At 38.9% G+C, this 133,132-nt stretch overlaps 4 protein-coding genes across 4 annotated transcripts in view; 2 read left to right on the top strand and 2 right to left on the bottom strand.

The window, feature by feature from the left end:
- Window positions 1–22,386: 22,386 nt before the first annotated feature.
- On the top strand, window positions 22,387–39,056 carry LOC140241244 (synaptotagmin-5-like). Its single transcript, XM_072320996.1, has 9 exons — window positions 22,387–22,481; window positions 32,243–32,502; window positions 34,009–34,079; window positions 35,332–35,471; window positions 35,924–36,124; window positions 36,514–36,741; window positions 37,303–37,435; window positions 38,031–38,218; window positions 38,940–39,056. The coding sequence occupies exons 2-9, from the start codon at window positions 32,249–32,251 to the stop codon at window positions 39,054–39,056; spliced, it is 1,332 nt and encodes a 443-aa protein (XP_072177097.1). The 5' UTR covers window positions 22,387–22,481; window positions 32,243–32,248.
- A 13,245-nt stretch (window positions 39,057–52,301) lies between these two features.
- Window positions 52,302–62,284, bottom strand: LOC140240996 (uncharacterized). The gene is made up of 5 exons (XM_072320773.1): window positions 62,012–62,284; window positions 58,485–58,627; window positions 56,099–56,229; window positions 54,278–54,463; window positions 52,302–53,792 (listed from the first exon to the last, which is right to left on the bottom strand). The coding sequence occupies exons 1-5, from the start codon at window positions 62,246–62,248 to the stop codon at window positions 53,713–53,715; spliced, it is 777 nt and encodes a 258-aa protein (XP_072176874.1). The 5' UTR covers window positions 62,249–62,284; the 3' UTR covers window positions 52,302–53,712.
- A 13,754-nt stretch (window positions 62,285–76,038) lies between these two features.
- Window positions 76,039–114,133, bottom strand: LOC140240577 (uncharacterized). Its single transcript, XM_072320338.1, has 8 exons — window positions 113,893–114,133; window positions 111,941–111,993; window positions 90,340–91,587; window positions 89,557–89,978; window positions 84,233–84,525; window positions 82,081–82,202; window positions 78,654–78,720; window positions 76,039–77,897 (listed from the first exon to the last, which is right to left on the bottom strand). Exons 1-8 carry the CDS (start codon window positions 114,131–114,133, stop codon window positions 76,363–76,365), a joined length of 3,981 nt encoding a protein of 1,326 aa, XP_072176439.1. The 3' UTR covers window positions 76,039–76,362.
- An 11,455-nt stretch (window positions 114,134–125,588) lies between these two features.
- The window catches only part of LOC140240829 (ras-specific guanine nucleotide-releasing factor RalGPS2-like), an 87,663-nt gene continuing 80,119 nt past the window's right edge, over window positions 125,589–133,132 (top strand). Inside the window, exons 1-2 of the mRNA XM_072320599.1 lie at window positions 125,589–125,739; window positions 127,694–127,809. The gene's annotated coding sequence lies outside the window, so the exon portion shown is untranslated. The remainder of the gene's footprint in view (window positions 125,740–127,693; window positions 127,810–133,132) is intronic.

The raw sequence follows: 133,132 nt of genomic DNA, 5'->3' as shown, positions 1-133,132 counted from the left end.
GCGGCACTGAAACTTTAACATTTATGTTTCTTGAATGGATTGTCCGATTTTACTCAAAACTTTCATTGATTTGTTCTACTAATATTGCTGCATTCACTCAATCCACTCATGTATTCGGGTGAACTTGTCCTTTTGAAATGATTGCAGACGTCAATGACCAAAGTTTTCTTTGCAGCTTTTGGAAATGTTTCTGAGAGCGTTGTTGCGCACAATCCATCCAAAATGCTGCTCGGATTGGAAAGATATTGCACAGAAAAAAAAAAAGAAGAAAGGTTTGTTTCTCTGTCACAGACGACGAGATTGAAAAATGCAAATCGTCATGCAGAATTTCCTGAAGGATGAGATGGTAGGGGAAGGAAATTGAATAAAGAAACTGATCGATAAAGATTAATGGACGGCCAAGAACAATACGTAGCCTTGCTTTGTAAACAGCGGGAAGTGCATGGCGTTCGTCATTGACAATGTCTAATGCGATCAGAATGCGATTGTTATCTATAGGAATAGACTTCGGCAGAGAAAGTGAAAGAGAGAGAAAGGGGAGACTGAGATAGAGATAAAGTGGAGAAAGGAGGAATGACCGAGAGGGAGAGAGAGGGAGGGGGGGGGGAGGGAGATGGAGATAGGGTGAGAGGGAAAAAGAGGGAGAGATAATCAGAGGTAGATATCCAAGGAAGAATCACATTTTAGCGAGATATATTATGGACATGTCGGGAAGGAGAATCGCATATGTGTTCACTTTGTGCACATGCACCAAGCATGTCAAGGACGCATTAAATGACAGGAAAAGCGTCAGATGCCCCCAGGGAGATTAAATTTCAGTACATGAGATTCATATGATCATCCCTTTCTCTGGGTTTATTTGTTGCTGTTTTCTTGCTGTTTCCCCCCTTTTTTTTAATTTGGATCTATGTCTCTGGGCGTCTTTCAGAAGGATGTCATTTCATTTCATTTCATTTACGTGAGGATTTCCAAGAAAGCATGAGTATCTCTGAAGCATCTGAAGAAAATTATTTTCATGTTCGATGTGTTTGATAAGACTCGAATGTGCCACAGTTGACAATGCGTTCGTTTCAATGCGCAAAATATACAAAAACCTATTCTGTTTTCTTGTCACCAGCCAGTGATAGGCTTTTAAAAGCATTTGTCATATATATTTTAAACTTGCCAGAAGTAATCGATGGACTCTCATAAATCGTGTCTAAACACTTAAGAGGTTAAGGAGAACAGAAATAATGTTCCGAAGAACGATGTCTATAACAACATGTAAACTTCTATATGAAGAGTATTTGATTTATTTGTGTGTTTGATTTTTTTGTCTGATTTACTTATTCCAACATAATTTCATAGATAATCAAGATTCTTTTCGGTAATATCACAAATCATATACTAATTACAATGTACATGTTTCGAAGGAGGAAAATAAATGTTAGAATAACTGCATTAACAAAATACATTATCGTATAACCAAATTTGCAAATAAATAACTGAGAAATTATGAAGAAGGACTGACACTATAAGATGCTTGAACACAAAAGCATGACGGTCCTCCTCAATAACAAAAACTGTATACCAAAACTCAAAATTTTACCAATTTGAAATCTACTAAAATGTGATTCTGTAAAGTTACGACTGCCATACCAATTTACAGTCTTCCTTAGTTGTTAATTCTATTTCTTTCTTTCTTTTTTTTTTTTCGTTATTTCATTCCCAACACATATGATTACAACATTTGAATACAAATATACTAATGATACAACAATGCAATGAAAAACAATCTATGAACAGTGATACAATTTTGTAAATGTCAAGACAAGTACAGACGTACGCTACATCAATAATATTTCACGCCTTTTTTTTTTTCGTTTTCGTTTTCTTTCTTTTTTTCCCCCACTGTTGATTCTATATGATACTGGAAGTGCTTGTAGCATTTACTAATTTTTTTTTTTTTTTTTTTTTTTTTTTTTGCATTTCAATCATGACTTTCTTAGAAACATCTCATTAACAATTAAAGTATTCGGTTAGGTACGAGGTGAGTCACGTCGCGTAGCTCTGGGGAAAGGGTAAGCAGTTATCTGTATTTTGAAACGAAATGTCGATCCTACTGTTCGTCGATTAGACAGCTTATTGTTTCTTCGTGTGATTTTTGGTATTCAAGGGCTCGTTCATCCGAAGATTAATAAGGTTCGTAATTCCGAAGGTTTTTTATTTCAAAAGAAACAAATACCGTGTTCAAAGGTGTTCATAAATCAAAAAAAAAAACAAAAAAAAAACACACACACACATAATGAACGGGCTTCGTATTTCAAACATTTGTGGTGTTATTCCAAGGGTTCGTTTTCCGAAAATTTGTTAGTCCGATCATGGAATATGGTTCGTTATTTCGAAGGGTCGTTAATCTGAAATATATTATATATAAGATAAATCTGATTCGTTGATCCGAAAATGAAGGGAAGGTGCGCAGTAACGAACCCTGGGAATTACGAACCTTATTTCGGCTTCAGATTAACAAACATTCGAAATATCGAACACTGTGCCATTTTCGGGATTCCGAATCTCCGGAACAACGAATCTTCGGAATAACGAACTATTTGATTGACGAACCTTCGGATTAACGAACCTTTGGAAAAAGAACTGTAACCGTTTCTTCGAATGTATATAAAACACGATGACTCGCAATTGCGTCATCATGCGATAGATCGTCACAAACCTACTGAATCGATAATGAAATCAAAGTTGAGAAGCGGTATCGTCAAAAGAATTCAGTGCTATTGCTTTTAAAACTCATACGAATTCTTGCTACATCTGCGTGCCAAGAAAACAAAATGTTTTAAGATGATCGCATCCCTCGGCGGAAGACAAGACGTAATCGATTTTCAATTTCAATGAATCAGAATTACAGTTCTCTCCGCACAATCGGGTAGGCTCGGGCAGAGCGTTTCTTACCGGATTAAGCGGAGTACCCGACTAGCAGAAGAATACGTCTCATTCACAATTGACACACACAATGTGTATTTACATACATTGTACACTGCACCAAACACCTACGCTGTATGCTTAACAAGCGTGCTGGCACGGCACATTATACATACCTGACACTTGCTCAGTCACGAGCAATAATTTACACTCTTTTTATGGACAAATATGTCTTCAGAAAACGTTGTTGTTTGACTATAGACTCCTCGCTAACACGCAGGTGTTTTCCGAAATGAACACGACTCTTTGCGTGCACTAGTCACGTAGAACGTCGGGTTACTTTTCGAGAAGTGACTGGGGAAAAGCAAAATTATGGAGCTGGTGCACGGCCTGATTTTCATTGCAAACTTCTCGTATCGGTGAATGTTGTTGATAAAATGTGAGTAGAAATTAGATTGGAAGAAAATTATTTACCCATTTATGCAAAGAGGCAACTCGATTATCAGGTAATTTTAATGTGCATTGGAACTGTCTCTGACATTACTACCCAATTAAACGGAGTACCCGTTTAAGCGATACCCGATTACGCGGAGAGTACTGTATTATGCTAAAAAAGTATTGGTAAAATATTGCATGTTAAACTGTACTGATGAGGGAGGGTTTCGAATCTACATCGAATAAGTTACCAGACCGCAAAACCCCCAACAAAATGAGACTAATCTGCGTCAAAACAAAACTGTTCACTGAAAAGTAAAGTTTTAATATACAGAATGCTTATTAGAAGAGTCATGGTTATTTTGTTTGTTTTCATTTTCCATCAGACATAAAAGATGGATGGACACCCATATTCAGTTGCACTCGCTGTCGCTGGTCTACCATGGAATCTAGTTGTTTGTATACGGGGCGGACCACTTCAGCTACTTCTACATCAATAATTTTCCATAGCACACAATGGCTAATATGCACGAGTCATTTCGAAGCGCTGTTCATTATACATGATTTCACACATGCAGAAAATTTATGCAGACAATTTGCAACGAAGTGCCGCGTGGCTGCTTTTAATGCTGCTTTTAGCTGTGGCAGATAGTTTGGCTCAGGGGATGAACTCTGACCCCTTGCGTCATTTCGTCATCACCATCTAATCAATCACTCACCATTTCCCGCGGGGGTTCCTCTTCTTTCCTGTTTTCCTTTTTTTTCTGTGAAGTGTGCATTAATTACTCGCGGGTCTTGATTGGAAGAACTTCATCGCATCCGGGTAACCTGCAAGATGGGTTGACTAGCCCTTTTATCGCTCTTTTCGCCAAACTCGTTTCCATTTCGTCGTCAAGCGCCATTTTCATTACGAGCTCTGCAAGCGGTGCGCGAGCAATTTAGGCGTTAATACGCCCCGATTCATCCAATTGTCTGCACTCATTAAGAGAGAATGAGAATGGGGTGGCAATATTCAGAGGCAAGTTTTTTTGTTTTTTTTTTTGGGGGGGGGGGGCGAAGGTTGAGTTTAAGCGGGAATTATTAACACCCGTCTGTCTACTCGTTCAGACACAATTGAAACACTAACTTGATCGTAAGAGTTCTATTTTTTATTTTAGTTTTTTTTTTTTTTTTTTTTTTGGGGGGGGGGGGGAGGGACCGTCTCCACCATCCTGGGGAGCTATCAATACTATGATGTCATTCACGGCAAAGAACCAACCAGTTACTCAAAGAGAAAATCGGACCTCTATCCCCAGACGGGTAAGTCACGCGTTGTGAATAGACAGAGAAATCATATCATGATTAATAATATGCAGAGACTCGCATAGCTAGATGCATGAACGGATTAACGAAAGAGAGAAGAGAAACATATAGGGATAGATGCAAAGAATGATGCATGGAAATGTACTAGAATTGATTATGTCTTGAATATAATTGTTCAGTTCTGTGATAAAATGCATAGAAATCAGTCCCGTGCCCTCCTGTGGGTGTTGATTAACGGTTCTTTTGGCATTTTATAATTATTTCCTCGTATCAATTGTACGTAACACAAATTTATAATCTATGTTATTTTTGTGTTATCTACTTCCAATTTTCTTTAAGAATATATATCGTATCATATTTGTTATACATAGATAATATCTTGTATGAGACAAAGTGACTGCTTTTAAAGCACATCTAGAACTATTTGCTATTACATGGGTAGTGCTGCCTCTTTTTTTCCTTTTTCCCCTTTTTTATATTTCTCTTATTCCCTATGATTGTTCATGTTCATGTTCATGTTCATGTATGTATTGATTTGTCTTTTACTCCAATAAAACACATAAAAAAAGAATGATGCATGGAAAAGTTCCTTTTTAATGTATATCTTCTTTATTTGCTTTCTACTAAGGCGAAACGATTTTTTTATTTTCTGTATAAAAAATGGCACTCCCCGTTATAAATAAAGTGAAAGCATCATTAACTTTAACGGTACAATATACACCTGTATCTTGATTATCCATTTATGCCATTTGCGTGTTTTCCTAGTTCTTAAACTATATTACGCCTATAGTTCTCTTTATGATGGATGATACAAGACCACTGATAACTGTCATTAAACTTTCAAACAAAATTTTCATGAAAAAAAAAGAAGCAAACAAAACGAAACACAGCATAGCGAATGTACACTTTCTTCGTGTTAGTCCACCAACGGCATGTACACCCCAAGAATACTGATGCATGGTTCCTCAATGATACGGAGTTAAAAGATCAAAGTTAAACAAAACGAACTCATGATTTACTATCCTTTACAGAACAGTGACAGGACACATTAACATTTGGGAGAAATCTTCCTGTCGTACGTATGTCATGAAGTCACATATACCATAATGCACACATACACATATACACGAACGCACACACACTCGCATACATACACAAACCCACATGCATAAACGCACACACACAGTCATATCTAAACATTGCTTAACATACAAGTAAGACTATTGCAACTTTCATTAATCGCTGATCATTGGACGGTAAGGGAGGAGACATTAGTGATATTTTACAAAGCTACTTTTGCTCCCTCTTTGGACTTCGCACATTAACATTTACAAGCAAACACGGAAAGCCACGCAAACGCTCTTGCATTATACACAACTCGGATACACAAATAAAAAATAGAACGCATCCATCGGACTGTACGCTATACATACGACAACACATAAACGCATCACACTGTAGCTGCAGCCACAGACGAAGACGCCGTAAGCGATGGAAGAGATAAAATCACGTGATCACTTCATCCCACCTCCCTTTTAGTCTGTCTTCTGTTCATTTCGGGTCGCCACGCGGAAAGATAGCGCCAAACCGCCGCACCATCTTTTCGCCACAACATCCTGGAAACCGTCTGGTTTTATCAGGGCAGATCATGTTTCGTAATTAGCGGCCAATGGCTCAATCCCCAAACCAGGCCTTAGCCGCCCCACAGGAGAAAATTGCGCCGCTTGTGCGAGTCGCTGACACCTGATACGGCCTAGCACATGGCTTTGCCATCGGAGAAGTCGTGAGCATTCAGTAAGTTGTTCCCGATGATGGCCAGACAATTTTGACGACAACAGGAACAAGTGATTACCGTTCACTCTATGACGTGTCATGCCCCCCAAATTATATTCTTTGTGAGGAATGAGTTTGAAGGGTTGTAATTCAAATTAATTTGTGCTCACCATCGTAGAGAGGGGATATTCCGTGACATATCGCGGCTATAGCAGGGCTAGGAAGGCAAATGAAAGAATGACCGTGAACATGACACCAGGAAAGAATATTAGATTAAGATTATTTCTCCTTCATTGACTTCGCTTTTGAGCTTCATAAATAACTTATTAACATGGACTGAATACACCTATATTTTTCTTATGCATCGATATCATAGTTCCTGCCGGGAGACGTGTACACAAGCGGTTTTACCCAAACTATCATAATACAGCGCTCGACACTAACTTTCCCCTCCTTTTTTCCTCAAGGTCACCGTGTATGAATAGAATATATATTAATTGTATATATATTTTTTCTTTTTTCTTTTATTCATTATGGTCACATTCATTTAATCATGAGATATAGCGAGAACTAGGAGAGAAAAGCTAAAGAATATATATGTATATATATATATATATATATATATATATATATTATATACTTTTATAATATATTGTTTAAATTACGTTGTTTTGATACATCAACAGCGCGAGATGAAGTAATTGCATTATATAGGAGTGTGATGATATTGATATAAGTAGTATTCATGTAGTTATGATAACGCCATCAGTGATGAGCTATGGTGGTAATAAAGATAAAGAAGAAGAGACATGAAAACAGTGTTTGCCGCAACGGCAGAAGTACAAGTAGTGGCACAGTAGTAGTTCGCATTGTCAGAAATGCGAACTCGGTTACAACAATCGGGGAAGGTGTATAGAGATGGTGACCTGTATGATTATCGCCTGTACCTTCAACCGCACTTACAGCCAAAGTTATGATAATTGAACATTCCAATATTAGATTGCCCTCCCACCTAACCAAAGAAGATGCTAATAACAATAGCGATGATTTAGTGATAATAGAAAGGCATTGTTTGCCACTTTTCGGGTTGATAAGACTAGTTTCTCAGAACAATCTTGACCCCAGGCGATCGAGGAGGGGAGAATGATGCTTGTGAATGAACAGATTTCTGAAGCATCTCCTTGGTCCCAAAGGGGAGATTGACGGAAACCGGACGAACCTAACCCGAGGGAGGGTTAAGCAGTGTTGAAGAGCATTTTCTCTTTTTTCCCTCTTTGTGCTCTTTTCTCACGAAGTGAATGTGGGTTAAACTGTAGTGCTTCAAGAAGACGAGTGAGAAAGAGAGAGAGAGATAATATTTTACAGACAGAAATATATATAAACATATATATATAACATATACAATATATACAACATATAGGCTTACATAAGAGAGAGAAAGGGAGAGATAGAAATATATAAAGAAATTTAAACGTGTTTTCATATATGACAATACGTCTCTTTATATATATATATCTATATATATAGAGAGAGAGGGAGAGAGAAATACATAAGATATATATATATATATATATATATATATTCATACTTGTTACAATCTCTCTCTAATGTACATATATATATATATATATATATATATATAGAGAGAGAGAGAGAGAGAGAGAGAGAGAGAGAAAGAGAGAGAGAGGGAGAGAAATATATAAAGAAACATATGCATATATATATATTCATATTTGTTACAATCTCTCTCTAATGTACGTATATAATTATATATAGAGAGAAACAGAGAGAAAGAGAGAGAGAGACAGATAGACAGACAGACAGAGACAGAGATAGATAGATAGAGAGAGAGGTGGAGGGAGAGGGAGAGGGAGAGGGGGAAAGAGATGGGGGAGAGAGGGGAGATTGGGGAGAGGGATTGATTACCAGAAGAATGAGAAAAACACATACCAGGAGCGCCATAAGATCAGGTGCGTGTTCTTTATTTCAGAGTTTAATTGGATAGATGTCGAGTAATTTGGCTTACGTGAAGGTCACAGGAAAAAAAAAAAAGAAGGGTAAGAAGGAACTAACTGAATGAGTGCGAGTGTTCTCTCATACTTCTCCAGATCAGAAATGAGCACACACGCTGATAATAATGTAAATTTTCATCGCAACTCCATCTAACGACTTTATACCTCGTGACATTTAAATGTCAATAGAGTCTCACTGCCCTCATTCCCATGTGTAAGGAGATAAAGCTTGTTTTCAGGCAAAAACATCATCATCACTTTCTTAGGGCAAAACTTGTTTGATTATGTTAGATTTTTAAACAACAGCTACCGAGAGAGAAAGAGAGAGAGAGAGAGGGGGGGGGGGGGCCAAAGCGATGCTTCGAAGAAAACTCGCCCACGCTCTCCAAAGAAAAGCGTCAAAGATTTTGCGTTGAGGGATCAAACCGAACCAACCCTGTTCGTGAGGGTAAAAGATGTCGACAACCCCGTTTACGCCATAGGACCGGGCCAAGGCGCACATCAGGCTATATAGTGTTCAATTGCGAGGATCAACCCCGCAACTCGAGACTGAGAGCAGGGAGGTGGAACATCTTCCACCTCCCTGCTGAGAGTTAACGTGGAACTTCTGATCTCCGAAGCGATAAGTAAGATTTTTTGAGCCTTTACTACCATAAAACAAAACTCAGACAGGGTTGATCTAATATTTGTTCTGAAAATAATAGCAATATCACTAAAAACAGCCGGTAACGGTGAACGCTTTGAAAAAAAAAATCCCTCCTGAAATTGTCGAAGGGCATATTCCAGCATTGACCATGGTTGATGCTTTACATTTTCCCTTCGAACTCGGTTGCGCTTGTAATTATCCATAACTACCATACCTACTTCTAAGTGCTGGCATGTTTTCCAAACAACACTAAGATTCGTGAGCACGCAATCGAACATTAGTACTGCAAGCAAAAGAGCCCGTTATGACGTGATTTCCGTAAAGGGATTTCTGTGGTTCAGTCTCGGCTGAGCCGTGGAGCGGCCGAGATTACCCCCACAGAAGTGGTCCCAGTTGGGGCCGCGGCTCGGCATCGCGTAGCTATTTACGCCAACTTGTCCTGCGCCGCCTTAAATACAACTGTTATAGGCCAAGCTTACTCCACAGATGCATCAAATTCTGATGGGCAACATAATAATCATAAAAGACCCCGCTGACCCAAATGACTGCGGCATCATAGTTGGAGGATGCTTTAAGTGCCTCCGAGTTTCTCCCAATCCTGCGCTTAATAATCAAACAGCTCTATAAACACACATACACACACATGCATATATGTGTATATAGACAGACAGACAGACAGACAGAGAAAGAGACAGCATGAGAGCAGTTTATAGGGAAACCCTGTCAAACATTTCTTCGAAGACCCATCGAGAGCATAAGTAACCCTTGAGGAAATTATGTATAGATTTAAAAAGATATTGATACTCTTTATGCTCCATGAACTGTTATGAGGAGTGAGAGGGTGTGGTTGACCCACCTGCTCCGCACCCCTCTTTCTCTGGTTCTTGTCCTTTTCGTTACATTTCTCACGCTGATGAAAATATTACCTACTAGTGTGCTTTTCCTTTTTTGAAATTTCAACCTGTTTGGTCGCTCACTTATCAATTGTTATCAGGGCAATGTAAACATACGCTATCCAAAAAAACAAAACAAAACAACTAACCATAATTTTTTTTAAGTTGTTTTCCCACACTTGCATTCTGACTAATTACAACTAAATGATTAGAATTTCTGTCTATTCACATTCTTGTTGCTAACTTCGTTATGCTCAGCAAAACTGAGTTAATCATTAGGCCTACTTGCATAGTTATTTCAGTCGGTTTGCAATTCACATTGATTTTGCCACGCCGATAAAAATAATGCGTTAAAGCAGAAATTTATAGAGAATCTAGAAATATGACAAGTTTGATATCTACGGAAAGCTAAGAAGCTAGTTAACAAAACTGGATATCTTTTAGACGATGTAACTTTACCCCCAAACTGTTTTTGAGATTGAAAAAACACCCAATTTCCATGACCACGTAGCTCCGTTCGCTACAAGAAACATCGGATTTGAGCGACGTCACCTAATGTGTATGAGCTGATTTGCCGTACGGCTATATGAGACCCGCTCTGGCAAAACCCGAAACTTCTCGGCAAATGTGATTTCGCGCTACAGCCCGAAAAGGGTAAAAAAATGACCTACCTCAGGGACCAAATTGACATTTTGGTATCACGTTGTAAGGGAAATTTTCTAGTTTCTGATTGATATCAACAACATTTCGAAATACAACCTACAAAATGTGGAATTTTGAAGAGAAAAGTGGGATGTCAATATCTCAAATGTTGGCCAAAATCTTACGTCTAAAGACCAAATTGCCTTCGCTTACGGCGAAAATGACTGTTCTTTTGGCGATCGTGTCTTAGATATTCTGCTTTGAACCCTGACACATTTGGTACCTACAGAAAGCTCTACCTCTGCTTATTCCAAATATGGTCATGACATGATGTCATGCTACTCACTTTCATTCATAAATTCGTCTGAAACATGCGTAAGTTTATGCAAATCGTCTCCCAGACGCGTAAACAGCCTTGTTGCTTACCAAGACACGTGATCGAAATACGTGTTCACGATTGGTCAACTGCGCCGAGGACCCCCTTGTTTACAAGCAACCTACGTCAGCGTGTACGTGTTATACTATGGGGATCGCTGCAGCAGCGGTGCATGCTTGCATGCAACACGTGTATCGTGACTGCTGCTCAGCACGGAAATGTTGCAGTTTCCCGCTTTGTTAGACTGGGTTTTTTTAGCAAGTTGAGGTAGAAATTAGAATTTAAACCAACACACAAGAGAAAAAGAAGGTCACATTTATCTAACAAACCTTCATCATGCCATTTCGAAGAAGAATCAAGCTGAAATCACGGCATCAAGGAATACCTCTTCACTGCCGATTCTGCTGGTACTGTTGTGCGTACAACTGGTCACGGCAATCGCGAATCTTGAGCTGATTACGGTAGGTTTTGTGCTTTTCAAACGTCGTATTTCCGTAAATTTATGGGTGTAAAAATTATTTACAATCAATTACAGCTCTTTGACTTAGTTATCATCCTTCATGAGTATGTAAGATAACCTCAGCTATTCGCAATTCCCCCACAATGATCGATTTGTTGTGTCAATAATAACAGCAAATTGTGGCTGTACGAAGGAACAGCTGATCACGGCAATCGTGAATCTTGAGCTGACGATAGGTTTTCTGCTTTTAAAACTTTGTTTTTCCGTGAATTTATGGGTGTAAAATATGATTCCAATGAACACAAACAAACAAACAATTTCACGACGTGAATATATAGTTTTGGCGGACGATTTATTCTAGATTGACAACAAATTACACACCAATTTCCTGAAAAGTGCACACAGTTTGCCTATACAGTCAGACCGCAACACCCTGAAAAGCCTTCTCATTTATCGTACGCGTATGCATGGACTTTGCGGACATGAATACGTAATGAGCTGGAGGACCATATTTTTAGAGTCCCTGTAAATCTAAACGACATTACCAATCTTCCTGATTAATACATCGATAAGAAGCTGAAAAGTTGTACTTTAATGACATCCGACTACTTGAAAGGTTGTGACATATAAAATATACTGAGCAAGGAAATTATAAGACATAAAATTTGCATATTTTTCATTTTTCTTAGGGGGTACATTAGAACAATGAAATAAATGTGGACCAAAATCGAAGAGGTATGAAATGAAAGAGGAAATATCATACTATGGAAATATGATGACTTCATGTGGACTGATTATTGGAACGGGTCAGGTGATCGAATAAATCATTGCGTTGTACAGTTAATTTTTGACGAGATTTCAGTTTGCCGCGAATACGCGTTTCTGATTGGTTAATTTCCTCTGAGTGGAGAGTTGAAACAGTTGGTCAGCGCGGAAGGACAGTAAACGTGTGCTGTACATACAGTAATACTCTGTGTGTAGATAAAAGTGTAGGACCCTATGAGTGTGTGTGTGCGCGCGCACGATGTATGTATACGCGCTCGGGCTAAGATCTCCACGTCAACAACAAGAACAACACTCCACTCTGATCGACAGCTCAACTTTGGCTTGGACTTTGTTTACTCAGCTAGCAGTAACTGTTGCATTAATGAATGGCTCATTATTAATCAGTAATAAAAGATCTAAAACTTATTGTGCACACATAGTTCTTTGGGGATCTCTATTGTGAATTACAATAATTATTCCATCTAATTCCACTGTAGGCCTATACATCGCCGAGTAATTTAACTAATGATACCCTGAGAGCACATGATCATGCATGTATCTCAAATTGCCACTCCACGATTTTCACTCGACGAGACTTTCAATTTTTATAGTTTTCTAAGCGAAGGACCAATTCAGTTCTTACTGTGCTATTATAACAAGAATCTCTAGAATGTTGGATATCAGTAATGAGTTGATTCAACTTTGGAACGGGTCGGGTGATCAATAAATAGAAAGCCTTGTCATAATATGTTCTAGGATCGTTTTAAAAAATGTCAGTAGGATGCGGTGATAAGAATAACGGTATCATAAGTTCATTTCACATGATATAAGCATTAAAAGGTCTGATTAATATCAAATATTCACAAATCATGTCAATTAGTCACGGAGAGTAGATCTTCATGTCGTCAATAAATGAATCTCGTAGACCATGCACTTTGTCTCTGAATTATCTCGCAAAATCTCGGGTGTTGAGAAGGACATGCGCAAAAACCTGCGCGTACGATAAATTTTTGATTTGAGCTCATTAACAGCAGCGTTGCGGTCTGACTGTATAGATACGTAAATCCCACTGGGTTGCATACACACGTGGTGACGTCACAGATTTGGCACTTTTCTTAGCCGCATCGAACTTCTTCCAGTGCTCAAATTTGACAAAAATAAAAATTCTTATATTCAAAGCAGAGACAACTTTATTGCATGATTTATGTCAGAAATTAATCAAAATAACATTAAATGATGGAAAACAGTGAATTTATATGATATTATTTCCTATAAATTTCTTCTTTAAATGAAAAGATAAACTAGCTGTCGTTGCATTTTTTTAAAGGTATGTCAGGAGCTAATAATCTTCCCTTCAGCATTTCACGAAGTTGAGCTGGCACAGTATAAAGATCACAGTGTTGTTAATATATCTTTATATTTCATTTTTATTATTGATATTGTTATTTGATTATTTCATTATTCGTGTTATTATTTGTATTGTTAATACATGTATTACTATTGTTATCATTTTTCTCACTATCATTGTCAGAATTATCAACATGATGATGATAATTATTGTTATCATTCTTATTATTATTATCATCATCACCATCGTTATATCTTCATCAGAATCATCAACAAAATAATTGTTACCATCAGCACGTCTTCTGTACACTTTCTAGTTTTACTATACTTGTATCTCATTAAACTATTACTTCGTACTATCATTAATGATCGATATAGGCATTTATCCTCTTGTTTGATTATTTTCCGCACATGCAAAAACCGTGTATCTTAATGTTTTTTTTTTCTGTTACTTTCTTTTCTCTAAAAGAATATATTCACATCAGACATCAGTCCATTTCGCCATCAAGTCATGAATAAATCATGACCAAACAGGTAGACATAAAGACTATAAAAAATTGTTGTCGAGATAGAGGAGGTTATTAACTATATATACCCGTTGGTTGTGAATGCAATCTGACTCAAGAGTCAAAGAAATATGACATTATCATTCTTTATTTCCCTTGGGTAATGGAACATGACGAGTATATTTCACTCTTTAAAGTTGAAATACGTATTACTTCTTATGTTTGTGTGCCATGCACATTTTCTTTAATAGTTCTCTGGCTTCAGATTGAGGGTTATATATCTACCCCCAAGAAAATAATGTAATGTTCTCTAAACACGAAGAGTATATTTCACTCTTTAAAGTTAAAATATATCACTACTAATGTTTGTGAGCCACCATGCACATTTTCTTGAATCGTTCTCTGGCGTCAGATTGAAGGTTATATCTACCCGAAGGAAGTAATGTAATGTTATCTGAACATGAAGAGTATATTTAACTCTTTAAAGTTAAGATATATCACTACTTATGTTTGTGAGCCACCATTCACATTTTCTTGAATCGTTCTCTGGCGTCATGATCGATGGTTATATCTACCCCAAGAAAATAATAATAATTAAACATGAAGAGTATATTTTACACTTTAAAGTTAAAATATATCACTACTAATGTTTGTGAGCCTCCATGCACACTTTCTTGAATCGTTCTCTGGCGTCGTGATTGATGGTTATATCTACCCCAAGAAAATAATGTGATGTTCTCTAAACACGAAGAGTATATTTCACTCTTTAGTTAAAATATATCACTACTTATGTTTGTGAGCCACCATGCACATTTTCTTGAATCGTTCTCTGGCGTCATGATTGATGGTTATATCTACCCCAAGAAAATAATAATAATTAAACATGAAGAGTATATTTCACTCTTTAAAGTTAAAATATATCACTACTAATGTTTGTGAGCCACCATGCACATTTTCTTGAATCGTTCTCAGGCGTCGTGATTGAGGGTTATATCTACCCAAAGAAAATAATGTAATGTTCTTTAAACATCATTATCTCTCTCTGTCCTCTCCTACGCCCACTCAAGCATGAGGTAATATAAACACGAGTTTTATCTCTGACACGCTTTACACGTTTCTTCCCCTCCCACCTCCCCATCCATCTCCCATAAATTGACACGTTGATGAAGCATGTGGGGAAAAAAGGAACAGAAGACTTCTTACTGCCTCGATTTTTTTTTTCTCTCAATACTGCTTTTTATCATGATGCACCCGTTGAGTTTCTCTTCTGGAGAACTGTGTTGAGGCCCGCCCGAGGTTTCCAGAATGATTTGAAAGTAAGAGATTATAATGTTAGATAGCTTTGTAAGTTTAAGCACGAACCACTTTTGTCTTCTAGGTTGTCTTTTGGCTTTGTGCGACGCTTAAAGTATCGCGAACATTGGATTAAATATTCAGACCATGTCCTACCCGATCGATTTCACATCTCATTAGTGTTATGTCCTCACTTTCGAAAAGAGCGACTACTGTTCTTAGCCTATACCTCTAACATAATAATTAAAGATGTTGTGTCTGATTACAGTTTATATCAACGCATCTGTGTGGGCGTGTCGGGGTCTGGTGGTGTCCCCATCACGCCCATGGGCGGAGAGGATACACTACAGTACAACTGGGGTTAAGACACTTCTGCAAAGATCTTTATCTGTATATTCCGCTCTCAATAAGACAGGTGAACCCGACTGCTATAAATAGACAGCTTGACTTACCTTTAAGCCGGATGTAGAGTGATTAATTTGAAGCAGCCAGCCGAAAGTATGCGATGTATATGTTTCCCCCGCTGGAGCGGAATAATGATGAACCAACGGCAGAGTGTGAAACCCTACCATGTTAAAAACACATTGAGCGGTGGCAAATAGCAACTGCTCACGTTTGGGAAGTGGAGTCACGACTCTTATGGTCATTATGCTTCCTCTCTATTTGTGTTTTCGGTTCTCTTTTTTTTTTCTACATTATTTTGTAAATCTCAATAACCAAGACAACGAAGAAAATTAAATGATGCCTCACTGACACCAAAAAAAAAAAATGATATGAAATTTATGTCAGCAAAATGTTATATTTTTGTAGAATTTTATCTAATTGTTTATTTATTTATTCATTTATCTATTCATATGTTCATTCTTGTTTAGTGATTTATTGACTTGTGTGTTTAGTTTTAATCATATCTAGTATATTTAATGAAATTATTTTTTTTTACGTAGAATGTTAGTTAATTGTGTTTCTATTCATTTATTTGTTTATTCGTTCATATATTCATTCTTATTTAGTAATTTATTGACTTGTATGTTTAGTTTTATCTATATCTATTCAATGAAATTATATTGTTTACGTAGGAAGTTAGTTATTGTTTTTCTATTGATTGATTGATTGATTGGTTTATTTGTTCATGTATTCATTCTTATATACTGAATTACTTACTTGTTTGTTTACTTTTATTCATATTCATTTATTCATTTAATCAGTCATTTGTTTATTTATTTTCTGCTTGAATGTCTCTTCCTCGGAGAATATGAGGATTAATGTCCTTGGAGTGGACCGTGGTCTGAGCAAAATCAAGTCTAATCCATCGGATTAATGAGAATAACTTGAAATGAGATGGTGGCTGGAAAGTGCAAAACAGTCCCTCTGGAGCTCTTAAGTCCGAAGGACTTTGGGTGAAGGAGGCAAAAGTGGGTGCGGCCAGAGGAAGATGAGGAGGAGAGTTTGTGTGGAGGATGATGGTGATGATGAAAGGAGGAAAGGTGCCAAAAAGGGGGTAAGGGGGGGGGGGGTGAATGAATGAATGAATGAATGAATGAATGAATGAATGAATGAAAGAATGAGTGCATTTATTACCAAATTTCAATCAATGATACATACATTTGATAAATCACAATGATACATATTATACTTTCTTTTATTTTTTTGGTAAAGGGTGCTAAAAAAAAACATAAACATGCAAATAGAGATGCTAGGGTGTAGATGCCGATTCTTGTCTCTGACAATGGTTTATTAAAGACTGCCAGTGCGCCGTGGTTAATTGGTTAGTAAAGATGTGATGAGACTCTACACCTTTAGCTGCCGATGTCAATTCTGGGTAATTGTGCTATAGGAGGGCTTTAAATTTTGTGGTACATGAGTAACAGAGTTGATAAGAATGTGAGACCAAATTCAACTCGCGGGTCTGATGGTTGATTCATCCTGGGATACGAAAATTTCAACAAAATTGTCCCTCTCCACTCTTTTTTTTTTTTTTTTTTTTTAAGTCTGCGTACCTAGTTATCTTTGAGATAAAAGTAGTAGAATGGCTTTTAGCTTTTAAAATCCAGCGCCAAAACTCATGATGCAACGTTTGATATAAAAAAAAAACAACAACTATGTCATTATATGTCGAAGTCTTCAGTGTCCCTATTGTTGTTACATAGTTATGATAAATACTGCCTTTACCTGAGATTTCTAAATGTAAATTATAATTGATATAATATAGATATATCACTTCTCCTGCAGTATAATTCTTAGCAATCACTCTTAACATTTGTAAACTTTTTCTTTTTAATTGTAGTCACACATGGATGGAAATTTTCGGATTAAATCGAAATCGAGACGAAGTTAAGATATCCAAATCTTTCTCCCAGTTTAGCTTCACTGGGTCGTGGCAGAACAGTAATCAGTAACATAACATAACATGACATAACATAACATAACATAACATAACATAACATGACATAACATAACATAACATAACATAACATAACATAACATAACATGACATAACATAACATAACATAACATAACATAACATAACATAACATGACATAACATAACATAACATAACATAACATAACATAACATAACATAACATAACATAACATAACATAACATAAATATTATCATCACTACTGCATCGAAAGATGTACAAAATAATGTTTGGGCGCGGCTTGGCTTTGAGAGAGACGATTCGCCTGTTTTCACAAGCACGATTGACGATGTTGAGGTTTTCCCGTCAGCCATTGCTGGGCAACATAATTATCATGCTCTCCGTTGCTCTCTGGCACAATTGGAAGAGACAAAAAAGGAGGTATAATCCGTGGTGAACTGAGAGAAAGACGATATTGTTCCAGTCATAGAAAAGCGCCGGGAATGTCAGATTCAACATGGATGAATGGCGACAGCAACATCAAACCATTTACTTACGGAAGAAAGAAAGAGAAAGAGAGAGAGAGAGAGAGAGAGAGGGGGGGGGAGGCGAAAGAAAGAGAAAGAAGGAGAACACACGCATATACACATTATATACTCACACAGAAGCAAAAGCATAAAGATATACATACGGCAGTAAACAGACGCACACACATAATTCGTACATACTTGAACTTGCGTAACAAGAGTTAGGGAGGATACTAGATGAGAAATGAAGTACACGATTTGCTAAAGGAAGTTGTGCAAAAAAAAAAAAAAAACATGAGAAAGAAAAATTGATACACATGCATAGTAAAAGGAGAAAAGGGAATCTTTGATAGAGAGAGGAAGAGAAAGAGGAGGAGAAAAATGGAATCAAATCAAAATTGAAGCTCATTATGCCATGAAAATTGCTCTTCCATTGAAAGAAGTCATGAATACTTGGCCTGAAAAAAAAAAACAACTTAATGACAGAAATAGAGAGAGAAAGACGGAGAGAATGGGAGACAGAGGCAGAGAGAGAGAGAAGGGGATAGAGGGGGAGAGAGACAGCGAGAGAGAGAGAGGAAAGAGAAGTACATCCAACCTTGATTTCTCTCTCTTTCTTTCTCATTCATTCTCTGCTCATATTATTTCTTATCCTAGATGCACTCTTCTGCATAGTATTAGTATTGTGTATTGAAGGTATTATTTACCATTTGCGGATGAAACGAAAACCCAGCTTTAAAGTGTTTCAAACTAGTTCTAAAATGTGAGTTAGGGATAGAAACAACCAATGTAAAAATGTTAATCAGTATAATCATTGTTAAATATACAAAATATGAACAATGCTGATGATAAAATTGTTTCTAGAATTAACTGATTACAGTTATGATTCATTTAGAAACATAGTGGTTTTTTCTTACATTTTAGGCTTTATAGCAAACGTTTACATGGTAGGATGTTTGTGATACAACTGACATACACATACGCTTATCAAATGTGATAACTCAAGCATTTTTTTTTAATCGCTGCTCCCAATGGGAAACAGTACCTTTAACTAATAGCCATACAAATAAAAAGACCATGAAAGGTGGAAGGAAAAGAGAAAGAGAGAAAGGGGGAGAGATAAAGAAAGAGAGGGAGAGAAGGGAAGGAAAGAGAGAGAGAGAGAGAGAGAGAGAGAAAGGCTGAGGTGAGTGAGGCTGGATGTTGATGGGAGAGCGCACTGGGAAATTACCTAAAATGGATACCTGTTAATGGCGAGGTGCAGGAGGGCAGTTCGAGGGGGACAAATTAATGGATCCACTGTATGCACCTGATGGGAACACTAGCTTTCCTCGAGAATTATTTGAGGCACACTCGTGTTCACGCATCATCAGCAACAGTAATGTGAGATTCAGACATGTTTCAAATCACTTTATACTCTTGTATGTGTATGCGTGTGTGTGTGTGTGTGTGTGCGTGTATGAGATATGCGCATGTATGAAATGTCATGAAATTACCCTGAAAAAAAAAATGACATGCCGATAAAAGCGCCAGCAACATTTATTTCTTCTGAAGCTCTTTGTTTCATTAAGCAGCCATATGATCTGATATGAGTTTAAAAAAAAGGGAACACGGAAATGAAACAGAAATTAAAAACAAAAAGTCAAAAGGGACTGTAAGAGACATAGTAGTAAATATAACAGATATAGAAACATATTTATACATACACATGCGTGCATACACGTATATATATATATATATACATATAATATCATATTTATCAAATTATGTATACTTCATATGCGTATAAACATGTACATCATAATGTCGTTAATGTATCATATCGTGTGGTATGATATATACACGTATATGAATATATAAACATGCAAATATATATGTTTATACGTTTTTATCATTTTTTGCAATCTATTCATTCACAGAGAGAAACGAAAATGTTGAACTCAGTTTCCCTTTATACTATCTTGTATAACCATGAATATGAAAGGGTGCCTGAGTTATGCATTGATTTTTTTAAAACAATCAGAGAATGGCAGCCGAGCTCATAGAAGATATCAAAAAACCTTATACGTAAACTCGTGCTATTACCCTTTAGCCTGTGTATAATAATTAAATTCAGTTACCACGTGCATTGCGTGACTCGAAGAAGTTAGGCGTCAACAGCCCTACGACAATAGAAAGGAAAATATTGCCATACATCGCGGTATTATACACTGGTCCTCCTCTCCAGTTTAATGGGAAATTACTTGAAAGAGTTTAGGCTCTTGATGAGAAATTGTGTCTTTGCAATGCAAGGCCTAATGCCCCGAGAATGAGTGTTTAATGAGGTAGGGGCGCCTTTTGATTAGAGGGTTGACGTTAACGACACGGCGAAGAGCAGTCACCGTAAACTGCATTGTGCGTGTCATCTTCGTGACACGAATGGGATTCATCACCGTGGATTCAATTTACTGCAGTTTAACCCACTGCCCGCCACAATAACCTCCTCTCTATGTAGGTATTTGTGTGAAATGTGTGCACATTTGATTCAATGGTGTATAAAGGCTTAAGGAGAAGATCCCCGGTGTGTAGATTACGTTGCCGTACCATCAATGTTCTGCTATAAAAGCCGCTTGATTGTAAAACCGTGCAACATGGAATGATCTCATTATTCGCACCTCCTTGACACGAATAATCTTACACGAAAATGCCATCAATCAGAATGACGTGTCGACATTCTCAGTGTCACACACACACGCACACACACATATATATATATATATATATATATATATATATGATTATATATAAATATATATATATATATGATTATATATAAATATATATATATATATATATATATATATATATATATATATATATATATATAAAAACTCATAATGAAGAGAAAGAGCAAGGGATCAACCGGACCGATAATTATCTTCAGAAGATGTGAACCGATTACTTGAAATTTGTTTGTGTGTGTGTTTTGGTTCGGAGAGTCACTCACATCAAAAATGTTCGGCTCTCTAAATCTACATGAAAGAATGTATTATAATAAGATGCTATGAAATAGGAATTTAGTTTTTTTTTTATTATTTGTCTGATTTGACAGGTACAGGTTGGTAAAACAGACACTATCATTCACGCAAATGTATAGTATTTGTAATGGTTAAGAATATCACCTCTAGGTGCCAGTGCATGCTTGATTGATATATATTGTTGATGTTGATATGTACCTATATATACCTATTTAATATGTATATGTATGTGTATATATATATATATATATGTATATATATATATATGTATATATATATATATATATATATATATGTATATATATATATATATGTACAAACGTATCATAATATACATGAAATTTTAAGACAACATAAATAGTGTCAGTCCCAAATGTTTGTAGTAACGCTAAAAAAAAAAAAAAAAAAAAAATCACCTTTCCTTCACCATCCTCATATCAAAGCAGGCCCTAATTATTATGCTAACCATCAAACCACCAGTTGTGCCAGTCGTCTTTCTGACTGGAGTAGTCTAATTGAATAGCAATAGTATGTTGCTGACATTCTTACATGCACATTCAAAGGTTTCTTCGCGTCCGTGTATCGACGAACGCATTGCTTTTGCGCATCAGAAGTCACTCCCAGGTCGTTCAAGAAATGGAAACGCGCACTTGCTATTTCGTCACACACACTCCTCATGAAGGCGAGTCCATTTGTATTATGCTTATCCTTTGTTTAGCCTTATAATTAAATACGGCTACAGCCCCATTCGACCCCCTTACATGAAATGGAACAGCGTGCTCTCCGGTTTGCACTTTATGTTCGCGCGCTACTTGATACTCGCACTGCCGAGCGAAATTGGTCGCACTTAAGAGAAGCTGCGAATATACATTTGCCTTTGTAACTGAAAACGGGCACGTACGAGTGGTGCTCCCCCTTCTAACAGTTCGAATAGATGGTTATCGTCATACTGCATTTTTGTAGCGAGCTTCGTGTGTACCGTACCACTGTGCATCATTTTGACGCCGGAGTATACTAGGTATAACGTCAAGCCTAGTTCTGGAAGTGGTGGCTTTGTTTTTATCGCATGCAGCAGAAACGCTACTGTTGCTCCTCGCTTCGTTCCGTGCTATGATTACGAGGGAAGTGGGTTGGCCTTATTCTGGGCAGCTCTGAGTGCTCTCGGTTGGACTTTCGTGTTGCGAATTTGCTCTGTTGGATTCAGCATCGAAAGTGGTGAGTAGATACGCATTATTTTGGCCTTGCTTGGATACATTATGCTTTCAGCGACAACTGCCTTTACCTGAAACTCACTGGTAATGCATTCGCCTCCCTCCCTCCCCCCTTCTCTCTGGACGTCGCTCACGAAAATCGGGCTTTTCTTCTCTCTCAATATGCTGTGTTAATAATAATTTATGTGCTTTGCCGGGCCATGTACTTCTTCCGACTAAAGACGGATTATCAAATGTCTTTACTTAATAAACGCTGGGATGCCATTTCAGAATTTCAGCACAGAAGCAAAATCGAACGAGCCTGTATGTTTAAGCGAGCAATAATGAGAGTATGATAACGCTCATTAATCTATGAATTTACTCTAATATTGATCATAATCATGGTTATAACTGCTTTGCGCTCGTCAAATTGTATTTTTCTCTATCTTATCACCTGTATAGATGCATACAATTAAATTTCATCTATCAATGTTATAATGTACTCTTGTATATGATACGTCAAAGGTCAAGTTCTATGCATCTGTCACCATATTACACTATCTATACTTTAATGACCGTATAAATGAAAACGAGTTTGATGTATGGTTAAGACTGCCTTTTTATACAGAGGTAGATGCGTTTCCGTTACTAACAATATTAGCCAGGTGTCTTGTAATGACTTAACACGTGATCACGTCTCTTCGACTGTTTCTTAATCATGCTATACTCGACGGTGTTTCTGTGTCAGTTGATTGGATGTTCGTGACATGGACTGCCTCCTTATCTTCACATGTGTTTTAAGTTTGTATTTTGTCTGCCGTTGTCTTATAGGGATTATACGCGCGTGTGAGGGCGTGCGTTTCCGTCTAATAAACTTCATTTCGCGCGTCATTTTGATTAGCATGCGTATTGCGTCTTCCATCGATCGTTCCGTGAGTTTCGCTCCTGCATTTGTGTTGTTGTTGCTTTTTTTTTGCTTTCTTGTAAGGAGAGTCGAAAGGGTTGCCAAAGTGTGGGCAATGTGTGTGCTTGCAAAACATTAATTTACCAGCTGCGTGTGAAAGTTGCACATCCCTGCGCATGACTTTCATTGCAAAGAAGCGATGATTGAGAGGGACGGAAGGCAACAAAGATACTGCGAGAAATAAACAGAAAGAGACAGAAATATATTTTAACCAAATTGTGAGAGAATAGAGGATTAGGAGAGAGGGGAGGTCGAGAAAGATAAAATGAAATGTATGGGGGGGGGGGATAAAGAGAAGATTAGAAAAGGACGGGGTAAAGAAAGAGGAAGATTACAGTTGACAGATAATGAGAGGTAGAGATACACGGGAAAAAAATACTTTGCCAAAATCGCTGAATTTGGTTCTATATCTGTTTTGTTTTTGTGCAGGGCAAAGTGCCTGCCATCTTTTGATTCTCCCCCTGCCCGAAGCCCCCTTCAATCTATCCATTTCTTTTAGCCAAGTCACTCCGCGTTAATGTCGACCGGGGGCCCTGCTACACCCGCCATTCTCTCTCACTGTATTAACCTTGGACGAGATATCGTGATTTCATTAGTGCGCAGTCGTGCGTCTCCGAGAACCCGGATATTCATTCCACTGGCCATATATTCATTTGGCGGGTGAATCCATCATTAATAATGTTTTCTCTCGCACCAATCCCATTAATTCACCGCGTGCTATATTGATATTTCGTAACAATTGGGACTCAATACACATACACGTATCAATCATCCGAGACGAGCTGATGTCATAATGTACGAGAGGTTCACATTCCCGTGACATTTTTTTTTTCTTTTGGTTTATCGCCATATTTTATGTATATCTGAACACACACGCACACATACATTAGACAAACAATTAACACGGAAAGCATTTGGCACGATATTTATCACGCCTCAAGGTTAGTGGTTAGTGATAAATATTGCTCTAACAAGCATTTAAATAGTCTGGATAAAAGCGTGACGCCAAGAGAAAAGCGAACTGTATGGTAAAAGCGATTTGTTTCGTTTCGACATTGCTTTGCAGTTTTATAATTCAGGGCAAAACTTGTTTCATTCATCTGTGCTCACTGTTCCTTTTCATGAAAAGAAATATGAAAAGTGAAATCAAAGCTTGTGGTGTGTCTCAACTTTGTTAAGTCAACTAAGATGTCCATGCATGTTTGTCCTCACATTATATTACATTATAGAACTGTATAATGAGTTCCATGAAAAAGATTAAACATTATCGATTATCGTCAAGATCATAAATCAAGAGTTTCCTGGTTGGTGTATTTTTATGAGACGATGGTTTTCACAGTTTTTGTCAAAATATCCGAACTATTTCAATGATATTCACATACATTAATACAGTGAGTGTGCACGCCAAAATATTTAGGCTTCAACTACTTTACTGTAACATAAATTCCCACTCTTTAGTTCTGTCTCAAGATGAATGAAATGATTAGTTGGTAAACTTGATTTTTTTTTTTTTTTAGCTGGGATGTGAGCAAAACATGCTTCTCTCAAATTGTCAATTTCGGTGCTAAATTTGGGAAAAAACCCCACTTGAAATTTTAAAGTTTAATAGCTTTGAATTTGTCGTCCTGAAAAATGCATTTTGAGCAGGATGTCAAGAGATTTTTTGCTGTTGCTGATTCTACATTCATCTTCAAGCTTTGAATGCGGTTGCCTGTATGGACGACGAGATAAGAAATCAATGAGTTCTGTACTCTTAATTTGCACAAGATCTCATTTTGTTCAAATAAATTTGCCTAATCCCACAAAATGATATCGTATTATACTACAATTTGCTTTATATTTCGGATTTCTGTTTATCACTATACAACGTCAGGCATTTTCTCTGTGTTACGTGTGTGTGTGTGTGTGTGTGTGTGTGTTTCTGTGTGTTTCTGTCTGTCTGTTTGTGTATGAGTATGGCAGTGTGTGAGTTGAAGGGGTAAACATCGATTTTTTTTTTCTGTGTATAGTTTCGTCGCCAGTGTGCTCGACAAAGTGCAATTTTCGCGATGAAAATCTTTACTCTCTTTCAATCAATTAGTTCTGCCTCCGCCAAGATACATTGAGCGTGGACAACGGTCGTGACACTGTATGTGCACCCACTCGTCTGTTAATAAAGTGTTGTTCGATGTTCACAAGTCTTAATTCAGCAGCTTTCTCTGTACAGGGTCCACATATTATTGTGTGTAAGAGTGTGCGTACGCTTCTATCGCGGGATTGTGTGTGTGTGTGTGTGTGTGTGTGTGTGCCTGATTGCATGCGGTGTGTATCCATCTGTGAATGACAGTCTGGAAATTTCAGTATGGGCCGGTTGCCATGGCAACTGAAGGGCGCATTTGAAAACGTGACCATAGGCTGCCAAGGAAGTGACCAAAGCAAAACAGCATGATGATTCTTATATTGGTGCGGCGCGGTTTTACTAGTATAATGTACTTCTGCTGATTGCAACGCTCATAAAAGATGTAAGTACTTAAAGTGCATCGATCTTGTTCCCATGGGAACGATGAGGGATCCCTCCAGGTTTCGAGGAAAGATATCTCCAAGGAATAAACCTGTAGGTAGGCAGGCAATTGCAAGGAAGCGTTTCGAAATTTCAAGGTACTGTTCGTACTTCCTGTCACGTAGTGATACACTTTGTAACAGACGATTCATAACATTTTTAAATGCTACATTTGTCCAAACACTTCGTTTTTTATCATTGTCTTGATAATGTGATAAAAAGGTTACAGCTGATTTCTCATAATATGATTCAACAGACTGTCTATCGTATCTATCCCTTCTTGTTTCATATTTTCACATTTCAAAACGTGCAAATTAATCCATATTTTCAAAGTTATTAATAATGGAGATGGTAGCGGCAATTGTGACATCTGCGACAAGATAGAACGAACAACTATATTGGCGTTGGGCGAGGAATTCCTGGAGGGCAGGTGTTTTGTTTTGTTTTCAAAGTCAATATTACCATTGGGAAACAACGCAATGAATAAACCTAATAATGTCTTTTCTTTCCTTCAAACCATTACTTGTATGTGAAAATATGACTCTCTGTCCCAATGTTATTTTGTATATAAGAATATACATGACACACACGTATATACATGTACATAATATACATTTACATGTTTTTCATAAGGCCTATCTACGTTTAATATATGTATAGCACACAGAAATATATTTCTGTCTGACTGTGATGCCAAGAGGGTGGACGATTTTAATGTCAAATTGCTGCAGACGATCTTGTCCGTGAAGGTTCCATTACTTATCCAACTGCTGGCTGCTAGAAAAAAAAAAATGATTACCGGATTCCTCCGAAAGGTTGACCTGGAAACGAATCGCACATCGCCTGGCGCGTGGAAACAAAAATGATCACCTAATGTGTTTTTATTAATCACCTATAACATTTATTCAAAACGAGCAGGCAATTTCATTTTTCTTGTGGTAGTTGACGAGCAATCACTGAACGATTAAATGAACAACATATTTATTCACTGGCAAAAATGGCACATCAAGATACATCAATAAGTTCCTTATTACTTTAGCGTATTTAGTACTTTGAATAGAATAGTTTCTATAATGAAAAGCGGTGGGTTTTTTGGGGTTTTTTTACGCGACAAGAAAAAATATAAGGTCACCTCTTTTTTAGGATCAGAAATGACGTCTGAAATAGAATGGCTGATCAGGACTGCAATAACCCAACTAGACAAGTTTGCATCAGTCTTCGTATGAGATTATTTGAAGCGAGCCTTCTATATGAATGCTTGATACACCAATTAAATTACAGTTAATGCGCGAAAGCCATGCCAATCCAGCCTATTTGGGTTGTAACGAGAGCGGCGCCCTCCAGGTATCCGCCGATATTGTTCATTGTACTATATTCTTGTGAACTTGAACGCGTATTTACTTTCACTGGCCTGGGATTTCAGTCGATAAACTGTCGGGTTTTGCCACGATATTTCATGTGCTGTTTAGATCAAGCAAAGCTGTTTGCCTTGAAGATATAATTCATGGGTGGCGATTACTAAATGGGAACAATGAAGACATAGGCCTACCGTACATTATGTAAAGCTACTTGACAATTCACTTGGATCTTTCTATATACCCGCATTACACAATGACAAACACACACATATGCAAAGTTACACACGCACACATAATATACGTTATGAACAAAATAACGTGCGTATATTTCATTTTTTTTTTCAGTTTCCACACAAATTACCCTTGTAGTATTACATCTGTAGATCAAGAAATAGTAGGAAATACTTGGAAATGCAGTGTACACACATTGAACTTTAGATATTATATATATGATACATAATAATATTATATGGTGCCAGATATATAGTGCGTATAAAAAAAGGTAATTCAGCTTTAGAAGGCTACTATTTCACATTATTATCCATACAGAGGGTTTTTAGAGCAAAAATACAAGTGTTATTTTGTCGACGCAGCTCATAACCTCCGACCCACTTAGAAAGTTTTTTGAACTCGACCAATATTTTTTTTTTTTTTTTTTTTTTTTTTTTTTTTTTTTTGCCGAGGCGACCAATATTTAAAATATTGGACGACAAGAGGGGGATTCCCCAAAGTTTTTATAAACTGCACCGTGGTTGGTTGAGATATACGAAATTACTCGGAATATGAAGTAAAAACGTCTGTAATTGGTCAATCACGAATGAACTAAAATAGGAGGAGAACATACAGCACTCAGAGACAGAAAGGGTAAGTGAAAATATTCTTTGCTAAAATCCTCTGCAGGATAATAATGATAATATTGGATGTCCTATTTTCGGTCAATACAAGGAAATATTGGACTCGCTAAGTAAAATATTTGTGCATAGCTCGTCCAATATTTCCTTGTATTAACCTCAAGGCCATCCAATATTATATAAATATTGTCAACTATGGAGAGCACATTGTAAGTAGTGAGGAAAGAAGAACTCTTCTTCTTTCCATCGGTATTTAATTGTGTTGGCAAATGATATGCATGACTGAGAACATTAAACTTGAAAGAGAACTACACTGACAAGATGCACTATCCAAGTCTGTCTGGAAGAGCGGGGAAGGGGGTGGAGCGGGGAAGGGGGTGGAGCGGGGAAAGGGGTGGAGCGGGGAAGGGGGTGGAGCGGGGAAGGGGGTGGAGCGGGGAAGGGGGTGGAGCGGGGAAGGGGGTGGAGCGGGGAAGGGGTGTAGCGGGGAAGGGGTGTAGCGGGGAAGGGGGTGGAGCGGGGAAGGGGTGGAGCGGGGAAGGGGGTGGAGCGGGGAAGGGGGTGGAGCGGGGAAGGGGGTGGAGCGGGGAAAGGGGTGGAGCGGGGAAGGGGGTGGAGCGGGGAAGGGGGTGGAGCGGGGAAGGGGTGGAGCGGGGAAGGGGGTAGAGCGGGGAAGGGGTGGAGCGGAGAAGGGGGTGGAGCGGGGAAGGGGTGGAGCGGGGAAGGGGTGGAGCGGGGAAGGGGTGGAGCGGGGAAGGGGGTGGAGCGGGGAAGGGGTGGAGCGGGGAAGGGGGTGGAGCGGGGAAGGGGTGGAGCGGGGAAGGGGGTGGAGCGGGGAAGGGGGTGGAGCGTGAAATGGTATCATGAACGAACATTGACACGTTTGTTTTTTAGGGTTTCCTCCTAACCTTTTTATGGCCCATAACCTTTAACATGGCCCCCGTGTCCAATTTCTTGGTCATCCCAACAAAGACCAACCCATGACAATCCATTTTTCTCTCTTCACTTTTAAGAGCATACATGGTATGTAGCTGCGAGCTATATGCTGAATATAAGCATGAATAATGGACTGTGTGGGTCGACCTATGTTGGAGTGACCAAGTTATTGGAGACGTCATTGACCATGAAAGGTTAAAGGAAACACTAAGCACAATCCTGCAGTCGCGAAGGATTTCCTGTCTATTTTGATTACTTTCATTGACAGATGTCATCCATTTCAAAAAGACGTTCAATGTTCCGTCATGATACCAAACTTGTAAAAAGTGCAACTTGTCATTGTTGTCTTCAAAAGTTAATGTGCTCAGTCATGCATGACATAATGTCAACACAATATTATAGGTACCAATTTAAAGAAGAAGAGTTCTATTTTCCTTACAACCAACATTGAGCTCTTCATAGGTGACAATCATGAAATAGTAGGCCTCTAAAGTTGGATAACTTTTGTTAATATTTTATACGCACTGCACGGTATAATATGCATCACATGATATTATAAAATGGGTTCAAGAATGTAGCCAATTGGAAGCGCTGAAATGAGTCACGTGTGCGTGGATTAATTTCTTAGTAAATGCACTAAGAAGAGTCTCTCTTCCACCTCCCTGGCCTGACGTACGTCACAATGTTTACACTAGCAGTGCGCACTCAATCAGTTGTTACAAGAGCGTCACGCGCTACTATGCGCGCGGTCAATCCTGTAAACAACTTCTAGTTCGGGCCGCGGGCTGCCACAACAGCCGGCGGCCTTTCTTGTCCATAACACGTGGCGTACGTATACTCTTATACGTACGTACAGTACTTATGTGCGGGATTTCCGAGTGCGACGTGCGTAAATGTTTGGGACGAACATCTTCGGACATCTTGATTTTTGAGCGAGTGCTACATGTAGCTGACTGGTATTGTCCCACAAAGGTACGTGAATAATGCTGTTAGTTTTCGACCCATTTTATAAAACAAATGATGCACAGGATTATTTCGTGGCGTTAGTGAAGGTGCGGCACTCTCGAGTATTGACAACGGTTGCAAACATGCACTCGGCTGCGCCTCGTGCATGTCGCACCATTGTCAATACTCTCGAGCGCGCCGCACCTTCACTAACACACTCTATCCTGTGCATCATTTGTATATTATTGCACTTCAGCCCCCCACCTACAATAGATTTCTCAAGATATTTGAGAAAAGAAAGGCATGCTTCTGTATATTTTGCTGGGTTTGTTGTTGTTGTTGTTGTTGTTGTTGTTGTCGTCGGCGTCGTCGTCGTTGTTGTTGTTGTTTTGCTTTTAAGGAGTATGCCATGTCGTAATAGTAACGTGAAATGTTAATCCCAACCCTCATGTGTTTTTATTTAATCCCTTTGTTTGTTTGTTTGTTTGTTTTTAGCAGACGACAGTTCGTTATTTGGCCCCTTTTGTCTCTCCCACGTATACGGGGAGTTGAGGTCAGACTCGCACGATAAATATCATTCGTCATATTTACATCGGCTAAGGATGTCACTCCCATCCATCTAAAAACTGTACGAAAAAATAAAACAGATTAAAAAAACAACAGCAACACAGAGGTTCAACGCCCACCACTCTCCTCTCGCTTGCATTAATCATTATACTGATCTCGATAGATGCTGGTCGTAGGCGGCGCCCTATGCTTTCGAACCCCGGCCGCTGTCACGAGCGTGGCGGTTATCGCATTAAAAGATCAGGGCTTTTAGAAATAAAACACGTCGTCTCTTCTTTGTCTATGCATGCTTTCGCACCGAAATAAACGTGATACGGGGGCCACAAAAATAGATGTCTCTAACGTGACCTTTTCACTACCACTTTCATCTAAGCGCTCAGAATGTATGCTGTTTGGTGATAACAGATCAGCCCTCTTGCCCCTGTATACAGTACAATTCCACGCCACATGCTCCAGTAGAGAAAAATCAGACATATACAGAATGACAAATGTTTCACCTAAATTGGAAGCAAAATAAGAATGCTATGTATAGAGTGTTTAAATTTCCAATGTTTTTATGATTCAATCTTTGGTGGCAAACATCACATTGAATTCGGGAGAGTTGATGATGACACCATTACAAAACTCTCCAATAAGCCAGTTCGTAGTTAGCCCTGCTAATGACCTTTTTTGTTTTTTGTTTTTTGTTTTCGTTTTCTCAGTCGGTTAGGGGCACTTCACTCGTTTTCAGAACGAAAAAATGCATAAACTTTACGTAACAATTTATAGGATTCATCAATCCTGTTCAAACAAATTACAAGAACGAACTTGCGTAGTCCAGATGACCAAAATGATTTGTCAAGCAACGCTTGGGAAAACATAAATTTCATTATATTTTGCTTTGGATAGCTATTGAATGTATTACCAAACTCTTTCGGTTGATATTGCCAAATGCCATTTTTACTGTCAGGTGGATTTGCTTGCAAGCGGCATTTAAAAGGATTACATGAATAGTCACAGATGCTTATCCCACTGGATTTAAAAACTAATATGCCTGTTGGTACGAATGACCTTTTTTTTTTTTTTTTTTTTTTTGCTGCTCAAGTTAAATGGAACTGCGAACTGGCTTATTGAACAGTGAACAAGATTTTACAAACGTCCTTCTTGGTTTACAATCAGTATGAAACAATTCTTTATCCTTCCCATCAAATGTTCTTGATTAAAATTACTTTCGGTTTCATATCAATAGAAGAGATGTGAGGTGTTGACGTCATCGTCTCTGCCAATCTACGTGGATTTGGTGAAAACTTATCAAATGAAACATTCAATGAATTTCTTATTTTTCGTGCGATTTTCTATCGTCTGAGTTCGCTTAATCTATGATTATTGACTATGTTCTATCACACTTTTACAGCGGCGGATGGGGGGGGGGGGGGCGAATGTTTTGCTTGTCAGCTGATTAAACCCGGAAGTGGCACCAGAAACATATTTGCTCTCCCCCCCCCCCCCTTTAAGGAATTCCTGGATCCGCCCCTGCTTTTGAAAGAATTAGAAATGACACCCAATTGAAATGAAAATCTTGATGTGATAAAATCGAAATCATAACCCGTATACTGAATGTCCTCATCTTATTATTTTTTTTTACAGTGAGCCATGGAATATATCCTCCTCGTCGCATCGATCTCAGCCGCGTTCACCCTCGGTGTTGTCATCGGGGCCCTGGTGTGCGCCTGCTACGTGCGGAGGCCGAGGCGACCCCTGCGAGGCGAAGAGAGCTGCAGCAGCGACGCGGACATCGAGCCCGCGGCTTTCCTTCCGTCGCTTCCCACGCCGGAAGATGAAGGCTTCCATTCCTTACGCGGGCAAAAGAGGGCGTCCTTCAGGCGACTGGACGCGTCTCTCGACGGGTACGTGATATTTTTATATCAATTTATTGTCTGTTTGTTTGTATGTATGTGTCCGTAATGGTAAAAGAAAGTGTAATTATAATTTTTGCCTAATATTTTCATGTTATTGTGATTATCTTTTTTTTTGGCAGGTATAATAGCAAAATTGTAAGACTGTAAATCCGCAAGATTAAAAAAAAAATCTTAATACGGATAAGTTGGACAAATTATATAAAAATAGTTGCATAATTTACAGTCATACGTTTACATTCAAGGTAGGTTGTTTGCAAACACCTGGAAACCGATGGTTACCGGTTGCACACCAAGTCGCAAAACAGAAACAAAATAGTACCATGGTTGGTTACCTTACCGATAAATCGATCGGTAGGTCCACTGGGCTTACGACCGTTCGTACGCCTTTTCCCCCCTTTTTAATGACATTTAGACTTTTTTTTTTCCGCGAGATTCTGAAGTGTCACACACTACACCCTTAGGGTGAGCACATTCTCGTAATCTGTCAGTGAGTTAATGCCAATCGCAGTTCTTCGTGTTCTTCGCATTTAATGGAACAATGGCCACAGGACGAGCGTATATGGCTGTTTGTCTCAACTTGCCACACACTATGTCTGCCAGAAGGAAACCCACGTGCATAATTATTATTACGTTGAAGGTCTCATTACTACAGACACTTCCACCTGCGACCTGAGATGGCTCTGTTTTTGTATGTAGCACTAGCATTTTAAAGTGAAAAGTCAGCTTTTAATCGAGCCCCCAAAATGAAGTAAATCACATACACACACACAGAAGAGAACAATGTTATTTAGATTGAGAATGAAATGTGAGTTGTCCTTAAACAAAGGAATAGATTTCAGTTATTGTCAACCATGATAGATATACAAATGAAATGAAAAGGTCATGAATGTGTTGGCCTAACTAAACAGCTTCACCATCTGTTCATAATCAATGATTCTCTTAATCAATAATTCGGGAATTATAACCACGTCCCTTCACACTATCATCGTTGCAAAATCGCGACAACGCAAAAGCAGTTCATTGGAAATAATGCACCATCTTCTTACATTCTCGTCACCCAACGAAAGTTTATGCAGATTTGTGTCCAAGCGATTAGAGAGAATGTTGTCAACATCTATCTTCTGGAAGTGTTCTCATGGTTCTCACGAAACTTTCACCATACAATTGTTTCTCCTTTCACTGTACTTCAATGACTTGTGGAAGTTAAGTTTAACATTGTGTAGAATTTCGTCTTAACGTATTTGGCACAGTAAGATGAACTGACACCAAGCTGCATTACCCATAAGTTGCACGTTTTCACCCAAGTCAAAGATGTGATGGTGTTTTTGAAGTAGTCTGCTATTCAGGTTTATTGCTCTTTTTGAGGGTCTTCTGTTTGTTTGTTTGTTTGTTTGTTCGATAAAATCGTTCAATCATTGGTTATGTGTTATCTTAGCGTTTTTGTAGTCTGTTTCTGATTGTTAAACCTTCGATATCGTGCTCATCTTTTCCCAGATCGGAATCGACCACGTCATCGTCCGCGCCTCCCCTGTCACCGTATCCAGCGAGCTTCACAATACCCCGAGGTGAGCTGCAGTTCCTGATGAACCCTCTTACGACCATTGAATCGACATGCTAATGCCGTTGCGTGCAAACGGATGGTCAATGGTACTACCAAGGAGGTACCGCCTAGTACCTCCTTGGTACAGCTAGAGTTAAAAGTTGGCAAACAAGAACATTTTCATTTAGTAATACGGACCAAAATGTCGGTGAAAATGCTCTTATTTTTCCCTCAGTTTTGGGAAGAATTTCTAGGTGTCGTCAAAATAATGAAAATGTTGGGTTCATTATTAGCATTTCTTTCATGTTCTTTTTTTTTTCAAGAGATCATACATCATTGCAAATGCAGTGTTCAATACGTGGTTAAATGCGATACAGGACCCTGATGTATTAAATCTAAATGAACGAAATAATGGATTAAGAAATCGTTAACAGACAAAAAAACAAAAACAAAAAAACAAACCAAAAAACCGCATGATCCGGTAAGATGTGTCAGATTGGACACCATATTCCTAGCAGTAACATGGCAAACAAAGAAAATGCAACGTCCACCACTGCTTTGCTGAGTTTTGTTCAGTGTTATTGTTCTTGAGAATACGATAAACTTGCTGGAAGTATACTGTGTACTCAGACAGAAGCTGAAGCTCTACCATTTCCCTGCGACTGAGCTTTTAGAAACATCAACAATAGAATGGAATGAGTTAATTTCCCTCCCACGCACAAACACAACTAGAATCCGAAAACATAATGCCGCTTCAGGGGTTCAGAAAAAAACAAAAAACATGATAAATAGATACATTAGTTTTGTCCGTATAAATTACCTTGCTCGGCAAACCTTGCAACACATAAGCAGTGCTTTTGTGCTATTGCTGCGCAACACAGGTCGGCTGTTAGACATATTTAATGGGAATGACATTTCTGAATTATGAACGAAACATTAGGTTCGACACCTACTTAACGAAGAAAATATAAATAGAGGAAGATAGGAGGCAAAAACATAACAAGTGAATGTCGAAGGCGCATTATGAGTACGTATCATGACGTGGAAGGTGACAAATCACGTATCTTGTTCACGCAAACGTCAACATTACGCGTAAATCTTCGCTTGGGGCTGACTGCAGATGAACGGAGCACGTTGTTCACAACGTGCGCTCTAATAGTATTCCCTAAGCAGATTTCAAAGCAGCCGAGATCATTTATTCATCTTTCTCTCTCCTACTCTCTCTCCTCCCGCTCTCTCTTTCTCTCTCGACTTCAATCTGTCCCGACTCATGACAGCTACGTCGTCGGTGCTCAGCGATTCCAGCGTGTCTCTGGAAAAACCTCAGGTGCCGGTGAGTCCAAGGACGCCCTCTATGAGCAGAAAACTCGACCCTGCCCAGCTGGATCCGAGTTCCCACATGTACAAAGAGATCACGGTAAGGCGGAGTTTCGTCGTTGCCCTTGTTGCTGTTGTTGGGGTTGGTCATTTTATCTTAGTTACTGTTGCTTTTTTTTCCGTTGTTGTTCATAACGGTGTTTATTCTGTTTTTTTTTTTTATTTCGATGTAGATGATCTACACTTTAGAGAAATAAAGAAAACAGTCTGTCATCATTGGGACACAGTCATGGCATAATTGTTCAGATTTCATTTCTTTTTCTGACATGGACGTCATAACTGCCGTTAACATCATTTCGTTTTAGTACTATTTTGTTTATTGTTTTTCACCACCACACTCAATGAAACAGAGCAAATTGGCGCATATTCCTGTTTATACTGACGTTGTATTCACAACTTTAGATTAATCCAACAAACGATTGCTATCAAAGTCTGACCAATGCAAAATCAGGAGGAAGATCAACAATCAATATGAATTTTCTTTCATCCCAGTCACAGAAAAGGAAAGTCTCGCAAGAGGGACCCACGCTGGGCGTCATGAACTTCTCGCTCAAGTACAACGCGGAGATGGGTCTGCTCACCGTGCGTCTCATACAGGCCCGTAATCTGCAGCCCCGCGACTTCAGCGGGACGGCCGACCCGTACTGCAAGGTGTTCGTCACCCCATGGGCTACCAAGACGCTACAAAGCAAGGTAAAATGGAGTGGGTATATTTCTCTGATACCATATATAATTATTGTACCTTGGGAGAGAAACTGAAAGCACGGTGGTATGCTGGATAAAGTGTACTGGATACAGTCAATGCTTATCGGAAATCGATTCTGCAATGGTCTGTTTCCGAACAAGAGATCCCTGAAATAGTAAGCCTATCTGGTAGGATCGAGATGGTATATTGTGCGAACTGGATAGGATTCGAACCAACACCTCCTGTTCGGAGTCGAGAGCCTTATACACAATCCTACACTGCTTCCAAAGGGTCTTTCGCTGTCTCAGTCTGCACCCCCGTCCCCCTCTATCTGTTCTCTCTAAACGATTCACCCGTTTTTGTTTTTGTTTTTGTCTTCTTTAACTTTCGCTCACAGGTTCATCGAAAAACTGTTTTCCCGGAGTTTCGGGAGAGTTTCGTTTTTGACATTCCCGAGGCGGACATCCACCGGCAGACGGTTCGCGTCCACATCTACGACTACGACCAGTTCTCGCGGGACGAGTGCATCGGAGTGGTGGACCTACCTCTGACCCACGTGGACCTGAGTGAGAAGCTTGAAGTTTGGAAGGGCATCCGGGCCCCGCCCTCCGTTCGCGGATCTCAGGTAGCTATCATGACTCAAATGTGATCGTAATTATGATATAATGATTTTGCATAATATCTATCTATCTATCTATCTATCTATCTATCTTAGTAAGCAAATACATTCATTGACATGTGTGTGTGCGTTGTGTGTATGTGTATGTTCGTTTGTGCGTGTGTGTGTTTGTGTGCGTGGAGAGAAGAGAATTACATTATGATTATAACATTACATTACATTACATTATAAGTATAAAAATAGTGAACGCATTCCTTCTTCTCGTAAAATTGGACTGAGATTTGAGGTATATGCGAAAAATGGCAAAAAAGATCACTTTTCATATGAAAAACATTTCACCACGTAGATTGATATTCCATAGCGAAAGCTTGTATAAGCAGTGTCTTTACTAAAGTGGACTTAATAAAGACCTGCCTTTTGCGTATTGTATGTGTATATGTGTGTATATATCTATCTATCTATCTATCTATCTATCTATCTATATATATATCTATCTGTCTGTCTATCTACCCATCTATTCATCCATCTATCAACCCATCCATCTACACATTTATTTTTTGTAACCAGGGTCTAGTCCAGGAGCTAGGAGACCTCATGTTCTCTCTGTCCTACCTGCCTAGCGCTGAGCGCCTCACTGTCGTCGTGATGAAGGCTAGGAACCTTCCTACCGTCAACTCAGCTGAAGGGAAACAGACTGCAGGTTCGCTTTAACTCCTTCTGTATCAATGGGTCATACAATGTGCACAAATTTCACACACAAACCTATTTATGGGCAGGTATTACGATGTGGCAAGCAAAGGGTTGAAATGACATTTCAGTTGCAAACTTTGGTCACTCATCTGTTTGTTGTTGTTGTTTGAATTCAATCGACGTCGAGTTAGTTTGTTAATATATTTCAAAGCCATAGTTATGATTTAATTGTTGTTTTGATAATACATTGGCCTACATAGTATATCATTTACATTTACTTAATTAGTGGTGTCATTGTTTGGTTATCATTATTGTTATGAATATTGCTTTTAACATTATTATCGCTGTACTTGCTTAGTTTTAAAGTGACCTTCTTCTCACTATATTCCATATTTTCTTCGTTCTTTTTTATCTGAATCGGAGTCAAGAATACACACCATGCTATCTTATAATGATCATTTTGCGGATTGTTACTTTTGAGGAGATGCAACTTTACATTTTTTCTTTCAAACTGCGCTATATTCACATCTTCGTAAGACTTTCCACTGGTTAGCCTGGGCACCTTTTTCACCATTCCATCTGTATGATTTCAAACCTCTTAGCAGACCCGTACGTGAAGGTCTCCATCTTTTACGTCAGCAAGCGGCTGAAGAAGAAGAAGACATCGACCAAGCACGCCACCCGCCAGCCCGTCTTCAACGAGGCTCTCGTCTTCAACCTCGACACCGACTTCCTAAGGCACCTCCGCATCGAATTCCAAGTCATCCACGAGAATCGATTCGGCCCCAATGAGGTAACTAAAAATGATTTTTGTTTTTATTCAAAATATACTCAGGGTCAGTCAGGGATAGCAATCATACGGATTGACGAGTATTTCGAGAAAGTATTGGCGAAGTCAGTGACCACGGACAGGCCATATATAAGTCAGCAAAATGTCCATGGTGAAAAAAAAAATCGACTATACAATAGAAGGCACAATACACCAAACTACCCTGAACATTGAAGTTGTTGCCGTGGTAGCATTAATTGTTGTTTTCTTTATTCTCTCCTTTCCCCCTTTTGTGTAATATTTGCAAAAAGTATTTCTGAAAATCCCCCCCGAGTTACATTGATGGTATGACCAAACTACCCTATTCACTACTGACTGTGATATCATGTCTATTACTGAACCAGCCTGCCTCTTTCTTTACACCTTGTTTATTTTGATTTAAGAATACAACCCGCTTTTAAATCCCCTTTATCCTCCGAGGAGAAGTAAAGAAGTAATGGTGATAGAAACAAACGGAAAGAGTACAAAGCAAATAATCATAATTTCTTTTCTTATTTTTCTTTGATGATGGAAATAAATAAACTATTGAATTGAATTGAATTGAATTGAATTGAATTGAATTGAATTGAATTGAATTGAATTGAATTGAATTGAATTGAACTGAATTGAATTGAACGACACAAACGGACAAAAACAGACTGACTGTTGATACATTTATGAAATACGTTTTCGAATGTTATTGCAGATCTTGGGTCGAGTGGTGGTAGGGCCGGAAGTAGAAGGAGAGGAGCTGGCACACTGGACAGACATGATGCGCTCTGGTAGCAAACCCGTTGCCAGGTGGCACCGCTTGATGCCCTGAATGGGGCGGAGTCAGTGCAGATTGGAGCTAGGGACGGACCACGCCCCCTACCTCTATTTCTCTCTCTCTCTCTATCTCTCCCCCTCTCGGAAGTTTTTGTCTGCACATGTGCGACGGGTGCAAAACAAAGCAACCAAATCATCGAGATTCATGCGCGTTGTGATTGGCACATCGTTCCTGTCGTCTGTTCTGCACTCCATTCTGGTTACTTGGCGGGAAATGAGTCAGAATTTCGAACTATGATGGAGACTATATAAGAGGAAAAAAAAGGAAACATTACACTGAAAAGCGATTGATACCTGCACTGTGCACGGAAATGATCACTTATGGTCGGACTATTTTGAGCATGAATGATGAACGATTGTGAATCGGGATATTGTAATACGTCAAAAACTGATTAAGAAACATTAGTGAGTGGCGTACCATGGAAGTTCACCAGTCATCACGTCAAAAACGTTCTCAAACAATGAGATAAAGGATTATTTGTGATCTGAACAGTTACACCGAATTCGTTCGTGCTGGATTGCAACAAGAAAGCTGCAAAGCCTGGAGTATTCCACCATGTTGCGGTTGACTAATTGTGTGGGCAAATACGAGCGCTTCAAACCATCTCGGAAATGAATGAATGCCCTCACATCCTCGAGAAAACAAATTCAAAACGGAAACAGATTTGGAAAAGAAAACTGACGGTAGTAAAAGTGTGAAGCAAGATTCCAGTTAGTATTCAAATTAAAAGGTTCATCGTTTCAATTGAAAAGTAAAAAAAAAAAAAAGAAAGAAAGAAGTGATGGAGTCTTTTTAAGAGAGCTGTGTTATTTTCTGCATGCGGACTTGCACGTTGCAGGTCGAAGTGTGTTTGCTGAATACTGGGCATTACCGGGGGTGACGATACCAAAAGAAACAAGAAATGTGTTTCGTGAAGTGATGTGCTTGAAAGGAGTGATTCACATTAAAAGGTTCATCGTTTCAATTGAAAAGTTAAAAAAAGAAAGAAGTGATGGTGTCTTTTTAAGAGAGCTGTGTTATTTTCTGCACGCGGACTTGCACGTTGCATATCAAAGTGTGTTTGCTGGATACTGGGCATTGCCGGGGGTGACGAAACCAAAGGAAACAAGAAATGTGTTTCGTGAAGTGATATACTCGAAAGGAGTGATTCAAATTAAAGGTTCATCGTTTCAATTGAAAAATGAAAAAAAAAAAGAAAGAAGTGGCAGTGTCTTTTTTAAGAGAGCCGTGTTATTTTCTTCATGCGGACTTGCACGTTGCAGGTCGAAGTGTGTTTGCTGAATACTGGGCATTGCCGGGGGTGACGATACCAAAAGAAACAAGAAATGTGTTTCGTGAAGTGATATACTCGAAAGGAGTGATTCAAATTCAAGGTTCATCGTTTCAATTGAAAAGTGAAAAAAAAGGAAAGAAGTGGCAGTGTCTTTTTAAGAGAGCCGTGTTATTTTCTGCATGCGGACTTGCACGTTGCAGGTCGAAGTGTGTTTGCTGAATACTGGGCATTGCCGGGGGTGACGATACCAAAAGAAACAAGAAATGTGTTTCGTGAAGTGATATACTTGAAAAGAGTGATGTATTAACACAAACGGTTGTAATTTGTCACAAGGCAATCAAGTCGAGTGCTGTGATAATCACACTCTGAGAGGGAAACGAGAGAAAAAACCAGTGACGTTTGGAAAATTTTCTGCCGTGATGCACTTTTTGTTTTGTGTTTCCTACAATCCAAGTAAAACGACATCACTCCACTTAACTTACGATTGCTGCTTGTGGAGATTCTATTTCATTGTTTTTGCTTGTTTGTGGTTTTTTTCTCTTTTATTTTCAATGACCATTCGCACGTGGCAAAGACTGACGGTCTTCCTCTATTCTGGAAGAATTAAACGAAGCCGCACCCATGTAGAAACTTCACATTTGCAAGCGATCCTGACACGGAGTACGAAGCGCTACGAGCGCTCTATTACGAGGTGAATTGGTAATGCATGGCTTAGAATTGCAATTCAATGAACGGAAGAACAATTGACTCAGGTGCTACTTAGAAAGTCATATGGGTATTTATAGTTTATACGTGTGAATTGCTGAATGACGGATATAAGAATATCCATAACATCATAATAGTGCGAGTCGGAAGGCCGCAATAGGAAGTGAAGGTGTCGTGCTTTGAATCAGGAATATGAACGGAATGTATAACACTTCACTACACGCATAAACAAGATGAATGTCTATTCTCAAACACATAAACGCACACACACACACAAACACGTACGTGCACGCATACACACACAAGCACACGATAAACGGAAAAGTACTTGTACAGCACACACACACACCAAAAAAAAAAAAAAAACCCAACAGGCCATTGCTTTAGTTTGTTATTTCTGCATCACTCAGTGCATTCTTAAAGTTCTTCTGAGAAAATGATGGAAAAGCTGAGTGAATATGCTTAAATTTAGCCGCATTTTTATTCCCTCTGCGTCATCCCGATCCCTTGCATATCTCCGGAATCGTAAAACATGCGTGATTTACGTTGTCAGGTTTTTATTATTATTATTATTATTATTGACCACGCTTAATAACAAGCCAAGGCGTAAAACTATTGCTGGAAAATAGTCTGAGGGAGTTGAGGTAGCGTGAAGTATATTCACGCCTCTGAAGGAGAAATGAGTGTAATTTTGTTATTTTTATTTTGAGCTTTCGAATGTGTAAAAGACGTGCCTGTCGACTACCATTTAATCTAAGAATGGAATAAAACAGGAGTTTCAAAGAAAACCGATATCTTTCTCGTCTATGTGATTTTATGGGGATCATCAAAACACTGGCCATTCTGCTGAATTGGTGAGACATCTGATTTTACATGATGAGAAGAAGTGACTGCGGAATATAAGTATTTCACATTAAAAAAAAATAATGATCACCAGTGCAGTCTTTCGAAAGAAATGCACTCTTATATTGTTTGTTTACTTGTTTGTTTGTTTTCCATTTCTTAAAATCATACGAGCAGAATTGAAGCATTCTACATTTTAAAAAAGTACCAGTGAAGTCTGTCGAGAGAAATACACTCTTGTACCATAATATTTGCTTGTTTTTATTGATAGAGTTAAAAGCTTAAAATACACGGCTTACATATGATCAGAGGTATATGGCAACAGACTCAGCACAAATTGTTTTCTTTTTTTTTCAAGGGATTGGTGTTTTATAATGCAATTCAAGCACAAAGCAGCTTTTATAAAATAAACATGAAATGTACATACTAAAAGTACAACTGTTGATGTATTTGCGTCTGTCTGTATGTGTGGGTGTATTGACTGTGTAGACATTTATCTGTGTCTTAGGAAGTCTGCATGTGTTTGCGGACGTGACAGGACATTTGCTCCTGCGACAATTGCTCCGGACTTATTTTCTTCAAGGACTTAGGGTTAGGGTTGTGGATAGGGTTCTAGGCTTAGTTTGATGTGAGGATTAGGATTAGGGTTAGGGTTCTGTTTGTGGGTGGAATTTAAGTTTAGCTTAGCAGATATTTCATGGGAGCAATTCTTTCATTTGCCTCATTTGTCCTAGGCTTATCAGATTATTGCTCCATCGGGATTCAATGTCTTTTCCTTCGAGATCTCTACATGGTACTTTTGTTAAATTCAATTTTCATCAATACGGAAATGTATCCCCGCTGAGATCCTTAGATTGTGTTTCCTTTATACTTGTTCCTTACATGCGTATTTGTATATTTTTGTAGCGTTTTCGAGTATGGACTCGAATGAAATGTCATAGAACCGTTTTCGGGGGGGGGGGGGTGTTATAGCTGAGTAGATAACACCACGGATTATAAATCACGATGTTCCTGGTTCGAGACCCATGATGGATGCAATGGTTGCGCCCCGGGAAGGCATTTTATTCTTATTACCCAGTTCTTCGAAAGGGACTAAAGCCGTCAGTCCAATCCCCTTGGTTGCTTGCTTACAAGCGTTCATTGCTTCCTTAGTGGTCACGTGAAACTAATCAATTCAAATTAAGTCAACAACCGTTCCTGCTGTTAGCCCTGCCGGAATATATTCAACACCGTAAGTTCTGAATGTGCGTGTAAATCATCATCAGTTTATTTCAAGTTTTGCACGAAAGCACTGTTATGCATTATAAATGTGTGCGTGTGTGTGTGTGTGTGTGTGTGTGTGTGTGTGTGAAGGAGAAGGAGATCACGGTGCTAAGCTATTATTGGGAATGGCAAGCGTGGATGATATTGCTGAATGGAATTAGATATGGCATATTATGATTTAAAGGAGGTTGACGGGCTCGACGCCAAGGTTGAACGCCATACAATATTTCTAGTGCTAGCTACCGGTATACACGCATGACGGGAAAATTAGGTTACCACGTGATCAACACAAGCAGCAAGCACAAATTCCTGACAACGCTTTGGTAGTTTACCAAAACTTAAGCATGACTTCGAAGACTTTTCACCACTTGGTTTAAAAATAGCCAAAGACAGCTATCAAACCTACTATCCATTGTGTGACAAAACAGCGCATTCACACAAATGGGGTAACGTTTTATCTCATTTCCCTATTTATAGATGGAACCAAAAATAAAGGGAAATCGTGTTCGGACAAGGGAGTGCACACGCGCCCTGCTACTTCTCTATATTCTCAATGTATTTCCACCGATTCCTTTTTGAGAGGAGACACTCGAAGGAAATAACACTACACAAGATATCCATTCTCTTCTCAGAAACAAGACACACTCTCTGTCAATAAAAACTCATTTAACTGGAAAGAATCATTAATTTAGCTTAGGAAAATTGTAAATGATCTCATACGAGAGACTGGTAACAACATTTACACATTCATTTCGAGTCAATACTCCGTTGAAAACCTCCCACAAGCAACAAGAAACAATCGTTACGGAGAGGGGGACGGGGATCAGATACTCTGGATCAAGTTTGAGTCAAGAAATCCTGTCGATTTTGAGCCAGTTCCTTGAGTAGGAGAGTCTCACCTAGAGTTGGAGTCAATTTTGATTTCTTCATTACTAAGCTCGACTAGAAATGAAAGCCTTCTTTGCCATGGATAGCAGGTCTATAACGTTTGTCCGAAATCGCGGCATAGTAGCAATGTAGAGCAACGGGTTAATGGCCGAGTTAAACCAAACGAGGTCGCTGAGGCGCTGGAACGTTGCGTTGTCTGCGGCACATGCGTTCTCACTGAAGGTATTGCACAGATTGACGAACGTGTAAGGCAGCCAGCAGACTGAGAATACGAACACAAGGAGGCCAAGTGTGAACGCAGCTCGGCGAATTTTGGCGCCTTCACGGTTTATGTGAATGCAGGTAGATTCCGTTTGAGACGGTGCCGCGTGGCCAGAAGATCTCTCAGACATCGTCGGTCTTTCCACCCGGCGTTCTTCCGCTGAGCCATCGGGGCCTATAACGGCAACTTGACTGCGGTACTGCATTTCGTGTGCTCGTAGCGTACTGTCGTCATGGTCGTGTCTCACCCGAAAACTGTGGTTAATACTGGAACCAAACAATCGTGGGTCGTTTGACTTAACACGTATTATGCAGTCATTACTGCTGCCACGAGTAGTCTGCTTGTTTGTCCTGACAATTTCAGATCTTTGTGATTCATAAGAGTCGATCCCATTCGAAGAACACTCGCTCTTCTGACAATCCCGTTTCCCCCGGCCGAAGGCGCCATCATCAACTAGGTAGAGTGATTCAGGAGCTTGACGTGTACACCTGCTAAAAGATGATATAATTTTAGGTTGATTCCCGCCTGGACCAGTTTCCTTTGTTCGCTTTGTCAGAGGTGTTGCCCTTACAGTATAATTTGCCAATATGTTGTAAGTCAGTACTGGTTCCAAAGTCACGTGAAGTGCACGGGTCAAACGAGTCAACAAGATGTATGGTGACGCCTTCCAAGCTGGATACGCTACGATGACTTTCACTTTCACTTCCGGTACCACAAGAATGCCTGGGCTTCCCCTCTGCAGCAGGGACTGTTGTTACAGCTTTGGCAGCGACGTCGCTACCAACCTGAATATCGGATCCAGCACTGGGCGTGTTCGGGTTTGTTACGCTTTGATCAATTTTCATTCTGATCTGGCCATCTGATATTGTCTCGATTTTGGGAACGTTTCGAGGGGCAACTGATGCTCCTCCTTCTTTGAATCTTTTGTCGAAGTTCTTGACTCGATTGTAAACACCTAGGAACACTATAGCATTGAGATACACGATGACAATACTTGGAATGAATACACCAAAAAATATGCGTAAAATATCGTTCCAGCCTTCCCAGGAATCAGCTCCCTTCGACACACGTCTTCAATGTACATTTCGTACCGATTATCGGCCAACCATGCCGGGATACTCAGCAGGCATAATGCCAGCGACATAGATATCCAGCTAACAGCAACCATGACCTGCGACCGTCCGTTCGTCAGAAAGACACGATATCTGTGTTTCATCGTCACCATCCAGTATCGATCGAGACTTACGAAGATCACCGATATTATCGACATTGCAAATAGAAGGTGGTCTAACAGGTCAAAGAGGATACACAGCCACTCGCCCAGAGCCCAGCGTCCATGAGCTAGGGTATGGAGGTACAAAGGAACAATGAGCATTCCGGCTAGGAGATCCGAAATGGAAAGGCTGACGATGAAAGAATTCCCGGGCACCTCTCTCAGGTGGCGATCTCTCTTGTAGGATGCAATCACCAGAAAATTTGTAGTGGTGATCTCGAGCGCAAGGATAACGCCAGTGATGAGAACAAGGTAATCAGTCCAAGTATCTAAGGCTCTGACGTCCAATTGACCCAGGTTAGCATTGCATATCACACCTGTCGTTGTTATAGATGGTATCCCCTATGTCGGTCTGAAGTTGGTAATAAGACTTCGTCTATCCCTTTATAAAGTATAAACTGATAAACGCCTCAATTAAAATCACAATCATATATATTTCTGTGAACATATACTATCGAAGTAAGACCTACATGCCTGCCCCTAATTCAAAGACATGCATACGTCAGTTCAAGATGGTTGTCGAAAGAATTCTGTTTCGGTTAGATTTGTACAAATCTGAAGCAAAGACGAATCGGTGGTCTTTCCTCGAGTATATATCCTCGTGGTAGATGACTGGTGGACACTGGAAAACTGTCCAAGATATTGCCCCATCGCAACTCCCGAGTATATATGACAAGTGAAATTAAACGCCAACGACGAATATCAATGGGTAGTGGACGATGCATGGACGCCATTTATCGAATTCTCAGTCATTCCTATTACATACGCAGTTTCGTATTACACCATAAGTTATACACTGCCTTGTCATGATTCCAAGAACCTAACAGAGAAGAAGTGCTTGTAGAATATTTGCACAAGTCGTCTGCAACGATGACATCGCTATTTTTTGTACCCGCCTATCATCTGATTGTCTTTTGTGCATTGCGTCAGGTATTGCACAATTAAGATCAAATAGATTTTGAAGATTTTCTTCCATGAAATTTGAAGACGCAGTTTATATCAACTACATCAATTCAACTCGTATTCAATGGACTATGTTCTTTAATAAATGTACTATAAATGTATAAGATATAGGACCTGTAACGTATGCAGGCACCTGTTTAACTAGATCTTCATGTCCATCTCATTTATCTCACACGTTTTTTTTTTTCTCTCTAACCTTTCCCCAATAGCCACTTAGCCATATCATGTCACCTGCCTGTCATGAATGAACCTGCTTTTGACTGTATGCAGGATGTGAGTGCTCAAATTGTATGTCCAGTTGGTCATGGACTGAATCGCCGAATATGAAGTGTAATGCGCGTCCGTTTCCGACCTATCAACACTCATCACCCATCACTGGCTAAAAGCCTGTCAGAATGATTAACTTCTGGAGCAAGATGCCCAGTAGATTTGAGGCCGAGTGCCCTTCTCGTAATGGTTACCGGATTTAAAAAAAAAGCCAGTTCACAGTTAGCAACACTTACTTAGACTGATCTCTGTAAGAGATCAGAGGTTAGCAATGATCTGTTCCAAAGTGCAGAGGCAGGTTAATTAAGTAAGTGAAATTCATCTCAATATCCACATTTTCATTGCTAAGTGAGTATAAAGTGGCATCCACGATATACCAAAAAAAAAAAATCATGGAATTAAGTCACAGTCTTTAATACAAGGTCTTATTGACTAATACACCACAAAATTACTTCCTAAATTCCCCTATTTGACATGAAGAAAAAAAAAAACAAACTCAGATCCTTTATATCTTAGAAATCTTATTAGGTTACAGTGCATTGCAATACGTAATTCAGCAGTTTTATATAGGGGGCTAAAGTTCACGGGAAAATTAATGTTTGATGGCATGCTGATTCCAGGGCTTGGAGTATTGTCGTCTGTTCTTCATGTTTTGTGAGCATTACTGAACTGAGTAGTGTTGCCTATTGTTGAGCGAAGACCGTGTCGTAAAAGAGTGATGAATTTGAGAATCGAGTGCAGAGAATCTACAGGGGGTCTTGATTATGACGACACATCTTGAACTTTGGGGTCACGATTTCTAAGAGTGAAGGGAGCAAACCTGCAACTTCATACACGCACCCTATTTTTTATTCACTCCACCCCGCAATGAAAATGATTTATGACGATAAGCAAACCATATATGTATTTTTGAGGCCGTCATTAAAATCAAGCTTCTGCTTAATGGCAGTCTCCTGCATTTTGTTCCTAATCAGTAGATTGAAAGATTAACGATATTCCATTTGTTCGTGTATGACTATAAATTTAAGTATATTATACTGTATGATTGGTATATGATCATATATAATCTATGCTTTCCTTTTTCTGATAAATTATTAATTTTGGAGAATTGTTTGTTAGGTTATATAGGTTATATAATATACTCAAGATGGCAGTCTCCTGCATTTTGTTCCTAATCATTATATTGAAAAATTAACGATATATATTCCATTTGTTCGTGTATGAGTAAATTTAAGTATGCTATGCTGTATGATTGGTATATGATCACATATAATCTATACTTTCCTTTTTCCAATAAGTGATTAATTTTGGAGAATTGTTTGTTAGGTTTTATATATACTTTGTAAAAATGCAAAAATCAAATCAAATCAAATCAAGATATTTCCTACTGTAGTATACTCTTCATGGTACCGGTGCTCTGCGCTCTGATATGATCATCAGTATAATGTATATTATATATATCTCTATATATATATATATATATATATATATATATATATATATATATACATATATACATATATATGTATATATAAATATATATATATATATATATATATATATATATATATATATATATATGCATATATAGGATCCACAGTCAGAAGAACATATCTGAAAATTCGTCGCTTAAGTCTCGTGAGTCTGGAACTTGATCCAACTAACTGAAAGTCATTCATACAAAACAATGATAATTGAGGTATTTACTAAGATTTTTCTTCTTTGATTTTTTCATCATCTTTTCTTCCTCACATCTCCAGCATATCTACCTCTCATAAACACAACCATCACAGTTTCGACGATGTTTCGTCGATGAAGCTGCATGATGACAATCTTAAGAAGAGTCGAAGCTTCGATATTTCAATGATAACAAGAAATTGGTAATAACCATTTATTAATTTAGGGCAACATCATTTAAATCAAGAGGAAACATGGTACTGATAATCATGGGCATAAAATTATAGATTATGATCTCATCATAAACAGGCATCGCAATGATTATAATGACACTTCGAATAATAAGATATAATATAACATGACAGTCCAAAATGGTGGCATTCGCAACACTGTATTATCATAACCAAGACTGTTATTAATCCTGTGTTTATCACTGTCATTAACATTGATATTTTTGTGAAGGCGATCTATTATATAAATCATAATTATGTAATCTACAGTGTGCGATGAAATGACATAGCTTTCTTTTTTCTTTGCTGTTGCTTTTTTTTTGTTACACACCAAATGCGTCTGATTGTATTTGTAATTTATTTCACATCAGCAAAGATATCAGTACTTATAGTTTCCCTATAAACACGACAATGAGCAATATGTAAAGCTGTACTATCATTCTGAGATATGCAACGCTGTCTTATTCTTTTTAGCCTTGTATAGGTAATATGAAAAAGGATTCATTATTCGCCATCGTCGTTAATCCGTTTTGTTATTCCGAAGGTTCGTTCATCCGAAAAAAAAAAATAAGGTTCGTTATTCCGAAAACGAAATATTGAATGGTTCGTAATTCCGAAGGTTCGTCTTTTTTATTTTCGGATTAACGACTGTTATGTCATTTTCGGATTCACAAACAAACTTGGCTTTTTAGCACGTCCCCTCCATTTCCTGCAACTTTAATTTTAATTCAATTCCATCTTCAAGTTCAAGTTCATATTTATTCGTTTTTTCCACAATATACAAATATAAATCTCACTTTCTTAAGTGACAAAAACAATGCATACAATGGTACAGAAAAGGCAACAATAATAGGAAAAAAAAACTAACAGTAGCGATACATTGCAATAGGTGCTAAGATAACGAAAGTGAAATGGTTTTCAATATATGCATTGTGTGAAAAAAAAAAACGGAGGGACCCACTAAAAAGACAGAGCTTGTAGAGTGTGGGCCCCTCTTGTATTAGAAGCCCGATGTAAAAATTGAATTGAAAACAGCAAAAAATCCGCACAAAAAGTTCGTCACAAAAAAGTTTGGGAGCCCACTAAGAGACAGACGAACAAACAGTTATACATAAAACAACAACAAACAGAGTTATGAACATGCAACAGGACTGGGACAGCAACAAGACTACTTGTAGGAGGAAAAACAAGAAACAAACAGACTTGACGACACAAGAGGAAACAAGACTATAGCGTGATAAAGAGGTAACAGAATAGAAAGGAATATGCAACACAGACAACGATCCTCGGAGGTTTGAGGAAGAAAGAGAAGAAGAAAAAAGAACATAGAACAAACCCTTCAACTGCGAAGTATAGGTTAAAGAAAATCTTGTAATCAAGGCTTCAGCAATAGCTAGAATAATAAAGAGAACGGCAATGCCGATATTGCGGATGAGTAACAAAGTGAGCCTATTAACTAATCTGATTCTGCGAGTCGTCATTATAAGATTGTAAAAGAAAAGACTTTAATCTCCTTTTAAAGGAGTATATAGATGGAGCAGATTTTAAATCATGATTCAGGGAATTCCAATACTTTGGTCCAGTGTAAATAAGTGTATTCTTTGCTAAAATCGTTCGAAGAAGTGGTAAATGAAACTCGTTAGAACGCCGGGTGGGGTAATTATGGAATGATTGATTTTTTTTAAACATAGAACTAAAGATAGGTGGGAGTAAATTGTTATCATACATATACATGAATTGACCTAAGTTAAATAAGAATAATTTGTTGATTTTTAATAGCTTATAACAGTCAAACAATGCATTTGTATGTGAACGTGTAGGAGAATTAGAAATAATACGGAGGGCTTTCTTTTGCAATAATAACACTCTATTCAGCAGTGTCTGATGAGTATTGCCCCAAGCTAAAATTCTGTGATTAAGGTAAGGGAGTATCAAAGAGGAATATAACACTAATAGGGTCTTTTCAGGAATATAGAATTTCAATCTATTCATAACACCTATATTGCGAGAAATAATTTTGCAGATATGATCAATATGTATTTTCCAAGAAAGTTTATTATCTACAAAAATACCAAGAAATTTAAAACATGACACACTTTCTAAATTACAATCATTCAGAACTATTTCTGAATTCAAAGAATCAAAAGTATTGCTGAAAAGCATATATTTTGTTTTTTGAACATTCAAAGATAACTTGTTAGCTCTGACCCAGTTGGTTACTTTTTTCAATTCCGTATTTACTTGCTGAACAAGAAAATCGATATCGTTATGGGCAAGAAAAACACTGGTATCATCAGCAAAATGTATAAAAGAAAGTAGCTCTGAAACAGAGGAGAAATCATTGATATAAATTATGAATAACAGCGGCCCTAAAAGACTTCCCTATGGAACGCCACACTTAACATCTCTTATAACTGAATGATTATCTTTGATTGAAACAAACTGTTTTCTGTTAGCTAATAAGTCTTGAACCACTCCAAGGCCTTCCCGCGTATTCCATAGTGCGATAACTTATGGAGCAAAATGTTATGATTAATCGTATCGAAGGCCTTGGAGAAGTCCAAGAATATACTAATTAAATGAGAATGGTTGTCGGTTGCATTAACAACTTTATCAATAAAATGAAGAACTGCGTGGATGGTACTGTGTCTCTCTCGAAAACCAAACTGGCAATTTGTGAATATTTTTTGCACATTAAAAAAATTAATAATTCTGGTGTATATTATTTTTTCTAAAACTTTCGACATAACATAACATAACATCTGCCTATTTGATGCGTATAGTATTGTTAATTTCACATATTTTTCTGTGTTACTACATTGTATTGATATTGTATTATTTTGCGTATGTAAATGTTTTCCGTTGTTGGAAATAAAATAAATGAAATGAAATGAAACCTTCGGAATAACGAACATCACCCTTGACGAGGGACATTGTGGCATAAGGCATCGACTCATGGATAATAGTAAACGATGCATTTTTAGCCCCCAAACCACTTGGCGGCCAGGTAGAGTCTACAAAAAATACATTACATTTAGGCATCAAAACTACAGTACAGTATCTCCGCGTGTAGATTCATAAAAAAAAAAAGTAATGTCAGAGTTAGGTGGTGGAGATTTCTGTGTGTTTCGTTCGAAAATGCTGCATACGTCTCAAGAAAACAAAGTGGCAAGAAAGAAAAAAATATCATTTTCTAACATGATACAAGCCTAGCACTAAAAACTGCAGGCCATTCGCATAGAGCCCAATAAGCCCAAATTAGAACTCGTGTAGAAAGAATAATCACATCATTTCATATCACTCGTAGTGTGCCTATAATATGAGAGAGCAAAACATGGTAAATATACGTGTTTTTTTGAGCGTGTGTTTTTTCCCCAATTCAACTGTTTGAGCACTCTACAAGAAATTATAGGAAAGGACAACATTGGAAAATTGGAGAGTGGAAGATTGTCAGTTCTCAAAGCCAAACACTAAAGTGGTTTCATCGACAACTTTGATAAAACGGCCATACCAACACAATACTAACTTGTCCAATTTACGACTACAGCTGAGATCCAACAGAATGAATTATGTACAGTGCAATTTTCCCTGCATAAAATCAACCTAACGGAATATAATACTGTAAGCTAGTAAACTTCTGCTACATCTTTTACTTGAAGTCTCGTTATTGGCACGTTTTCACTTTTTTTTTTAAAATTCGAGCCAATCATGGTGTATTTATCTCTGGAATTTCATTTTCGGTGCTTACTGTCAAGATTGTTTTTCTTTGTTTTTTTGATCCATGCTTAATTCCAATCAATGTGCAATATAAAGCGAAGAATGCTTGCCAAAACTGCTATTTTGTGTGGAAGCTATTTTCTTTTGTAGCGTCATGGTTTTACAGGGGTTTCGCTGTTCACACAACTGTACCATACATAAGAGCGAAAACCTAATTCTTTTATTTTCTTTCACACAGTGTTTGGTTCGCAGGAGCTTTTGCATCGACAAGATTGAGAAGTGTTACATCGGAGTGACCTCAGCATTTTGAATACGTGTACCCATTAAACAGTGAAAGACAATGAGTGTTGGTAACACCATGGACCTACATAGGTCCATGGTAACACATGATGTTGCAGTTATATCGTTTCAGTTTCATTTGTAACAAAACACCTATTCGTTGAGACACATATCACGATACTACCTATACGAGAATCTCATTTTAATGCGCAAGTCCAAGCGAAACATTTCCTCGAGATCTCGCTGGCCCATTGAACCAGGAAGTGTTATTGGTGAAAACAAAAATGGTAAAAGGCTGGGTAATACAAGCGTAAAGCCTATGAAAAAAAAATTACAAACAACTGAAAAAAATTCTCGAGATATCAATATCGGAAGGAAATACATCAACCAGCCTGATCATATACCAAACTTGCAGATTGAAAGAAGAAAAATATTGCATATCTATACTACAGCTACACGTTTGGGTTCAGTGACCGTAGACGGTAGGTTAGATGGAGAAATGTCAATAGACAGTTTCATGGCAACACATTCCTTTGCGAGTCATGTAAATCTGATTAGTGACACATACGCTTATACTTGTCATCAGCTCAAGGGCACACACATACACACTATTTGAGGAACTATGCATATAATATACATCAATATCCACTTTAGTTTGATCATATTCTTCTAATCCATTGAGCCTATCACAGCATGAAGACAATCAATTACATATTTTGAAAAAAAAAATCACTAAAACTTCAATTCTGCAATAGTCGTGACGTCACGGCCGTTTGAGGGCGCTCTACAGGAAGCTTATTGTGGTAGGTATGAAAGACGAGGCTCCTCCAACGCGTGACAGACGTCCTTTAACGGCGAGTTGTCGAAATTTACCTCGGATGTAAGCGACGTCCTCAATGATCCAGTGAATGATCGCTATGACGTCATCATACGTCTGATAATTTGTACATAAATAATCTCACATGTTCTTTGTTTGTGCTGGCTTATTGTCAAAGACCCTGAACATCTTCCTAATTTCCGTGCGGCGATAGCTCCCCGTTACTACTGCTGATATCGCTCCCTTCTTCGGGTTCATGGTGTTGCCTCGGAGCTGAAATCGGAAGAAAGACAATCATTTCATTATACCACAATTTTGATCACCTATGAATATTGGGCTCGTTGGCTATGATTACACATACACTGGTCACACATCAGGGGCTCTACAACGTATTTCATTAAAAAGATCCTGTATATAAATACATGTATGAAAGCATCTATTGCTGCAATGGCAAGTGTCATGGTAATGACAAGAATTCCGCTTTCTGACTGGCTGTTGCATGAAGACGTTGCTATTCTCTCATAATAAAATGAACCCTGAAGTTTTAGAGAAAGCTTGATATATGAATGGCCCACAGGCGAAAACAACAGAAGGGTACGTCATTGATGTTTCTGATGTTCTATCGCAGTTGATTCTTTTTCTTTGTATATTGGTGTCATTACTGTGATTGTTTGTTTGCTTTTGTGATGATTCCCTTGTTCGGTGCGACATCATTAGCAAACTAGATTGTAAAAATGGAAACGGTGCCATGGACAAACCTAGAAAGCCTTGTGACTCAAAGAGGAGACGGGGGTCGACGGGGGGAAGCACGGTCTCCGGCGCGTGGTCCAGTGACGCCCCCATCGGTGACGCCCCACGGAGGCAATCGTCGTCGTGAGCGTTGACCGACTCCTCCTCATCGACATCGTAGTCGAAAGGGCGGTAGTTCACAGCTCCATTGGCATCTGCAAAGTTCGAAGTGCACTTTTGCGTAATGACAGGGACTGCTATCACAAATCACTATCTTTTCGCATCAAACTGTCACTGCATAGTGAAGTCGGTAATGTTTACTGATATGACTGACTTTTTAGTACATGAATTATTAAGCATTACCTCAGTACTCTAGTAATTGAAAAAAAAAATATCCAGGTTGAGCTGGTGATTCAGCTGTAGTTGCACACGAAGGGTCCACATACAGAGTTTGTGATTTCGCATGAGATGTGATGAAAATACATGACAGCGAATGCCAGTTATAATTTTTGTAAGGGAGTTTTTTTTTTTTTTTTCTTGATGCATATCGATATTTTCTGTTGTTTTGGGTTGCATCCCTTTAATAAGAATTACAAGATAATGTTGTGGTCTTATAAGGTAAATCAACAACAAAGAAGCATTTCTTTGAGCTATGTGTCATTAATGTAAAGTATTCTTCATTCGATTCCAGAATTCTTAGATACCCCTAAACTGCCACAATCTAAACTGACTTCGCCATTCTTAATTCACCATATTTGGTTTTATCTGAAAAAAAAAAAATATATATATATACTCAGCAAAAAAAGAAAGTAAACACTTTTTCGAGTTCATATTTTTCAAAGAAGATTTTGATGAAAATCAATGTATTACATATCAATTTAATTGGCTATCTAGCTAGTAGTTTAATACAAAGGGAAACTTTACGCATGAGTAAATAAATTCATTTGGCAATGCACTTCAAGATAGCAATGACAACAAAAAGCCAGTTTAACACAATCAGAGACATGAATGAAATAGCAAAAACAAGTTTTTGTTCTCTTTATATCCTTATAACCTCAAAAAACAAAAAAAAAAGTGGGAAACTAAAGGGGAAAATAAAAAATTTGTCAGCTTAAACTTCAAACAACATAGGGAGTAATGGCATAAAGATGACTGAATAAACAGAATTTCTTTATTTCACTCCTTTTATTTAGTAATTTACGGATGCACGAGATAAATTTAAAAACCCAATATTATTTACAATTTTCCTAATTTGAAAACAAATTTAAATTTCTACCACTTTTTTGATATTGCTTCTTCTTTTATTTCATTTGAATTTAGGTTTGACCCAAGATTCTTCATTTTTCTCCCTTATTTTTGGCCTTCACTGATATTTTGGACTTCAAAGATATTATAGAGATCAAAGGTTTATTTTTGCAACTTAATTCATGTATCTAATTGTGTTTAATTTGTCTTATTTGTTCTTATTGTTATATGTAAGAGCACTTACGCATGAATAACTACTTATTCATTCTTGCAATTTTTACTTTTGTGCCTTGGAAGAGAAAAACAAATGTGTTCACTCATGCGTAAAGTTTCCCTTTTAAGTGACCTACCAGGCTGATAGCCAATTAAATTACCTTCAATATGGTATATAATACATTAAGTTTTAGCCAAATATTCTATGAGAAATATAAACTTGAAAAGTGTTTACTTTTTCTCTTTTTTTGCTAAGTGTATAAAATTATATATATATATATATATATATATATATATATATATACACATATACATATATACTAGTATTCAAATAGGCCCCCTTCTTCTTTCTCTCTCTTTGTTTTATTTTTTTTTATTTCTCAATTACTCACGTTCAAGCGGGAATGTCTGGCATGCGTCGGCGAGTCTGCTGAACACGAACTGTTCCACGCGATTCTGCAGCAAGGAGTCTAGGAAGGCCGCCACAGCGTCTGGACCTTTGATCATCAGTTGATCTATAAAACTATATGATATCAAAAACAAGAGAAAACACTTTTTTTTGCTTTTCCAAGAAAGGAACGAAAAAATGACCCCGTCCTGCGCATGCGTATAAAACACAAAACATGGGGATACAACGTGACTCATGATGCATCCATGCATGGTGCACGCATTCAACAAAGATAGGCTAAGTCCACATAGTATGGTGGTTTGAATCGAAACTACGGAAACTGAATTAGCGAGTGGCGAGAAGCGACTTGTTAAATTTCGTCTATTGTACGCACTTTGATAATATTCTCTATATAGGACGACAGGGCTTGAAGGCGACTTTCCCGCTTCCCTGATAGCCTTGACGCTTATACTTATGGCGAGAAAGCAAAACGGAATCTCATTAAATCCTCGCCAAGTGGCCAGTGCTCCTTAGTGTTTCAAATCTGACAATTTTTATTCATTATAGGCGGGTTACAACATGATAATGCTTTCTTGCCTTTTCGCCCTGAACAAAGTGACATAGCAAGTTTCGAGAACTCGCCAAATGGCGATGAGGGAAAGACCCCCCCCCCCCAACACACACACACACACACGCTTCAAATATATAAAAAAAGTATTTTTTCAGTGTACAACAAATACATACTGTATTCCATTATTATCAACAGATTAAGGCAGTATTAATGTTCGCCGCAACTGACGCATTGGAAAGTTCCTTATACACTGCAACACTGTGTCGGCATTTGAACATGTTGACACTCTAATGCAATATCAAATTTCCGATGAATCTTGAAAAACGTGATACAGTTTAATGGAAAAATTCTTTGCACTTGAATGGCTGCAAACTATAGCTTTTCATGGGAAGGCAAAAGGCTAAAATTTCTTAAATAACACAATGTTTTGGGGTTGAATAACAGGAAGAACGACAAATGATGTCACGACCAGAAATAAAATGCGAAATAAGAGGGTTGCCTCATTTCCTTGCACACCACAGAACTCTACGCCGTTGCCTACAATACAACGTAAACTTCGGTTCTCTAGACACTAATGCTTGTGCGGATATAATAATATACAACGTAATCTACGGCTCTCTATAGACATTAATATGCTTGTGTGGATATATACAGCCTGTAACGGAACCGAAAATCGAAATCTCCGCCAAGGACCATGGTTTCGTCAGCGAAACACTGACCGCCAAAAATATCAGGCTATAGTTAGCAATTTCGTGGAAATGCCTCTCTCATATTAATTTTTATTATATCCTTCCGATCCACGATACACCGGTTCACGGAAATAATACTATTTCATTCTATAAAACTGCCTCGCGTCCTTGCCAGCTGAAGTGATGTTTTGTAGGCATATACATTTCCCTGTTTTCCCATCATAATAATTTTATTTAAACAAAGCAGTGCAAGACATAAATAAACAAGCAAATTGATGATATTAAATGAGATAAAACGACTCATGTGTTGTGTAATGCACACGATTCTCCCTTTTCATTTACTATGCAACAATTTCTCTCCGAGGAGAAAAAAAAGACATACAGCATTCAAAAGAGCAATCATCTCTAATCATCTGGTCTTCAAAAAAGAAAATAGAAGAGAAAAAAAAGAAGATTATTTACAGGAAGACGAAATGCCTACTTATCCCAGCCCCCCCCCCCTCCAAAAAAAAAAAAAAAAAAAAAAAGATTGCATGGTGGCAAATGATGCATCTAAGACTCATACGGACTATAAACTCCCAGGTCCCTGTTTCGAATCCCTTATTGGAAGCAGCGTTCTACGCCCTAAACAAGGTCATTTTCTTTATCCTCATTGCCAAATCCTTCGGAGGGGACTACAAGCCGTCGATGCCGTGTTGCTTTTTAACATTGCTTGTTCAGTTGACGTTAGCAGTTACGAAGACCTAAAACAATCAAATTCATGAAACTCAAGTCTAAAACAGTTTACTACAAAACATAGTGTATGTCACCCGTGGCAGATCCAGGGAGGACCGCAGCGAGCGCACGCCCCCCCCCCTTTTTTTTTTTGTTGAAACAAAATAAAAAAAAATGGGGAGGGGTGCGTGCGCCCCCCCCCCTTTAATTTTTTAAACGCACCCCCTCTTAATGGAATTCCTGGATCCGCCCCTGTGTCACAGTGCATGACTGTTACACTGTGACATTGATGATGTCATCATGTGATCCCAAATTCAACCAATCACAGATCATGTTATACAAAACGTCACTGATGGTTTAATTAGCTCATGCAAACGGGTGAAACCAACCAATCCAAGCAACAGTCTTGTTCTCACCAGTTCACTTTATCTTCTGACGTCACATTATGCTTGATGAGTTCCACGGTTCTGAGGTCGAAGTGGCGCTTACTTCTAAGGTATGAAAAATGGCGACCCGGATCGAGATGTTTACATAGGAATGGTCGATTTGCCTCCAAAACCTGTGGAGATATAAAGAAGATTAAAAAATGGAAAAAAGATACAAGAAACCTGATAATATTCTCATAATCATCTTCATCAATACTTTTTCCCTTTACTGTCATCATACTCTGAAGTATCACTTTACTACAGTAATTAATTATGGGACGATTATCATCATTACAATCATTATCATTCCTAACTTTCACAAAACAACAATAATAATAACAATTATAACAATAATAAAAACAATAATAATAATAGCCATTATTACTATGATCAGAATCACTACCACGATAATCATCATAAATATACAACGTTTAAATTGTTCAAGGAGATTTATCATTACATATATTGAGCATCTAGTACGTGCTAGACACGTGATACTGATAGGATGCAGAAGTAGAGCTTGTACAGACTAAAACGCAAATAGCCTGAAAACAGGGTACTGAGCACATGCGCGAGATATTCTCAAATCAAGTCTCATTCACAGTGAAATTCAGTAGACTACATTGCAGAAATATGTTCGTGTTTAAGATGTTACGAAACATTTTCTTGCCAAGTATACACATGGCGACAAGAAGTTCATAAATTATCGAGTATACTATACAGACTAAAATATTTTTTGAAGATAAACATCTGACACAACAACTGTAACTAAATACGCCTATAAAACTGTAGAGATTGAGAAAACTAGCGAAACTTGACAATTACATTTTGTAGAGGGAGACAAAACAAAGAAAATTCACACCTCAACCTTCACCCCATTGATTAATCATATTTTCTTGTTTCCCTACTCATATCCAATTCTGGTCAGATGTCCACTGTTGTGATTGTAAAATTTGTTTTCAAACTATACTTTCAACTTGTCAGGATTGTCCTGTAATGTTATACGCAGCAGATCGACATGCGTCAAACGAGGTTACAATACTACTACTAGTACATTATAGTCAGAGAGGTATATACCGTACAAGTATAGTACGAGAGTATGAACTATTTTGTATTACCATGGAGGTAGGTCTTCCTACCTCCATGGTATTACTATCGTTACCTCTATAATGCAGTGTATGTCATACGACAATCATACGACATGGTGTGCACTTCCGGCTGGGAAATTAACATGTCCGCACGTATACGGCGCGCACGGATGTAATGGGTTTTCACGTTGAAATTGAGAGCAGCGTGTACTAGTATTCAGTCCGGAGCTCATACACACTTGCTCAATACGCACGCACGTTGTACTGAGTACAAAGTACAGTAGTTGTGGTAGGACTGAGTTATAGAGATGTGCGCGAGCTGCTTTGTGAATAGATAACTCATAACTTCATAAGTGATTAAAGTTACAAAAAAAAAAATAAAAATCGATTCCCTTGGACATTCTCGCAATTTATGTTCATGTACGGAGGTTGCGAAACTGTGAATGAGAGAACTAACAACTGCCAGCGCCCTACTAACGGAACTGGCAAAACAAAAACAAAAACAAGAGGTGCGACTTCCTGTCACACACTGCCCTCAACAACAACAACAACACTTTCATCGCCCCTCCCTCCATTTCCGCAAATATAACCTTAACCCATTTATTTTTGTTTCTATTTTTGCTGTTTCGCGTCCTCTTCCGCTACAACACGTAGGCCCTATTTCTATCAAAAATCACGATCCCATAAATATTTCCGGTTGTACTTTAGAGCCTATATATTATGTTTCCTCACGTAATCAAATTATCATGAATATGTATCCCTGATCTTAATAAAATATGACACTTCCAAGTCACTTACAAAATGATATTCATTTATACGTTATTTATATCTCACAACAAAATAGAATTGTGTTTTCTGATAAAAGATTAGCATCTTGGTGTCGAAGCGTTGGACATGAGTCTTTTGTTATATTTCAGCAATGTTGGGCGTTTCCATATTCCTGGTATAAAGTTATAAACATCATTTTATCTTTATTTAAATGCGCAGCTTGAACTCCCAAGTTCATTGACCCTACCTGTCAAAATATTAAAAATCCTTCATAAAATCCCAAAAAATTCTCAGATCACTACCAAAATTTAATCATTTTGTTACTTGTGTCATTCTCAACCTTTCCAGTAAGTTTCATCAAAATCTGTTAACTACTTTTTGAGTTATTTTGCACACGGACAAACAAACAAACCGAACGAACAAACAAACCAACAAACCAACAACCCAACGGTAACGAAAACATAACATCCTCCCTTGGCGGGGGTAACAAGAAAATTTAGGGAATATGTGTATATACCTGAGTATTTAAGAATAATGAATATAACATTAATATATATATATATATATATATATATATATATATATATATATATATATATATATATATATATATATATATATATATATATATATAAGATATCAATAATTCAAGAGTTGGGACTATTGTATCATGTTCCTGCAAACATGGGAAACAAAAAATGGAGGCCATTCAAATATGGAACTCTTTTTCCGAGTTAGACCTACTATGGACACCCGGTTCATTATTATCCAGTAGGGCCTACTGTCCACTCCATCAGTTTGAAAATACGGTGGTAGGCTCCCTATAATGATTATATTATTGTATATAGTATTATTTATGCACGGGAACATATAATTGATAGCAACGTCAGAACCGAACATGATGCTTCATCAGCAGCACTGATGTCGATAGTTTGTTGTTATTGGTAGTGTATAGTAGTACATGCAGTAGTAGTATAGTAGTAGTACATGTATACTGTAGTAGTAGTTGTTGTTGTTGTAGTAGTAGTTGAAGTAGTAGTAGTAGTAGCAGTAGTAGTAGTAGTAGTAGTAGTAGTAGTAGAAGTAATAGTACACCTAAAATAGTGTAGCATAAGAAGCAGCAGACGCACTTATTCGGGGTTTTTCCTATATTACATCGCCTGCTACGTAACACGTCCGTAATCATGTGCAGACTACATGCAGACATTAGAATATGTGAGATCGGTGGAGAACACTCGATCACATTGTCCAAGACTGTACAAGATTATATTACACTGTACAATGTACAAAGATGATCGACCCGTGAGGCGATTCGAGTGTGTGGGGGGCTGTAATTATGATTCGATTGCACGTTCACCATTACTACACCGCTATAACCTCATTGCATGCCATAATCAGACGACAGTAATTAGGCCTATAGTATAGGACTGATTAGGAGTACAATAAACGAGATGCTAAAGTACAAAGATCCCCACAATCGAATGACATTAAATGCAAATACAATGCCTATGAAAAAACACCCCGTAGTTTCATGAATAAATAAGCTACGGCCCATGAAGTTAAATTGTTCCTCTTTATACTCTGTGATCGTACGATAGAAACGTAAAGATGTACGTGTGCATGATGGCAGCATATCTGCTTCTACACCCCTATCAGACTGACCTCTTCGTACACTCGCTGCCTCTCATCGGGCCCAAGCTGGGCTATGCCCGGGGACATTCTCGGTGTTGGCTCCTGCAACCTGTGCCGCTGCCGTGTGACAATGTGTGACTCTGGAACGATTCCGCTTCTTGATGGCGTACCCCTGTGGTGACCTAATCTGTTACTGTAATTTGTGCTGCTCAGCGACGTCGGCCGAGATCTGTCCGTCTGCCGTGAAGGAAAAGAATTCATAGACATTGGGCATCGAGGGAGTGGAAAAGCAAACAGTGCAGAAAACTTAATATCTTGTTGTTCAAGTCTCTGCCAAACTTCCGCTTTCGATGTTTTTACGCTCGCACTCTTGGACTAAGTGCTGACGTCACCTGCGGGAGTTGGCGTGTGAGTTTCAATGCATTTAGGATAGTCTCTTCTTAGCCAGCGTAAAATTGTAGAAATTGTCGCATGGGCAGTACTGCATTAATATTTTATGATAAATCAATCAAAAAGATTAAGTTTTCGTCAAAGATCTAGTCACAGTACACACGTCGACTGCTGGTACTTCACGAAGTAAATGTTAACACTGCACATATAACAGTGCAACATCGCATTTTATACATTGTTCTGCAATAAGACTAGTAATTCGCGTTTGCAAGATGAGCACAGTACTGATCGATGCTCGTCGGGGGATTTCCCGTTCATGTGATTGGTGGGTTGGATGAGGGACTGGGAGAGAGGGCGGGCGGGCGGGCATGTACTTCATTACCGAGCCTTATCGTGGACATAGCGCAAAAAAATGCACGGTTAGGACCCCTCAGCAAATTATTCTCATGCATGGCGAATTCGTAATAATGTTTGAGGTACTGTATAAAGCAAGCTACCTATTGGTAGAAGACATTGCGCAATTACTGTAAACAAGGTAAAACTACTGGTTTTCCCGCCCTGAAAAGACTTGTCTCACGTATGCGTTGCGGAGTATATTTACCAAAGTAACGCTCTAAGCTTCTTTCGCAGTAAAACCAGATACGAGTAATTACATGCAGTTTGCTGACTGTGTTCGTTATATTCTAAATGCCAGAAATATGACACGAGATTTCAGTTTCGCTTCCAGTACATATTTGAGACTCAAAAAATTACTTTAATAATATAAACAAATCATCGTTTCCAAGATAAATATTTTTTTTTCATATGTAAGGAGTTGACAACCGATGGGCATGAACACTGTATAATATAAGCAATGTGTTAAGAACATTACGGCTCATCAGATAATAGGCCTGTATGTTGGGATGTACGTGTAGGCCCTACTGGACCATGAAGGCTTCATTCTACAATGTTAGAGTTAAATAGCGTAATAACTTAGTGAAATGAAAACAACAACATTGTAGACGATTCATAAAAGATCGAACTTCGGATCAAAAAGAAAAGAAAAAAAGAAGGAAAGATCAATTTAGCCGGTGATGATGTCAAATCATATCTTTCTGTACACAAAACTGTCAAAACGTATTCTGATCAATAATCATTACCCCTCGTGGTTGCTATCACTATCAACGTTTCCTGAAAACATGACGAATTTTCACCTTCCATAACTACTACCACAGTGCGTATAAAAAAGTGATCCAACTTCGGAGGGCTGATCATTGTCAGCTTATCTTATGAAGAGCACAATGTTAATTATGAGGAAAGAAGAAATCTTCCTCTTTCACATTGATACCTAATTATGTTGACAAATGTCATGCATGACTGATATCTGACAATGACAAATTGCACTTTTTCCAAGTTTGAGTGTCACATGAAGGAACAATGTACGGCTCACTGAATGGATGAGATCTGTTCGTGGCAAAATAAATAGCTAGGCCCGCTTGCGCGACTGCAGGTTTTTTCGGGTTTTTTCTAACATTTCATGGTCCATAACCTTTCACATGGTCACCTGTCATATAACTTGGTCACTGCTCCCACAAAGGCCAACCGACACAGTCCATTTTTCCTATTCATATTCAACACATAATAGCTCGCAGCGACATGTATGATCATGTCTTGAATACTAGCATGAACACTCTAAAAACACAAATGTTGAATTAGCATTTAAAAGGGCCGAGGAGTGACAACATTTTCAAAGTGTTGGTTTTCCTGCTAGATTCAACATTGAAAATGTTATCTTAAAAGTTGGATGCAACACTTCAAAAATGCTGTCACTCCTCGGCCCTTTTAAATGTTGATTCAACATTTGCGTTTTTAGAGTGAAGGGAGTAAAATGGACAATGGGTTAAAGGATGTGTACAGTTCTGGTCGAGGTGAGGATTTAGCTTTTAACGTTTTGCGAGATATTCAGAAACCACTCTATGAGATGTCAAGGAGCATGCAATTCTAAGGGGTATCAAAAGTTTATTTGATGAAAATCGGTTTTGAAATGGCTGAGATATCCAAAAACAAGGTGAAACAAAGAGATCCTAATAAACGGCGTGGCCTGTCTTCTTTTATTATTATCACTTTTTTTTGGATATCTCAACCATTTGAAAACCGATTTTCATCAAATAAACGTTGAATCCGTCTTTAAATTACATGCTCTTTCATATTTCATAAGAGGTTTCTCATTATCTCACTTAGGAATGTTCAAAACATGAATCCCCACCTAAGCCAATACTGTACAGTCCCTTTAAGTCTTTGTTCATTGAGTGACCAAGTTATCGACAACGTGCACGTTGAAGGTTGTGGACCATATAGAAGGTTAAAAGAAACCCTGGAAACACAAACCTGTAGGCCTAGTCGTGCTGGCTAGCCTCTTAATTAGACCACTTTCATTGACAGATCTCATCCATTCAGTGAGACATTCATTGTTCCTTCGCTATAACACTCAAACTTGGAAAAAGGGCAATTTGTCATTGTTGTCATTAAAGTTAATGTGCTCAGTCATGCATGACATGACTGAGCATGACTGATTGATAGAACATTTATTAAAAAAGAAGGTCCTCCCTATTATCATTGTAATACCAACTTTTATTCACACACCAATCCCTTGTTTTAAGAACATGAAATTCTTAACATCCATGATTTATATGATTTTCAATTAGGATAGTTTATGCCTGAGTTATAATGAACTTCTAAAAATATTATCTGATAAATAGTTCGGTTCATAATTACCCAATAAGACAGTCTAACTTACCTTGGAATAGAACACTCTCTCCTAATATGATTTTTACATTCACAGGGCCTAAACTCTGGAATTCATTGGACACAAGTTTAAAAGAAGTATCTATGTTGAGTAATTTCAAGAAGCAATATTTATTTAGGAATAAACATTTACAAAGATATTCTGTTTGAAATCATCAATTCTCAAGCTTGATATCCTCTCCTCTCTCTATTTTCTTCTTTCTCCTCTCATCTTCACGTATCTCATCTATTCCCTCTCTCATATCCTCTCATCGTATCTCGTGCTAGTCGTGCTGGCTAGCCTCTTAATTAGACCACTTTCATTGACAGATCTCATCCATTCAGTGAGACATTCATTGTTCCTTCGCTATAACACTCAAACTTGAAAAAAGGGCAATTTGTCATTGTTGTCATTAAAGTTAATGTGCTCAGTCATGCATGACATGACTGAGCATCAAGCGCGCCGGAACACTTCTGGTTTTGGGGGGGCAAAATGTCAACGGGGGCACATTTTATGTGCGATGTGAGATCCTCGGCGCGGGAGCGGAGCGAGCGAGCGGGGGGGGGGGGGGGAGGGTGTGGAAAGGGGGATTTCCCCCCCCCCCCCCCCCACTGTAGGGATCTTTTGTAAAACAGGGTACAAAAGTCGCGTTTATAGACCATTTAAAAACAAATTTCTAAGGAATTAAACATAGTGAAAAATAATCAGTGCGAAGGACTATGATTATTACATACGGGAGTACATAATAATGTGATGGTGTGAGATCCTCGGCGAAGGAGCGAAGCGACCGAGCGGGGGGAGGGTGTGGGAGGGGGGATACCCCCTCCCACGGTAGGGACTTTTTGTAAAAACAGAGTATAAAAGTCGCGTTTATAGAGAATTTAAAGTAAATTTCTAGGGAATTAACATATTGAAAAAATCAGTCGGAAGGACTATGATCATAACATACGGGAGTACATTAATAATTTGATGGTGCGAGATCCTCGGCGAGGGAGCGAAGCGACCGAGCGTGGGGAGGGTGTGGGAGGGGGGATACCCCCTCCCATGGTAGGGGCTTTTTGTGAAAACAGAGTATAAAAGTCGCGTTTATAGAACATTTAAAAGCAAATTTCTAGGGAATTAACATATTGAAAAAAAATCAGTTGGAAGGACTATGATTTTAACATACGGGGGTATATTATGTGATGGTGTGAGATCCTCGTCGAGGGAGCGAAGCGACCGAGCGGGGGAGGGTGTGGGAGGAAGATACCCCCTCCCACGGTAGGGACTTTTTGTAAAAACAGAGTATAAAAGTCGCTTTTATAGAGCATTTTAAATCAAATTTTTGAGGAATTAAACATAGTAAAAGAAATCACTGCGAAGGACTATGATAATAACTTATGAAAACTTTTCATTTTACTATAAGTACGGGCAGAACGAGCGAGCCACTTTCACTTTGCAATTTACCTGAAATGTACTCATTAAAAGCTTAAACGTGATCGCATCGTTCGAACAATGAAAACTATTCTTATACAACGTACTGCTAGAAAACAAAGAAGAAAATGAAAAATGTAAGGTTTACTAAAGGTATGTTTCAGCGGGCACACTCGAGGACACGACTAAGGCTACCATCTATACACTAAATTTACTCATAAGCTCCTATTAGTGTATAGATACAATACTGTATGTTGTTAGTGTATTACAATTTTCGCCCCGTTAGGGGCGAAAATTTTTGCATTTTCAGTTATGAAATTACTACATTTAGACAAGAAATATGCCTTTATTGTTCATTTTGGTCTTTAAATCAGTGATTAATTATTTGTTACAGGGGGCACTTTGGGTGGGCAAAAACTCGTTTTGCCCCCCCAACATTTTGTTTGGGGGGGGGGGGGGGCAAGTGCCACCCCTGCCCCCCCGCTTCCGTCGCCCTTGCTGAGCATGACTGATTGATAGAACATTTATTAAAAAAGAAGGTCCTCCCTATTATCATTGTAATACCAACTTTTATTCACACACCAATCCCTTGTTTTAAGAACATGAAATTCTTAACATCCATGATTTATATGATTTTCAATTAGGATAGTTTATGCCTGAGTTATAATGAACTTCTAAAGATATTATCTGATAAATAGTTCGGTTCATAATTACCCAATAAGACAGTCTAACTTACCTTGGAATAGAACACTCTCTCCTAATATGATTTTTACATTCACAGGGCCTAAACTCTGGAATTCATTGGACACAAGTTTAAAAGAAGTATCTATGTTGAGTAATTTCAAGAAGCAATATTTATTTAGGAATAAACTATTACAAAGATATTCTGTTTGAAATCATCAATTCTCAAGCTTGATATCCTCTCCTCTCTCTATTTTCTTCTTTCTCCTCTCATCTTCACGTATCTCATCTATTCCCTCTCTCATATCCTCTCATCGTATCTCTCCCTCTCTTAATTGCGGAGCTTCAGTTTTAGTTATATTGTCGCGTTTTATGCCATTCAAATATATAATTATTCTCTTTATTGTTATATGTGTCTCATAATGATGACATTTATTTATTTATTTTTTTGGGGATTTTTTGATTTAGTTTAAGTTTAAGTTTTTATTATAAGTACATGTATTATTGTTTCAATTATTTTTTAAACAAAAAAAAGTCAAAATACTGCATAGTAATGGTTGAAATAATCACTGTAACTTAGTTATGCTTGTATCATACTTTTGTGAACTTAAAGTGGAAATGAATTCAAATCAGTCAACCAATCAATTTTTTAATATAATTAGGTATCAATGGAAAGAGGAAGAGTTGCCAACAACCAACATTGCGCTCTCCATTGGTGACAATCATGAAATAGTAGCCCTCAAAAGTTGGATAACTCTTCTTTTTTTTTCTTTTTTTTTCTGCGTGCTTGTCTATATAAGTTACAAATCAAAGGGACGTGCCAGACGATTCATATAGTTTCACACCAAGTACAATTTATTACAAAACTCGACAGTGCCTTATATAGATTTTGTGGAATTTATTGTGGTCCTTGAGCACTGAGAAACCAAAATCATGTTATGAATTCATACTATTGTATATGAATTTCGAAAACCTTCTTACTCCTTGTCCCAATCACTAGAAACTTTGTACCCAGTATAACCAATATTATTTATAGATGTTCAAATGCACGAGTCTGAAAATCATCCGGAGGTCTCCTTTAAAGCCAAGTTGAACAGGATACAATGAAAATGGACTTAAGATCAAGGTTAAGATCAAATTACAGACTATACTGCAAACAAGCAGACGCAACATTATCTGTATCATATGACTGCATTTGTTTGGGTTTTTTTTTTGGTTTTTTTTTTGCTTTTCATCCTTTCTCGTTCATAGTCGACATGCAGAGACTGCAAAATGATCTTACGCGTATATTACTTGTCCTATACGTTAAAAGATTATCATCATTCAATGTTATTGCTAGCATTATTGTAATTATCTTTACCATTGAATTTTGTTTTCACACTAATTACAGCCAATTACAACTGCACTCCTTTACCGTAATTCAGTGTACACATCCATATACTCTCTCTCATCAAATGCAACTTATTAATAATGTTTGTCCATGTTCCACAATTTTCATATGATTTCAAAGGGATGGTATGGTTTCGGTTCAGATGAGGCTTCAGGTTTCCAACTTTTTTGTTTTTGTTTTTTTAATGATGACTCTTTGAGATAACGAGAGACCCCTTATGAAATATGAAAGAACATACCATTGGAATTCAAAGTTTATGTGATGAAAATTGGTTTTGTAATGGCTGAAAAGAGATATCCAAAACAAAGCAATGATTCTAATAGAGGTGGTACCTATGTTTTATTAGGATCGCTCCGTTTCACTTTGTTCTTTGACATCTCGGCCATTTCAAAACCAATTTTCATTGAATAAACTTACCTCCCCCTCTTAAAATTGTATGCTCTTTAACTTTTAATTGAGCGGTTTCCAAGTACAAGAATCTTGCAAAAAGTTAAAGGCTGAATCCTCATCTCAAACAACACTACACCATCCCTTTAAGTTTTGATGCATCTTTTGTTTTCCTTGGCTATGCCATGGCTGCAGTTGCCATTGGATTATTCATTGAATTTACTTTTGTGTGTGCATGCATGTGTATGTTATCCATCATAAGCCCTGCATATTTTAATACGGCATACGAAACCGGTCTTAAAGGACAAGTTCACCTTCATAAACATAAGGATTGAGAGAATGCAGCAATATTAGTAGAACACATCAGTGAAAGTTTGAGGAAAATTGGACAATCGATGCAAAAGTTATGAATTTTTAAATTTTTTGTGTTGGAACCGCTGGATGAGGAGACTACTAAGGCTCGTGATGTCACGAGTACAACAGTATAAAGAAAATGTAAAGAAAATTCAACATATTTTCTCTTTTTCGCATAATAAAAGAGCACTTGAATTGCCTCTTTCTAAAGGCAATGGGAATAATATTACCCATAACATAATTTTGTCAGTCACGAGTCGAGGGAATGTGTACTTTTTTCAAAAGATGAAATTTTGTGAAATTCTCTTTATATTTTCCTTATATTGTTGTACGCATGTGACATCATACACTACCGTAGTCTTCTCATCCAGCGGTGACTGCACAAAAACTTCAAAAATTCATAACTTTTGAATGGATTGTCCGATTTCCCCCAAACTTTCTATGTGTTCTCCTAATATAGCTACGTTCTCTCAATTCTTGTGTTAATGAAGGTGAACGCGTCCTTTAAAGGTCTCTCCGTTGGTTCTTTGTAGATCATATTGTACAGTCAGTCCGCAGCACTTATGCTAATGAGCCGATCCGGCAAGATTTATTCAGCACTTTCGTTGACGATCTTTGCGTTCGAAAGGTGTCTCGTCGTGCGAGATTTTGCGAGACTTTGATAGGGCTATGGTTTTCACAGTGTAGCGACTTGTACATACATTCGTCATGGCTACAAGTCACGGTAAATTGTTCTCCAGACTTTGATCTTTATTTTGATACTAAATTTGCGAATAACATCGGATCTTATCATGACTATATAATCAGTTGAATTTGCGTAAATTTTACCTGCTTTTCACGCAAGATTTTGTCGTCTAAAGTTCTTTTTTGGTTCCTGACCGGATTAAGAAACTGTTGTTTCTGATTTTGACTTTTTCATAGAGAGAAAACTTAGATGCTCATCATATATTGGAGTCAAGGAGACGCAAGCATGATTTATACTAGTTTTTTAGTTTTGAAATGTCTGTAAAAATCACTCCTAAGCCAGAAGTATGCTTCATACAAAGTGTACAGTGGCGCGAGAGAGCTCTCTCATTGGACAGTGCTTGCATCCAGCACTTGAACTTGGCTTGAACTACCCGTGCCAAGAAACCGCAAGTGGCATGAAACCGTAATGTAGCAGCGTAATAACGTAATGCAAGCGCTGAATGCAAGCGCTGTCCAATGAGAGAGCTTACTCTTGAGATTGCACGGTTTCAAGCTGATCAGCACCGACATCGATGTATATTTTACTGGTTCCTGACCGGATTAAGCAACAAATTGTCAAGATATTTACATGGATACAAAGATTTGGAGATGGACTACCAAATAAAGCATTTTCATTGAGACGCAAGGTGAATTTGGTATTTTTTGAACGTCTTGAACGTGTACTGCACGAATTACTTTTTTCATCATTTTTCAAGCTCAAATTACGCTATGATATTTTTCATTAACAATAATTTGAGTAACATGTGACGACAGTTTACATATTTTCCTTGAATTTGATACCAAATTTGTGAACATAAGGTGTATTCTTGTTGCCGAAAGCCCAAGGACAAAATCCCCTTACGCAGCTCATTACGTATGCAAGCCTAGAGCGGGCTTGCATACGAGTTGAATAAATACGAGCGAATTATCGGGTGCTGCGGACTGACTGTGTATGTGCAGGCATTTTACCTTTATCCTGCTATCGGCCATCAAGATAATATTTGTTTTTGGTTTGTTTGTTGTGTTTCTGGCTAGCTACACGGTACAGCTCCAGGTATCATTGACGGTGTAAGGAGGAAGTGTAATGAAATGTTGACCAAGACGTACAAAAAAATGTCATTTCTTCAGTCTCTTCCGGGGGGTCACTCATACACACACTTACTCTGTTCATTAATGTGCAGCTATTACTAGTACATGTATATACACCATTTTGGAGATCGGTACGGTGCCAAGTGAGAGTGCCTGGTTGCAGCACACTGTGGTAGCTGCTACTGTCAAGCGTGTATGTCGAGTTCACGTGTCCTTTTCTTGGCAATATACAGTTTGTACATAAAGAATTTGATTGCAAAACTATAATAGTAAACCCCATTCTTGTTAATTTTAGCCATTTTCAATTCATGATTAAAGCTGTTATAAAATCAAGGAATATAGATAAAAAACATGGGTTATTCTTTAATCATATTTTCAATCATATTTCTTGTTATGTAACAAAGTGAGGCATTTCTGGAAAGGTTGTTTTGCTCTATGTGATGCTGGACTTACACCTGTACTTAAAAATGTTTAGAAGTGGCACTTATGTAATTTTTTGGGATCAGACTCTTCACATGTACATGTGACCTTTTGCAGCAAGAATGGGCACAACATGACACCAAGCACAGACTGAATATTCATGCTTGCCTGTGCAATACACATGTTGTGTAGGAAATTATGTGTCTGCTGGGCGGATGGAGCACAAGCCATTCAGGTTTTGTATTTGACAATTCCTTGCCTGTACAAGACATTATACACACTGTTCTGTATTTACTAATACACACACACACACACACACACACACACACACAGACGCGCGCGCGCACACACACACACACACACATACATGTCAATACATTAAATATCTATCTATCTATCTATAGGCCCTATAGATGGATACATAGATGATACATGTACATGTATATCATTTTATATACATTGTATATGAATATGTAAGAAATGCCTGTTAGGGTGTATCCTCAAAAACACAAGGGGAAAAACACAACAAAATTTTTCTTTTTTTGCTACATTTATACTGTTTCAGATCCAAGTCAAGAGGGGTATACAGTAGCAAGCATACAATATAAAATATATCTTACAAGAGATTCCAATCTTGATGTCACTTCTTAAAAAACAAACAAACAAACAAACAAACATACAAACAAAACAAAACAAACAAACAAACAAACAAAACAGCAAATGGGGCAGTAATGAGAAACTACATCATCGTGAAATTGCCGGCCATTGGTGCGGACATTCACTGCTTAGTTATGCCATCTTATAGGGTGCACTCACTAAGTGCAATCCAGCGCCGTATATAAAGAGAGTCTGGCCAACTCATAAATTGGACGCCCTGTCGCTGCCCAGCGTATTACGCGTTACAGGGTTAGCATGTATGTATGCTCAGACGTAATAATGAAAACCTACCAAATAAGGGGTGGTGAACAATGGGCACTGCGTATGAGCGCACTTTGGTAATGACATGGCTCCACGAAGATCACAGGACCAGTTTTGACCAATCACACGCTTCAAAACTCATAAGCCGAAAACCGAGTCGGCCAGGCTCTCTTTACATACGGCACTGGTTTAATCTTCATGATAACAGAATTTTTAGGCTCTTCACACAGACACCGTTTCCTGTATTATATACAGAAGATAACAAAAACAGATAACAAAATGTAAAGAAATATCATCGTATTGGCACAGGCTTCTAAATACATGTAGTGAGTATCCTTTGGGAGGCTTCATTTACATGGTTTACCTTAAAGGTAGGGAATCCCATTTGCATGCCTTAAATGAAGAGTTGTATAAATACAGTGGTATGTTGGAGAGAGTATCATTTTAGAAACTCCCATAAAGTATTGAAAGTGGAAGGTAACATTTAGTACATTTTTATTGACCGTTAGATTTTGAATTGAATTTTTTTCGGGGCTCACCGTAAATTCCAGTACATTACTAGGCTACCATTGCAGACCCATGCACTGCATGTGTGTCCATCATGTATATTTTGTGAAGAAAGTTCATCAAAACTTACAAACATTTCCATATACATTCTTGCCACACACTCTATATGTTATTACACAAGCTCTTACACTTTTAGATTTGAGTTTATATAGATAAAAAATACAGAAGACTGCAACAAAAAGGCTTAAGTGTGGCTGACACACAGAACTACTGAGTAGTTGAGTTTTGTGCATTATTCAAATTGTAGATAACTGTTGACTTCCAAATTTCTCAGCAGTGGCCTAAACAATTCCCCTGAGGTTCATATTTAATGTTTTGCTGCATTTTGGGAGGTCTGTAAAAGGCATCCCCTACCTTTAACCCTTCATGTCCTTTTGAGTGTCAATTGGTATACAGAAAACTCAGTTGCACTGTATACACTGTCCAAAGTCCCTGGTACAGAATGAGATAAAATCTTGAATGATAGGAGACTGCTAATGACAAATGAGTACATGACATCACAGATCTCCGTGACTCTGCTTCTATTATAACACAAATACAGACAGACATATCTACAGACATATTTTGAGTGTATGCTACCAAGTTGTGAAGAATTGTCGCCTTCAGAATACTGTGGCTTATAATTCAGCCGCTTTCACGTAAGTCTGCGATTGTTTAATGGATAAATGCGATGTTGAATGGTGACGCTACTGCTGCAGATGGCATATGATGTCCATGTACGACATTACATTTGAAGGTGTAATATTCTAAAGAGAAGGTGTAATATTCTAAAGAGAATGGAAAACGCCACTAAACACAAAACAACAACAACAACATTGTGCAATATGTGTACCTTACAACATGATCAATTTTACTTCATTGCTCATGTATACAGCTGTATATACACAGTTCAATTAACATATCTCCCTAAGGTAAAGACGGATGGTTGTAATGAACAAAATTTGAAGATTACTGCTAAAAAGTGGCATTTGACGAGTGAAATCGGGAACTTGGAAGAGCAAACTTCCACATGCTCCTTGTTATTAATCTGAACAGCATCACTGGAAGTTGTCTACGGTTTGGGAAAGAGCAACAGTCATTACCACATTCTCTATGTGAGCCTGCCAAAATACATGGTGTTGGAGATGCATCATTTGATTCATGTTATACTAGGAAATATGAGAATCACATAAAAAGTGTGGGCTTAAATAAAACTGTGTTGCTGCAAAACATCTTCTTCACGATACTGAGCGTTCAAAATTATACTCTTCACATTTCACAGTACCTGTGTGAGATAAGATAAAAATTGCCTGTGGTCTGCATAACACAATGAGGCAGCAAGATGGCTGAGCAACATCTTAATGACAGCATAACTGGCTAAGATCATAAATAAAATCTGCAGCATACTAGTACTCCTAGAACACAAATCAAATCATTACCAATTATATTTAGCATTAAAAAAAAGACTGAATAAAAACAAAAATCATCGGCTAAATACACAAATACAATGTGCTGCTCATTTCATGAAATACTGTATACGCCATATATTTAGCGAGTCTAATTTTTTGTCAATCGGGACTTCCAAACAAGTTTGTGAAATGTCAAATTCATGATTACGGAGTACAGTACTGAATGGAAAAATGTATCACATTCATATCAGGATGAGAGTTGATTTTTTTTCATGCATTTTTGAATTCGCGAATAGCACCTGACTCATGAAAATCCGAAACAAATATCTTGCACAATATTAAGCGTATTAAGTAGTATACCTTTTCTTTTGCTACATATCTGAAAGTGCACTACCGAGTTGCAAATTATGATCCCACTTGCAAGAAATAATGAACGCCAGTGCATAATCAAACATATGTGACCTGCTACAACATAAGGATCCGAAAGTCAGGGGAGGACGATTTCCTGAAAATAACACAACATTATTCCCTTACTCTTCCGCTTTAACTTTGTATATTACATGACTCACAAAAGTTCTCCGTTGCAGAGATATTGGTGATTTTATGAGACCATGTCGAATGGTCTAGGAAATCAGCGTTTCGAAAAAAAAACGCCTTCAAAGTTTTCTTTCCAACACAATCATGATCAAGGGGAGGAAAGACAGTTTTCACCTCTTGACAATGGAAGGTCTGCTCATAGCAACCTCCACAATGTTCATTCAAGCTTAGCACTAGCGGTCTACGCACAACCAATCAATAACCAAGGTGCCACGTACTGACCAATTAGATCACTCCCTCGTTGCTAGGGGTGGAGTCTAGCTGCGACGCTAAATCCAAAGCTTCGGACACATTTCTGTTCCATTGAAAGTCAGAAAATCATGGCCCAGAAAAATGCTAATTTCTTGCCTTTCCTTTGATCATATAGCTTTGTAATTTCGGCAGATCATAGACAATACATGAGACTACAAAACTATGCCAAAAACAGAAATCCAATCGTTTTGACCAATTTTGATAATTTGACTTGACCAATTTTGATAATTTGACTTCACACTCAATTTTCTTGACTCAGCCGTTGGCAACTTTAGGATCCTTTTGTTGTGGCCGGTCACATATGATTTTATCAACATCATAAAAGCAACAAATTACACTGCCATTTCTTTTTAGAAGGACAGCACACAATTGATGCAACAACAATTCCGAATTGAAAACACAAGATGCATAATGTGGAAGTAACTGGAGTGAAATAAGTCACTCAAGGAAATGTCAACTACATTCTACACGGAATAATTTTCCTGGTATCGCATCCCACTTTGCTATGCATTTTTGATATGACTGCCGAAAAAATTATTGCGTGTAGCAGGTTATTTTTTTATTCTTTCTTTTAAACAGAACTTTGTTAAAAGCATTTTCCCATTGATCAAAACTGCTAATCAAAATCTGAGAAGTAAAATTATTCCCTGCTGTACTTTGATACTACAATGTAATCTATTTACAAAATAGCAAATTCAATCAAGAAATTATTATGAAATGTAAAACAGACCACCACAACAAACTTTGTACAATATGTCTTCTTTTCAGACATCTTTTGCACAGGTGCAATCTGGAAATTTAATAACCTGATGTATATCTGCTGCGAAATGTTCGAACTGGAATGAGAGAGTTTTGGAAAGAAAGCATGCCATGTTCTTTTGGGGGAAAGGCCAACCTACAGGGAGCAGATTTAACCATTTTGACCCACTTAAACCAAAATTCTGTAAAACCGGTTTAGTATATATATGTGGCATACCAGGTTCCCCTGAGCAACAGATTCATGATAACCGACTGTGACGATAGCCTATGTTTTGACGTAACCTTGTCACCCAGACACTTCATCCACAACACTAAAATCTTCTCCAAAATCGACTAACTCGTCGTCACTGATGTCCCCCTCGAGGGATTCCCGATCGCTGAGAACTCCTGCTGGAGGAATAGCAGCATGGTTCTTTGCAGGTGGTGCCTTAGGCGGGGATCTCTGCACCCGAGAACTCTCTCTTGACGATCGACCTGTGGGAATTTGTCCAGGAGAAGCGCCTCCGAGCGATCTTCTCAGAGGAGAAGCACTTCCACGTGAGCCTCTCGCCGGAGAAGGACTTTCATGAGATTGCCGTATGGAAGAAAATCTTCCCGGAGATCTTCTTGCTGGACCTCTACGCATCGGAGATTTCCTTGATGAAGTTTTCCTTGCTGGTAAATGCCTAGCTGGCGATTTCCTTGCCGGAGATTTCGATCTTGGCGAAGGAGACCTTGACTCAAAAGGTGGAGGAGATCTGGACTGGAAAGGTGGAGGCCATGCACCTGGATCAGGCAACACTCTGTCATGCACTTCCTCGGATCTGCGATTGCCACGTCTCCTACCACGCCTTCTGCGTGGCCAGTCTTCAGTCCTTCCCATGTCAAGGTCCTCTTGGTCTGGTGGCATCCTGGTGTCTGCTCTGGGAGGCAAACCCTCCTTGTTAGCCTTGGCTCTCCTCCTCTGAGCAGCCCCACTAGTTTTCGAGAAATAACTCCTGTTATGGCCAGTGTCCTCCCTGTTGTTGGAGCGACTGTCCAAGTGCGGTGCATCCATGACCTCTGGATAAACCTCTTCTTCCCTGTAACGTCTGGAGAAATAGGCTCTCTCCTCCTCCTCTGCTGCATGCCTCTCAAGCTCTGCCTGCATCTGCTTCTCCTTCAGCATCTTGTCCTGGAGGTGCTTGCCCACCAGGAAGAGTTTCTCCCCCTCCCGCTGCATCTCCAGCATCTGGTGTCGCATCATCTCCTCCTCGGCCCTCAGCTGCTCCTTGAGGATCTGCTCTTTCTTCAGCCGTTCCTCCTCCTCGGCCCTGAGGAGCTCCTGCTTGATCTTCTCTCTCTCCCGCTCTTGCTCTTTCTTCTCCTTCTCGGCTTGGACCAACTGCATCTCTTCCTTCTTTAGGCGCTCAATCTTTCGCTGCTCCTCTTTCATCCGCGCCTCCAGCACTTCCATCTCCTTGATTTTCGCCGCCTTCTCCCGCTCCTTCTCCAGCCTCTCTTGGAGTTCTCTCTCGATCCGCTCCTTCTCCTGCCGCCGCCTCTCTTCTTCCACTGCAGCCTCCTGCTCTGTAAGGAGCTCTGCCTGTGGGTTTGCGGCATGCTGAATCTGCTCCTTCAGCAGCTCCTCTGTCAGCCGCTTGTCCCGAGGTCGTTCGGGGAGCGGCACCGCACGCAGCTGCTGCTCGTCAGGCATTCCTGGCAGCTGCGGCACTTGCAAACTTTCTACGAGCGCTCCTGGTTGCAGAGGAAGAGCTCCCTGTAACAGCGGGTGGCTGTGAGAAGCCTCTGTAGACACTTCTCTCTTAGTGCTCGAGTCATTAAAGACTTTGACGAGCAAACCTACATAAAACAGACCAAAAAAAAAAAAAAAAAAAAAGAAAGAAAAAAAGACAGTGAATATCAGCATAAATGAAACAGCAAGGAACATGTAACTCACCCTTTCCACTCGTAAAATAGGATGCTGCTTCCAAAGAAATATACATAATACAAGTCTGTGTCAGTTCTGATTTCTGGTTTGTTATCCCTTCTTAAATGATCATTAACCTGCATCTTTTTTTAACGAATTGAGGCTCCCATTTTCATGTTTTCTAAGACTGAACTGTAAGTTGTACATGACTTTTCTGTTATCAAATTATCATATGAACCGCTGCCATGTTATCTCTCATTAGGTTGAAAAAAAAAACAACAACCACCTTCCAAAGAAATATACACAATACACAAGTCTGTGCCAAATACCTGATTTCTGGTTTTTTACCTTTTCTTAAATGATCATTAACTTGCATTTTTTAAATGAATTGAGGCTTCCATTTTCCTGTTTTCTAAGACTGAACCGTAAGTTGTACAAGACTCCTCTGTTATCAAATTATCATATGAACCTGTGATGTTATCTCTCATTAGGTAAAAAAAAAAAAACAACCACTGAGTCATCAAATACTATGAAACAAATAACAAAAGTCAAATACATCTTCCAGATACCAATCTTACTAAAAACTTTCATTGGCTGAGGGTTTATAGATACCAATCTTCTTCAATTTTGCACAGCAACATTTGACAAGGACAAAGTTTGGTTCTATGTAACATAGAAAAAAAGTTTACCTTTATTTCCTTTGGCCACCTTTGATGCTTGGTGCTGCTGCAGCAAGGAGTCATGCTTCATCCGTGTCTATTGAGAAAGACAGACAAAACATATACACCTAAAAGTATGTTGCCAACTAATTACTCCTTACTCTTTACAAAGTTGGATTCAAATTTTCAGCATACATTTGCCATGCCCTTTCATTTCATAAGAAACTGGTTTGACTCCATTCTGAACATTTAAAGATAATAAAAAGTTTTGGTACCTCAAAAGTTTCCCTGAATTTCCGTGTTCCAGGTTAAAGTATCTATCATATAACTAACACTGTGAGACTTACTCGCCCCAAAGTGCTCTCATTTCTTAGTAATCATGCAATTAACTGCGACCAGCAGCCCCATACGCATAGTGACCAGCAGCCCCATACGCATAGCGTAATGGGGCTTCGCATTGTAGCATTCAGGATCATGACAGATTTAGTATCGCGGGTAAATATCAACTTAAAATCCACAAAATTCTTCAATTTGAAGACTTACCAATTAAGTTGAAGTCTTGAAAACAGGCTTCGGGCAACGTTTGGTTCTGCCAATAGTCCCTTTCTGTTCGAATTGATGACTGAATGTGACTCTGTCGAGAGGACCTTGGGAGAGCTACATACACTGATTACTACGACCAGCGCATACGCACACATCACATGCGAACAAATTTCAAATCCATGAACGGATAAGATGTTTGTGTGCGCATGCGCTGGCCGTCAATTTAGTGTAGCTCTCCCAAGGTCCTGTCGACCGAGTCACATTCAGTCATCAATTCGAACAGAAAGGGACTATTGGCAAAACCAAACGTTGCCCAAAGCCTGTTTTTAATACTTCAACTTAACTGGTAAGTCTTCAAATTGAAGAAATTTTTGGATTTTAAGTTGATATTTACCCGCGATACTAAATCTGTCATGATCCTGTAAGCTACAATGCAAAGCCCCATTTAGCTATGCGTATGGGGCTGCTGGTCGCAGTTAGCTACACAGTATGCGTATGGGGCTGCACGCTGCTGGTCGCAGTTATCTCGCACAATACGTGTACTACCTCGCCGCTGTTGTACGGCGGCGGCTCTGGTACGAAACCATTATTGAATGATTACTAAGACATGAGAGCACTTTGGGGCGAGTAAGTCTCACAGTGTTAGTTATGTGAAAGGTACTTTAACCTGAAACACAAACTAAGACAAGGAAATTCAGGGAAACTTTTAAGGTAATACCAAAACTTTATATTATCTTTAACAATTAAAAAAAAAAAAACGACAAAGATGAACCGGCTGAAAAATGACGACTGCTCACGTGTACAGACATGGAAGCTACATGACTCAACGTAAAAAAAAAAAAAAACAACAAAAAAAAACAAAACAAAACAAAACAAAAATATATATATATATATATCTAGCCACAAGTTTAGGTGCTTTATTGAGACAGAAATGTTAATGTCAAAATATTGCTTTTACAGGATTTTTTTTTTTTTTTTTTTTTTTTTGGGGGGGGGGGGGAGGGGACTAGACCCTACTTTCACACATATGATATCTCTTTTCATATTTGGGGCAGGGGGAACTAAGTTCTACAATGGTGACTTCCAACTACTATTTAGTTGTAATCATGATCATAAGAGCTGACATGTAATTGCATTGTAAGGTTGCCATGGATCACAGGACAAACTCACACAGGAAGGACAAAGAACATGTCAACATGAACATCCATACACAGATGAAAGTTATACAAGTTGTGGAGTTGTTGGTGTTGTTTTTTTTTTTCATGAAATGGCAATACCAGACAGAATAATACATGATTTAGACAAGGTAACAATATCATATCCTCACATCCTTCCACTGCTTTTGACAAAAATATTTACACAAAGCATTTGCCCAGTAAGTTAGCAGCATTCACTCGAAGTCATTATTGCTATTTCATAAAATGGGTTCAACAATGTAGCCACACAAAAGTGGTGAAGTCGGTCACAACTGGGTCACAAGTGTGTGGGTTTTTTTTTTTTTCCAGATTAATGCGCTTAGAAACATCAGTATTACGCGCTATTAAAGTGTTATTCATTATCATTATCATAATCACTCATTATTTTGCTTGCACGTATGGGAGTGCAAAAAGTACATGCAATGAAGTATAACTGCATTGAGTGTCATCGTGTGGCAGATAACTTCCTGCTGCGCACAGGGCACGAACAAAGATAATCGCTTTGATTTACACAGTCTTTGCATGGCATTGCAATACAAAGCTGTTTTAGTAGGGGAGTGGTTGGGGGGGGGGGGGGAATTCACAGACCCATTTTATACAACAGGTAATGTATATTTCAGTTGAGGTCTAGGGCAATCACTCCCAGGGCAATTACCCCGGACCCTTCGCCCGGCCCTAATTCTAATCTTAATCCTAATCCTGAACCTAATCCTAACCCTAACCCTAACCCAAACTCCTAACCCTAACCCTAATCTTTACTCTAACCTTACCATTTACCAGTATTTAGCCATGGGGTAATTGCCCTCTGGGGGTAATTGCCCACATATGTTCAGTTGAGATGTGGCAGACTCTCGGGTATTCCCAATGTTGTACTTGTTGCCCCATTGAAAATACCCTCACATGCACCACATCTCTACAAACATACTCTCACCTCTCCACTATATGAAGAGTTTGTTCACAAAAACCGATAAGTCCATATTTGCCAAATGGAGATATTTGCGATTAAAGGTCAAGAAAAATAAAGAGAATAATAAGAAAATTGTTGCTTCTTATGACCATAACTTCAAAAATGTGCCTTTATATGTAGTGACCAATATATCATTTAAAAGGCATTATTCTGTACTTTATGACAGAGACCGTACTTCAAAATCTTCAAAAATGGACTTATTGGTTTTTGCGAACAAACTCTTCATATGTATATAAGGATTGATTTTAACACTCAAGTGATTTTCCATGAAAAATGTCATCATTCATCATAATTTGCTTCAAACAAACAGATATTGGGTCAGTGTACCTTTGTGCGTAAGCTAGTGAGGATCTTGTGAAGTGACAAGGAGGGCCACATTAAAGGGGATGGCTAGTAACTGATCAGTGGGAATCAGTGGGAATGATGGGGGCTGATTGTTCCAATTCTTGTGGGATTCATTTAAGAGTACATTATATATCTATTGTTGTGTGAAAATTATTTGCTTCAGAACGGTCTCATATTCAAGTAATGTGCAGTTTAATGCCCCGTCACTGTACAGGCATGCTAGCCTGGAACCATTAAACTGCACATTACGTGAATATAAGACCAATCTGAAGCAAATAATTTTCACACAACAATAAATATATGAAGTACTCTTAAATGAATCCCACAAGAATTGGAACAATCATCCCTAAGCATTCCCACTGATCAGTTACTAGCCATCCCCTTTAACAGCAGCAACGATACTCACATAAGTCTTGTTGATGTGTTTGTTGCTCTTGCAGTGCATATCGTAGGCAAGCCGCCTGGTGTTGAAAAACTTGGAGCAGACCTTGCAGAAGAAGCCGGTCACTGGAATGATGTACTGGGCTCCTGTACAGGGGATTTACAAAACATGACACAACTTCAGAGGAAATACCACTCAAAAGATTGCAGGCTGAAGATTCATTCACACATTTTTCAAACTTTCACTCAACACCAATTGTACATTTTGGACAAGAGAAACAAAATATCCACGTAGGGCAACCCAGCTTTTCCAAAACCTCTGCCACCTATAAAACATCTTCCTACAAACTTGCTGTCTTAAAGGAGCTCTAAAACTCATGGTTACCCTGGTTAGAAGAATCAGTAAATAAAAATAAAGCCTACAATGCATTCATTAACCACCTAGCGAGAATTTTAGACTTCCACCTTGCGGCATATACATGCAAAATCCAACAACAATAAAAATGCCTCCTTCTACCAAACATCAATCTGTATGCCCTAATTATAGGGAACAAGGAAAAGTAGAAATTACGCGGTGCGTAATATATGTCCCCGCCGGAAGTAGCATTTAGTAGCAAAATGTACAATATAGGTAAAAAGATCAAGGTCAAAGGTCAAAGAAGTCAAAGGTCAAAATTCTATGTAGAAGTTTTGAAGCCCTCACCTAGTGCCATCACATAAAGCAAACGGAATCGAAATCGGGTTAGAAATGGCGAAGGAGTAGCATTTTGTAGCCAATGTACAATATAGGTAAAAAATCAAGGTCAAAGGTCAAAGAAGTCAAAGGACAAAATTCTGTGTAGAAGTTTTGAAGCCCTCACCTAGTGCCATCACATAAAGCAAACGGAATCGAAATCGGGTTAGAAATGGCGAAGGAGTAGCATTTAATAGCAAAATGTACAATACAGGTCAAAAATCAAGGTCAGAGGTCAAAGAAGTCAAAGGTCAAAATTCTGTGTAGAAGTTTTGAAGCCCTCACCAAGTGCCATCACTTAAAGCAAACGGAATTGAAATCGGGTTACAAATGGCGAAGGAGTAGCATTTTGTAGCAAAATGTACAATTTAGGTCAAAAATCAAGGTCAAAGGTCAAAGAAGTCAAAGGTCAAAATTCTGTGTAGAAGTTTTGAAGCCCTCACCTAGTGCCATCATATAAAGCAAACGGAATCGAAATCGGGTTAGAAATGGCGAAGGAGTAGCATTTTGTAGCCAATGTACAATATAGGCAAAAAATCAAGGTCAAAGGTCAAAGAAGTCAAAGGTCAAAATTCTGTGTAGAAGTTTTGAAGCCCTCACCTAGTGCCATCATATAAAGCAAACGGAATCAAAATCGGGTTAGAAATGGCGAAGGAGTAGCATTTTGAAGCAAAATGTACAATATAGGTCAAAGGTCAAGGTCAAAGGTCACAACTGAAATTCTTTATAGAAGTTTCAAAGCTCCCATGTAGTGCTATCATATAAAGCAAACAGAATCAAAATCGGGTTAGAAATGGCGAAGGAGTAGCATTTTGAACATTTTGATCACACACGGACGCACGGACGGACGCACGGACGGACGCACGGACGGACACACGGATGCACGGACGCACGGACGGACACACTGACACACACACGTACGGAGCCCGTTTCATAGTCCCCTGCTCGAACTCGTTCGGCGGGGACAAAAAGTGTGGATAAAGGGTCACAATAGATCCATGGACACAAGTACAATGAAACAGCTTAAAGCCTGCCACAAGTTTAGCAAACTTCTAAAAAGTTACTGTTGTCTATTATCAAAATTATACTCTTCACATATGAGGATATCTGATATTCAAAGCTATCACAAACAATGTGTGGCAAGAAAGAGAGGCCAAAAATATATAGTAGAAATGTCAATTGTACAAAATTGTGTGTGTACAAGAATCTGTCTTACCTTTTTTTTTTTACATGTATTTTGGGATTGCTTTTGTATTCTTGTTTGTAATTACTTTTTTTTTTCACTCTCTGATATGGCCTCTGTGGTGGAATAGAAAAAAAAAAATCTATGTTTCAGTCTTGTCTAACCCTACAGTAAAAACTGGGCAATGCTGTTCATTACAGAGACCCAGAGGCACTACAGTGGGGGCAGGATCCCCATCCTAGGGTGCTGCTAAAAACTCACCAATCACTTTGTCGGAATCAAGAGACTCATTGCTCACACTGGGCTGTAGAGCAGGGTCCAAACCAGCACCAGGACCAGGTTCCACACCGCCCGATGGACTCAACTGACCATCACTGCTTCTACTGCCAAATACAGCGTGGAAGGGAAGCATGAGAACAAAAGAGAAGGGAAAAGAGAAGACAGGGTGGAAAAGGAGATCAGGGTAAAAGAAAGTGACGATGAGGAAGGCAGAGGTGGTGAAGGAAGGTAAGCAGAAAGAGCAATGCAAATCATAAGTTTGACATGTTGCATGTCTGCAACAGAAAGTAACACCTACATGCTTCTGAACACCTTCACTTAAAGTCCATGACATATGATATGCTTGAACCTCAAAATCACTAGAAATGTAACAAAGAAACACATACGTATTAGATAGAAAGGATATTCAGACAGATCATCAAGTACAATTACATATTTTCTACAGAAGAATGAGAATTAAAAGGTACTACATACCAAATGCTCACATATATCAATAAAATAAAAGTATAGACATAAATGGATCAAGCTGTACTTAATTAAAAAGGAGAGTGAGCCACCAGTACAGTCAGAGTAATGAATCCTGGTAAAAAGTACAGGAAACATCTTGTTTTGAACAATTGTGCTACATAATGAATGACAGGACCACAATTAAGTCTAAAAGATGCATAAACCAGCCTACAATTTTGCAGACAATGCATCAATTATCAAAGGCTAAAGTCTATTGGAAATAGAAAAGCAATTAAAAAGGCATTTTTTGAGAGGGTGACCAATGGGTATTCTGTGATACTTTGGTTAATACACTCCTGCAATGATGGATGATTAAAATACATGTATGAAGAAGCATTCAAAACAGTTCCAGACAAATTGAAACACACATTACCTACTTCTCAAGGGATGTTAGCATGCCGAGCTTACACTTTAAAAAAGGTTATCTCAGTTGTGTTCAAGTTGCACATGAATGGACACGTTGAATGAAGGAGCATGAAATGAAACTTCAACATTTTAAGGCAATTCTCAACAGTCTCCAAGCTGTTATTACAGTTCAGGATGAAAAAAAAAAAAAAATCTCTAGTTTTTCTGCTCTACATCATGTAGATCACAGAATTGACATGTTCTTTGAATATTATGACATCTTCTCTGTTTTTATTAGATTTTTTTTTTTCAAACAGCTGCTGAGAGATTAAAGTGCCTCTCCAAATGGAGAAGAATAGAATAATATTGGAGTCCTTGTTTCTAAAAAAACAAACATAATACACATCTTGTAAATGTTGTTTCAATGTACTTGCTTCGTCAGGTACAAATTAAAAGTGCACACAAAAATGGTTAACAGGGTATTTAGACTATACCCTTCAATGTATGTTAACAAATTCCTATGGATGAGATATGCAGCAAGGCCAAGCCCTACAAAGTAATCCTTTGAGTAGAATGGACGTAGCTGTTCTCTGCTATGCTTAAAAAAAGAAATCTTGGGGGGGGGGGGAAAGTTTGCGGTTGTTGTTTTGTTTTTTCTTTTTATTAGTCTTTGTATTTTGTTTTGTTTTTGTTTTTTGGGGGGTATTTGTTTTTGTTTTGCTTTGTTTTTCTTTTAGTTTCCTTTGTTTGCTAGTTCTTTTTTATATACATATCTGGCTGATAGCCAAGTTCAGACAGCAGGGCTGAGATAGTTCTCCATTCCAAGGCATCTGCATCCAATCCAGTCCAGGGGGCCCACTTTCCAGATGATATTTGCAACTATCATAAACTGCAGTAAATTCTTGTTACTATGAGAGCAGCCAGGAATCATGTCAACAGTTGTGAGAATTTCAGTCAGGTCTGTAGTGACTGTTACTGCAAGTATTGCATTAGACATAATTGCAAACCTCTTGAGGAAACAGGCCACAGCTGCTATAAAGCATAATAAATGTAGGTAGTGCTTCCCTAGCAAGCATCCACTGTCTCCAGTACTGCTTCCCTGGGTAATACTATTACAGACGTCATCGGAGGTGGTTAGTTTTTTGCACAAGCACTAGCTCAGACCACAATATTTCATTCTGTGGTGAAGAGGAGACACCCAGGTTAAAATGCTCCCAGTCCTAACATAACATACTCAACAACAAAGAGAATGTCTGTGCATACAGGGGACTAGGTTCAGTGCTTGAAGAATGTACCTCGGAGGTGTAAGTTCGTTGGTTCAATTCCTGAGGAGATAAGCTGGTGCCAGAATTTTGCCACATGTTGGCAAGACTGCTCCGCTCTGTGGCAAAGGCAAGTCATGTATCAACCGAAGGAGAAGGAGAGGGAGAAATAGAGAAAGAAGAGGAAAAGGAGGTGTTCACACCAGTTTATTTGTTCATCAACATATAATTGACGAATGACCCATGGCAAGACTCACATTGAGAGACTGACCTTTGTCTCATTCTTCAAAGATGTAACACATAAGTGCATGAGAAAACAGTTTCAGGTCGCCTCTCCTACAATGCAAGGAGCACACCCTAATGGTCAGATCACTTCCACAGTATTTTCATTTTCCTCTGCCATTCTCTGCATTACTTCCACTAATGACTTAAACAGTCAAACCTGGCAAATTCATGATGCCTATGCTTTTTCTCCGCTCCTTCTTCAACTGTTACCGTTCTCAAGAATGCTTTGTTTTTTTCTTCCACTGTCACTTTGCAACAACAGAGTGCAATAACATGTCCATTTCTGGCATAGTGTATTGCTTTTCTCCCTCCGTCTCACAGCAACCGTTCCAAAGCATACTACTGCTGCAACCAAATGGACCCTAACCTGTTGAGGACGGGCCGATTTTGCTACAGCATGCATTTTCCATAGACATTTGCCCGAGTATACTCGGGACTCGTCTTCAGCAGGTTAACATGCTTATGGTCAAGCATTTCATGAAGCATTTATAGGACTTCAGTATTCAAGATGTGACTCGCTACCATCACAAGGATCTGGTAACATGCTGAATTCACCAAGAAAAAAAAAAAAGTTGTTGGTAGAGGTAAGGTCAGGCTTACTGAGGCACATGGTATGGAAAAGGATGGCTTTGATAATCCCTGAAGGCTTCTTGCAAAAAGTGATGTCATCAGCACTGCAGGAGGTAAACCTCACAGGAGTGCATCCAGCATGCTAGCAAGTATGCACATGAGGCTCAGAAGCACTTCGCATCTTTCCCTCACTGCAAGATTAGGATTTCACGAAGTGCAGTGATGCCTGGTACAGTTGGTATGGGACGGCGTAGGCAGCGAGGCGCCCAAGTAAAAAATGTCCGAGGATCCTGGCCAGAGAAGACGAGCTGCGCCAATGTTCTTCACCATCATGCCATCCCTTCCCTGTTACGGGGCAAAAAGACAAAGCAAAACAAAACCCACTACTGTCCCGCAGATGGAACATTAGAGTGGTGGCCAAGAATGCAATAGAGTCATCAGTGACACAAGTGTCTATAATTTCACCTAACACCTTGTAAAGTGCGGGTGAAATCAGAAGTGACATGTTCGTATGCTTCACACAACTCCAAAGATAACGGGTGAATAATATCAGCTCATAAGCTTCTCTCTTGGTGTTCTGTGGTGGTTCACAGTTCGCAGGCAGATAGTTTATCACAAAAACATAGTGAATAAGAAATACGAAATAGCCCTGTAAAACTATTTTGCAGCACTTTGCAGAGTATCTTGTGCCACGAACATCCACTCATCCATTGATGCATGTTGGGAAAGCATCTTTCTTCTTTTTATTTCTTTTTATCTTCCTTTTTGGACAAGGCTTCTCAGCTGGTTTCATTCCCCTGGAATGTGTGAAGACACAAGTACAACTGTGAAGGACACAGATTAGTCTTGAACACCAGTCATGTTCACAGAGTATGTGCTGATGACCTCAGGTACATTCTGCCAAGATATTTAAAATATCATCATCGAATGGCTCAGCATTTCAGCTTGAGTAGCGGTGAAGCAGTGACACAAAGATGTGGCTGGGTGCCAAAGTGCACCCATCAAAATTCACAGTAGTTCCACAGAGCAATTACAGAGATAGCAGAGCTTGATGCTAATCTCGAACAGGAAGTGTTTCTATATTCTGTCGTCCAGATATAAAGAGATACACTTGTATTCAAACTTCAAGGGGGCTTCTTGCAGAATCAGGGTGACTTGGCATCCCTGCTACAACATGATCTTCATGAAATAGTCTAGGATACTGGGAGACACTTTACAAGGGTCCCCAAGTTGGTGGTTGTAATATACGCATCTCAGTTGGAATATAACAATTTCTGATAACATCCCTAACCCATCCTATCAAAATAAGACAGAAAAAAAAAAAAGACCAAGAAATATCAATCTCCACTCATGAGTGATTCCTTGACTTGTGATTTCACAGGGCAGGTTCCATACTGTCAAAAGGGTTATCAAAATACATACTCCATGTGAGTGGGACATGGACAGTCTATGCCTTCTGCCCCATTCTTCAATCCTATGACCCTAATTAAAGCACCAGGACTTCAGTCTTTCTGTTTTTTCCCTCACCAACCACCTTCTGGAATTCTTGATCCAGGAAACACTTGGGGGTGTATATTACATTGGTATGGTATTCTCAACTTTGTGTATCCTTTGCATGCTGGCAGGGAGAAAGGTTATGAACTGAAGAACACACAAAAAATATGAGAACTCTAATGACTTCTTTCACTCAATCACAAAATTCAGGGCAGTTAGATACTGTAAAGCCAGAAATGTTTGCATGCATAAATTCAACTTTACACATTTTGTGAGAACCAAAATTCGTGAAAAATTGCATGTGAAAGTTCTTGTCCAGATTACACATATGCATTGAATGCCAGTGCCAATGTCATGCCGCAAAAAAAGGTCATTGGCACCAACTCGCGAAAATTTCATGCTGTTAATACTTCTGGTTTTACAGTAGCTGAAATTGGGGAACTGTAACAATAAATGAAAAACAAAAAGCAATCAAGAGCTGTCAAACATGCACTCTAAATTATCAAAATACATATTTCCTATTATCTTTTGCACTCGGAAATTAAAAAAAAAATCTTTTTTAGAACTGTTTTGAATCACAACGAAAGTGCTGCCACGCACCAAAGTTTTCTATTTCACATCGATCTTGCACTCATCTGCATTCTTATAAATTATCATTTTACTTAATACTGGAAAGTATTGCCATGGTTCTTCACCTTCTAGAACACCCATGTAGGTATGATAACAAACTTATCCCTCTGAGTTTGCAAAACAAAAAACAAGAGATTCAAAACAAACTTGCCAAACTTTTGGTTAGCAAGCCAAGACATCTCTTGAATGTGACAGCTCTTGATCCATACTTACTTCATGCTGGACAAATCTCCTTGGGGTAGAGTTGAGTCAGTCAAAGGGCCTGGCAAGCTCTGACTGGAAAAGCCTCCCCCGAAGGTCAGACTGGAGGAAGTGCCCATGACATTCTGACTGGACGGAGCGTCTGACAGAAACGGTATTGTGGGGCTTGAAAAGAGCTGACCAGTTGATGTGCCAGCAGAGAATGGATTGGCCAAGGCAGCTGCAGAGAACTGATCCAGTGGTGTTTCAGAGAAACTCTCACCGATCATGCCTGCTGCGCTGCGTGGTTCGGTCTGGGCACCAAGGTGTGGCAGATCACCTCCAGGGAGAGGGAACAAGTGCCCCTCCTCGTGTCGGGAGGCAGCACCTCCTACCTGCTCCAACAACTGCCTGTGAAGTATATGCTCTGCGCTCTGACCACGCTTGCTGTACAGCTGGGTATTAAGAGAAGTATGCACATTATGCAGATGTTAAAGAAGTATTTTCCCTTCTTTAACCATGATTCAGTTCTATCCGATATCACAGGCTTAGATTTGTTTGAGGTACAAAGACCATTATGTGAATGACAAAGAGACGAAAACTTGCAGCCATGTAAAAATCAAAACTTCTTTGCACTTTAGTTAATGAATTTGCATGACGAGATACGATTAGGGCATCATATGTTTATCTTATATGGAATAAAATTCATTCATATGCCTTCTGGTGTATCTCAAACTTGCTTTTAGAACTAGGTGCAATATACAGTAACCATAAACCATGGTACCAGGAATGCTCTGATTGAGGTATCAATCTCACCTTCTCCTGGTCTTGAGAGTGGCTGCTCATGAAAAACTGGTCCTGATTTATAGGGTAGCCAGCATCCTCTGCAACACGATGCTCCATGTGCGCAACAGCTGGAGCAGTCTGCTTCCGCATATCTGTATCAGACCCTTCCTGGAATAACTCAAGATCAAGGAGAGAAGGGATGCTAGTGCCCCGCTGGGTATTTCCTGCACTATCTTCAGCATCATCTAGATCCATGGGTTGCTCAGACAGATCATCAAAACCACCAGAGGCCTGTTCCTCATGTCTCTTCCGGTGCTCCTCCGTTCCGGTAGGCCTCTGAGCCGACTCTCGCGCACGGTTCCACCTGTCATCAACTGATCGCCGTATCTCGGATCTTGGGCGCTCTCCCGTGGCATCTCTCTCCATGCGGGGAAACTTGGGCTTCTGTGAGGATGATCCATGCCTTCCAAAGACGTATTCATCCCACTGATCTTGGGCCTCCGTGTCTCGACTCTTCTTATGGTCAGGCTTCAATACATCATGCCCTCCAGAATATTGTTGCTCATGCTGGAATGACTGACCCCAGCTCACGGTAGCTCCACCACTGCCTCTGCGATCCTCGTCCCTGCCCTTATCCTCGAGTTTCGACCAATCTCTTTGGACTGGGCTTCTTCGTCTATCATTGCGCCAGAACCGATTTCTTTGCCGACGGGACGTTCCTGAATTCTGCCTGAATACTTCCTTGGCCCTTTCCTCCACCTCCATTTTCCTCTTCTTCTCTTCATCCATTTCCTTCTCTTCCTCCACTCTCCTCGCCCTCTCCACTTCCAATTTTCTCTTCCTGTCGAAAAACTTCTTTCTCTCAGAACGTTTTGTGTCCTTTTTCAGATAGTTGATCGATGCTAAAGAGTCCCATAAGCTCTCATTTGCTTTCTGCTCTTTACTTGGTGGCTGCTCAGATCTGGCTGGCTGCGCGGTATTCTGGGCCCCCTGCCCTTTGCGGCCACTGTTTCTCCTGGGCTTGCCACTCTGCTTTTGCTTCCCTTGGCTGTTCAGCCCTCCAGGCTCCTTTCCTACCTTCCCTGGTGGAGGAGCACTGGACACCCGAGTGACTGACTGTGGGTCCGGTTCCCTATTCGAGCTGTCAGTCTGAGAGGAATCTTTCTTACGGTTTCGAGGGTACCTCTTGTAATCCCACTCGCGAGACCCCAGTGAAGATTCCCTTCTTTCTCTGTCTTCCTCCCCTGGCGGCAGTGGCTGCTTGTTTCTGGGACTAAACTGAAAGTCAAGGACAGAATTACATGATTGAAGTCAGACATTCCACCATGAACTTCGCTCAACAGCAACAAACATCAGTTCACTCATAGCTTACCAATCTCCATGTGACTACACCGATGCAAATCTTGATGCAGGATAACAGAAAAGAAACAGACCATGTATAAATTTGTACCTATATGTACATGTATGTATGACATGGCTGAGAAATTAAATGGAGACTTGGGCACTCCATGACATACACAAATACAGTGATGCATCTGGTCCCACTTTTTTCCTTGGGGGGGGGGGGGGGAGGGAGGGGGGAGGGGATAATTCTGCTGCATTCACTGTCTACCAACATGATCCTTCATACATGATTGGAAAAGGAACATCATAGGGTTTGATTCCAGCTACCCAACATGCTGCTGTGTTGAAAAGCTGGAAGAGCTGAAGAAAGCAATTATGCAGAAGATGACAATGGAACATTGTTCAGGTCGCACTTGCAGTATTATTTGCCGTGTTGGTGGATTGGCATGTAATAAGTTAGAATGTGTAGAACTACAACATTTGTACAAGTGTATATTGTGTATAGCATGAAAAAAAAAAAACAACAACAACAAATAGAAACAAAACCTGAAATAATCAAGTATGCTCTGGAGGGATTTCTGTCCTTCAATGGGTTCATTCAACTGCCTTGAAAAAACCTGCAATAGACACAAATAAAAGACAATATGAAAGATAATGCAAATACGTGGACACACACACACACACACACACACACACACACACATTTTTGGCAGTTCTGCTAGTCTCTGGAGGCTCACATCATCCTCCTTTTTGAAATCTTGTCATCAGTTTGAGTAACAGCTCTAAATGGTAAGACAGAAAACACAAAACAAAACAAAGTCATGACTAAAAAGAACCTGCTTCAGCTGTTCATCAATTCATGGTTAAAGTGTCACAAATCTAGAGATACACAATTTGTATAGGGAAGGAATGACTGAACAATTTTTCGCAAGTGAGATACCATCTTTGAGTCACTTTTTTGAGAGAAAAAAAAATAATATTCAGCTCAACATAACTTATGTCTTATCAATTATTACAGTTATGAAATCTTCCAAAGAGCACTGACAATGTGATGAGCAGATCCTACTCTTGGTCGCACTGTCACAAACAATTCAACTCTAAGGTTCCCTATCGTACCCTTGACAGATGAGCACCAACATCAGCCTTCAAAGCACTTGACAATGAAATGGGGCAGAATTTGCAGGCCTACACAGGTCAAGTCCTCCTACACTGCAAAGCTAATGCTCTGCATCATTTGATTTTTTTTTTTTTTTTTTTTTTGCAACAGTGCTTTCAAAATGTATTCAAATTCCATGTGTATAATCATTTTTGAAGGTCCTAGAATCCCTTTTGACTACAGTATTTGACTGCATTAAATTATGCACGGAGAGCACATCTGCATACAATCAGTTAACATGTTAAAGGGACTGTACAGTACTGGTTGAGGTTGGCATTCATGTTTTGAACATTCCTAAGTGAGATCATGAGAAATCTCTTATGAAATATGAAAGAGCATGTAATTTTAAGAACGATTCAACGTTTATTTGATGAAAATTGGTTTTCAAATGGCTGAGATATCCAAAAAAGTGATGATAATAAAAGACTACAGGCCAAGCCTTTTATTAGGATCTCTTTGTTTCACCTTGTTTTTGAATATCTCAGCCAATTTCAAAACCGATTTTCATCAAATAAACTTTTGATACCCCTAAGAATTGCATGCTCTTTGGCATCTCATAGAGTGGTTTCTGAATATCTCGCAAAATGTTAAAAGCTAAATCGTCACCTCAACCAGAACTGTACACACCCTTTAAGCAAATTTAAGGCAAGCTATCCAGTTGCTTCCAAATGATTTTGTTAAATAACAGAATCTATAAATATTATACATTATATCAGTGAACCAAGGATACATGTTGAGGCTGATTACATAATATATAAATATGTGCAAGCCACTCACACACACACACACAAATGATGGTTAGAAAAACAAGCTCACTTTTTTACAACACTTGCTCAGTAAGTTCTGCAGGAGAGTTTTTTTTTTTTTCATTTCATTCATTGCATATACGTATGACAGTTTGATTTTTTTTTTTTTTTTAATGACTTCATGTCATCAGAATAACTTCTGGATATTATCCAATTTGACCTGATTTAGAAATCTGTTTCCAGATTTTTACTCATACGATTATAGATTAAAATACTAGTCATACAACTACATGCCAAAAAGTGTTACACAAGTACTTAATCCTGCCAAGAAAACAAGAGACAGATTGTATTAAAAAAACGACTACAATTCCTATTCTCATATGTGCACATTGTCAGTGTATCATCTTCGTTGAAGGAGTACAATTGTATACTCAGAGACTCCAACTCTCCCGCTCTCGATGGGAGATCTCCCGCCGAAAGCCCATTTTTGCAAAATCTCCTGTTCTCCCGCTTGAGATTTAATTTCTCCCGCTTGAAATGATTTTTTACTTAGTGTCATCGTATGTAGAAAAATAAGCCTTAGATAGCACAAGATAACATCTAGAACCCTAGAGTTGGACCCCCGGCAGCAAGGAACTTTGCACACATCAGTTGGAGTCTCCCGTTTGCTAGGGGTTTCAGGTGGGAAAATCTCTAGATCAGAAGGTGCTTGGGGTTGGAGTCTCTGTATACTTGCAATGCCAGCACACTTCCAGAGCCCTGATATACAGTAGTAAATGTCTCCCTTTAAAGCACTCTGAGAGTGATATTGAAGTAGAGAAGAGAACAAGGGAGAGAGATTGGCATGCCAATCGGTCAGGCTTGTGCCATCTGATACAATGTCCTCAAATTGGCAATGCAGGGTGATGACAAACCCAACTGGACAATGAAGACGGGGGCGACAGGGATTTGTCCTGTCATCACCTAGCCAGTGTTGTCCAGGTTGATTACAATGAAAATGTGTGGTGTTTGCCGAACCAGTGAGACGCATTACATGTAATGGAAAGGCATGGGGGTAGGGAAGTGAACACTTAAGTAGTACATATTCGTAACAGCTCGAAATCTCATACAAAAGTAGCTCTTCATGCAACTTGAAGTCACTAATGAAGTAGGGCCTACTTACAAAAGTCTTTTGCTCTACATCAGTGAGATAATGGACTCAATATAGGGCTGCTAACAGTCACACAACCAAATCGTGGGGGGGGGGGGGGGGGTTCAGAGCAAAGAGATACTTCAGTGTCATAGGCATTTCAATGAACATATATAATTCCTAAATCAGGGAAATTCTGATATTCTCTTAAATCCAGACATAAGTGAGTGACTTTTTCACGAAGCCTGCTGCAGAATGAGGGAGACTTTAAATAGCAGCTCTGTTAAAATAACACCTCAACAAAGTTGCATTTTGACCAACAACAATGTGTCATGGTACATGTACAGTACATTTGTATGTACATGGCAACTTTCTCTATATCTACCAGTTATGCTGCTCAGATCGTTCTGCCAAACTTTAATCTCAAAGGCACTGTTTAATAGCAATGTTTACAGTTCGAAAAATCTGAACTGTGTGGTCGTTCAGTACAATTCCCCATGCTTCTAGAATATATATTGTAGGTTTGGATAAACTCAGTTTATCATATTCAACATTTTCCTTAGACAGTGTTCCTAGAATAAACAACTTTGTTGATGATCTACTGCCATGATACTGTATTTGTTCATGGTTCCTTAATAGTGATAGCGTGATTCTGAAAACTTTTGTATTTTCTTGTACTCACCTGCCTATGGGCAGATACATACTGTAAGGTACTGTAACTATTTGTGTTTTTATCATCCACTTTAAAATTCATCACATAGTAGCTTGAATGTGATTCAAAGTGCATGGCACCTGCTATTAAAAGCAGTTATAAAGTACTGTAAAACCATGAAGTTTCGCATGCATTAAACTTTCACAAATTTTGCGAGCCAAAATTCACAAAAGTAAAAAGCAATTGAAAAGTTTTGTCGAACACAATGTATCGAATGCCAGTGACAATTCCAAAAGTTTCATGCCACAAAAAAAAAAAAAAAAAAAAAAAAAAAAAGCTGTTAGCACCAATACGCAACAGTTTTATGCCACAGATGCTTCTGGTTTCACAGTACACACTGGTATTCAAAACACATCAGGTATCAAAGGAGGTTGACATTTGCAAAGCATGTTCCATGAATGTCCATCATTGGACTATCCACCTTCACTATTAAGAGATCGATTTTTTTTTTCCAGCTCTGCTATGTTTCTGTTTCCTCACTTTCACCTCCAATCAGCTCCCCCGGTGGGAGAGATGGAAAGAGGGCAGGTAATGTTTAGGCATTAATGCCAAGGAGGTTCCACAGAGCTACAATTTGTTTAAATCTCAAAGATGTTTGTGAGCATCGTGTGAGCATTGTGTGCATCAAAACAGGCAAGATAATTTCCTAAATCAAGGAGGCCTAGTATTTATTCTTTTGCCTGGACATGATAAGCGATATTTCTTTTTCTTTTACTTTTAGGAGTCTAATGCAAAATCAAGCAATCTTGGCAGCACTGTGGATAGCATTTACTAAACAAAAAAATACAAAAGAATATGATGCTTGGCAAGTGCAAAGATGGAAACAGAACTACTTCAAATGTTCAAAAACAACCACTCAATAGGACAACTGGACAGATAATACGCACATCACCTGAGACGCGCTGCCTTGACGCTTGATAAACAGCAGCAGCGGCTTCAGGGACAGCGCGTCTCAGGTGATGTGTGTCTCTTGCCTGAGACGCGCTGTCTTTGAAGATGTTGTTGTTGTTTATCAAGCGTTTTGATTGTGAGATCATGTTGTTGCCAAATTTTTACCTCCACGAAATAATCCTTATTACTCTAAAATCTCGTTCTTCAAAATAATCCCCTTAATCGTAAAAAAGCTACGACTATAATTTTTAAATCTTTTTAAGATAATAAAGATACCACTACCTTTGGAAATGAATGATGTTCCTAGGTGTACTGAGTTTGTACTTAGCTCTCTTTTGTATCGTCATGTAGGGTAGCCATAATGTGTCCATTTTTATCGCGTGCCTTCGTATCTTGTTATCTACTATCTGCAGTACTCGCGCGCTATCGGTAAAGGCACGGTAACAATGGTACGGTACGGTAAAAGTTGTGCCAACGGTAAGCCCTCTCTTTACGTGAGTATTTTCCCGGTAGCCATGTCAGCTTTGCAACGGTTTTCAAACGGTAATGCTTGAATGAAAGCAGATCGGTAAGACTATATTTTACCAGTAAGGAACGGTTTTCCCGGTAGAGCATTAAGTTACTTCATAGCGGTAGTGTAGCATACTGTACACATGAATGTATGCCATTTATACAGGCATAAAATTTGCTATGAATGACTGCAGATCTGACACCGTAACAGAACGCCTGATCACATTTATATAATCATATATAATAATATATATTCACATATATATTCATATATTCATATAATCATATATTCATATATTCATAGTATGGACCTGTTGATCATTTGTGATTATTTGTAATTATTTGTAATTATACAGTTACAGACAAGCTTGATTTCACATAGACCATGTACAAAGTACAGCCGGGCCAAAGGCGGGGCCTAAGGCCGGACCCAAGGCCACGGGCCTTAGCCCAGAACCAGGGGCCCAGAGCCCAAGTGGGCCTAGGCCCGGGGGCCCGGTGGCCCAGGGGCCCAGGGGCTCGCGGGGCCCAAGGCCAGGCCGAGGCCAGGAGCCTAATTGCTGGCCCAAGGCAGGGGGCCCAGCCAGGGGCCACCAGATTGAGACCACTAAGAGTACCAGTCATGACTTGCTGTGATAATGATGTGACAGGCCTGTGCATACACATATTATGTAAACACACTGTACAGGGCTGTGCATATTATGTAAATACACTGTACACTAACTATACACAGCCCAGTCGCTGTATAAATCGCGACAGGGCTGTACCTGAGCAGCCCACAACACAGAGCAAACACAAAGCAAATTCTATGATTGCATTTAGTTTTGATACTTGACATTATTTTTTGTCACCTCAAACGCATCAAAGACAATCTTTATTAATGAGACTTCATACCGTACCCGTTTTCCTGGGGTTATTTGTGGGAATTCTGCGATCTGGGTACTATTCGCAAATCTAACATGTGAAAATATCAACTCCTGCAGGGCCCCGTTGCAAGAAAGTTGCAATCAATTGCAAATAATTGCTAATTTTGAAACAACCATTCTGATTGGCTCAGGGTCTGCCCTATTAAGAAGACATGCATGCAACAATGATTTTGATTGGCCAGTGACAATCAGTTGCAAGTTGCATTTAAACGCAAAGTTTCTAGCAACGGGGCCCTGATCATGTAACGTGCATGTGTACATTTCTGTGTTCACTGCTGTATTCCATGAACATGAATTCAACAACTACTGTTATATCCTGTAATATGAGCTGCCAGGACAAAACTCACATACGCTCTGATTCTGTATAGCAATCACTTTCAAAGCAATGTTTTGATACATTGCTTTGAAAGTGATTATTTTTATATACATTTTGTCTCTAAATAATTGTATTTTTTAAGGAAAAAAGCTTAAAAAATTGAATTTATGTAAATTTATACAAATTAAGCAAAAAGCATTAATTGTTTTTATTTCTAAATGTGTCCAATAATCTCATTACCCTTGAAAATATCAGGTTCAGCACTTAAATCACTTCAAATGGGTGCGCTAGCAGTTCCAAGACCTTTCTTTGGAGTATAATGCCTCTGTAAAACATGGAGCTATTGACCCCCTATTCATCAGATATGCTGAAAATGTATTTTAGGACATTTCTGGAAGATTTCGCTGTAATTCTTTCCTTATTATCATTTCCTTGTGATTATTTCATTTTTATATACATTTTGTCTCTAAATAATTGTATTTTTTAAGGAAAAAAGCTTAAAAAATGGAATTTATGTAAATTTATGCAAATTAAGCAAAAGGCATTAATTGTTTTTATTTCTAAATGTGTCCAATAATCTCATTACCCTTGAAAATATCAGGTTCAGCACTTAAATCACTTCAAATGGAGAGTTTTATCCAATTTTGTGACAAAAGTCTAGAAGTTGGCGGCCATCTTGGATTTTGGTGGCCATTTTGAGTATTTCTTACTTGTGTGCTTGACACTCGAACCAAAATTGATCTATAGACAATTACCTTTACAATGGTACCAAAAATTAAACTTTTACATCAACTTGAACTGAAAATCAAAAATAACACATGCAAGGCCCCCCACTATAAGAGGTAGTCCAAGGAAAAAGGAAATCTCAGTTAGGCGTGTATCCTCAATTTACGTAATGTATGTCATCAGTCCTCTTTGCTCATGAAGAGAAACACGTAAGGACAGGGACAGTCCCCTATCACTACAGTGTACAAAAAAAAACAAAAAAAAAATCTAGAGAGAATTAGGAATTTGCTCATTCATAATACCATTCAATGTCATATCATTACAATCTGAACATCACAATTGATACACAATTTCTTGACACTGGAAAATCAGCAGTCTTTCCCTTTAGAGTATGCATACATGCAATACTTTTCACTTTTAAAAATACTGAAAACTCACATTCTATTCAATCTTGTACTCACACTGAAGCTTGTCCTCGCAGCTAGAAAGAAATATTCCTACCACATCCTAGCTCCATGTGGCAATTTCAAAACTTCCTGGCGAGTTGCACGACATTACACAGTTCCACAGAGTTTCCACTGCCACCATTGTATGCAATTGTGTGAAAAGGTGTGTGTGTGTGTGTGTGTGTGTGTGTGCATGTGCACGTTGGAGTTGGTGGTGTATATCATGTGAATTAGATAGAAAGAGACAGAGATAACGAAAAGAAAAGAGAGTGACAGAGAGAGATGCAGAAAGAAGAGAGAGAGAGGATGAGAAACAAGAAAGAAGAAGGAGAGAAGGCAGTTGGTGAGTGTGCTACTGAGAGTGCAACTCCATGCATACTGGAGGAGTATAAAGTGTGACGCAGAAGGTGTACGTCTCATTTGCTCGATGGGAATAGGATGGATGGTGCTTGGGGTGGGGTGACAGTCAACGGACAAGGGAGGGGCAGAGACTGGCTGTAGTGAGGGTATCTGCGTTCATGTGTGTGTTTCATTAGACCAACTCTCAAAACAATGAGAGGAATGCAGGACCAGTCGGAATACGGACTGTAGATGGGCTGATGTTTGTCGGTGCAGTAATTACTAGCCCCTCGAACCTTGCGTTTCCATCTGTTTGGACAAGAGCCATATTACACTCCTACGAAATGGTATTATGTGAGGTTCAGTACATCTGTGGTGCTACACCTCTGATAGATACATATGAAGTTTGTCTAGCTGCATCAGAATAGACTGTTTAACAAACATTTTCAAACTGTATGTGTACCTATACTCTATTACACCATAGAGGATGCACTTGACAGTGATGCCTATAAAGGCTGTTCACACACATTTAAATAGAACTTGTCCATTTGGTACACTATGCTGCAAAATTGATTCCAAGCAGTAAAGTACTGTATCAAACATACACAAATTGAATCAATAGCTTGTTAGTACACAGTAGATCTTCACAGGGATAAGAAAAAAAAAAGAAGAGAATGTCAATAATTACAATAGCTGATCAATATTAATATTGTGCCTTTTCACTGGATCTGTAAACTGACCAAGAGCACTGTCACAACAGCTCATATTGCTTTCTTATGACCTAATCAATTCGTTCATGCTATTCAGTATAAACATCGTATCATCGCACTGTGACCTAAACTACACATACATTGTGCCCCCACCCCACACCCTGTCACCCTGTCTTAATTAAACTGTCATATTTCACCCTTGGAATGATTCTGATGTATGGAATGATCATTCCCATGGGCACACATCTAATGTTATCTCAATGCATTCGCACATGCAGACTGACTGACAACCTTACCGATACAGAAAAGCAACATTAAAAGCATCCTACATGTTGAAGACTAAATTGTCAAATAAATACTGGAGGAAGGTGGAGAATGGAGAAGAGGCTGAGTTGTGATCCCTGTCCACTCAAACTAGTATCCTCCTCCTGTTGTAAATTCTAGACAAACTGTGAGCGGGTGCTTTTCAAGAGAAGATGCCCTGCGGCGCACTGCTGATGAGACTAATGATTGACTGGGCATCCACTATTTGTGTCGTCATTATTCATCTTTCGACAGCCATCAGGCAAGATATTTCTAGTGCCAAAATGCACCCCACCTATTTCAAGGGGATCCAGTTGCAATGAGCATGGGTCCATGCAATGAGGGGGCAGCAATACGCAATGAGGATGTTTGGATGTGGAACACATCTGAAACTAATTTGGCATCACGCAATATCAAATCTTCCTTTACAAATCAAGAATGACTAGTATAATATCCATCGATAGCTGGCTGGAGAATAATCCTTATTGTACTACTGGTCCTAATGATGCCATCAAATTGAGACACCACATCTCTATAAAGACTGCCATCTTGGACTAGTATAATATCCAGTGATAGCTGGCGGGAGAATAATCCCTTTGTATACTACTGGTCTTAATTATGTCATCAAATTGATACACTATATCTTTATAAAGACTGCCATCTTGGGCAGTTTGATGAACTTTCTAACAAATCAATGATGCACAACAAAATGTACCATTCGCCCCCCCCCCCCATCTCTACCCCTTTTTTTCCTCTCCCCCTCCATATCTTCCTCTCCTCTCTTCTTTCTCTCCCCCTCGCTCACTCTATCCCAAGTATCCCCAAGTCTTTCTGTCCACATGTCTTTCCTAATCCCTCCATATCCTATCTCTATTCCTCCCACTTCTCCCTCTTCTCACTTTCCACTCTTTGTTGGCTCGTATAATCCCTAGGACACAGTGCGGAGATTCTCCGTGCAGAATGATCACATGGCTAGATAGATGACAGTTCATGAACCATCTACCAATCCATATTAGGCTGGCTTATATGTCAACTTCAAGTAGGCCTATACTCTTGATGCTCCACCCTTCGACCCTTTCTGTGCTGGGGACTTGGACGAGTGTACAATGCTTTGGGATTTTCTGGGCTGGTCTCCACTCAAAGCACACACAGGGTTAAAGGACAAGTTCACCTTCATAAACATAAGGATTGAGAGAATGTAGCAATATTAGTAGAATACATCATTGAAAGTTTGAGGAAAATCGGACAATCCGTTCAAAAGTTATGAATTTTTGAAGTTTTTGTACAGTAACCGCTGGATGAGAAGACTACTGCAGTGTGTGAATAACTTAGATGTCAAATGCGTACAACAATAAAGAAAATATAAAGAGAATTTCACAAAATTTCATCTTTTGAAAAAAAAGTACACATTCCCCCGACTCGTAACCGACAAATGTTATGGGTAATATCATTCCCCCTGCCTTTAGAAAGAGGCAAGTCAAGTGCTCTTTTATTATGCAAAAAAAGTGAAAATATGTTGAATTTTCTTTACATTTTCTTCATACGGTTGTACGCATATGACTCACAAGCTATAGTAGTCTCCTCATCCAGCGGTTCCAACACAAAAATTTTAAAAATTCATAACTTTTGCATCGATTGTCCAATTTTCCTCAAACTTTCACTGTTGTGTTCTACTAATATTGTTGCATTCTCTCAATCCTTATGTTTGTGAAGGTGAACTTGTCCTTTAAGCACTTTCCACGCATTAACCCATCACGCCCATCAACTGCATACATTTATCATGTGGCTTGGTGCTGTTACTGGTTATTACAATTCTTTTTAGTATTATTGTTTCATAAGGCAGAGTTCATACCTCCCTTTCATTTGAGCTCCTTTGTTCATAGACGATTGCTTGTTTTAGTCCCAGAATTGTCAAAAGTCACTTAACCCGTTCCATACTGAATTCTGAAAACCCCATAGACTTTATAATACACAGGTCACCAAGTTCCTGTATGGAACGGGTTGATTGCTAAAGATTCTCCAATTGGATAGACATTCTAACAGACATTAAATAGACGACTACATGTAACAATTTTGTAATTCAGAGCTGCTGATAAGGTAATTTCTGCAGCATCCCCTGCCCCAAGGGACTTGATTAGGTAAAGCATATTGCAGGATACTGTAAAGCTCACTTGCCAGGTTGCCCATGGTTGAAGCTCACGGTTGGACAAGTAAAACAGGAATGGTCACTTGCCCTACTAAAAGTAGTGACCCTTGCCTGAAATCCCACAAGGGCAAGGGGGAGGATTATCTTTGTACACTGTAGTGCTCAGTAGAAAGCAAGCTACAAATCCGTACATCTCTTCAAATTTACTGTCAAATCTACGGCAAGCAATAATGCGAATGGCCAGCTCTAGTCCTTGTCCATGATTATCTTAAAAACCATAATTGGCGACACATACACAACAGCTGATTAAAAACTACAGCTCTTGCTTATTTAGCAGTGTTCCGACCTATTTTGGGGGCATCATCGCGTAGCAATGGGTTGGCTAGCATCCGGCTGCAAGTACCAGAGGTCAAAGACAGATATTTCACCTTCCCCAGGACATCAGCAGGGTCCAGGGTCATGAAATTCTTCATCCTTTGCAGTGGCACAATTACAAACACACTGAATAAAATGGACTACATGTACATGGTGTTTGACCTATTTACACTGTGTGAGGCTGATACACTAAGGAGAATCTCTACATGCCTGTGAAGAAACTATTCAAAAATTTCCCACCATCCGTCATTACCAGCATGTACAAACTGTATGTACAGTCTGACCACTTTACCAGGAGGAGCATTCTTAATCCAACTACTCATTGTGCATAATATTTCAAGCAACTGCTGTGTATTCTATTTTTTTAAAGATATTGTGGTTCATTACATTTTATACATTGTATATAAAGATACATGCACATCCAGATATTAATTTTGTTTGTAATGCCCCCTCAGTTCACTCCATATCCAAATTTGCAAAAAGAATTCTATGACTTGCTCTATTGACACAGGCAAAAGTCACACAGTTGACCACTAGATAGCCTTGTTTCCAGACATCAATACTCATGATTCATCAAAACTGACCATTTATCACATCAATAGCTTAATACACACTCTAATGCACAAAGATGAACTTCAGCTAGATGAAAGGGAAAAAAATGATCTCGGAGAGCTTGCACAAACTGCAGATAATATGAATGCATTATACTTTGATATCATTGTTAATTGTCAAAATAACCAATGCAGGATGTTATGTTATGTTCAAAGGAATCGCAGGTCTTGCTGCAATGTTCATATTGAAATGCAAACACCTGGGGGAAAATAAATCAACAAGTCTGAATGCAGACTACTAAGTAAATGCCTGGCTGTCCAGTCCAAGCTAGGGCTACATGCATTTCAAGTATTCCCAACAGGAAAGAAAGAGATATGTGGTCATACTGTATCTACCATGTCATAAGAGAAGGGTCATTTCTAATTATGTAATTAGCAATTTTGCAGTAATTCCTGTGCCATGAGGGGGGGGGGGGAAAGGGGATGCCTCAATTTCAACTATAAGACTGCCCACAAAACATTTGTATTCATGGCCCATTGAAAATATCAGATGAAGGCTCAACACTAACTTTTTCTTTTGGTGGCTCGACACTGAAATTTGATGGTCCAATTGGGCCATCAAAACATATCTTTTCTTAAAAAGTGGTGGCCCGACATCTAATTCCAGTGGTACTGGGCAACCGATAATGTCAAGCCCTTAACAAGCAACTCAAAGTTGTAAAGGAAAAGTAGGTAAGTGAGAGATTAAAACAAGATGGGAGCAGACTGGCATGGCTGCCCCCAGCTTGACTGATGAACAACTGGTCAGGGCCAGTGGATGGCATGCCTTTAAATGTCACGCCAACAAACTCTGCTTTCTGCTGCCTCGGGAGGGGAGCGAGAGAGAGAGGAAAATGGATGGGTTGATGGTGGAACCTTGTCTATTTAGGAATGATTTATCTCTTGTTTGTATCACAACTCCCCAACAAACTACACAAGTTTGTTACAAGCGTTATCAGCGTCAAAGCGGGGGATTACATTCTATCATGGGGGAAATTTGTAGACGGTCAAGTTGTAGTGTGTGCAGTAAATCATTCAGTACAGCCAGACAACCATTATCCAGGTAAAAACAATGTAAAAAAAAAACAAAAGTCACATCTTCCAACATGAGATTGATGATATTTCAATTAGCTGACCCTGGGGAAGGTCAGCATATTCAATATGATAAATTGATAGCTTACCAAAATTATAATACTATATTTATGTTGTATTTATGCATGAATGAGTGTGTGGGGGTGTGCATGTGTACATGTACATGTATACATGACAAAAGAAAGACTATCAATTAATATCATTTAGAAGTACTACTCCTAAGTACTGCGCTGTGGTATAGTGGATAAAACGCCTGACTCCCGATCGGAGAACCCGGGTTCAATTCCCGCCCAGTGCTTACGTCCTTGGGCAAGATGTTTTACCCACAATTGTCCCTCTCAACCCAGGTGTATAAATGGGGACATGGCAACGCCGGGGTTATAATAATGGCAGGGCCCTCTGGTAGAGCAGTGGTAACATTAAAGAGGCTACCCTGGATTTTTAAGACCTTACTATTATTATTATTATTACACTGAAAAGGAACAACAACACTTTTGTTTTTACTTTGACATTTTTGCTTTGTCTCAATTGCACATGAAAGGGGCTTATCATGCACAGTATCCCTTCCTTGACTGAAACAAAGTCACATCAGACATTTATAATTGCAGCAAGAGACAACATTTGAGTAGCCACACACAACAGGGGGCATTTCTATCTCACAACGTGCACATTCCCTGTGCTATCGTAATGAGCGCCTGATTGACATCTAATGATGGAGCACGCATTTGTTACAGATGCAAAAGTCAATGCACAGTACCAAAGAATGTTTTATGAATCATACACTCAAGAACTACAAGTACCAAACATATTTTTTCTACTTTCTCTTTCTCTCTCTCAGGTCAACTCAATCTACTGCCTCACTCACTCAATACAGACTTGAGCCACTACTGTATAGAGGAAATTTTTGCGCATTTCGCGCAACCAGAAACTAGCACAAAAATAAAAGCACACAAATATTTTTGCTCGCCATATGTTCCTGTGCGTGATGTCTTGATTCCGCGGAATTAAAAGCAAGCGAAACTCTGGCCAAACGCGAAAAATCAGTTGCGCGAAAATATCCACTTTTTCAGTATTGTGATGAAGGATTGCCCATACCACTGCATAGCCAGATGTAGAGATCAAAGAGTATTAATACCATTTGATATGCAAAAAAAAAAAATAAATAAAAAATAAATAAATAAAAAATGATAGATAGATTTATTGTATTTGTTGTCATTTTCTAATTTTTGCATTGATTCTTGTGAAAAGATTATGATGGGTATTAATGTTCATTGAACTGAGAAAACTCATGAGGTAGCTGTGTGGCAATCAAATGTTTTAAAGCTACCACTGCATCTAAGGTTGGGAAAAGAAATTATGAAAGATATTGTAAAACCTGTAAATTTCACAAGGGTGTGATTTTTGTGAATAACTTGAATCACTGTTGGGCCACAAATTTAACAACACACAAAAATATTGCCACATGCATGTTAGGGTATGTATGAGTATCTTATGCACTTATGATTGTCTTGGTGTCAAATCGTGAAAGGACATCTCACAAAAATGTCTGTGACCTCCTCATTCACAATAATATCTGCACACAAAAATAATGCCCTCTGCTTTTACAGTATACAGTAACATACAGACAGAATTTCACACGTCACAAATTCATTTTTCTTGACTGGGAGACTTAAAAGACAATATTTGCATCAACACATCTTTACAAAAAATTGAGGGAATGTGTACTGTATAAAACCCCTTTACCCCCTTAAATGACTTATGATTGAATAATGATCCAGTGCCGTGCCGACACATGCCACCGTGGTCAATGAACTTCCTTGGGCGAGTCAAACTTTGTACTATTACAAGGAGCAGGGGCACTGCCCTTATGCAAGGCAAGATAGTCTCAAACATCTGATAATGATTTCAACAGAGTGTTTTTGACATTAGATCCAGAATAACCTTGTTAACCTACTGCTGATAGGAACCCGGTTAGCTGGGACTTCAGAATCCTGCATGTTATGGGTTCACACAGCACATACAAAGATGGATGTCAGAATATTATACGATCATGTCTTTCCTTTCGGAAACAAAACATAATTTCTATTATAAGAAGAAAAAAAAATGTGTGCAATTCTTTGCCTGCATCTCATTTATTATCTTCCTTCCTGGCACAATGTACTTCAAACCTGAGAGCAAATAAAGAAAAAAACCCAACAACAAACAAACAAACAAACAAACAAACAAAAAAAGGGGGAAAATGTGAAACAAAGAAAAAGAAAGGGAAAAGGAACTACATTGTTGAATCCTCTTGCTCAGCTACTTCAATATCTACCAGTGTGAAAACACACAGGAAGGCTCCACTGAGATAATCTTGACTGTAAGCATACATGCACCTATATCTGATGGGGAGAGGAAGGGTTGGAGCTTTAAGCGTTATTAAAAACAAAATTATAAGGTAGGAAGGTACATTGTAGGTAGGTAAGTGGGAATACCCACTGTAAATTTCAAACAGATTTCCCTGCATTCAAGGTACTGGCTCTCTCTTGCAACTGTTGGCTTGAAAATCTGTTCCATGGGGGAAAAAATGAATAAAAGTCTGTGGCTAAGAATGGGATAGTAAAGTCATGTGACAAATGTTCATATTCAATATTGATATCTTCATTGTGTGTAATGAGGGCAAATGCAAAAGCCAATAAGATTAGTGGTGGGCTATACAGGGGGTAAAAAAGGGTCATGTTTCAAAATCCTTAGGGTCCCTGCTTATTTGAAACAGCTTATCGTACTGAGCATTTTGATACCTTTCATTAAGAAATCGGTTGAAAAATGAGATGGAGTCGGCCCAAAAACTGATTTGGGGGGGGGGGGGCCAAATTACTGTCGCGCGTCGGTCAAAATATAGTGAAAAAATAATAAATTCACTATCCAAAGGAGTAAGAAGATGATTTAAGTGTCCAGATATATGTTTTTGAGGTCAAGGACTGATTGCAAATGCCAAAAACCCTTAATATACTATAGAAAGCATTCAAATTCTCAAATTTTGCTCTTTTTTTTTGGGGGGGGGGGGGGGGGGGCATAGGGCTAAATTTCGGCCCATTTCTGGTATTCCAGTCACTCAATGTACGCACTTTGCCATCTTCCAAAATTTCGTAGTCACAGGCTTATGTGATGAAAATTATGATAGAAACACTAGTAAATATAAGAAGGGTACGTTATGCTCTTTCAGCAATCTAAATTTTGAAAAATGAAAAAAATCTTTTAAAACACTGCTTTCACAACTGCAACAGTTACACTAAGACACCACATACTGGTATAAAAAAATACTGCATTTAGTTCCATTCATTAACAAACTTGCATATCTCTGCTTGCCATAATGATGTGATTATTCTCCTCTCTACTCAATAGAATGATTGGAACAGGGCATCAACAAAGTTATTGTGTGGTAATTGTGAACCCAGGCCTCGAAATAGGATTTTGGAGGGGCAAGGCCATTTAGAAAAGGGCACTTTTTCCAAGAGGCCAGGGCACTTAAGTCAGTCAGAGGGGCACCAAGGCCACATTGGAAAGGGCATGTTTGGTGTTTATGAAAAAAGAAAGAAGAAAAACAAACCAAGAAAAACAAACAAACACACACACACACACACACACACACACACACAAAGTGCAACGCACAACAAAAACCTCTTCCCTACAGCTGTAACACATTCCCGATCTCCGCGTTTCTATCAGGTGAAACAACATTTTTTAAAACAGGAATAAAACAACAGTAGGTATTGATTGAAACTCGACACCCTTTCAGGCCAGCCAGGCCAGGCTGCCATGTAACTTCAAAGCACATTCCGACAGCTGGCTGGCAAAACCACAAGGCAAAGGAATTTGCGTGCGCGTGTAGATTGCTATGATTAGTCTGTGACAGACAGTTCATGACCTCCAAGAATGCGCCAGTACGCGCGATTTCTTCTGTTGATTGGTCTCTCTCTCTCTCCACCCCTCCCCATTCCCCAGTCTGGCACACCTTGGCATCGTGGGATTTTTCTTTTTTCTTGGTGAACTTGGAGTTCACTCTTTACTACTCTATCTGAATATGTGCTGCCTAGCTATGTATACTCCCGGCCGCTGCGCTGCGGAGGCAGTCGGGACGGTAAAAGCCGGTCGGGCGTACATGTACGTACACGTCGTCTCGTATCTCGGAAAGATACTTTGAGTTTGAATCAGATATATCGGGACGCGAGTGAACTGAAGGTATGATATTTGAGATCAGGAAAGTTGTTCAAGCTTATTAAAGAGACTTTGAGAAAGGGCATATCATATGTCATAAATGATAACTTTCATGCTAAAAGGGCACCACGGCCCCAAGAAAAAGGGCACATTTTTTTTGGCCGTAACTTTGATCAAAAAACAAAAGGCATTGCGGCCAACGAGAGGGGCACCGACGGCCATGGCCGTCGGTGGCCGTCGGTTAATTCGAGGCCTGTGAACCACAAATATCTTTGTACACTTTCAAGGTCCCATGGTCCCATGCAACAGGTATAATTTGCAGGACATTTACAGTCTGTGTGTCATGTCACTTTGGGTATCTCCAACGTAACCCATTATCAGGATCACAACACTTTAAGATGTTCTACTACATGTGTATCGTACATATATGTGCCCTTTCCATTGTCATTTTTGCATTATATGCTGAGGTACCACTGTCTGACATTATTAACATCCCAAATAACGGCACAAGGTTCAATTCATTGACCGCAATATCTGGTTCAGCAGCGTCACTTGCAACTTCAACTTTGAAGGTGCTTGTTGAACCTCAGTGATGTTCAGAATCAGTTGCATATCCTCTTCCATGGGCATGTCCGGCAATGCACGGATTGTCGCTGACTCTGAAGTATTGTAGGAATGAGAGTCAGACGATTTTCAGGTCTGTTACTGAAATCTAGTTTAAAGGACAAGTTCACCTTCATAGACATGTGGGTTGAGTGAATGCGGCAATATTAGTAGAACACATCAGTGAGAGTTTGAGCAAAATCGGACAATCCGTTAAAAAGTTATGAATTTTTGAAGTTTCTGCTCAGTCACGACTGGATGAAAAGACTACTATAGCTTGTGATGTCACATGAGTACAACGATATAAAGAAAGAATAAAGAAAATTCAACATATTTCCATTTTTCTCGCAGAACAAAAGAACACTCGACTTCTCTCTTTCAGAAGGCAGGGGGAATAATATTATCCTTAACATATACGTCAGTAGCAAGTCGAAGAAATGTGCACTTTTATTAAAAAAGTAAAGTTTTGTGAAATTCTCTTTTTATTTCCCTTATATAGTTGTACGCATGTGACATCATGCACTGTAGTAGTCTTCTCTTCCAGCAGTGACTGCGCAGATACTTAAAGTATTCGTAACTTTTGAACGGATTGTCCAATTTTCCTCAAACTTTCACTGATGTGTTCTACTAATATTGCTGCATTCTCTCAATCCTTATGTATATGAAGGTGGACTTGTCCTTTAAGTTTGTAGAAGTGAGATCATGCTTGGAAATCCCCTTTATTGAAAAGTGTGCCTTCTGTATGACACTCCAGTTTGAATACATGACCAGGATGTGGATCTTGCTGCCAGCTTGTCAAACTTTGCAAGATCTCTCTCGCAATCCAAATTGTTAGTTTGTAGACCTTCAAGCTCCTCATCATTTAGAGTATCGAGAGATGTTACATGCGGTGTAAGATCAAACGACCTTGTTGCAATGCAACACAGCCACAGCATTTGTACGGTACAGTGCAGTATGTAGGAGATGTTTCTCAACATCTTGGTTCTTCTGGTTGAAAAAGCTAGGTAACATGAAACTCTGTGAGAATATTCACTTTCTGAGCTGCTAGATCTCTGTGAAGTTGTGGAAGAATTTGAAAAGGTTCTACTTGAGTTGCCTTCTCCATGCTGAGAAACAGTGGCATATGTAGGGAAACCAAGTCCACAGAATTCGGTTACTGCAACAGATTCTTCAGTGTGGAGATTCTTTGAAACAGAATCTGTTATCAGCTTCTGAAAGCCTGTGTAGTTGTTGAACATATAACCTTGTGATGTTCTGCCTATTTTCATGTTGGCATGTGATAGAGGATGAAGACGGAAAGATAGTCCACTGCTGAAACTCTGCTGAAGTTAACAACACTTTCCCTTTGATATTATCAGGGAAAGTAACGTTGAATTATTTTCTTTGCAACTTGTGATCATAATCTGCAGTCTACACATTTGAGATGGGCCATTTATGGACAGAAAATATCACAATGAAACTTAGAGTCTATACCACCACTAACCCCGCCCCCCCCCCCCCAAAAAAAATGAATGCTTTCTACAGCAAATTACGGCTTCAAAACAAACATTGCAATCAGTTTCTTGACCTCAATTCTACTGTTGTTTATATCTTCATTCTCATCAACCCTGTGACAACAATTGGAAGATGACAAAGTTAACGTTAGGTGACTGGAAGACCGGAGATGGGCCGAAACTTAGCCCTACACCCCCCCCCCCCCAAAAAAAAAGCAAAATTTGAGAATTTGACTGCTTTCTCCAGTATATTAAGGGTTTCTGACATTTGCAATCAATTCCTCGACCTCAAAAACATATATCTGGACACTTAAATCATCTTCATACTCCTTTGGATAGTGAATTTATTATTTTTCACTATATTTTGACCGACGTGCGACAGAAATTTTGGCCCCCCCCCCCAAATCAGTTTTTGGGCCGACTCCATCTCATTTTTCAACCGATTTCTTAATGAAAGGTATCAAAATGCTCAGTATGATAAGCTGCTTCAAATAAGCAGGGACCCTAAGGATTTTGAAACATCACCCATTTATAGCCCACCACTAATAAGATCCTTAGTCAGTGCTAACAGCTAATCACAAAAAGAAGAGGAGCACCAAGAAAAGGTTAGCACAAACCACAGAATGAAATATTTCATGACAAAGAAGACCCACGTATCACGGACAGGACCAGGACAGGAACAAATACACACACAAGTACATTTACAAACAACAGATTCTTCTCTGCTGTAAACGGCCGACAGATCACCGTCTATGACGATTGTGTGCCAGATTAGGAACATGAGACTGTTATCACAAGAGGAAAGAAAAAACAACAAACCAAACACAGTAAGAACAGAACAATTCCAATGCAGAATGTGTGAAATGAAGGGGAAGTCCTACCTTGTCATCTTCTTTGGAATAAAGGCCAATCTTCCATCCTGGTGTCGTATTCACTGTTGGTAACAAGGTGAGAAAAACAAGATAAACTTTAGAGTAGAACAAGCATCCCCCCCCCCCAAAAAAAAGGAAAATAAAAAAAAGAAGAGAAGTATGCACAAACATTACACCAATAACAAGCAAGCAACAACAAAACATCTAAATACTAAAGTTAGAAAACAAAGAACACTGTTGGGATTTGATTTTTGTTTCTGATCTACTGTCTCCCCATGTACAGGTGACTGTTTATAAAAAAAAAAAAAAGAAAGTAAATAATAAAAAAAAAGAACTTCAGAGCCTGCAGTTTTCTTTTGTTATATAAAATTCTGTTACTCGGTGGGGTGAAAGCATCCCTTTCACTGCTTGCACTGCATGCATTAAAAGACTTTGTTTTTCCTTTGATATTGTCATATATATATACAATAAAAGTAGAAATGTCGCTACGGCAACTGATGCCTCCGCCATAATGCATGATTCTCCCAATAGGTGTATAGTACAATGTCTTGACAATGTGTGATGACAGTTTCACATAACTGACAAAATATTGAAATAACAGGTTTGTCAGAAATATCTTGAATGTTCACTTTCCACGAACTGGGTTTGCTATAATTGTCTATTAAAGAGTGCAGGTACACATATTTGGGGAATTGAAAATTTTTACTTGACTTCTGACCGACCTCATTATAAGTTTATGCATTGAGTATAATTTTCAAGGTATGAAGAAAGAGTGTAATTACAGTACAAAATATTTTTTTTTCATTCAAACCTGACCTTTGACCCTTAACCTTTGACCTTTGACCTTCTGGCTGGAAATTTCCAAGAGAATCTCCATCAAGTAGTACATGTACATATATTAAACACTTTTAAAACTAATAATGCAATCATTGCATATACTAGTATGAGGGAAATACAGAAGTAACATTTTGAGGAGTTGACCTTGACCTTTGAACCCCTGACTATTGACCCATGACCCCTAAATTCCCTAGATAATCCCTGCCAGTCAGTACATGCATATGTACCATGTTCCATGAAGATACATTGAACCATTTGCGAGAAAAGTGATATTGCAACATTTTCACCTAACCTTTGACCTTTTACCTTTGACCTTATGACATGAAACTCTCTCTGGAGAATCCTTATGCAGTAGTACATGTCTACACTAAGTTTCAAGAAAATAACTGCGGGCATTGCATAGATATGGGGGAAATAGCAACATTTTTAGCATTTGACCTTGACCTTTTGACCTTTGACCTCTTGTCAATGTCACTAGAATCTACTCAACTAATTGTCCCATCATACATCATCCTTGGACCAAGTTTGGTGAAAGCTGCTTCATCCAGTTTTGAGTTATCACATAAACAGATAAATTTTAGGATTTGACCTTGATCTTTGACCTTTGACCTCTGTCCGATTTCACTGAAAAACTAATCAAGTAATTGTCCCATCATACATCATCCTCCAACAAAGTTTGGTGAAATTTGCTCCATACAGTCTTGAGTTATCGCGTAAACGGATACAAATTCATGATTTGACCTTGACCTTTGACCTTTGACCTTTAGCCGATTTCACCCAAAATCTTATCAAATCGTTGCCCCATCATACTTCATACTTGGACGAAGTTTGGTAAAATTCCAGTAAATATTACTCAAGTTATCGCGTAAACGAAAGCGGACGGACGTACGGACGTACGTACGGACGTACGTACGGACGGACGGACAACCCGAAAACATAATGCCTCCGGCACCACTTCGTGGCGGAGGCATAAAAAGAAAGAAAACTGTGTTGCTGTCAGGTGGATGCGCTGGCAAGCACCACTTATAAGGATGATAGGAATAATTACATCACACATGCTCATCTCAGTGACAATACCAACATGCCTGTTTCAAAAATTGTATTTTTCTGCTTGGGTGGTTTACCTTCTTGTCGGTTGGGTAACCGACGGGTTGCCTCAGCGGAAGGGAAGAGCTCGTGGCCCGGTGGTGGCGGCTGGTTCCCCGGGAAGCGTTCGATGCCCAGAGCGCGTTCATCATCCCTGCCAGGTGGATGCCAGGAGGAGAACGAGGACGCACCCATGCCTGCTGGCATGGTGTTGCTCATGCTCATCACCTGCATGGCATACAACTGGCTCTCCAAGGGATCCATACGGGGGTCATCCATGACTGCACATTCTAAGAGGTGGGTTGCAGGGGAGAGGTGGACAACAAAATGACAGAAGGTAGAAACAGGAGCAATACTACATAACGCTACAATTTGAAAGAGTTCACTTCGTACATTAAAATACTCTATGTCCATACTTGCAGAATAAACCTAAACATGGACGTCAAAAGTTAGGCTATTTTACAATTAGTAAAGAGTCCTATTGCTCTCAATGGTGCAACAACTCCAACACAAAAATGCTTTCAATATATCTTGTGACCTCAACCTATGTTCAAATTTTGCTATTTGTAAACATTGTCACTAATTCATGTTCGAAATTTGCATATATCTATATGTTATCCAATACCAAATGATAAATCACAAACCTAATGATGTAATCAGTTAATTGCAACTAAAGTGTACATGTGAATAAGGATAGCACAACACACTACTCGAAATGCAGGCAGCTATGGTAACTGCCTCTAGACCTCAAAGTACATGCTGACAGCAATCATGTTTTATCAGCTACTTTGACAAACAAATTCCATTCTGCTAGTATTTTGTTGTTGTGGGGGGATCAGGGGTATTGGGAAAATCACACCGATGCCATTGAATTGAAACCAAAGGGGGGGGGGGAGAGACAAAAGATACAATACACGTACAGTACTAGTAGGTTGCATCTTTTGTGAAAAACACACAACAGTTTTGCAAATTCTTCTGACATCATTGTTTTGAATGGTTTGTTCTGGACTGGGGACTGTGGAGATTTGTCATTTGGGGCATTATCACTGCATCTCTCCATGCCATGATGCATGTAAGTACTTACAGCAATTCTGCAATCCAGACTGAGATGGGTCAAGCTATGCCTGTATCACCACTCAGTACAGATATTCTGCCGTATGTCATCAAAGAAGAATCCTTCACATATCTGCAGGGAAGAGAGAAGAGAGAAGTAAACATCACAGGTGGATTAGACTTTCATGTAAATTGATGCTAACTTCATTAAAAAAATTCATTAGCGTTTATGTACTTAAGTATCCACGCATATATACCTTGAACTCCGCAATACCCAATTGCACCAAAATCATAGGAAATATAGCGTACCAGGTACTTCCAATTACTCCGACTGTAAATCTGAACCAAATCTGTCGTCCAGAAGCGTTCATATGACGCTGACTTTTCAATGTTGACTTTACGTTGAAAGTAGGCCTACGTTAGCTCCAATTCATTTTGCAGTAATGCTTTAGTGATCCGAGAGGCACAACTGCACCAAGCACGTATAGTCTAGACGATGCACTGCACTGGGCTGGAGCTGACATCATCACACAGGTAGTAACTGCACCGGCGACCCCAACACATTCATGTCGCTGGCCCGCACATGCTACAACACTCTGCACAGCACAGCCCTCTCCAAGACAGCGTCTTCGCTTTTGGGATACTCATTTTGGGATACTCAAGCAAGATTCAACCGAGGTTCACAAGCAAGCTTGTACTTGTCTGTTGTCTCTGCTGAAGAGTCTCCGTCTATATGATACTCAGTACCAACTTATAGGCATGGCAGGTAGTGAGAAATCTGAATCGGGTATAACACTACGAAAAAGGGAAGGTCCTACCACAATTTTACAAAGCAAGGTCAAGGACTTTGACAAAAACATGTTGTCATGAAGATTGATTGATTGTCATCAGTCATTATCACTGATCGCACGATCACTCTAATACACACATAATTGCACATTTTCATTCTAAAAGAAGACGAAAGAGATTTTTCTCCTCCCCACCACTAGAGGGCGGACTCTACAATGGAGTCAGTGATTTCATGGGGGCTGCCATTGTACCACTTAATAATGGCGGACTTTGCGTACTAAGTCAAAGAGATTTTCCCCAGTGACTGCTAGAGTGCGGAGTCTGATCATACGCCCTGTACTATTGTTTTGTGAGCGCAAGGGGAGCATTGGATGACAACGAGGCAGTACAGCGGTAGGCTCACCCCTCGTGCTAACACGCTAGCAAACGAGCAACCGAGGAGCAGCCAAAATCAAGTGCGTACTCGCGTAAAAGTTCAGAAGTTCGCGTAATACACGCTGTAGAAATGTATAGTACGCAAAGTCCGCCATTGTTAAGTGGAACAATGGCGGCCCCCATGAAATCACTGACTCCATTGTAGAGTCCGCCCTCTAGTGGTGGGGAGGAGAAAAATCTCTTTGTACTAAGTACACATTTCTACAGCGCGTATTACGCGAATTTCTGAACTTTTACGCGAGTACACACTTGATTTTGGCTGCTCCTCGGTTGCTCGTTTGCTAGCGTGTTAAAATACTGTTAAAACATGTTACTGTTATAAAGCATGAGGGGTGAGCCTACCGCCTCGTTGCCATCACTGCTCCCCTTGCGCTCACAAAACAATGGTACAGGGCAGGGCGTATGAAGACCCCGCACTCTAGCAGTCACTGGGGAAAATCTCTTTGAAGAAGACCTACCACAGCCACAAAAGGACATGGTTTGTGCAATATTTTCCTGGGTTGCTGTAACAATTTACCCCCACTCGTCTCCGACACAATCATGCATGCAACACAAAAGGGAACGTTGGGTGAATTTCATCTCTTATACAGTATGGTAGCCCTACTACATATCGACCACCCTTATTGAAACCGACCGCGTATAATTCGCGCACTAAACACTTAGTACGCACTTCTCTGCGCGCAAAGCACATAAAAATGGATTGGCTTTGAATGTAGATGAGGATGGTGTGGGAAAATGCGATAATTCACTGTTCATTAATGGTTTTAATCAAGGACAAAATTTCGAATGAATATTTCCACCGAATCGTAATGACAGCACAATGTAATGTCTATGGAAGTTTCTAAGAGGCTTCTAAAAAGCTTCGTACAACACGGTGTTCAATACAACTCGGTTTGCGTGCATTGTCAATGCAAAAACAGCGGTCGATCCTAATAACGTGATTTACCGCGGGGAGCTGAAACGAGGCCACGCAAGTTCGTCGGCGATATTTTTGCACTGAAACTTCGAATCAAAAAGGGAACAACGGCATTTGATAGAACTGGATTTTCTCAGTCACGTAGGTCAAGTTTTTTACGTGAATTTCAGTGTTAAATATTCTTATCAAGCAAATAAACATTAGGCGGTCGATTAGTAGTAGGTTCAACCATACTGTATAGCTGTAGTATCTGGTGCGGGTGTCCACGGCGCGGCTAGCTGCTGCTGCACGCGCAGCGATCAGCGAGCGATGCACATTCTGCTCTGCAGACTTTCCGCAGCATCCCCATCCACAGGTGCACCACTGCTCTGCTACCCACGCTTGCTCGCTACACTAGCTCTCGAGCTCTTCTCACCAGAAACAACCGATCACGCATATTTTTGAAGAGGTTCACCTACCTTTACTGCCGTAAATCTTAACTAGTATTTGAAGTCCTAAATTCATTAACTAAAAAATAAAAGTCTTACTATAAATTTAAGATAAGTTTGATTTTACCTTCTATTTTAGGTTCCTCTACCTCCTTGACACCTAGCTCGTGCGGTGTACGGTCCCTGCACATTTGCACGCGGATATCGCACGCACACACGCACGCACGTAACGTATGCATGCACGCAACAGATTCTGGATGCATGCACGCCGCGTACCAACATTCATTATCGGTCAAGGGTCCAAAGAAGAGAATGAGGAAGAAAGGGGAAAATGTGGCAGATTATCATCATAATTATTAAGAGCTTACAAATCTTTTTAAACAGGTGTATGCACACACACACATACAAATCTTGAAAATAATGTTTGGAGTCAATAGGTAGCGAATGACTTTTCTTGGATCACTGTGTGAAATACTGTGTGAAATACTGTGTGAAATGAAAAAGTTCTTGAATGTATTTTGTATCGCGATATTGTACACGTAGCGCTGATCTCGGTCAGCATGTAATGTACTGTTGTGTTTTAGTGTGTCGTAGCCAAAGAGGTTCATGTAACATTAGAACCTCTTTGGTCGTAGTCCATGTATGACAAGAGGAAGGAAATACAATATCAATTTTTCATCAAAAAGAAAAGAATAGGAATGTACATGAAAGATCTACGGCGAGTCAATGCGAATCAACGTCCGATGATGCTTCAGTGCAACAAAAAAGCAGCGAAAGCTCGCATAGGTAATTTGATTGTAAATGAAATTCGCTTCTAAAAGACCTAATGACCCGCGAATATAAAACGAAAAAAAAAAAAAAAAAAGTATGATAGCTTAAAGGGATCGTATAGTTTTGTTGAGACCTAACCTGGGTTTCTAACATTTTGGGGTGAGATTATGAGAAATCTCTTATGAAATATGAAAGAGCATGTAATTCCAAAAGGAATTCAACGTTCATAATATGATGAAACTTGGTTTTGAAATGGCTGAGATAACCAAAACATAGAGCAATTTTAATAGAATGTGGGACCCACCTTGTTACGGCACATTTTTGGTAAATTGCACATTTTGGTAAATTACCAAAATGTGCAGTTACCAAAATGTGCCGTAACTATATGGTAAGGCACATTTTGGTAACTGCACATTTTGGTAAATTTACCAAAATGTGCAGGACATTGACGGCACATTTTGGTAACTTTCTGCTCCTCCACAATCATCACAAAAACAAATTGTAAGTGCAGTTGGTTTTTGTCCCCACCGAATGAGTTCGGCAGCCTATAGGCCGTGTCACACCTTTCCGGGAAAGCTACGCGGGCTTGTTGCGGAGTAAGGTTTTCCCAGCAAGCAGGAAAATCATCTCGCCCGTAGTTGCCCGGAGCTGCGCACGCAAGTCCGATTTACCCGCAGCCAAATTTTGAGCCGCAGGCAACTCCCACGCAGGTACTTCGCAGTCCCCGTATGCAGTCAGCGCGGCCAAGATAATGACATTCTGTCATTTCTGTTGGACTTCTGCCAATCCTTCAGATGAATTTCTGAGTTGTCAGCCCCACGCGCCTGGCATTCAGGTTACACAGAATACCCGCAAGAAGAACATAAGTAGCACGCATCCAGCAAGTAAGACACATATGCACAACTCGCGCAAATCCTTGTCCGCCCTCAGAAATTGTCCGGTATGTCGAAAATCTTCACACGCAACAAGCCCGCGTAGCTTGCCCGGAAAGGTGTGACAAGGCCTTAACATAGTTACGGGTAAAAAAGATTTGCGTACGCACCTCCGGGCGACTACGGGTGAGATACGTGCTAGGTACTGTTACGTGCAGGTCATATAAATCTGCGGGGACCTCTGGGTAGTAAAAATTGTTCTTCGCAAGTCGCACGCAAGGCTTGCCCGGAAAGATGTGACACGGCCTGTAAGGCCTGTAAGGCCGTGTCACACCTTTGGGCGGGCAAGCTACGCGGGCTTGTTGCGAGTAGGGATTTTTCAGCACGCAGGAAAATTTTCTGCGGGCGGACAAGAATGTTTACGAGTTTCGCACTTGTGACTTATTTGCTAGACGCGTGCTACTTATCTTATACTTGCGTGTATTCCGTTTGACCTGCGTGAGAACTTTGAAAGCGATCCGTTTTCTGTTACGAGCGACTTACGGGTACTGCGAAGTACCTGCGTTGGAGTTGTCTACAAGGTGCTGCCGGTAAGGGTCTCCTACTGGTGTTCTGCGTGTACCCCCGCGACTCACTCGGAACATATCATTTTGAACATGCTCAAGGCCTTGTCATACCGTATCTGGGGAAGTTTGACTTGCGGGGAAGCAGATTTGCTACCCGGAGCTCTCCGCAGTTGGTCCGCACCTGACAGTACCGATAGCGCGTATCTCGCCTGTATTTGCCCGGAGGTGCGCACGCAAGTCCGATTTACCCGCAGCTAAGTTTACAGCATGACCAAAACTTTTTCCGGGTGAGTCGTGGGAATTGTCCGCAGAGGTACACGCAGAACGCCAGTGTAGGAGGCCCTTAGCGGCAGCACCTCGCAGGCAACTCCCACGCATGTATTTCGCAGTCCCCGTATGCGGCCAAATCCTTCTGCCATTCCTTCAGAGGAATTCCTTCACTGAGTTGTCAGCCCCACGCACCTGGCACGCAGGTCACACAGCATACCCGCACGAAAAGCAATCACAAGTATATAGCTTACTCGAGCCTTCAGCTCGGGTGAGCTAAATAAGTGTCTTGCCTGTCTTTACCGCTGCAGCAGGACCATATCACCTTAACTCCTTGACCGTATTATAAATCTCAAGCCCATCCATGGGTTTTTAGTTCAGTTACCAAAATGTGCAGATTGTCCAAAATGTGCGGGCAAATCCAATTTTAACTGCACATTTTGGTAACAGTTGATCCCATCAGGTATAGGTGCACTATCGGCACACTTGAACATCTCGTGCTAAGCCTATGGTTATCGAGCGATCAAACGGAAATCTGAAGTATTTCACTCGAAACGCACAGAGTGTTTCGATCCGTGAGGATATACGTGATTTGTCAGCAAAAGACGGATCAAAACACAACTATAATCGTCATATCCACGCAAACACCACACAAACACACAGCCACACCCACACACCCACACACTGTTATGCATATTATGTACATCGGCATGCAATGTGCAAATGTTATAGGACCTACTTACTTAATTGGTTCTTATTGGGTGAGTCCGAATGTTATTGAGGGCCCATTTGGTTAAAAATTGACAATTTTATAGATTAGAAAACGTAATGAAACAAGTCACACCTTAAAACCAGACCTAACAACACTGACACACACACAAGCAAAATGAAAGTGTACTTCAACAGTTAAGTTAATAATACATTTATAGTTAACCTCTGATAATATCTGATGTCATAAGAAGCTCTGTTATGGTAACCACTGCACTAATGCTGACGACAATCAAGCAAATTCTTCTGCCATTAACGAGCCGATTGCAGCTTTGACATTTGAACAAAACAAACCAAAAGCAAAACCTGAAACGTTGTGGTTATGTCCACTTTGTTTTTATTGTTGATTGATGGATTACTTTATTGTCCACTCTGGAAATTCTTTGCACATTGGATATCACAACAAAATAAACATTTAATACATCACAGGTACACCACAGACGTTATCATAAGGCTGCGTTCACATAGAAGTATACTATTTGGGTATTCGGGCTCGTTTTTCGAGGGCACGCGAATAGCTTGAATCGAACGATAGGATTTCCTCACACCGGTTCACATAGGAGGGCACTATTCGAAAGTACCGAATAGCTGCGAAAAGTATAACAAAGTGGGAATCGAACTTGTTCGATTTTCTTGCAGCGTATACCGTCTCTCGTTTATGAAATAATGACAATTTTGGTCTGGATTTGCCCTTTAGCAAAAATAAGCATGTAGACTGACATTCTGATGCAGTTTAGAAATTGTTAATAAGATTTGCTAGGATGTAGGAGGAAGAAATCCTCACTGCATGGGATGGTGATTTGACGGTGCGGGTGATGGTGTATTCGGGGCCCGAATAGCGAATACCGAATACCGAATACTTCTATGTGAAAGCAGCCTTACAGAATACGAATGAAACTAACTTATATTAACATACAATAACAGTCATATGCACCATAACAACATAATACATTAACCCGACAATATATTACAAACACATTGTAATTTATATCACCTTTATACAATTATTCAACTCATCCATAATATATAATAATTATATTCATTAATATCCTTTCCTGCATCATCATATTTGTTTATCAAATAAGTGAGACAATGATTTATTGGAATTTCTAAATGATAGTAGATCCTCACGATGTGTATAATAGATTTAACTCATAATGTCCAGTTGTCCAGCACCAGTCATCCAGAAGTAAAAGCTATTTTTTTAAAGCTCTGGACAGACTCCCTTTTGTTGTTTATTTTTTCACCCGAAAGAGTGCCACATTGTATAGCCACTTTTGGGCCACACTTCACTTGCATTAAAGCCATCATCCACAGTACACCCAGTCTTCAAAGCCTCCTCCTTATTGTTGTCCGGCCCCGTTGCTAGAAACTTTGCGTTTAAACGCAACTTGCAACTGATTGTCACTGGCCAATCAAAATCATTGTTCCATGCATGTCTTCTTAATAGGGCAGACCCTGAGCCAATCAGAATTGTTGTTTCAAAATTAGCAATTACTAGTATTTGCAATTGATTGCAACTTTCTTGCAACGGGGCCCAGATCTTTACAATTTCCAATGCGGCAAGTTTGAAATTAATTTCAGTATGTAACACAACAATTAAGGTATTGTAACTTCTGCCTGCAGTCAGTTGATTTTCAGCATTAGATTTAACCGTGCCTGTAGTAATGCATTCCAAAAATGACTTCCCATTTGGTAACGTGTTTGCAAATTGAAATACAACTCTCTGCATAATAGTTAATACGACTTTTACGAAAATAAAAAGGAAGCCGATTGCACGGTAAGGTTCGCAAGATGGCGCTCTTGCAAAATTCTGCATGGGAAAGTCGAGCAGTCGTGTTCTGGAATAACGGGACAGGTGTATATTTACGAGTGGTCTAGACCAACTTTTCTAATGGTACAGGCCTAAATATACATGTAGTAAGTTCCTTCATGTTTGTGCGTCCTTATGACATTGAAACAATGTTTACTCAGCATGCAAGTGAACGATTCTTGATCAGATTATTCGCTCTAGAACTCGTATAGCTCTCTCCTTTAAAAAGTGTCATCATACGGTCATAAAAATGTCTCATTTCAACAAGTGCCAGTCAGATAAAAAGATATATATTGTCCCAATTCATAAAGAATCACCATCATCACTGGAAAAGAAAAACACAACAACTTCCGATCGTTCTATTACTGATCATTCCACAAAATTCCTGATGCATTTTGTAATAGACTGTATAGATGTATTATGTTAGGCAATGGAAAAATGAATTGACTCCAAAATTTGGAAACCGAAGCTGAATGTCGACAATTAAGCTATTTTCTACCTGCGTATTATAAAGACCGACAAGCAAAAGACTGATTAAGTAACCACCATGGGATGGGCCTAACAAATTTATTATTGCACTAAAACTTTGTTTGATTTGGTTGACCACTGTAATGTTCCCATATGAAGCATTATTATGCTATGGGGGAAAGACCCACTCTGATCCAGGAGTTCATTTCAATTAACGTCAGTTCAGTTCAAATCAATTCAATTCAGTTCAGTTCAATTCAATTTGATTCGATTCGATTATACTTAATTTCCATTAATAAATGGAAATAGATAATACAAAGGTGATTCATTTCCCCAATTCAACTGTTGAAAATAATTGAAAAATGATAAATCATTAAGTATACAAAATTAATGTACGAATGAGAAAGAAACGAAAAAAAAAAAACACCCCACAATACACATTTTGCGATTGTGATAACATAAATAAATACGGCGATGGAAAAAATTGATCCACTGAAAAGCAAAGCTTGTAGGATATAGATCACTCAAAAAACACAAACAAACAACAACACCATACTACGCAAAATTAATCTGTGTATCCGTTGCAATACTGGAACATTGAATTTTGATAATGATGCTATTGATAATCATAATAAAAACAAATCGTTCACAGTAAGCCTCGACTTGTTTTAAAGTAAAAAAAAAATACAAATTCAAGATAGCAGTCATTATGGCACTGACACTATTGCGTTTCTTTCTTGTAATTCGCCGGTCGAACTCGAACCCAGCAGCACCAAGGCTATAAGATTGCACGTCCCATAAAGTAGGTTTTGGATTTCTCTCATCATTTTAGCTTGCATGAATGACGCCTTGAGAGCTATACACATTCAAAGTCAAGAGATGAAAATATTGTACACGTATCGACCACCCGGTATAACTATTATGTTGCAGCAAGCTCACAGTCGGCAGTTTTTGAGCCCTCAACTTTGAGGCTTACTTTCACACGCCATATCCATTGCAGCTTTGTCTTAGAGGACAGCTGATTCCCGTGGATTAAAATTAGTACAATTAAAGCTTCTGAGATTGTCTTATGATTATATCGCCGACACCACGTTTTCAAAAGTGTGTGTGTGTGTGTGTGTGGGGGGGGGGCACTTCCGGGTTTAATGAGCTGACAAACAAACAAACAAACAAACAAACAAACAAACAAACAAACAAACAAACAATCAATCAAAAAAGGCCTTCAGTTCAGCTGACAAGCAAAAAAAAAAAAAAAAAAAAAAAAAAGTCTTCAGCACCAAAACAAAAAGCCATACCGCGCTCGCACTTCAAGGTTTCTATCTATTTCTTTAGTGCCACTTACGCACTTCCGCGGTAAAAAGTGGGGGGGGGGGGGGGGGCAAAGTGGTGACACCTTATGTATTTCTTTGTATGGTGAAAAAAACCCAATTATGTTTATTGAGAATGGCCAGAAAATGATTAAGATTTTAAAAAAAAAAATGTCGCACTATCAAAACAGGAATATATTACCACCACCACATCTTATCTTATAACGAGCCTGTTGAAACACGCGCGTTTAATAGTGAACAAAGGTCTAAAGCGATATTGTAATATATTCGTGAATAAGATATGAACAAATAACTGCATTATTTGCAAGGTCGTGTAGATAGAGTGATAACGTGAGAAAGCGATGACTCTTCATTCGATAGCTCTATTTCTTTCTTTCTTTTTAAGAGACTGCGTATAGGCCTATATAAATAAATTATTTGCACTGTATATCATTCTGCAATGACAAACATTTCGGGTTTTCCCCCTCCATTATAGAAACTGAGTCAAAGGATGTGATTATAGTGGCAGCTGCATGTGGATGATCAATAACTCAATTCAGTTTTCTTCTCTTCTTCTTCCTCTCCTTCTTCGTTTACTTTCAAACAGATGGTATTGAGAGGAGAAAAAGTATAACCCTTCAGTTGTTGATGACGGCCATTTATACGTTGGATTTACTCTCTAAAAAAAAAATCGAGTGGAAATATTCACACTTAAAGGAGTGAATACAAAAAAGAGTGAATTTAGAGTGAAATTGGAGTGAATTTTGAGTGAAAATGTTCATTTTCACTCGTTTTGGAGTGACCGCAAGGATCACTCTTGAGTGAAAATGAACATTTTCACTCAAAATTCACTCCAATTTCACTCCAAATTCACTCCTTTTTGTATTCACTCCTTTAAGGGTGAATATTTTACCACTCGATTTTTTTTTAAAGAGTAGATTGCACTCAAATAATGAAAACTCAGCTCAAAACGACAATTTGATGCCTAGTATTTGGTCAAATTATATATTTTTCCAATATTGTATTATCATAGACAAAGGTGAATAATCACATCAACTCCTTTAGTTACAGCTTTAACGTTAGGCCTACTTGGATCAGGGAGGTTCTTCCACCTCCCTGCTTGGATTTTGTATTTTTTTTTAATACCTGTATTTGAAACATCGATAGCATATCGATAGCCTTAGTTCTTATCGTGATCGATCAAGCAAACATGTATCGGCTCGGATCGGAGCACATTCACACTGTTGTGTACGTACGTGCGTATGGACAGATAAAACCAAAACCACCCGGTGAGAATTACTCGATTTTTCTCTTGATAATCAGAATACCTTTTGGTATTTTGCTTCGTAAGCTCCTTCCGGATATTATCAGAGTCTGAATTCCGATGTCAAATTATGATCTATCCATCTGCTACGTGAAATTTAGTGCCACGGTGAGTGATCTCTTGACTAGGGTGTGTGTTACTGTGTAGAACAGTGCTAGCTAAACCCGACGTCGACCGAAAAGCAGTGGCTGCCTTGCGAAGCTCGACGGGGATGTTTACCAGTGCAGTATGTGTGCACTCGTGCAGTCAAATGTACACACTTTGCAGTGTGAGCCAATATGGTTCATTTTTGAAGACCTCAACGTATGCACTGTTTACTTCAGCTGGCCAGGAAAGTTTGGCCGTTCTGTATAAATTATGCACCTGTACTGTAGCTGTACCAAACTAAAAGTCCTGCTTTGTAGTAATAGCTGCAGTTCTTCTTCTCCATCTTCTGGTTAAGTCACGTCTGTGTATTCCTGCCTCCTTCAAAACAATTTAACGTTTTAGGCCTAACTGTTAATGCAATTAATGAATGGTCTAACACCGTTAGCTGATTATTTGTATCTAGCACGTAGCACATTGTGTCGCTGTGTGTGTTCACCTACCGTAATTCACGTCAAAGGCTTTCAAAAAGTTCATAATTAACTGTTAGTGTTAGGGTCTATAACATCTGTTTGACGTACTAACACTAACAGTTAGAATTAGCCTGATTCAAAGTATAGGATTATCTAAATGTTAGGTAAATAGATTGTTAATGGATTTTATAATATTTAATTATTAGAACCTCTAGGAGCATTTTGCCAAGTGAAAGGTAGAAATCCTAACTGTTAGTACTAGAATTTGTAGAAACCCTGGAGTTCTCTTGTGCATGCTGTAGATAAATCTAGTAGATATTCATTATCAACTTTGATTAAATAACATGTTTTATTTTAGAATCTAATTACACATATTTCACAGCATTGGGATTTATTATTGAGTATTCAAGATATTTCTTGCTTTGTGATCACTCATACATCAGGTAACTTCTTCTAAACAACAAAGACCGGAGTCAATAGGGAAAGCCCACCACCACCAGTATTCGGTCACCTACCAGAATTCGGTCACTTTCCTAATCACAAGCCAGCAAGTTCTATTGTCACAACACATGCAGCGCAAATCACATCATTCCACATACTGGCACTGTCATTCACAACAGGATAGTCCCCTGAATAGCCCCCTCCAAAAATCCATCCAAAATCTCAAATTTCGCCGTCAAAAAAGCAGAATCGGCGCAACTTTTTGAAAGTGTGTTTTAAGAGTCAGGGTCGCCGGAAAAGTGCTAAGAATCAAGAAATACGCCATTCTCACAAGAGAAAATCACACAAGTGATTTTTGCTTAAATTGCAAGCTCAGAGTGTGATGGTACAGTTTGTATCCGCAAAAATGCAAAAGAAAAACAAAATCTCTGTACATTCCAATGCAGTGACTATTACCTATGTACAGGGCTGAATGCAAACTTGTGCCGGCGGTGTGATGGTACAGTTTGTATCTGCAAAAATGCAAAAGAAAAACAAAATCTCTGTACATTCCAATGCAGTGACTATTACCTATGTACAGGGCTGAATGCAAACTTGTGCCGGCTTGCCGGAATTTGGTCACCAACAGGTGCCTCAACTTCCCCAATGCAATTTTGCGCCAACAAGGTATGGCACTGCACATTTTTAAGCGGCCTTGTTTATGGGCATTGACATTGAACGTGCATATCACCTGACCAAATTTTGATCGCGTTGACCGTATTCTGGAGTATTATCATGGTGATAATTTGGGGATTCTGTCAAAGTCTATGATGTATTTTGTGATGTATTTAACAAAATAAAATTTGAGATAAGAGAAATTTGATATATTTAACATACATTGTTGTGGATATGATTTTGTATGTATTATTTTAGTTAAAAAAATATTGCAGAAAAGCTTAAGTGACTGAATACGGTGGGTTTTACCCTACTGTTTCTATTTCGTTTGAAATGTTCCTAGTCATACAATTAGATAGTTAAGAATGTCATGTCATATTTTGTGCATTTGTTTGTTTGTGAATTCACAGGCCACCTAACTGTGTATTACTGCCAGTCCAGTCACCTTTGAATTTGTCATAATTCGGTCATCACACACTCTGCGGGATTGTTGTCGCTGTTGGGATGTGAGCACAAGTGGAGTCAGGTAAAACATGATTGTCAGATGACACAGTGTACAGTATGCATCAGTAAACAATATGGGTTTTATGCCTGTACAGTTTGATAATAGTTTGATATCAATCTCAGTTTTGTTTGTTAGTTTAGATCTGGTCACATAAGTCTGGTTGTCATGAAATTATATGGAGTAGATCTACTGTAAACTCTCCTTGATAGAGAGATTAAGCATAAACTATTCAAGAATCTAGGCCTCTGTATTACACATAACCTGACTTATTTTGTATGCACTGGTGGCTGATCCAGGCGGGGGCGCACTGGGCGTGCCCCCGTTATTTTTTGTTAAAAACTTAAGAAATAAAAAGAAAAAAATGGGGGGGGGGGGAGGTGGGCACGCGTACCACCTTTAATTTTGTAACATTAGCCATTCCCCTTTACGGAATTTCTGGATCCGCCCCTGGTATGATCAGTGCAAGTCTCCTTAAATGTAGCAAGATAGCAAACACAACTTGGCATGGCCTTATTACTCCCTCTGAAAAAAAGTAGATAAATTAAAAAAAAAAAAAATTGTGAAGCGGAGAGATTAACAAGAATATACACTCATCTACTGTATGCATACAGAAATAGGGAGGTGAAGAACTGCATACAGGTCTACTGGTACATTAGGTATCCTAGAGCTCACTGAAGCATGAAATGCTGTATGTGGCCTATGTCAACATGACTGCCTTTTTAGATGCCATCGGTTTTCATACCCTTCTTGTACGGTTGGTTGTACACGCATGACCTCTTACTGGCCTCTCTGCAAGATACCCAGTGAGAGCCTATGCCCAGTGTGAAAAGGTCAAAAGGCTACCTGTTGCAAACATGATAATCTCCCACAATGACTTGTAGGATTCCTTTCGTGACCCACTTCAGAAACATGTACATACACTTTATTTATAACAACATCCAGTAATCTGTCTCCTGCAATTGTATAATTGCTGAGCCTCTGATAGTGTTTGCATATTGCCTGTAAGTGTAGTGTATGGAGAGGGGAGGATATATTGCCTGAGAAGTTGATCCACTGGCTAGCTAGGGACAGATAGCATCGTGAGTGGAAAAATATCAAGCAGGTGTCGAAAATTTATACTCTACGGTGCTGTATATATGCACTATACATGTAAAGCATTGAAATTAATACCAGTACAGTAGCTCCTTTCTGTAATTTCCTCTATATAAGGTAGAAACTGTATAAAAAAAAAACAAACAAACCTTATGATTAATATGAAGTACCTCCATTCACCATGCACATACAAGTGTCCACCAAATTTGAGTGTGTATGTGTGTGTTTGTGTGTGTTTTCTCATTCTGTAAATTACTTGAGGCATCTGCATTGAAAGAAGAACCAAACACACACACACACATGCCAATATGTATACACACACACACGCATGTCAGCATTGTGCTAAAACTACTAAGAAGTTTTAAAGTTAGAAATGATAGTTTAATGGCCTAAAATTCTGGTATTCTTTAAGACATTTTGTTTCAGTCACAAAAATGACAAGAAAATAACTGTTCAACAAGAAGATTTAAAAAGAAAATAAACTTTACTCTCGAAATACTGTATTCTGTTTACCTGGTACAATGTAATACTAGTAGTTCGTGTGTACATATTAGGGTATTCCCCCAATGCACAGAGGGGAAGTCCCCTGGAACTCACTGTGTACAACTGGACATCCTGAAGATAACCAAAAGTTGATACCAGTCCATACCTTATTTCAGGACATAGTAAATTGTATCTGTGCAATCATGTTGCATGGGAACAGTCATTGACAGTACAATGCATTGTGATTCATGCCTGTCATTATCATTGTGTATTTCTGATGCAGTTTGCATGTGAAGTGCTTTTTCCGTGCAATTATAATAAAATTGCCATTGGATTGCTTGTGATTGATCACCTCGCTGGGAATGTTTGACACCACTTTGGGGACTTGAAAATAATTTTCAAAAAGTATGGTAGTGTTCTCAAGGGAAGTGTAGCCATTGGGTATTGTACAGTTTGTAGTGCTTTTTTTTTTTCTTTCATGCTCGGAATCAATTCATAGCTTAGAAATATCTAGCTGCTAAGATTCCATATATACAACGTACCAAGCTGTAATACTGGCTGCAGAAGATCATTTGAAACAAATAAAGTATTCTTAATATGTAGTTTATGTTGACAAAATGGATAGGAACTTTCTATTGACTGTACAGTGTTCTTGCGTTAAAAGTTTAATACAGTTAAGAAAAAAAAAAAAGAAGAAAAAAACAGTAACTTACATACAAAATGTATAATACTACAAATGGTATCATACAATGTACGAGTGTACATGTTCATTGTACAATGTACATATATGCAGTGTGATTTTACAAAACACACACACACACACACACACACACTCACACACACACACACACAAGTACCTGAAGTTTTGGACGAGTGTGCCATAGTTCATTTGAAATGTACGAATGTACATGTGCAACTGCATCAGCCTGTCCAACATGCAGAAGGAAAATGCAAAATATTCAGACTGGTAGCAGTTTCAACCTCCATGTACAAATAGTGAAAGTGACTTAATGGTGTAGAAATTTCTATGTATTGTGTATGACAAATGAACCTTGATAAGAAGTGCTTAGTCAGAAATCCCTCCTAAGTAGACTTAAAGATACGAATGTACTTTGTTCGTGACAGCTTGCATTCAGCACAACTGTTGTGTGCTGCCTACAATTGTAAATGGTGATCAATGCAGATCAACTTGTCATTATTTACCACGTATTCCTTCTCAAACTTTTTAGTCTGTGCCAAGAAGTTTTTTTTTCCCTTACAGAGTGCTGTCATTTTCACAACTGACAACTTCTTGAGGAATGTCATGTCCATTGTAGAGAACCGTACTATTCCCAAACATTCCAAGGTGTGTGCATTTTATTTAAGAAAGAAGCCATACAACATATTTGTAAGGTACAGGGTAACATGTACAGTATACACAGTATGTACACACAGTATGTACCAATGTATGTGCTCAGGAGTTTCTACATTTTGTACACCAGTTCCAGTGGTTCCACCTGTGCATTAATCTACAGTGTAGTACATGTAATACATGTACTGTTTTCAAAATGCTTAATGTCCTATAGCACCATATACTGTACACCGCACTGTTAGGGTGTGTTGGACATTGGTATTTTGCTTGCAAATATGTACTTTGATACATGTATGTATGTGCAGCACTGACACATACGTAGTGTAGCCAATATGTAGGCAAGGGAAGAGCAATTTAGTGTAATTCACAGAATTCACAGTTTATATTAAGTTGAAAATGCATGGATATCTGTCCATTACAGAGGGAAACTATGAGAACTACAGTGTATACTGAACGTCAAGAGTGTAGAAAACCCATCCACAATGCATATCACATGCACAAATTCATGTCATGCTCTGAATTGATGGGGGTGTACAACACAGAGTACCAAGCACACTTAATGTAGCATGTTTACATGTACAGTACACATACACTGTAAAATGTACCTAACACTAATCTTGGACTCGGCGAAGTTGAAAAATCCTTCATGCTGCTTTCCAGTCACATTTGAAGAACATTTTCAGAGTCTGCTCTTTATTGTAAGTATTTTTTCTCTAGCAATTTGTGTGTGGGAATCACGCAGAATCCCCATGCAGTTAGTCAGCCCTGCTTATTGTCCTGTCCTGAATAGACGATTTGTTACACTATTGATTGACCCCACTTGGCAAACAACAGGCATGAAAGAATAGCTTTGCTGTCCTCTGTATTCTCTGAAGATTTGTGATGCACAAGCAGACATGGTTCCTTTGAAATGACCGCCATTGATCGGCTTTGGGGCTGGAAGAAAACATGAATATTTCTATTCAAGTGCATGGCAGCATGAAAGATTTTTACAACACCCTTTAATTCTTGCAATATTGTACATGTATGCTTTTTCATGGATTCCTTGTCAGTTTGAAATTATATGAATGTCCTTAAAAGGAGAATGAAACCCAATGTATGGAGGGAATGTAGCAATATGGAGAATGAACATTTGCATAGTATGCCTCTACTTTACAGAATAATCTACCTCAGAATGCAAGACAAATTACCAGCATGTGGAAATTCAAATCTGCTATGATTGTTAACACATCTTTTTACAGTCTATACAAACATGTAAATTAAACTCTGTGCCATTGCAATTGCAATATTATCTCTCCTTTTCTTGAGTGCATAGAGACATACAGTTTTGTATGCACTACTGTTGTTACATATGCACTGTGTAGTAGTACAGACCTGTAGTAGTAGTAGTAGTAGTGGAACATATCAGTATAGACAAGTTTGGGGAAGACTACAACAATATGTGACGTCAGATATGGACAACTACAAATTGTATACTTGTGTTACATAAAAAAATTATATACATTGTAGCATATTTTCACTTTTCTAGCATTTGTGAAAGAGCACTTGACTCACCTCTTTTAAGAATCAGGGGGGAATGGTGTTACCCTCAACAATGTCAGTACTTAACAAGTCAAGGAAATGTGTACTTTTGATAAAAGAATAAACTTTGGTGGAATTCTCTTCATACTTTCTGTATCATTGTCCATGGATGCATGGCATCACAAAGTGTTGTTTGTCTTCTCACTCAGTGATGGCTGCAATGAAATTATCAACCATATTTGATACTATCAAATGGATTTTCCTCAAACTTTGCTCATGTGTTCTACTTATATTGATCACTGCATTCACTCAGTTGGCTACTATTGGGTTTCATTCCCCTTCACATTACAGGGCACCTATACTTTACAGTGCATACTTTATAGTTGATAGTTGATAGTTGATACCAGTATATTTACTCCCTAGAAAGTGTGGATGGTACTATCAAAGGTCATTTTTATAGTAGTGTCAATTATACACTCTGTGTGCATTGGTCTAGATATTTATAAAATACTTGATTAAGAGTGGTGACAGTTGCAAGTACAATCTGTACAATGTATACAGTGTATGGACCATGTTTGTACCCATGTATTCCATGTATATTCATGTACAATGTACATGTACAATGTACATTGTTTATACTGGTATTTGAATTTAAATTTCGTCATTAAAGCATTTTCCAGTTCTACAACAGGTGTACGCTGACTGTGTACACAGGTCTGTAGAATAATTATGGCTCTGAATAGAGAGGGAGTTGTGAAGACAATATTATACAATGTATCAGATGTCCACAAAATGACACTCTTTTCAAATGATTTTATCAGATTGCTGCCCTTTTCCATAATATTGAATCAGTAATAAATCTTCACTTTCTATTATGAACCATTTTCATTTCAGTGA

Source organism: Diadema setosum, chromosome 17 (assembly GCF_964275005.1).
Source record: "Diadema setosum chromosome 17, eeDiaSeto1, whole genome shotgun sequence".
NCBI lineage: Eukaryota > Metazoa > Echinodermata > Echinoidea > Diadematoida > Diadematidae > Diadema > Diadema setosum.
This window is presented reverse-complemented; position numbering and strand designations above follow the sequence as displayed.

What these genes read in the sequence shown, in the direction of transcription:
- LOC140240577 (XM_072320338.1), bottom strand. Translation starts at nt 114,133, where the DNA reads ATGGATGACCCCCGTATGGATCCCTTGGAGAGCCAGTTGTATGCCATG. An exon ending in ATTCCAAAGAAGATGACAAG is followed by an intron (nt 91,588 to 111,940) that starts GTAGGACTTCCC and finishes CTTGACTTTCAG; the next exon opens with TTTAGTCCCAGAAACAAGCA. An exon ending in AACACATCAACAAGACTTAT is followed by an intron (nt 78,721 to 82,080) that starts GTGAGTATCGTT and finishes CTTTCTCAATAG; the next exon opens with ACACGGATGAAGCATGACTC.
- LOC140241244 (XM_072320996.1), top strand. Translation starts at nt 32,249, where the DNA reads ATGGAATATATCCTCCTCGTCGCATCGATCTCAGCCGCGTTCACCCTC. An exon ending in GAGCTTCACAATACCCCGAG is followed by an intron (nt 34,080 to 35,331) that starts GTGAGCTGCAGT and finishes GACTCATGACAG; the next exon opens with CTACGTCGTCGGTGCTCAGC. An exon ending in CCAAGACGCTACAAAGCAAG is followed by an intron (nt 36,125 to 36,513) that starts GTAAAATGGAGT and finishes TTTCGCTCACAG; the next exon opens with GTTCATCGAAAAACTGTTTT.
- LOC140240996 (XM_072320773.1), bottom strand. Translation starts at nt 62,248, where the DNA reads ATGTCTATGAATTCTTTTCCTTCACGGCAGACGGACAGATCTCGGCCG. An exon ending in CCAGACATTCCCGCTTGAAC is followed by an intron (nt 54,464 to 56,098) that starts GTGAGTAATTGA and finishes CGAACTTTGCAG; the next exon opens with ATGCCAATGGAGCTGTGAAC. An exon ending in TGAGTCACAAGGCTTTCTAG is followed by an intron (nt 53,793 to 54,277) that starts GTTTGTCCATGG and finishes TTCCGATTTCAG; the next exon opens with CTCCGAGGCAACACCATGAA.